The sequence below is a fragment of the Argiope bruennichi genome, chromosome 7 (assembly GCF_947563725.1).
Source record: "Argiope bruennichi chromosome 7, qqArgBrue1.1, whole genome shotgun sequence".
Classification (NCBI taxonomy): domain Eukaryota; kingdom Metazoa; phylum Arthropoda; class Arachnida; order Araneae; family Araneidae; genus Argiope; species Argiope bruennichi.
This window is the reverse complement of record NC_079157.1, coordinates 121,335,013-121,443,302: the sequence shown is the minus strand read 5'-3', so window position 1 is coordinate 121,443,302 and position 108,290 is coordinate 121,335,013. Positions and strand designations below refer to the sequence as shown.

Below are 108,290 nucleotides of genomic sequence, written 5' to 3'. Positions count from 1 at the left end.
AAGACTCTGTGATTTCAAGATAATCAGAAGTGAAGTTCTTTAACAATTTGTATTATTCATGATGTTACAGAAACAGTTTTATTTTTATCCATTATCAAAATTACTTTGAAAGGCATGGCCAAGTAAGAGATGTTTGACTGATTATGAAATAGCTGATTTTAAAAATTTTACTGCTTAGAATTTAAAAAAATTGAAATTATCATATACACAGACACAAAATTATATACTGATAATAATCGATTAGACTACAAAAATTAGCAATCATGAAAATTTTTTATAATATGTATTTTCTAAACACTATTGAGATTTTCTGTAGATGTATATTTTCTGTGGATGTATAAAAACATTATCTGTCTTAGTGCTTGAAATTTTGCTTTATTATAGTGTTATATACATTAAATTCTTTCATGAATCAGCGATCGAAAATTCTCTAAGATATTGCAAAAATCATGAAATATATTTGGTACTACAAAAAATAAAGCAATGCTGAATGATTTTATTTCTTACTTTCATATATTTCATAAACATACTTTTAGAAAGCAAGCAATTGGGTTACTTGAAATTAAATATTTTCTTAGAAATTAGAGTCTAAATCTCAGTTGAGATGATACATAGCACAATGACTTCTAAAATAATAATATAAGCTGCATACTTATGAAAATTTTAAGTTTTAAAAATACTTTGTCAAATAAGCAATTAAGACTAAGCCAAGCATTACAGATAATTTTTCACATGAATTAATCCTAGCAATTGAACTGGTTATCAAAAGAGACTAGTATAATAATATTTATTACTCGACTTTGAAGATGTTCTATATCAAGTACGAAGGGGTGGGGGTATCAATCATAATTTAATAATTTTTATCAGCTACTCCTAACAGCTAAAGAATTTCCTCAAATCCTTAAACGATTAATTTTTTTCATTACTATAATTAAAGTAATTGAAACAAAGTGTAGGAATATAAATATTTTTCCATATATTAATATTTCCTGCAATCAGAATGGAGAAGGAAGATGTTAAAAACATTTTAAAAACATGGCGAATAAAATTTTTTAAATAACTAGAAAGCTATAAGTTGGAGCCTGTCATTAGTTATTCACTGATTCTAAACTTTTTTTATTGTTTATAATACAACTCTTATTTAAGTTCCATGTGAACAGTTCATTTGCTTTTTTTTTTAATTATCAAGAAAATTCATCAATAATAATTACAAATGATTTCAGATAACAAATAGGAGGATCTGCACAATTAAGATAAATCATGTTCATTCTGAATAATTATGTTCCAAAAACAGACATTTTTTTCATAGTTTTATTTAACTTCACTATTTTAATTTTGTAGAAAAATCAATACACTATAAATACACTATACACTATAGAATTTTCAATCACTTCCTGCTCTGCTAGAGTTGTAAAATTTTGTATATTTATGAATTTTTAATGGAAATATAGGGGTAAAATATTTTCAAAACTAAATATCCTTTAACTGATTAGCATTACATTTTGATTTAATACCAATGACATCTCTGGCAACAAATTTGAGATAAATTTGTTCTAAGATTCCATATTATTTACTGATAAAAGGATGAAGTTATTTACTGATCTCAGTTTCGAACTATAAATTAAAAATCAGAGATTAGGAAACAAAATAAAGAAGAAATTATAGCGATTAAATGCGTTAAGCTATTATGATTGATCGACGGTATTTTGTTGTAGAAATTTTTTTGTAACAATAGGAAGTCGCAGATCAGATGTTTACTCCCTAGTGTGTACATGGACAAAACTTAAATGCAGTCCTCACTTCAAATGCAATCACTTGTTTTAATTTGAGTAATGAGTTTTTAGCGATAAGAGATGCTCGAAGGATAGAACCTGGGACCTTGTGGTTCGCAGTCCAGTAACTTAACCATTATGCAAAAGCAATTGCTCGTGCAGCATAGTTGTTAACTGGCTTATATGCTATTCACTATAGACTCTCCCTCCAGAGAGTCGGAGGTGAGATGAACGATATTACTGTTGAGTGGTGATGTATTAATAGCTGTTGTTTAATGGGCCTACCCAGTTGAGTAGCGCCAAGCGTTATGGCGAGCGTTTGTGGTTGCTGATGCTGCTGCGTCAAGTGAGTCTGGCGACTTTTTGGAGGAAGTTTACTGCCTCAAGTGAATCTGACGACTTTGGTTTGCTGCGTCAAGTGTGTCTGACGACTTTTGGGGGGGAGTTTGCTGCGTCAAGTGAGTCTGACGACATTTTGGGGGGAGTTTGCTGCCTCAAGTGAATCTGACGACTTTGGTTTGCTGGCGTCAAGTGAGTCTGACATCTTTGGTTGCGGGTAGATGACGCCACAACAGCTGTATGAAGGTTCATCGTCCGGGTCACCAATTTAGCGATATGAGATGCTTGAAGGATAGAACCTGGGACCTTGAGGTCCGCAGTCCAGTAATTTAACCATTATGCGAAAGCAGTTGCTCGTGTAGCGTCGTTGTTAACTGGCTTATATGTTATTCACTACAAGTTGCATAAAAATCAGCATATTTGTTTCAATGATGGAACGTCCATCAGCTAATTAAAATGAAATAAAATTTTATTTATAAACTAATAAATGGCATAACTAAGATTTAACACAGTGATAATTTTGTTTCTCTGTGAAATTTGGAGCATAGTGCAATAATGTTCTTACGTTATTCAATATATTTCTAAGTTTTAATCACAGTTTGTTTATCATTTCTCATATAAGATCAAACTTTAATAACTAAAATTATTTTAACAAAATATACACCTTTTATTTTTTCCCTTTACTTTTCAGTAGCCTTTTAGCCGATGCAATTAACAGAAGAATTGCATCGTTGCCCGGGAAACAAACACCATGTGGAGGTGGGCTATTCTAGTTCCCCACTCACCACCCTCCCATCACTGCTGTGCTATCGACTTTCAAATACACTTTCAATCAGATGGAAAACATTCAGTATCATATGAAGGACACAGTCTTTGACACCTGATGTTATGCTGTGCTATCAGTTAACAACACTTCAATTTAGGCACAAATTTTAAATTTCCACTTTCGGACCAATAAGCTTGGCAGGGAGGCCTAACCCTTGGTACATTTTAAAAATCATCATGTAGGAGCAGTCAGTTTAAATGGTAGTCTCAGTCCTTGACACATCTTAAAGAACATTGTACAGTGGGAATGGTTTTGTGCATTGGTGGTTTTAAAATAATCATGCCTAGTGCAGTGAATCCAATGCCATCGAGTTTTGGTATTATACAGAATGAGCAAGACGTCAAATATTCATAAAGAAATAACAAAATGGCAAAAATAGTCACAGCAATAGCTACAATCATTGACAAATCCATATTAAATTTCTCAATGAACAGTAATAAACGGAGATTCAACGAACTACTTGAGTTGCAAAATCGTAAATGAATTCCAACAGAAAAATCTGTTTCATAACTTCACTGTTTCTTTTGTTGCCATATTTTTGATCGTGTTGTTGGCTGTTAAAACATTTTATGTATTATTACAGTCAATAATAGTTATTACAATGAATTTATTACTACTTTAAGAAAATATGTTTAGTTTAACAATGGTGAATTTTTTGTGACGGAAAGGGTATACATGAAGTGGAAAGAAAATTTATATTATGAAGTTTTTGGAATTTTCTATACAATTCCTTTAAAACATTCTTATCCATTAAAATATTAAAATAAATGAATTTTTCAAACATTTAGCAATTTTTAAGGCGATTGATTAGCTTGTACCTTATACAGAATGCTATATATTTAAGAAAAAATAAACGAGGAATACAATTAAAGAAATGAGAATTGGGGTTTAGTTTTAAAAATTATTTTAATTTAAAAAATTATTCAGCTTTTCCTCCTATTTTAGCTTTTTCCTTAATGGCAATGCAGATATTGCATAATATTTTTTTTATTTCGTATAAAGCACATAAGGACAAATTATTGCAATGATCTAAAAACTTTGATTTTAATATTTTCTTAGATCTTCATATTTAAATTTTTTAATCACTTTCCCCGAATTTTGAAAATTGAAATACTAAGCAGGATAAATATTATTTTATGTCTTTATTATTAATACTAGCCGCCTTTGGAGACCGGCATTTTCACTAATCTTAATGCTTGCTAAAATTTTCAATTAAACATTTTATGTAATTTATCTTTTAATAGTTTCTTCATCAAAATATTTTTAATCTTCAAATTTCGATAGTTATATTATATAATTTACTCATATTATTATAAAGTCCTGAAGCCATAATGTACTCTATATTTCTCAAATTTTCTGTCAATCAATTAATTTCAGTTCTGAAAAAAGAGTCGTTCAACATATAAATCTTATGTGTACTACAGAATAATTTTCATAATTTGTGTAATATCTCAAGAATTATCCAACAAAAATTTCTCAGATTCATCATAAAATTCAGTTTTCAGTTTTAATTTCAAACGCATTTAAATGACATGAATAACAACATTTTATCTTGTTGCGGTCTATAAAGATACCTCAAAAAATTATGAAGTCTAAATTTTGTCCTTTAGTCTTAAGGAATCATATTGTACGAAATATTCTTGACACTTCAACTTTTAAATAAATAAATGAACGTTTCTATCTTCTGCTATCCATACTGGTCTATTTATGAAGTTTTGAATAGAATAGTTTAGAAAAATCATCATTTTCATAATCTTAGGCCAATCAGTCTTGAGAAACCCTGGGCGCTGATTGAAGTATCATCCTTGAGACGGTCGATGATGTTGTTTGAATCCCCCATTTTTATTGAATAATGTTATATAATTATATTTTATTATTATATTATAATTTTATTTATTTTTTTACCCTTACCGTTTATTTATTATCAGTTTTATAATTGTATTCAAATTTTCATAAATCAGACTGATTTAGTTGATTGGAGTGCAACTCTTTATTTAAGATATTAGCATCTCAAAATTATTTTGTTAAATATGATTCACAGAACAGATTATCTAAATAAAGCTAACGATTCGTAATTCATCAGAGCATTTATAGACTCAAGTTGCATAAAACATAATTATTTACTTCATTTTGACCATTTTAATACATGTATTTCTATTCTTAAAAGTTTTCAAATTAACCGTTGAGCCCTGAATTGAAAAGGTATACGATGGCTCAAACAATTAAGAGTACACTTTACTTTTACTTAATAAATCCAACTTTCAATATAAATAATACATTATCGAGAAGTGAAAACATGTTTTTAATTTAAAGTAAAAATAAAAAACAATCAGCGGAAATTTCTAAATTGAAAAGTTTTAGAAGTATTTTAAATTAACATGTGCAGATTTTGGTCTCAAAAAATTGAGAATTCACCAATGAAATTTTTGTAATGTCTCACACAGAAAGAAAATGTCAGCATTTAGTCTCATGTTTTTTTTTTTTTTTTGGGAGGGGGGGGCTTTTATAATGGTTTCTAAATGTAGTGTACCGATTCGAACAATTTTTTGCTATATCTGAAGATATTTTACCCCATTCTTCTTGAAACACTTGTTTTAAATGGGTTTTGTTTCTAATTTTGTGCTTTTGGATCGCTGTTTCAAATGTGTCCCCCAGATTTTTAATGACATTGATGTCAGGGGACTGTGGTGGTGTGTGTAACTGCTATTTACAATGAAAAAGACACCACATTTTGATGTTACGTGTAATGTTTGGGGTCGTTGTCCTTCTGGAAAATGAAATGCTACATGACAAACACATTGCATGTAATGTCAAAATGTGGTGCCTTTTTTATTGTAAACAGCAGTTACACACACTACCACAGTCCCTCGACATCAGTACCATTAGGTTTAGAGGCCATTATAAAAGCCAGAAAACTTGAAACTAAATGCTGACACTTTCTTTTTGTGTGAGATATTACAAAAATTTCATTGATATATTCTCACATTTTTGAGGTCAAAATCTGCATATGTTAATTTAAAATGCTTCTAAAACTTTTTCATTGTAGAAATTTTTTGTTGATTGTTCTTTATTTTTACTATAAATTAAATCTATTTCATGTGTAATAATAAAAATGTTTTTACTTCTCGGTAATGCGTTATTTATATTGAAAGTCGAATTTATCAAGTAAAAGTAATGTGTACTCTCAATTATTTGAGTCACTGTATATTAAATCATATTCGCCATAAATAAAGCTGATTTATTCGATTAATAAAGTAGATGTTGTAAAAAATCATTAAAAGTTTGCTCTTGCATTTATTTTCTAATGTTTAATAATCGTGAAATAATTTATACGAATTCTAATATGATACAATATCAACAATGCGTGACGAAAAATGTTTGGGGTTGACAATCATTGGCATCTTCTGATGATTCGCTTCTCTCCAATACATCGGTAATCGTCCGATACTGAGGTGACTTTCGATTCTTCTTCTTTTGCTTCTTCTTTACGTATCGCACATCTATTATACGATTCCATCCATAGCAAAGGCTATCATCTACATCTTTTATTTCTTTTCTGAAATTTAAATGAATTCAGAATTAATTACGGAATTATTAGAGGAATTCTTTTATTTTTAAATCTTTTTACTATTCCCATTTTTTCCTATTACTAAAATTCTTTATCATACATGTTATTAACTATTAAAATCTATTTCCCTTTAAATTTTAATGTCAGGTGGCGCCACGAGTTTGAAATCAAAATTTCATTAAATTAATCTGTTAGTTGCCGATAAAGTTCAGAAGTAAATTAAGATAATGTAATACTATCGAGATAACATTTCAAGACTAACATATCAGAAGAAAAGTGAAAATTTGATTACAAAATTCCAAATATGAAACAAGTCATGGTAAACGGAAATATATAAAATGGGCTTTTACTCGGTTATCTGCTTAACTCTTTCGATCGTAACGGGCATATATGTCCCAGAGATGAGATTTTATTTTCTGTTAGGTAAATAAATCCTACCTTTGCAAAAGTTGCCGTAGAAAGAACCATTTTTACATGAGATTTCAATCATGCAAAAGTCGAATCGAAAGGGTAAAAATGTTTTTTTTTTTTTTTTTTTTTTTTTTTTAGCTTTACAATATAGAGTATAACAAATATCTATCCTGTAAAACATTATATAAAAAATTATATCTCATGATTATAATTAATTTTCATATTTTAAAGCTGTTTTTATTTAAAAATGTTTTATAACATTGTTTGTTTATATGTCAAAATGCCAATTCAAAAAATTCTACAAGCTACATAGAGGAAACGTAATATCAAATATTAAGGAAATTGTTACTAGTCTAGAAGGTAAATTCTTTCAAAGAGTGAATACATTTAATAATATATTGTTTCAAATTTTTTAATGCCTCCGAGAAATTTTTGCAACTTTCAGTTAATGCACAAAACAATAATAATAATAATAATAATTTTTACACTGAAGATTGTAATAATGGAAATAATGAAATACTGTAGCAGTTACATTAGTCTTATCTTCTCTTTTGGATACTAGATGGCGATACCTGATTAGGGCATCCCATACGTCATCCCATAGTGCATTGCGATTGTAATTAGAATGAGATGTGATGCTGAACTGTGAAGCCCCGCGCGTGAATGTCTTGTCTTTGTTTAGTGTGTGAATGTGATTATTAAAAGAAATGTTCTTAAAAACATTCGTCCTGTTGCTTCCTGCATGGATCATAATAATCTACATACCACCACAATATTTTAATTTTATAACGACAAGAATACATTTTACGAAGTTATCTTCTACTTATTAAAGTTAATTAATTAGTAAATATTACTAAATAAATAATTATTAAATGTTATTAACTAATTAATAATAATAATAATAATTAATTATACTACTAACTTATTATCCATGTACAATGTTCTCTGCTGTTTAAAAATAAGAAAGTCGATAACAAAAATGAGCAAATGGAAAATATTTGAATCCTTTTTTTTATCTTTATCTATGATTTTTCATTTGAATTAGCTTTAACTTCACATTTTTAAAAGTAAATAAATAAATAAAAAGATGTACTTACTGCAAATCATTTGGAATATGACTAACATCAATTTTGAAATCATTGATTTTGATTGCGCATAAGATTTTCAGATTGGGAGCTATAAAAAAATGTGAGCATAACGGTAAATAATAAATCAATTTCTGTAAGACACAAATGAAAAATGTAACTAGATAAAAAAAAAAAATATGCAGAAACAGTATAATACTATCGTATAATACTGTTTCTTGTTTTCTATCGTTTTATTCTTGTTTTCTATCGTTTTATTATCGTTTTATTCTTTCTATCGTTTTATTCTTGTTTTCGACATTTCTTTACATCATTGATACAAAATCTACAGCGGTGAATAAGGTATTCGCGAATGGCAATTTTTACCTATACAGTATACTCAATTTACATTAAACACATTGTTTAAAATTTATGTTTAAAGAAAATTTACACTATATCAATTACATTATGCCATTGATGTCAATGACTTTATGGACACAGCAATATTATATCTGAAAAAGATGAACTGCACAAAAATTAAGAATAGAACAATGAAGAAGGAGTTTTCAAAATTTATAATTCGGTAATCTTAAATGAGGACTGATAATCATCTAGAATTTTCGATTAGTATATACTCAGAAGTATTGCTCAACACTTATGAAAATATAGAGAAAAGCAGAATCGTCAGGTTCATTTGAAATTTAAACGCTTATCAGGATTCAATGAAGGTTTCGAAAATAGTGGTTCCTGTATTCGCTGTCGCTGTTCATTCAATTGACTTTAAGAAAACTATTAGGCTTGAAATTAAGCTCGCCATCTGATAATAGTCATGTTTATCCAAATGATCAGAAGATAAGCTCTTCTTAGAAGTTGTCTATCCAATTACTATCAATAAGTCTGTGGTACTTACACTTCTAAGATCATGAATATATTGTTACGAATCTGTGATACTGCTTCCCAGCATAGTTGGTTCCATCATCAGAAAGACTGTTTTACAGTCATCGGTATTGGACGGAGTCCGGGTGTCGCGTCGGAGGTGCCAGAGCTTAGTGACAAACTTGGTGACCATTTGGCGACGAATTTGGTGACTTTGGCGCCAAAATAGATTATACCCGAAACATCGAGAATTTTCCCGATCCGTCCATTGGGAATCGAGATACGCCTCGAAAGTTCCTGATTGGTTGAGAGGCTTCTAGCCCCGCCTCCTGAGACCTATAAAAGGAGGCAGTCTGCAGCTGCCACAGTAGTAGTCGGAATCGACGGTGAAGAACGAGTCTTCCAGAGATTAGCAGAGCAGCCACGGAGTCAAGCTAGTACTGAACTAAGCTGTGCGCTACTGTCTGCAGTAGAGTCTTGTTGTGTGCACATCTCGGCTGAAGACAATTGTCTTCCCTATGCTGTAGTTGTCGTCTTTGTGCTGTCCTGCGTGTCTTCGTGTAAATAAACGTCGTTGTTTTATTTTCTACTGCCGCCTGCTGATTGAGCGTTCTCCAAACCATATCACTTCCACTATCCAAACGAACCCGGAAATTTCGTAACAATACTTTCAAAATGCTGCATTCACTAACATACTACCGTTTGTAACAAACAACTCTAAGTAACTTTTTCAAAAGTCACAAAGTCTATTATTCATTTTTTTTTAAATATCATTTACCAAAAATGACAAAATATTTTAAAAAATGGTCTTCCAATATTAGTTATTGCATGCAAAATAGTACTCTAAATTAAAAAGATGTCCAAATTATTTGGCTGTTTTTTCTATTTTGTACGTACAGGTTCACAGAATATTTAATTTCAAATACCTTACAAAGGATTAAGCCATTTTGGGGAGAGGGCAAGGGAAGGTTAAATGCGAAATAGTTTCGCATGAGATTGCTGGTAGTCAATAATAAAATTAAATTTTGGATATTTAGAATTAAAGTGTTCTTATTTAATACGTTGTAGATAAAAAAATACAAGTACTAGTAAGTTAATAGCATATATTTCTAATTGTGAAGAAAAGAATGATTCAAAAAATAATAAGGAGACAGATAAGTTAAATCTCAATATTAATGCATTTCTGAACGTGAGGGATAAATGGTGAGAAAAATGAATGATATTGAAAATAAACGTAATAGAATAAACGTTTAATAATAATAGAACGTAATCAATAAATAAACGTAACTCATTCATTGTAATCAGCCAGAGTGTAATCAAAATCATTGAATCAATGTGAATAACACATTTACCCTCATTTTCATTCTCACAATGATTTTTTGACAGAAATTTTCGAAAACTTAGTTCTATATAAGCACGAAATAGTGAAGAAAAATCATAAATCACTTAGTTTAAGTTTAAATATCTGTTGTTTTTTTCTGACAACATAAACTCATTTTATTCCATGCTACTCATTTTATTCTGTGCTCTTGAATGTATTATGATCAAAAAATTCATTCAATACAACCCATTTACTTTTTACTTCGCCCCAACTACACTCCTGAGATCGCATCCAAAGAAAATGAATTAAAAATGTAAATAAATTTATATAATATGTCGCGGTAACCAGTGGCACGTCCTATGAGCTAATGTATTTCAATAAGACATTAAGCCCTTTCAAATGTTAATGTTTCCACAGTAATAGTATGGCAGAGTTGGTTAGTTATATTAACGTCCCGTTTTAAAGCTACGCTAGGGTTATTTCGGATGGACCTCGCAACTTTGAACCTCTGTCAGATGACGAGGACGAATACCTGAGTTGGCCCCTCCTCTCCAAACTTCCACACCACACCAGCGAGGAGACGTTTTAGTCGCCGATCGATTTAGCGTGCACCAGACCAGTTTAAACGGCGATACTTCGGTGGAATCAGGTTTCGAACCTGAAGCCCTCCGGTTCCCATGCCGAGACCTTATCACCAGGCCACCACGACCCTAATAAGATGGCAGAAGAAGAACTAATTAAATAAATAATAAATAAGTTCACTTACAAAAATCCAGAACGTGCAGATCTTGATGAACGATACAGTGATCATAATTTCTGAGAAAGTTTCGCCGAGTGCTGAAAAAAAGCAATAAGTGAGCTCGAGTAAAAAGCTTCCTTTCCGTCATTGCATATAATAACTATGTGAAAAAAAAGACGTTTCGATATAGTGAAATAAATGAATGTTTGTCTTTTTTTACAACTCCTTAAGTGAGATGTATTGTAACATGTACAGTACACTCCCGAGTAACCGGTTAGCGGCTATCCGACTTTCGTACTATCCGGCCTAGTTTTCTTTTATTGTAATTAACTGAAGAAGGCAGGGAGTTGCAGAAGCAATCATTAAGGACTTAATCTATTAAGGAATTTTTCAGAAACTAAAAACTGTAAGTTTTGACTCTTATCTTAGGGTTACCTTTTCATATCGGTAAAATCATTTATCAGTGAAAAATAAAATCAGTTTCAGTCAATTTTCTTAAGAATCAGGCCCATGATTTACTTTAACATTTTGTTTATGTTTCCTGCATTTAAGTTCGGCATTACAGAATTTATGTTAAGATGCAAGTAGTCTGTGTCCTTTAACTTACTTTTTCTCTAATAAATTCCTGAAACGTGCAGTGCAGTATATTAGCATATATAAACTACGAGTACAGAGTCTTCTAATTTAACTGGACGCGTTACCGGCAATGGCTTCTATGATTCACCGGGCAGTGGTCACATTCTACTTGGCTTGAGATAAATGGAGGGTTTAGTAATCTATAAGAAGTGAGAAAATGCGTATTACGTAATACCTTTGGTGTAAAAACTTTGTTTTCGGATATGGTGGGCAACAAAGTGAGTTCCTAGAACTCTGGTCTATCAGACTTTTTTATTATCCGGTCTGCCCTTCCGCCACATAAGGCCGGATACTCGGAAGTGTGGTGTATTTATTTATTCACTTTTGAAATAAAGTCTCTTTCAGAAAGCAAATTTATTATCCCACCAATAGATGGCAGGTTAGAAAGTGACTATCATATCTGTTCAATGCCATTTTCCTATCTCTGGAATGTGCTACAATTGTAAAGGTCATCTCCTTCTCCTTTCTCTCGCTTTGAACAATGATATATCTTGAATTCTGGCTAGGTACTTTGAGCAAATTCATATCTTTTTTCCCCCTCGCTTTTAACAATGATATTTCTTGAATTCTGGCTAGGTACCTCGAGCAAATTCATCTCTTTTTTCCCCCTCACTTTTAATAATGATATTTCTTGAATTCTGGCTAGGTACCTTGAGCAAATTCATATCTTTTTTCCCCCTCGCTTTTAACAATGATATTTCTTGAATTCTGGTTAGGTACCTTGAGCAAATTCATCTCTTTTTTCCCCCTCACTTTTAATAATGATATTTCTTGAATTCTGGCTAGGTACCTTGAGCAAATTCATATCTTTTTTCCCCCTCGCTTTTAACAATGATATTTCTTGAATTCTGGTTAGGTACCTTGAGCAAATTCATCTCTTTTTTCCCCCTCACTTTTAATAATGATATTTCTTGAATTCTGGCTAGGTACCTTGAGCAAATTCATATCTTTTTTCCCCCTCGCTTTTAACAATGATATTTCTTGAATTCTGGTTAGGTACCTTGAGCAAATTCATCTCTTTTTTCCCCCTCACTTTTAATAATGATATTTCTTGAATTCTGGCTAGGTACCTTGAGCAAATTCATATCTTTTTTCCCCCTCGCTTTTAACAATGATATTTCTTGAATTCTGGTTAGGTACCTTGAGCAAATTCATCTCTTTTTTCCCCCTCACTTTTAATAATGATATTTCTTGAATTCTGGCTAGGTACCTTGAGCAAATTCATATCTTTTTTCCCCCTCGCTTTTAACAATGATATTTCTTGAATTCTGGTTAGGTACCTTGAGCAAATTCATCTCTTTTTTCCCCCTCACTTTTAATAATGATATTTCTTGAATTCTGGCTAGGTACCTTGAGCAAATTTATCTCTTTTTTCCCCCTCGCTTTTAATAATGATCAATCTTGAATTTTGGCTCGGCATCTTGAGCAAACTAATTCATTTAAATTTTCAGTATCTGTCAAAATATCTAAGCTCAAGAACATAGTGAAAAATCACACCTCAGAAGTGACAGATGCTACAGATTATAAATTTTTGCAATCTCAGTGCTCCACGCGACTTCTTCCGGGATATCTTGTTCTTTTCTTCTGTATATACCACAGAATCGTTATTTAATAACTGGAATTCCATTACTCAATCTATTTTTGTTCATGATTTATATAAGCATGTTCAATAAATTATCAGTTGTTAAAGTCAACTTTAAAAAAATTTTACTTAATGATTCAGAAAAAAAAAAACATGAGTAATTAAATGCTAATATAGTAAGTTGTTAAATTCTTATTAGAAACGAATATTAGCTTTTTATTAAAACTGCTTACGTGGCAATTGAAAAAAGCGAGATTAAAGACCTATTGTTGTTTTTTTAACTGTTTTATTTATAATAATTACGAAATTAAACTATGAAAATATTATTTTCTATCTTAAAAAAGCTTCAAACAATTGTCAATCACCTGGTTATCTTTCATGCAGCCACAGTATCCGTGATTGAGCCTATGTTTATTTTTTCTATTTGATGAAAAAAGGCAGTTTAAAAGCAAATATTATTTTTCATAGCGAATAGTTCCCGAATTTTTATATTTAATTCCTTAAGAGGTTTTTTCGGACTCTTAACCCTAATTCATAACAATTAATTCATTAATTAATACTTTTAACTTTTAAGGTAGATGACGGATTTGATTTCGGCATTTGTCATATAAAATATAAAAAATAACAAAATTATGAAATAAAAGAAAATCTTATTACTAAATCAAGCCCATTAAAAAAAACAAATTATTGTGCTTCGCAAAATAGTTCTGAATATAACCGTATATACTTAAAAGTAACTGATATTGCATTTTACAGTAATTTATAATGCTTACAAGTATTAGAATTTTGTATTAAACATAAACAATCAAGTATTATCAAGTAACATCAAGAATCAAGTATAACAGAATTCTATGTTTAAAATTAAACATGTTTAAAATCTTGAAAATCTTTCCACAAGCTTCCAATTCATAGAAATTAGTCTTATGTCGAGCACTAAAGATATAATTACTCTTGGCTTTTAACATATATTCAGGGTTTGTCTTGGATATGAAGATGTATATCTCAATACAAGTGCTTATGTTAATGGCTGGAATTAAAGTTAACAAATTTGGCATGGATTTTATAGTGCATTTTAAAGATATGAATTTGGGGATATTTCCTTGAAATTTTAATCAAAAATTTGTTTAATCGAAGCAAATTGTAGCTTTTTTTTTTCAATTCATAAATAACATCCAAAAATGGATAGCATTTGAACAACTTTGTGATCATCACTCGTATATCCAGATCCAGAACTGTCTCTATTGTTTGATGTATGTAAAAATAAACGCAGCAATTTTGATGACAAAAATGTTGTATGTCAAAAATGTTATATGACGAAAATATTGTATGCTAAAATAAAAGTAGCAATCTTAGTGACAAAAATGGTTCCATTGCCAAAAAAGACTCTGTTTGTTTTAAAAGACGATATATCACTGTTCATATCCATTTCCGAAATATATTTTAGCTTGCTTTAAAGAAATTTCTTTCAGGAACTTAAATCTCAAAAATACAATTTATTACCTTTTGCCGCCAAATAAAAACAAGCGATCTCCTATAGCAACACAACAGTGCTCACTTCTAGGGCAGGGTCTCCGTCCCTTTGCTGTGATTTGGGTCCACCCATGAGTATCTGAAAAGAATTAAGTGAACGCTTTTCTATAAATTATTCTTAATTTTTTAAAATTCAAGGAAATTTAAAACGGAAGTCAGAAATTCGCTTATACGATATGAATTAATTTTTATCTATATTTGGAACTGAAATATTATCTTTATTAATTATGATTTCAAGTTTATAGCGTAAATTAAAACCGTCAGATTTGCCAAAGTCCTTTCAGAACATATTTATGAAATTTTATCATTAAATGAAACAATTGAATTCGGAAATTAAAACATCCTTCAGATATCGAAACTTTTTTTTCTACATTTTCTGTCAACTGAATACAATCAGATACAATACAATATAGCTTCATCATTTATTTATTTTTATTAGTTTTGTTTGTTTGGAATGTCATGGATGCTAAAATTAATTTAAAATTAACATTTTTTTAATTTTGGGTCTTAAGTCTTAATAATCTTTTAAGTTTTTCTAATAATAATATATGACTTAAGTCTTTCTAATCTTTGCTAATTAAGTCACAAACAGATGAAGAGTAGGTCTGATGGATATGAAGAGAAGATGGATATGAAGGTAAGCCTTATTATCTACCAGATAAAATCTGAGGTGTTTTTTTAACCAAAGTTAAAAAACAGATTACATCATGGTAAATGACCTAATTATAGGGCTGCACGTTGATGGAACTTCATCATAGCGATATATCGTCCAACACATATCGATATTTTTCGATATATCGTGATATCATTATTTATTTATAGCTATTATAAGTCATAAATAGCATCTTTTAACATATTGACGGATCAGAACGACTCCAAATAAAAGGAAGTTTCAATTTATATAAGAAAAATAATTTGTTTTCTTTTGAATTAAAATAGTTAGAAAATAATTTTGTTAAAACTCCTTCAATAAAGTGTGTCAATGCCAAAGCAATGTCTGCATGTTACAATTTATAACATTGCATTTAAAACAAGTATTTTTATATATTAGAATATGACAGTATTTATAGAAATATTAACAAAAATTTTGTATGAAGGTTAATAACAATGAAGAGCAACAAAAATAAACACTAACCGGTAACCAAAACGAAATCGAAAATTAATTGTGAATATCGATTTATTGTGAACTCTTATTCAAGATTAGAAAATCGGCACAGCGCTACCTAAATACACCTTAAAAATACCAATAAATGAAAAATATCTGAATTCTAGTGTGCAGCGTTACTTCATAATTTATAGTTCGATTTAAATCCTCCTTCAGTAAATATTGCAGCAAAAAAAGGGGCCTGAGCTTAAATAGAGATAAGCACTGATTTGATTAACCGTTATTTGTATTTTTACATTTGGTGTTAATCCTTCTGTTAGAATGTATAAGTTATTGTTAAAGTAACATATTGAGTCGAGGGCTCATCATTGCACTGAATATGTTCCCAGTTTCCATAGAAATTAGTAAAATAATTCGAAGTCTCGCCTGAATCATCAGTAAAACATAAAGCGTTTTTCGGGTGAACCGGAGTTTACCCCCCTTCTTCGCCAAGTTGCGATTAGGCGCCAATGCTGGCAACCTCCAGACTAGCAAACCTATTATCTTTCGCCTTTATTATGCGCTATGATTAGACATCTGCTCCCTCGCTTTTGAACATTTCCCAAAACACGGCGCAAGACCGTTGTTGTCGAGTTGGCGATTTTTTTTGCGCCAAGCAGGGGGTTAAACTCCAGTCGTACCGCATTTTTCATTACACACACAAGTTTGGATTAAATGCCGAAATCCAGAGAAGTATCAGCTGCCGAATTTCAAAAGTACAAAGCAGAATTGCATCAAATTAAATTCACTCAGCCGTGTCTAAAACAACATCGGTACTTTTCCGCTTCCGAGGACCGTTGGCGGCAATTAAATTATTTTCGCCAAATCGCCAAAATTTCAACAAATTCGACAAATTTTTTTTTCTGCGCAATCTTGCGCCATAAATGCAGTAATAAATTGTATTAGGTGTACCACAACTAATTAAACATCACACCAACAGTTTGGCGATTTTTTACGGGCCACGAAAACGGAAAAGTACTAAAACATCTTTATATATATTTGAAATATTACGGTCGAAAGTACTAGAAGGTTAAAACCAACATATATACAGAAATTTTAGATAACTCTAAAAAAAGCTGAGATGAGCTGCACTCTTTATCAGTTTATCAATTTTGAACTTTATAAAGATAATGTATCGCGAAGTTTCTTTTAAAACAATATACGCAAAACTGATATTTAAAGACGAGTGAGAGTGATTTCTACAAAACTTTCTCGCATACTCTCTAATAAACTTGTCATGCCAGAGAGATCTTTCATGGCACTAGCGTGTAATAATTACGGAATATCAACTTTTGGCGTGAATTTAGCATTTTTACTGAATCGATCGTGTCATCCTAGGCGTATTTTTGGCGATTAATCTCTGGCATGCAGTTAATAGTATCAAAAAATCGAATTAATGCTTTAGACTCGTTGTCTCAAATCCATTGAAATACAGGTTTGGTATGGGATTGTGAACTTGTAGTCACAAAATACCATAACAAATTTGATATAATTAAGTTTTTGTGGTTTTGAATTATCGCGTTTACATGTTTCTGAAAGTACAGACTGGCAGACAATCAAGCAATTGTTGGATTTGACTCAAAATTTAAAAGTTGTTTACATTATAGATGCTAAATCTGTGCACAAAATTGTATCTGTCTACTTCTCTTCCTTTTGTAATTTATAGTGATAACTTATATTCGAGTAGCCGGACAGACGAGTTTCCTCTGATCAGATTTGACTAAAAATCTGATAGGAATCAATAAATTTGGCATAAAAACCTTAGGTTGAACCAGAGTTTAACCCCTTTCTTCGCCAAATCACGATGTCTGGAAGTTGGCAACCTCCAGACAGGCAAGCCTGTTATCTTTCGCCTTTATTATGCGCTATGATTGGACATTGCTCCCTCGCTATTGAACACTTCGCAAAACACGGCGCAAGACCGTTGTCGGCGAGTTGGCGATTTTTGAAAATTGCGCCAAGCAGGGGGTTAAACTCCGGTTGTACCAAACCTTATATTAAATTCCAACCGTCTATCTCAAAGCGTTTTTGAGTGTTTTCTTTGTCAAACAGAGAGACAGACGGACATTTTCCAAAAAATATGTTTTGTGAACTCAGGGAGGTCTCAAAAATGGAGATTCGTCAAAATCACACGATAGAATTTTTTGACGATTATTATACTTTATATGGTACTTTGAGATTATCCCGTCGACCTGTCAACGCTAACGGAAATGCGCCAATAATTTCGCTACCTTTTGGCGATAATATCGAGTTTGGCGAAAATGGTCGACGGAATAATCCCAAAGTACCCTTTATACAACGTATACGAGAAAATAATAAGCATCCTTTCACTCACTTGGGTTGAACTTCCAAACATCATTCAATTCATTTATCTTCTTCTTACTGAAGCTCCTGTGTCCGCCAATAACATACATCTCATTATTGCAGACAACTGTAAAAAAAAGAACAACTTTTCTTAAAGATTCTCATATAACATGACGGCATTTCACAATTCTGTTTTTTATTTACTAAAAGCCATTGTTTATTAGCCTATTTGCTGGAAAAACTGACTAATCTAAAACTTCATTTTAATCTTTAACGGGTAACACACTCTTAAAGACTTTCTTAGCAAAGAATTTTTTTTTAATTTCCTGTTCATTTCACCTAAAATTCGAAGCTTGGTTTTAACAGAAAAGTGATTAAGCCTCAAGTAATCCGGTTGAATGTGTGCGGGTTGAGGTTCGAACTCGCAACGTTAGGGTTCATAGCCGAGTAACATAACCACTAGACAAAAGAGTACTCTCATCTCCGGAAGTTGTTATCTGGCTTATAATGTTACCACCACAATAGTCCCCCACCAGTGAGTCGGTAGAGTTTATTGCGCCAATTATGGCGAGCGACGAACGTGATTATCGCGCCAAGTGTTATGGCGGGTGACGGCGAGCGTGTGTGAGTGGTTGCTGCCGGTAGATGGAGCCACGACAGCTGAATGAAGGATGCGGTTATTCAGAACCAGGGTCACCAATGTGCGGTTGAGGTTCGAACTCCCAACGTTAGGGTTCATAGCCGAGTAACATAACCACTAGACAAAAGAGTACTCTCATCTCCGGAAGTTGTTATCTGGCTTATAATGTTACCACCACAATAAATGTTTGCTGAATCGAAGCATGTTCATAAAAAGTGTAAGGACAGAAATAGTATTGACCAAAGCCAACATCGAAGTTTTGGATGTATTGCAGATATATTTTATGATTTATGCATTATATCAGAGGATTATTCAGTTAAAATTTCTACGATTCCATAAAAAAAAAATCAGTATACTTCAGTGAGAAAACCAAGCATCAAGGTGAGAGAGCAATAATATAATAATTTGAAAATCAAGCTGTAAATTTAGTTGGCGATAAATCGCCAAATGTGACAGCATTCTGCATTATTTTCTAATAACCGTAAAAGCGAAAAATTGATGCCTCAAAAGCGATAAATCGTCAATTTGTTGCTTATGCATTTTGAGGCTTCAAAAACCTCAAACCAAAGCAACATCATGTTCTCACATGATAAAAGTTTTTATCGTTAAAAGTTTTTTAAAGTTAGCGTTAGCTGTAATTACCACAGTATTAAAATAAATTTTTAAAACTTTCTTTAAGCACAGATTTATTCAATTTGCGCTTTCAGCAAAAAAACTTTTAGCTTTCTCTTCAACAATGAAAGGGGAAAAAAACTAAGATGGAAGAAAAAGCATCAGTGCAAATAATGCGAAAGTTTCATTTACAACAATGAAACCATTGTTTTAAAATATACATAAAAATACATTGAAAAGTTCATTAAACCTAGACTAATAAATTTTGCAGCAACTAAATTATAATTATTGAAAATATAATTCTTTGAACATTAAAACGATATGAAAATCATTATTGTGCAAGATTTTTAGAAGTTATCGCGAAAAACGCCAAAATCATTCTGGTTTTTTAATTAATTATAATTCCAATTAAGAATTAATTATAATTCGAATTAAGAATTAATTATAATTCCAATTAAGATTTCACAAAAATTCCTTTGAAGTGCACATTCCCACCGTCCAAAATATATATGTGCTAAATTTGGAAGCTTTAAGTCAGAATATCTAGCCTGTAAAGCGCTGACACACACACATTCTCTATCATCATTAGCAGAGATAGTTTTTGAATTATAAATAGTATAATCTATACAGTTATTCATCTATACAGTTACAGTAACTCTTCAGTAGGGTTCTTGGCTCTTTATTTTTATCAACAAATTCGCCGCAAAATCGCACTTGACCTAGCATCCATTTGAGATCTTTGTCAATTTTACCATGAAATTTTTTACGCAAGAAAGCAATATTAGAAATTCGGAACAACAGATTGTGCACAATTTTATTGACGTTCGAATGATAAAATTTGTATCTACTGAAATAAATGGCGTAGAATGTGAAAATTACAAGAAATAATTTTGCCTTAATCAACATTTGGATCATTTGACCAGTGCACAACCTTTTCATTTTATTGTGAGGACCTTTCTTGCCTTCCTTAGTCTATATACGAAACTTGTTTTCCTTTCGTTCGAGAGTTTTAAGTTCAGATGTTTTCAAACAAAAAATATTATTTTAATACCAATGCATTTAACTACTATTTAAAGTTGAAAAGTGCCATGAACTTGAGAAAAAAATGATCCAAGAGATTCTCAGAAATTAGTCAGAATTCTTTTTTTGTCATTCAAAGAAGAGTAGCAGATTGATTTCAAAGAAGAATGACAAAGAGCAACATAGAGAGCAACAGAGACAACAAGATATGCCAGAGAAGCTGTCAGCGGAAGTTTAATATATGCCGGTTTCTTGTTTTAAAAAAATCTCGAAATTTAGTTCGACTTCAAAAATGAAAGTCCCTATTTGTTAATCTGAAATATCATAAATGCTTTTATCATTAAAAGCTATTACATACGAATTTTTTTTATCGGAAAATGCAAATGTTCGAATGATCTATGAAATAAGCTTTCAAAACAGTAAGAAAAGACTTCCAAAAAAATTTCCAAGAAAGTTCTATAAAAACACTCTAAACATTTAAAGCCAGTTTAAATTTCTTGTTAATAACAATCATACTACTCTTGAGAACTATGAGACTATGAGACTACTCTTGAGAAGCTATGAGAACTCTAAATTTAATGTATAAAATGTGGAGTTTTAGATCTAAATAGACAATTCTGAACCGAAACTGATCAATTGTATCAATTTCGGTTCAGTTATGTCTGTGATTGGGTCCATGTGCCCAAAGCAGCATTAAAAAAGTATTCACGGTTTTTTTTAAAATAATTTACTTAACTTTTCAATAAAAAAATTATGACAAGACTGCAATCATGCTTATAATCTACATTTGTCATCATTGTGATCATGCTGACTTTTTACCCGTCTCAAATCTGAGATGTATCCAAATGGTGCTGCTAAAATTTCCAGCTTACCACTAAAACTATCTCATATTGCCGCATTGAAAAGAGGCAGTCGACTCTCCATGGCCGAATGGTCATAGCACTGATCTCATAATCAAGAGATCGGAAGTTCGAATTCCGTAAGAGACAATGCTATTCACAGTTTGTGTAAATATTTAATTCCTTGATTTTATGTTTTCCTTTATTTCTTTTTCCAGAAGATTCTGTACATTTCTTTAGTTTACCAGATGAGTGTTCTGGACTTTTCTTACTGTCTCCAAAAGTATTCTGGAACTTTCCCTGGTAATATAAAAGAAGAAGATCTGTCAGTCACTGTGTTCTCAGTTCAGAATTGAGTTAATAAATTGGTTTAGCTCTACTTCTGCCGGCGTCCTGGCATAGGGTCAATGCGTCTTCCCCGTGATCTGGGCGTCCCGGTTCGGGCATGGTTGTTCTTCATCAGTTCTATCTGTGAGATATGTGAATATGCCCCCCTGAAAAAAGGGGTTGTGCAAGCGAATGTGATGCGTGAGTAGCTAAGTCATACTCTTGGCCCTAGTTGGCGCTACTAAAAACAAGAGATGCTCCCCCACCGGCTTAAAATCGCTGTCTTCGTAACAGCGGGCTTGTCCATGGCAAGTGCCATAAGAAACAACAACAACAGCTCTACTTCTTGTGTGTATCATTGAGTTCCACATTAAAGTACCTAGGTGACAATATTTAAAAACAGCCACAAGATGTATACAGACTATCAAAATTTCACAATTGATCAGTCATTTCCAGAGTATCTAACTACAACGTTCTGGACTGATCAACAATAATCTGCTTTCCACCAAGCTGTCTGTAATAAATTTTCGTTGGTAAATGGGCTCACTAATTTTATTTTCCAACTTACCAGCAGTATGACTAAATCTCCCACACGGCGTTCTTCCAGTGCACTTTGGAGTGACCCAGCGCATGGATATGGTATCCAAATAGGAGAAGTCATCCAAAATAATGTAATGATATCCTGCACGGTCCATTCCCATTCCTCCAAACAAGAACATTCGGTCATCTACCACGCAGACCGAGTGAAATCTTCGTTCGCGAGGAGGAATGCCCTATATTCGAAAAAAAAAAGAGAAATTCGAACTTCTAATCCGAAACATTTTACCAAAACAGTTTAGATTTGATTCGCCTGCTTTTTGTATTTAAATTGTACTCATCATTATATTTAGTATACAGCTTAGTTTCGTCGGATATTTTTCAAAATTTTGGACTTTATTCTTAAAAAGTCAATGCATTGATTACCTGCTCATGATTCAAAGTACTGCACGTCGCTAGCTACTAAGTTTTCCTTATCTTTTTGGCAATTGTCGGATACCATTTCGAAAAAATAATGCGTCTTTTGAGGCGATCACCGAATTCATCCAGTTTTGATTTCCTCTAAAGAGCTGAAATTCTGATCAACTAAGTCATGTACCATCGATCGGAAGAAATGGAAGTCGGAAAGAGCAATGTCTGTAGAATACGGCTGATGGGATAAGACCTTCCATTTTAGAGTTTCCAAGTATGTCTTGACCAGTTAGTTATAAATAAAAAATAGATGCTTTAAAATTAAAAAAAAAACAATTAACTTTTTGTTTTTATGTAAAAAAATAAACAAAACAATACAAAATCGAATATTTATAAAGTCATAAATGCATGTTTAAGGTCCTTTGTTGTAAATAAAAATTATTTAAGAAGTTTTTCATCTTCATATGTATCTTTTTCTAGTTATTTTGTGAGTTATCCGTGAAATTCATCTGTCTCACCCAATTCCATGGATAATCGGAAGCTTATTGTAATCCAAAATGAATGATGTCCCATGATTTAACACCTAACATTATGTCCTTGGGATTTTAAAGATTATTTTCGATATTAGCTGTTTTAAACCGAAACGGCTAAAATGAGCAGAGTTATAAAAAGATTTTATGAATGGTACAAACCTAACTGCAATAAAATGAGTCTTCCGTAGAGTTAAGTATGATAAATCTCAAATAGATTGGAAAAAGAAAGCGATTGCTAATTTTTAAAACAAAAAAAATCCATTTAAGCTTCGAAATTCAATGATTTCTATTGAATGTAAGACTTTTGCTTAGAACTGTCGACAGAAAGAAATGAAATATTACTTACAGAAGTGAATACTTCCTCCCATTCGAAGGTGATTAAATTCAGCCGATAAACTGTGTTGAGAAAACTAATGCTTAGGTTGTGGTAACCACCAAAAATGTACATATAGTGACCGATAACGCATGCTGTATGGCACGCTCTAGGGTAAGGGACTTGACCAGATACCGTAGGTTTGCTCCACGTTAAGGTTGCTGTAAAAGATATTGAAAAAATTTTATCATTGTAAAAAAAAAGATTCATTTTATTTATCATGAAATCTATACATTTTAAATAGTTAAGAAAATTAAATAACCCATACTCCAACCTGAATCACTATTTTTATTTCGTCAGTTTCTATTTCATATGAATCCTTATGATTTTATGATATGTCATAATTAACTGTATGTCCTCTGCTCACCAGCCATTCTTTTTTGAGAGAAATGACAAAAACACTACTTATGATTAATCTATATGGGGAAAAATCATAGAATCCATCAGCCCAATAACTGTACCCATTTCATCAACATTTATTCCATGGGAAAAAATATGACTTTAGATATATCCTTAAGGTCAGTATGTCCTTCATCTATCGCTTGAGAGAAACCTAAAAATTATATAATGAAGAAAAAACGTGACAGAATCTCCCATTCCCAACTATTCAACCGAGTTCGCCAATATTTATTTATTTGAAAGCTCCTGATGTTTAGATATACCATCACTGGTACTTGCACTCATACTCCACCCTCCATTTTTTAAATATATTTCAACGCGAAACAAAACTAGAGCCTCAATAACTCGGCTAATTTTGCCAATTTTTATGCTTAGCTAACGAATCAGAAGACTAATTAAATGTGCAAATATATTTTTTCATTTGATGCGACAGAATGTAGTTCTTCAAAGTTGGTTGACATGACTAATTTACTGCAATTTGTATCGAAAAAGGCGACTAATTATTCTGTCATTTCCATTAAATTTTTTAATTATTATATGTTTATAAATAACCTGAACACTTCTCAAACGAATCATATTTTGATTCTTATATGCTCTGTAGAGGAAGAAATACCAGATTACATCAAATCTACGATATTCAGATATACCATTATAATGTTGTAGTATAGTATAAAATGGTATTAAAATATATCTGAAATCTTTCTGGGTAGTCACATTTGGTTTCATGTACAATACGGAAGAACTCTGAAAGATTCCTGATTCTCATACAAAACTATATAATGGATTTATAAGGAATGGATAAATCTGAATAAATGAAAATTTTTGCCTTTTTACTTTCATGTACACAAAACATACAAAAAAAATTTACTGCCATCGTCAAAAAATTATAATATGCGCATAACATATAATATACATACACATTTACTAGCGAGTACCTGTGAAAATTTCGGGGATATAACCCCAGCTGGTTAGCTAGAGTTATCATCTTAAAGATCAGGGCAGAGAAAAAATAACATTTCCAGCTCCAATCCAGGATCTTTATCTTAAAGAACACCTCTGGAACGACTATAAAAAGAAAGCGACTGCCCTCGATCATCTTCCAAGGTATTTAAATAAGTTCCAAAGAAGGTACTTTTCGAACGGTCTTTACTTATTCGTTCAGGAGCCGGACTCCTTAAATTGTCAATATAGTAAGGCTACGCATAAACTAAATTGTGGATGGAAGATCATATTCCATACTCTCTTTTCAAAAATTTCAAACCCGAAAATTTCATGAAACTCCACTTTTCCACTTCTTTGTTTTTAAAAAAACATATTTTTGGAAATATGTCTATTTATGCGTAATTACAATAGCGCAAAGACGCGTTGAGATAGACGGAAGAAATTCGGTATGTGGTTTCAACATCAATTTTTTAGAATTCTGTTATATTTTGAGCGATATCCATTTAAAAAAAAAAAAAAACTGTTTGATTGGCTGTTGTACAAGTGAACTCTATAGAATACAGGCTTAGCATCTCAAATGTAAATTCTGAGCATCTTATGAACTAAATTCGTCAATATAGAAAATAAATTCTGTATTTTCTATATTTTTATATATTAATTTATTTTCTATTTTTCTATATACTATATTTCAATCTGTATTTTTGCATGCATGAAAATATGATAAAAGCGCATATGGCCTGAATAAATGAAATCTGTTGTGATATTGGGACAACAATTGTAGTTCTGTGTCATATTTTGGCCACAATCAGTTGTAAAAAGGGCATCCAAAGTACAAATTTGATTTCGAGTACTTATCGCATGCCAGAAAACTGCCAAAAAAAATCGCCATAGATCGCACAATAGATTCAGTAAAAAGGCTAAGTTCGCGCCAAATATCAATATTTCTGAACTATAATTCGCCAATATCAAGCAAAGTATTCTTGACCTTCACAAGGTCGATAATTTTAAGCGGTAAGGAGGAGATACTTTATAAGAGAAAGTGCGAGAAAGTTTCGAGGAGATTACTCCGGCTGATTTTCTGAAAAAATGATCGCCTTTCCCACAACAGGCAGCTAAGAATAACTATATATTTTTAATTATATCAATGAGCCATTTACCGATATTCTATGTGCAATGCTGTCTCAGAATATAACAATACTCACTCGTGTCGAAGCAGAACAAAGGATTGGCTTGCAAATAATCATCGATGCCACCCCATAAAAAAATAAAGTGCTGGAAAGCTACGACTGAAAGGCGACGACAGTTCTTCGGGCATTCAGTGGTTTCATCATATTCGACTTCGAACCACTCCATGGTGTCTGAAATAGAAATCAAATTAAATAGCACATCTACTAATTCTCGCATACAATAATACTGACTTCCAGCATACAATAATACGGATTCCAGTATATAATAATGCTAGCTGATATAATACTGATTCGATTTTGCTAATTTACAGTATTCTTTCTCCTGTCTTAACTAATAAATGTTCAAAAGTTGGTTCAATTGTTTAAGAGCAGATGTAGAACACTCACATAAACACATGCATATTTATATATATATATATATATAAAGTCATAATATACATAAATGTGGGCTTATGCAGACAGATTTGTAAACACACGCTCAAATGTGTTAGAAATGCAAAAGAAATTAAAAGAAGCAGAGCCAAATGTAGGCGACTATTAAATTTGTGCCAATAGATTGGCGATCGTTGCTGCACAAAAACCCAGAAGTAGTCCATAATTCATATATTGGGATGAAAATCTCAAACACCTTCTTATAATTTGGTGCATACCTTCATAATTGTTTTTCTGTTTATGGTTCTCAAATTTACAGCTTTGAGTTTGCTACTTGAACGGTTTTTTTATTAACGTTATTTTAATTTAACTATTTCATATTTCTGAAGAGGAGATTTTATAAGTTTTTCACCCTATTCTTGACGTACTTGAGATTTGAATGTTTATATTCTAGTATGTTCTCGATAGCAGCTAACATATTTTAATATTTTCAGAAATTACTTTTCAGTTAAGGGATTCATTTCATTAAATTTGCATTTCAAGCAAAACGCAGAAAATTTTTTAAAAATTGTTATAACATTGTGTAATATTTAAAACAATTAATTATAAATAAAGGACTAAAACATAGATAGCAATTAAAATACGAATTTCTTCTTTTTAGTACATTAATAAAATTATGCTTTAATAACCATTTTAATTAACTTTTCATAATCAAAAATTAGAGCTTAATAATAAAAGATTTGTGTTATCTTAACGCGTTAAGGGCAAAGTCAGTCACTGGCGGCTGACAATATGCTTTCATTTTATACCTCGTCGGCCACCGATAACTGATTTTCCGTTCATATTACATCAGTCACTGTTGACTAACAATATAATTTTCATTCAGGCTGACTTAGTCATTGTGGACTGCTGACATCCATTTAAAAAATCGTATTATCACAGTAAATTATAATTTGGAAATAGCAAAATAATGCACCTAAATGTTTGCAATCTTATCGTAACTTTTCATAGATGTCTGTCTGTCAGCAATCGAAGAATCAAATATCACGGACTAGACGGAAAAAGCACCAGAGGATAATTACTATTATGTCGCCAAATTTGTTATCTTAGTCGCATAATGGATTAAAGATGAATCCTTAATCAAAAATAAATATTGGTATTGGCTCATTCTGGGCGGAACTTTCATTGTAAAGTGAATATCCTGGTTTGTTTGTACATAAACAGAACAATATTCAAAAGTTCCAAATTCGAAATGACTTCTTGAAGTCAGCATTTCGAAGAAAAATTGTCTTTCAACTTTTACTTTTTCAGATAACAATTCATGATTATTTGAGATTACGAATAGCCATGAGCTGTGATTACGAATTCGAATGGGCTGTACTTTGTTTACTAATGTTTCATGTGACTATATTTTGAAAAACGCATGATTTCGTAACCAAGCCATTTCGTTAGATTAGATAAATGTCTTCCTATCAGCCTAACTGTTCGTTAGTGATTATTGAAGTCAAAAGTCTAAAATATTTTTGCACAAGTATTTGATTCGGAATTTTCTACAATGGTGGATATTTCGACAAATTTCAAAATAAGAACACAGACTTTTCTTTAAAAACGAAATCTTTTCAGCTGTTAAATAGCCTTGTTTCTCATATTTTGAAATTTGGATTCGCATTCGTTGATCTTACTGATCATGTGTTTTTAATAATAGTATATATATGTAATAATATCTCTAAATCTAAATTAAATCCTAGTTAACTTCCTAATTTTTATCTTAATTTAGCCCATATTAACTTCATTCTAAAATGCTGTCTTATTTCCTGATCCAATTCCACCTTTTTTATTTAATTAATGCTACAGAAGCTCTGTAAAGTGCCTACACTCCGAGTGAAGGAACAAAAATTTGTCTATCTAAACAAATTGTTTTAAAAGATCCTTGCCTAATCTTACCTTATCTTACCATGTAAAGAAATCCCTATCAGAATCTCAATTTGATGCAAATGGAAATTAATTAGAATTGAAATTAGTGTTACCTGTGTCTAAACAAAAGACTTCGATATTTGATTTTGGCGACCTCCCACCCTTGTTCCAAGTATCGCCAAATGTGTAGATTGTATTGCCAACGGCAGCTGCAGCGTGAAGCGATTGCTTTGGTCCACCATTTTCCAAACAGTCTGTCCAATGCATTTCTGAAAGAAAATAACATATTAGGTCTATCAATTTACAGAAAAGCACAAACAGAATAATAGTTTGAAATCATGGGGAAAATAAAAACTGACTGTGCAGTACATTACACGTGAGAGGTATAACTAGTAAGTAATTTAACTGAAACTTTAAAACTTCTTATACTTTACAATTTTGACAATATTGCCTTCAATGCACTCCGTTCCCTGAATTCATAAGAATTATCCATTGTTCGAAGCAATCCTTAGGGTCATTTCCTGGTGACTCTTTCAGTGCCTCCGAAATGTCGCAAGATGTTATCAGCAGCAAATCGTTAATTAAACAACACCATCAGTTCTTGGCGTACCAACTCGCAATGAGTAAATACGGCAAACTGAGGGAAATTTTTTCGTATAAATTCGTTGCTTCTTTTAAACTCTAGACAGGGTATGGAATTTTCAAGAACTCAGATATCGGTTCTAATTGAGATGCAGCATAATTCCTGTATTTTCAAGAATGTTCATTTTCGTCACCAAATAGTGACCACGTTTTCGCCAAATTCGGGACCATTGAACTGGGATACATTCATTATATATACAAATATATCTTTTCAGCGATGAAAACCATCCATATTTATAAATTTCTATTAAATGTTGTTCAGAAGAAGTATATTCATCAGGCTGTCCGAATATGCTAATATGATAGCTATAAAATAGAGAGCTGGATGGATAAAATTTGGTGCACACATTTAACATTTAAAGGATAGATAAGTATCAAATTTGGAAGCAAATCGGTCAAAGAGTTGATCATCTGTCGATCTGTTAATTTGCATGCATATAAAGGCGACAAGTCAAATCATAATGACTTAATAAATGAAACTGAATTTGTATATTTGACATTTAAAGGGCAGATCCTTATCAAATTTTGAACAATATCTGTCAAAGGTTGATCCTTTGTCAGTCTGTATTTCCACAAGTATGGAAACGTTGTAATTTAGAAATGCGATGACTTAGATAGATGAAATTTGGTATGTGATCTTTTGAGTTTAATATTAGTTTTCTATGAAATTTTTCAATCGGTTGGAAAAATGGCGTGCAAAATGCATATTCGGGTATTAAGCTCTTTCGTAACTATTATTCACCAATGGCAGGTAATTAATAAATAAGATACAGGTGTATGTATAGGAGGATATAGTAAAAAAATTTGAGGAAATCACTCCTGCCGGTTTACGTGAATTTGTCCTAATTTTGATAAATTCCCATAAATTTCATTTCAGTTTTCATACTTCTAATTATCGTGTTCACCACAGACTGACAGATATTATTTTAAAAAATTTATCCAATAAGACAGAGAGACATTTTAAATGAGGGGACTTTGATGGTATAGCGACCGAAGAGGAAAGGGAGAGGAGCTTAAATGCAATGGATGCCATTTTAAGTGAGTGCTTTGAAGATAAATCATTAAACCAAATATGATAAATGGACCAAAGAAGAAAAAAATGAGCATCATGTCCAAAGTGTCACTTACATTTTCTAGGCCTGTGAATGACAGGAGGGGGCAAAAAAAATCATTTCATGTCCCAGACACTACTTGCTTTTGCCACTGGGAGCCTTATCGACATCTTGAGGTCGAATTTTTCGACAATTAGTATACAAGAACTGACATTAATACTAAAAGTAGCTAACATTTTTCAGAGTTTTCTGAACAGATATTTTAATAAAAAAGAGAGAGAGGGAAAGGTTTAGTTAGTATTCTACAAGGTTAGCAAGAAATAAATTACCCACTTCAGAGGGCTCTAAAATGCGTTCTATTGATCCAAATGAGAGAAAATGTGACTTACAGATTATTGAGATGATGCACTTTACATTTATTAAATAAAAAATTAGTACAAAAATTCACCTTTAGGTGGCGTTGTAATACACATAAATCCATTTAATATGGTTTATAATTGTTAAATAAAGTAAAATTTAAATTCCTCAATATGTCCTCCCTCAATTTCAACATATGCTCTAAACGGAGAACCATATTTTCTTTTGATGACCAGAGTGAGTCTGCCGAAATATTAAGAATATGACGCCGAATGTTGTCCTTCAGATCTGGTAGAGATGATAGCCTTTGACGGTACATATTGTCTTCCAAATAACCCCACAATCAAAAGTCGCAAGGGGGGGGGGGTCCGGCGAGCGAGGAGGCCATGCTATTGGGAAATGACGGCTGATAACTCGGGCTTCTGTGAAATGCTGTATTAATAATCGCTTTACACGACGATCAATATGAGGTGGTGCATCATCCTGCATGAAAACGAAGTCTTGAAGGCATCCAAGCTTTAGAAGAGTTGGGATTAAAAAATTCCTCAGCATATCATGGTACTGTTGTCCTGTGACGGAACAGGTTTGGATTCCATTTGAAGTTATCTCTTCAAAGAAATACGGTCCAATGATAAAGGTAGCTGTAAAACCACACTATACTATCTCTTTTTCAGGATGCAAGGGTTATTCCTGAATAACTTGAGGGTTTTTCTCTGCCCAAATTCGACAGTTGTCGGTGTTAACTTCCCCATTCATACAAAAAAAGGCCTCATCACTCCACAGAATGTTCCATGGCCAAGTTGTGTCGACCACCATTCGAGCAAGGAACTGAAGTGCAAAAGTTTTACGGACCTCTAAGTCCCCGTCCTGAAACAGGTGCACAGACTTGATTTTGTATGGATAAAAATGCAAAATCTGCCGTACGATTCTTCGTACAGTTGAATAGGGCATATCCAGAACACGAGAAACAACTGGCAAACTCACACTATAATGCGACAACTGACTGCTGACTTCAACGAGCGCTGTCGCAACATTTTCGACGCCGGAAGACGGGATTTTTTTTTTTTTTTTTTTTTCGTCCTCTACTTGAAAGAAGGCCAAGTTGCCCAGTTTTTTTTCAAATTTCTGCATCATCTTGCGTAGAGCACCTGGAGACATTGGACCTCTTTGTATCTGCTTCATACGACGAAATTCCTTTAGAGCTACAGCGGAGTTTTGTTGGTTGTGGTAAAACAATTTCACCATTAGCGCTTTTTCTTGCAACGTAGGCATGATGAACAGAGAAGAAACTAATGTCCGTGCAGAATCCGCCTTTTTTTTATCCAAAGCAAAATGGTGATAGACATTTGCTGTAAAGAATTTATGTTTCACATTTTCAATATAAGCAAATAAATGCCATTTTTTTACAGTGTCATCAATTGGTGAATTTTTGTACTAATTTTTTTTAAATTAATAAATATAAAGCGCATCGTCTGAATAATCTGTTGTTCAAATTTTATCTTATTTGGACCAATAGAACACATTTTAGAGTCCTCTGAAGTGGGTAACTTATTTCTTGCTAACCCTGCACTGCAGTTATCTGTAATCATCAAAGAACACTTAAAACATTAACAGTACAAGAAAGAGATAAAAAAAATTGTATATATTAGAAACATCAGTACAATAACAAAACTTTAAATGTATATATAAAGGAATTTTAAATGTGCACATAACACTAAATAAGAAAATTATCTAAATTTCTCCAACTTACCACAAAACGTCGAGACTTCAAGCTAAAATTGCATTCATCGTGAACTGTGGAAGCAGCGATCTTAGTAGTTCTTTATCAACTACCAGCTCCAATCGAAAAACAAACAAAAAGCAGAAACTAATCAAACCATTCGGATTACTTCTAATCTCTAGCTTTGGCATAAAGTTCACTAATCCTGTATTATGATATTCCGATAGTAGATACAAAGAACTCTGATATTGAAAGGCAAATAGTTTTAATGTAAACCAATGCGAATGGTTGCTTGAAGCTTTCTAGAACAGGATTCGAATCATGATCAAGGAACATTCAGAAATCTGAAAATCTTCTATTGCAAATAAGAGAAATAAAATGAAATGAATGAATGAAAAAAACAATTTTGCTTTTCTTATCCAATTTTTAAAAGTTCCAAATGTATAAAATTATCTTAAGATAAGACAAATTTGTATGAAAATACGTATATCAACAACTACTGATTTCTTAATACTACTTTAGTCTACTTAGATTAAAATCGTTTTTTTTTTTTTTTTTCCAAAACCCAAACTATAACTGGATTATTTTAAGACAGATATTTAGTTTTGAATCTTGGTGAGATAATAATGAGAATACCTTCTTAAGATTACAATTTTACCAACAAACCACGTCACATTATTTAGACGCTAAATTTAGATTTATCGTGGGCTTTGCCAATGTACTGTGATTATTTAATGGAAATGATTCTTGTACTCAGATATACTGACCATGAAGTCGAGACACTCTCCACTAGGCCACTGCAGTGTCTAACAATTTCCTGAGAGAATTCTTTAAAAAAAGTGACTAAAATAACAAAAAAATTGAAATCTACTATCGCAAATTTCAAATTATCGTGTGAGAACATTATTTTTTTAAGTCACTTGATATCAATCCGATAGGAAAAACATCATGTTCACACATTTTTCGCAATCACCAACATTTAGAAAAGCAATGGTTTTTGACCATCTAAAAATCAATAAAATTCTTTTTTTAAAAAAATTCGGGGCTAGATTTTTTTTTATGAAAAACCAGTTTAAACTGGTTTTAAACAATCACGACTATTAGATTACGCATACGTTGATATTTAGAAAAGTGATTATTTTCATCTCAAAATCGTTCGAGTTCCAAAACTTTTTTTGTCATATAAGAAAAATTTAAAATTCAATATATATATATATATATATATATATATATATATATATATATATATATATATATATATATATATATATATATATATATATAACTTTCGATACCTCTACTCGCTGTTTCGCATTGTACTTCTTTGAGCTATAACTTCTTACGATCTTGCTCTTTATTGGTCAGACAGGAGAATCGGGTACTTGGCGGACTTCCGCGCTAAATTGTAACTTTTTGAGTAAAAATTGAAACTTTCTTTTAACATTCTCTAATAACCTTAAAAGCGTTTCATTCTCTAATGCCTCAAAAGCGATAAATCGTCAAATTTCGAAATAATCTGAAACCGAACCGAATAATAAACCGAAATAATCTGAAAATAAAATGTTTGCTTTAATATAAGAATCTTACAAACCAGAAAAGGTAAAATTCAAGAGCTTGGAATAACAAGATTCATTTTTAATACCAACTTTCTCGCAAGCAAATTGTTCGATTTTCCGTTTCGAAATGATACAAATATACGTTAATACCAATTTAATATATCATAAATCGCTTAGCTAATTAATAGAGCCTCAAAGTATTATTAAAATTGTTCTGAAGATACTTCGCCATGTCAGTAAAGAGGACATTCAATCAGAGGAAACAAGATATAAAAGAAATCAAGAAATATGCTTCAAATAAAAAGTTCAACGAAGCGCAAATATAAGCTTAACCATTGCCAAATAAATAATCGTGATAAGACTTAAGATTAATGTACGGTTCTCTCCAAAATCATACCAAGCATCCAAAAACTCTCTAAAAATCTGTGGTCTTGGGTGTATACCAGAAATGTTAACAAACAGTTTTTAAAGTTGTAATAGAAAGTTGTCGCGATTTTATATGGCTAGAAAAATTTCCAAAATTTTTCAATTTTGGAGCCGTATATTAATTTTAAGTTTAGCAACAATCGTTTAAACTTGCTTACGGAAATTGATAAGTCATATATTCAGAAACAATTATCTTATAAAAAAAACTTTATGTATTGTCTTAAGATACAAAAAGATGCCTTTTTAATGACATAAATTTCAGTTTTGTACAATTTTTCATTTAACTTCAATATTATTTTTAATGCAATTTAATGCACTATCTGAAACAATGTTTTTAAATGCTATGGTGGAATTCAAACTCTCCATCAAGGCTTTCAAGCATATGCTTTTGCCATTCATTAAATCCATAATAGAATTTTTATTTCCGCTTCTATTTCGTAATATATACAGGTGGTGTAATATAAGGTGAAATGCTAATACAATATACATAAGGTGAAATGCTTTTTTTTTCAAGAAATGCATCTTTTATTAATAATATAGCATTCTAAATAAAAAAAGTGTAGCACCAGAACTGTAATGCATTACCGGATGGGATGACAGATCTTTGCTTTAAGCGAACATTCTAGCAACTCCTGACACCGGAAACAGAGTATTTCCGGAGTTTTTCTTCAGCCTGTGTGCGATTCCCCTGCTTGCATGTGAGGGACCCATGTTTACTTAAAGAATGTAAATTTTATAGAATTAGTTAATTAAAATTTCTTTTAAATTATTATTTAACTAATACCTATAAAAGTCAATAATCTAAGCTAACAAACTGGTCGCCAAAGGCACCTAGTTATAAAAAATTATAGTTTATTTCCTGTAGGTAAGTGAAGTCTGTTAGATATTTATCTGTTATGATAAAAGTCTTACTTTCAATTCAGAATCATTGCAACTGTCTGTTTAAAATTCATTTCGTAGTACTTTTCCGTTTCCGAGGGCCGTTGGCGACAGTAAAATTATTTTCGCCAAATCGCAAAAAATTTTTAACAAATTCGCCAAAGTTTTTTTTTTCTACGTAACCTTAAGCCATAAGTGTAGTAATGAATCTTGTTCGGTTTACCACAATTAATTAAACATCACGGCAACAGTTTGGAAATTTTTTGGTGACGACAGTTTGTCGATTTTTTTACGGCCCTCGGAAACGGAAAAGTACCCAATTCATTCCAGTACCATAATTTTTTTTTTCAATTCTTACTATTAGCTCATACTCTCCCTATATATTGTTACAAATCCGTAATGCTGCTTCCCAGCATAGTTGGTTCCATCATCAGAAAGACTGTTTTACAGTCATCGGTATTGGACGGAGTCCTAGTGTCGCGTCGGAGGTGCCAGAGCTTAGTGACAAACTTGGTGACCATTTGGCGACGAATTTGGTGACTTTGGGGCCAAAATAGATTATACCCGAAACATCGAGAATTTTCCCGATCCGTCCATTGGGAATCGAGATACGCCTCGAAAGTTCCTGATTGGTTGAGAGGCTTCTAGCCCCGCCTCCTGAGACCTATAAAAGGAGGCAGTCTGCAGCTGCCACAGTAGTAGTCGGAATCGACGGTGAAGAACGAATCTTCCAGAGATTAGCAGAGCAGCGACGGAGTCAAGCTAGTACTGAACTAAGCTGTGCGCTACTGTCTGCAGTAGAGTCTTGTTGTGTGCACATCTCGGCTGAAGATAATTGTCTTCCCTATGCTGTAGTTGTCGTCTTTGTGCTGTCCTGCGTGTCTTCGTGTAAATAAACGTCGTTGTTTTATTTTCTACTGCCGCCTGCTGATTGAGCGTTCTCCACACCATATCACTTCCACTATCCAAACGAACCCGGAAATTTCGTAACAATACTTTCAAAATGCTGCATTCACTAACATACTACCGTTTGTAACAAACAACTCTAAGTAACTTTTTTAAAAGTCACAAAGTCTATTATTCATTTTCCCGATCCGTCCATTGGGAAACAAGATACGCCTCGAAAGTTCCTGATTGGTTGAGAGGCTTCTACTCCCCCCTCCTGTGACCTATAAAAGGAGGCAGTCTGCAGCTGCCACAGTAGTCGGGAGTAGTCGGGATCGACGGTAAAGAACTGGCCTTCTAGAGATTAGCAGAGCAACGACGGAGTCAAGCTAGTGCTGAACTAAGCTGTGTGTTACTGTCTGCAGTAGAGTCTTGTTGTGTGCACGTCTCTCGGCTGAAGATAATTGTGTGTTGTATATAGTTGTCGTCTTTGTGCTGTCCTGTGTGTCTTCGTGTAAATAAACGTCGTTGTTGTTTTTTTCTACTGCCGCCTACTGATTGAGCGTTCTCCACACCATATAACTTCCACATAACCCGGAAATTTCGTAACAATATATTTATATATCTTGTTCAATTTTCCAATCGTTAATAAAATACTTTTTATTTATGCACTCAAGTTCAAATACATTTTTTTAACTTGTAATGGATGACACTTGATGTTAATACAGATTTTTCAAATATTAATTTATTAATTATTAAATTTTACTAATTTTTAATACTTTAATAGAGTTTTAGCAGTTTGTAAGGAAAATTGAAACCAATAGGCAGTAGCTCAATCGGTAAAATGCAAGGATTTCAGTATGCAGTATGCATTTTCACTTGCAGGCGAAGAATGAGAGTTGAATTCTTGTGAAAGTAGGAATTGACTTAAAAAATTTATATATATATATATTACTTGTTTTAAATCAAGACGTTAAAATCCATCATGAGTGTGTTGAGTTCCTTTAAAGTTTCAAAACTGATAGAAGACTGGAAGAAAAGAAATTTATCATTATTTTCAGGTTTACAGACAGAATTTCTTTATATATATATATACACACAGTAACCTGCCGTTTAAACAATTAGCACATAAACCTGATTATCCCACCTCAACATGTAATTTTCATACTGAACAAAAAAAGATTATATTTGATTTCTCAAAACTACAAAAGCATTTTTTTTTAATAATAGTAATCCGTCCTTTTGGTTCAGTAAATTGCTTATTTAAGCTAAATATTTTGATAAAAAAAATCAAAGCGACCATTTCAGGTGAAAAAAAAAAGTGGGGGGCATAGGAAAGGCAAGACTATGATTATTTTAGGAACAAAATCCGGAAGGGAAAAAAATTCAAATTTTATGACTTACTTTATTAAATACTTTCCAGGAAAATAATGAAGTTCTCACAGAGGATGTAGGAAGAAGAAAAAAAAAAAAAAGAAAGAAAGAAAGAAAAGAAAGTCAGCACTGTTTTTTAAAATATGAATATGTTCTATTCCTTTTCATTTATTTTGATTTGTTTCTAAATAAGGAATTTCTTAATCAATTTTTTGCACATTTCTAGATGAATTTGAATTCTAAAAAAGGCGAATTAATAATGTAAAATTGTGTGTTGTCAATAACAATACCATATTTTAATGTTTTCATATTTCAATTTAGTGGCATTAACGTCCAATTTTAAAGGAATACTAGGAATATTTTGGGGACGATTTTGAACAGCAGGCAGATGACGAGAACGACGACTGAGCGAGCTGGAAACCATCTCTCCAAGCTTCCGCACTGCATCAGAGGGAGGGAATCTGGCCCGACGGACTAACATGCCCCAATCCAGTGATTCTCAACTTGTGGGGCGAGCCCCCATAGGGGGGCGCGAGAATATCCAAGAGAAAATATTATTAAAAAAATTGATTAACTGACTGAAAGGAAAGCACACATACACATAGAAGACAAAATACATTTCGACATATTTAATAACTTATTGAAGTAAAACAACTTACTAAATCAAAACTTACTTAATCAAAACATATTAAATTAAAAACAAATTTAATAATTATTAGTGACTTCCTTGGGCCTGTCTTGCAGAGCAAAGTTTTTTGAAGGAAGGCTTGATATTAGAAATAGCCACTCTCAGTTCTGTTTGTATATTTTGTTTTCAAAGAAGTCTCAGCAGAAAATCCAGTTTCACAAAGGTAGGATGTTGAATGGTAATAGAATGTGAAATGTCCTTGTTTTTAGTACAGAAAAATCATCCTTACTCCTGCCCAAAATTCAAAGTGATTTATTACTAAATTGTCTTTTAGTTTCGGAACTTGTCGTGAAGTCTATGAATTTTTCTTCCTCGTCAATTGAGAGTCCTTCGGGAGTCTTATGAAATGGATCCTTAATCCACTCGCTATCAGTTTGTCGTCAACATGAAAATACTTTTTAAAATTCTTTTCCAGCATGGCTAAATGATTCTCAATGAATACAAAAACAACTTTTACATGTTCTTCTTCAGCCTTATAAGTTTCAGTACAATCATCCACATCTGCAAACATTGTTAGGTTTATTGCTTTAAATTTCTGCTCCACAATTCCAATTTTCTACAAAAAACATTAACTTTATCATTCGTATCCAACAAATGTGTATTTGCACCTTGGAGTTGATGATTCAAGTTATTTAAATTCTCGAATATGTCGACCATCACCTCAATTTCATCACAAATAAACCATCGCGAAAATTCTTGGCCTCCGGTCTGTTTTCTTTTTCTAGGAAAATGACGAATTCTTCTCTTAATTCATAAACATGTTGCAAAAATTTCCCACGTGATGACCATCTTGCCTAGCAATAAAATAGTAACGCTGAATGTATTGAACCCATGTCTTTACAAAGTGCGGAAAAGATTCTCAATTTCAGGAGACTCATTTTTATATAATTTACTACGTAGTTAAAATAATATTCAAACCGGGACTCATTTCTTTCGAAGCCAAAGTTTCTCTGTGGATCATGCAATGTGTGCACTGAGGCGATTTTTGTTTTAAAAGTGCTTGTATAACTCGGAATCTTTCGGACATTGAACGAGCACCATTGGTGCATATTCCGACGCAATTTTTCCATTTTATGTTTGTCTCGTTCATAAAATCATTTAAAATAGAAAATAATGCGAGGACCGTTGTTTTGAGTTCTATTGGTTTGCAGAAAAGTAGTTCTACTACTACTGACATATTATCACAAAATCGAACATAGGCAATTAAATGAGCACCTTTATTACTATCTGTTGCTTCATCAAGCTGTATTGAAAACAATTTGTCTCCCAACTTCGAGAAAAGCTGACACTGTACATCTTCAGTTATACCACCAATTCGACGAGCAACAGTATCATTTGAAAAAGGTATGGACTGCAATTGTTTTGGGACTTTCTTCTTCATTTACTTCAGTACTGGCAAACCCAAAATTTAAGTATTCTTGAGAATATTTCCTTGATTTTATTTTCGGAACCACGTTCGTCTGTGTACTTGTTGATGCTTGACTATCGTCTAATGCTTGCTTACTTCCGCTTAAAAATTTATCCATGAGTCTGCATAAATCTGCTGCCGTGAATATTTTATATGGTGAATTGCAATTTACACTAAAACATATATAACATACATATTCACGATAGATCCGATAGCGATAAAAGGATCGACTCGAATGAGACTGGCTGGAATTGAAACTTGCGTTATCAAATATTTTCCTTCTTATGAGAAAACATATGCTCCACGCATGCTCAAGACGTCATCGGTCGTGTGGATTCCCTTCCACAAACATTCCCTTTTTTTTCTTTTTCTTTTTTTTTTTCGCTTTTGTTTTGCCATTTTTCTGTTTTATTTCTTTTATTATTCAAAAAAATGCATTCCCAGTTTCTAAACTAAGCTCAACCCGTCTAGGTTAACTTTCATTGACGAATTTTTCTACTTTCATATTCTTTTAACGTTATTTCTCTGTTTGGCTTTCATTTCAAATATAATATTTAAATTTTCTCCGCTTTCATTCACTTCATCTGTTCACCACTCGCTTGTCCAAAATGCAAGATGTGGTTTCTCGCCAACGTTGGCTCGCTTTTACTCTTGTTTTGGTTGTAAGTTAAAAATAATTTAAAAACAGAATCCAAAATACTCAATATACATTATTGTTGTATACATTTTATTGTAAGCGGGGGGCGCGATGAAAATTATGATTGAAAACTGGGCCACGAATACTGAAAGGTTGAGAAACACTGCCCCAAGCCCATATACAGGGCGGTTCTTCGGTGGAATTGGGCCTCGATGCCGAGACCTTGCTATCAGACCTACAATGTTTTCAAAAGCTAATTCTAATTAATCATTTTATTTTAGCTTTAAGAGTGCTATTTAGTACTGAATCTTAAATATTTGACGATTCCCTTGTAACTAAAAAAATTTGGGAATATATTAAAAATTCAAAATAAAAAAAAATAATTAAAATATTTTTTTAAAGTACATAATTTATATACCAAAATGAAAGAATTTTTTTAAAAAATCTAAATAACAAAACAAAATTAGCAGAAGAGTGAGGTGCTGAGAACATTATGATGATGAATTTCAGCCGCGACGAATATCAAAAGAGAATATTTAAATTCCCATTCAAAATCGCGATACATTGTAAATGTTATCAAAATCCCTTCTTTTATATCAGCCTTTCAAGTCCTTGAGATTTTATTTCGATCGCTATATATTTTCCTAAAACTATAATTCTCATAATTCACCAATAAACTATTCAGTTTTCTTTTTAATGCATTTAATTCAAAAATTGTTATTATGTTAAATACACATGAAAAGTAATCAGATGCAACGAACAAAATAAAAACAGAAATGTACAAACTCATTCATGGTTTGAAGTCAAAATCCCACTACAATTTCAAATTCGATGTCGTTTCATTTATATATCTTTTAAGTCATATGATGTATAAAGGATTAAATGGAAAGTTCACCTCTTTTCAAGAACCTGGATATTCAGTTTTTTGTAAATTAAGCTATAAAACGAAGCAAGCCTTTCTTTTAAGGTCAATCGATAATCTATATATAGAGTGTCCACTCTTATAGTAGCCGAATAGCTAATTTTTAAACCATTAAACATATACTCCCAATTGAAAAAATGCCTTAAATGACGGAAGAATTATAATTTATGTTATTTGAGTAAATAAATGTATTTCAGAAAAGTTACGAAATATTTTTATAGAGTACCTAGATTCTATCAATCATCTTTAGTGAAATATTCTTAGCACAGTAAAATTTTTTAAAAAACTGTTACTCTACAACGAAAACTGATCGAGTTATCAAGTGTTGAAAATTTGTAATTTAGAGAAATTTTGCAGCCAAATCCTCGGGCTCGAGAGAGTTCTTAAAGGATCGTTTCCAAATTGAAATTATGTAGCACTATATTATTTTTTAAATTTATTCCTTAAAATAAATATGACTGCAAACCCTGTTTCGGTTAAAAATCTATAACCCGGCTAATTTTAGATATAAAACGATTGTATTTTTTTTTATTTTATGTTTTAGAATGACCACAATTTTTTACTAAATACGACTGATAGGCACGGGGAATAGTATAAAAAGTTAGATTTCGTGATTTTTTTCAGAAACATATTTATTAATTCAAACGACATAATATATAATTTTTACCATCATTTCAAATATTTTTTCAATCGGAACTATAAGTCTACGTGCAACATTTTAGAAATCAGATATTGGACCATGATAGGAGTGGACACTTTGTATATATAACTGAAAGTCCGTTTCTTTGTTTGTTTATTTAGTTATCTGAATCATATATTTTCTATTTATTGATGGAATCAAATGGAATTCTATACACATGTTCTTTAGCATTATTAAATGAGCTATAAAAACTTACTGCAAGCCCCTAAAGGGGATGAAAGTAAGGGTAAAATGACTTCACATATAACTCAAAACATATATAATTACACAAAAAATATTTTTGACCACTTTAAAATTTAGTTTTTTATTCTAATCATAATCATAATTCTAATCATAATTTTAATTCTAATTCTAATCATATTTTTAAATTGTTTTAAACACAGTTTATCATAATCCCCTTTTTAATTTTCGTTGAAGGAGTTAAGCCTATTTTACTATTTAATTATGTTTATTCCTCGCACGCTTTGGCATTCTTTTCTTCGAACTTTTACAGTCTTGATTTTTATTTCTTAATAGCTTTTAATATGCGAATGCAGATAAATGTCTTTAAATACAGTCTTTTAAAATCGTCCTATTTTTGTCTATTTTACAGCGTTCAAATTTTTGTCTCATTTTGCATATTATATGCCTCCTTCGTAGTTATTTTTTAGCTTGAATCAAAAGAATAAGAATTTATTTCCCTAAATAAATGCTTTAGTTTTTATTAAATTATTACATACTTTATAGAAAAAAAAATTAATGAAATGAAAAACTAAATTTTTAACTGTCTTTTAATTTGGTATTATGTAGCACATTTTTTTTCTATTAATTATTATTCAAAATTCAAATATTGGATTGTTAATTTTTTGACTGAGCATAAAAGAAAAATTTTATTTATTTTTTCACCTAAAAGTAATTGAGCAGGAGTTAAATTGATGTTTCTTTCATAAGTTTAATTTAGAATCAACTAACACAAAACTGGAGAATTTCTTATTTCAACCAGTTCATTAGCCGTTGGAAGAGTTGTAACAGAAAAATATTTGGATTGATTTGAATGAACAGTAATAGCAAAATTCTTTGGAATTGAAAACTATTTTTATCATCGATTATTCTTTCAGGATTACCGAAGATGTCTTTTCACAAATTTTATTTTGAAAGCAAAACAAACCAATAAAATACAAAGTATATGCTTACAGTACTCCCTGGCGCTTTCTGAACTTTTGTATATATAATTTATCTTGCTTTTACAAGTCAAAATACATGCGATATAATTTGATGATTTGCTCTTCTCAATTTTTTGTTTTAATTTTGGAATAGAAAAAAAATCATTGGTTAAATGGATTTTTTTCTCTCTAAGTTTTATGAAAAAAAAAAATATTCTTCCTTATGCAAACTGTTTGTTAATGACATTTACATGTTTTTTGGAATAACTAATAGCTCATTTCCTTTAATGCAATTAACTTCATATGCTAAAAATGCTTCATATGCCTATAATCCTAAAAATGTAATTTTTATTAGAGTTTTGAATTTGGCACAATATGACTTTTTTTTATTTAAATTCAAATTTCAGTTGCCTCAGAATTGGCTACTCTGACACACAAATGTAAAAAAGCTTCTATTACGATACCGACAACAGGCTTGATATTCTCAGATCAATTAAAAGTGGTTCACATTGAAGTATATTAATATAAAAATTTTCAAATTGTTAAATAAAATTCAGTAATTTTTTTTTTCCCTGTCACTTTTTTTTTTTTTTTTTGCATTTATCTGTTTGTATTTTTATGAACACTCTGTCACAATTTATGAACATTCTTCATATTATTAACTCTTTTAAAAGGCCATTTTTTTCTAGTCATGGTATATTAAAATATTTTCAGAATTGAGAGTGGCTTAAGAAGAGTGATTTATTTAGCTTATTAGATCAATTTAATTTGATTAATTAATTAATTTGGTTAATTAATAATTTAGCAACATATCAAAGCACAACATTTGGTGTGAGCTAAGAAAATGAAACATCTAAATTCCTGCCTTATTGAAAATTCTGTCAGAACTTATGTCAACCTACATAACTTCACATAAAAACTGATGAATTTGGTAGAAAGCATATTTCCTAAAGTCCTAGAAAGGGTTAAGCATGAAAATAGAGTCTAGGGACAATATAAACATTTAAACTTCATTTTTTTCCAAAAGTACATTTGCCAGTTAAAATAACATAGACTATTTTTCCAATAGCAAGTATGTAGCTCTAACATTTTAAAAATTAGTTAATGTGCACAACATCAGGATTTACACTTTGTATATTGAATAACAGAAACCATACCAACTGTAAATCAGTCAATACATTCCCTATGATTGCATTTATGAGTTAATGAATATATTAAAGTATTTTTATATGCATTTTATAACATTTTAAATGCAAAGAGGGAGAGGAAAAAATTTTATTAAAGATGAGGAGAATTAATGTATATAAAATCAAGGCAGGCTGTTATAGATTCATGAATTATATAAAAAGAATGAATTGTATACAAATAAAAAATAATATAAAGAGACTTTATTTTATGTCTTTATATTACATTTTTATAATAGTCTAAATTTAAAATATAATAATGCATAAAAAAAATATCACAATATACCTCGTAGTAAACACATTTCTGATATTAATTTATCAGTTTACCATACCAAACAAATACCAAAGAGAAATTAAAGTACTGTATTGAGTAATAATCCATGAGCCGTTTTTTTTTATTATTATTATTTTCTTTTAAAAAATGTAAACAAGAACAAAATACATTGGAAAATTTTATTCTATTATTTGAAACAGAAATTAATGCATCACTTAATAAATATACAAGGTGGCCATTTAAATCTGGGGTAAAAGTGTAGTTTAGTGTGCCCCTTGTTGCGCCAAGGATGCAAGTCACCAATAAAGAAATTATGATCTTTACTGATAAGTATTGTTTGATCTGGGATTTTTATTTTTATTTTAACTTTTGGATCACAATCGCTGCTTATCTTATGAAATTTGAAATAAAGAAATTTTTCAAACTGGCTGTGCTGGTCTGTTGTGTAGGGAGAAAAATTTAGAGCATGCAATACCTTCGGCATCTGAAGAAGGCACCAAGCAAAATTTAAAAAAAAAAAATCATCCTATGGCTTTGCTAGCAGCGGAAGTGGGAACTTAGTAGCCTCACTAGCACATTGAACATAAGGACTGTGTGGATAACAGGAACAGTACATAACCAAAAGTAAAGGAAGAAAGGAGAAAGAAGCAATCGAAACCTTCTTTATACAAAATTTCAAACAAGCATCTTTTTTCCCAACTTCATCAACTCATTATATATATATATCACTTACCCTTCATCATTCTACCAGTTCGAAATACTTCTTGCCATTCCATTCACCCGATATCCATTCTTGCACAATTACTGACATAACAAATTATTAAAAGCACAAAAAGAATTATGAAAACTGCAAGGAATTCCACTGCAGACGATTTCTTAAAGCTATTCCAACAATTAAAAATTGCCAAAGAATAAATGTTTTCTGTTTGTACTCACATTAAAAATAAAAATGCAGCATCCAATAGTAAAGAAAAAAACTTTTAATTATAATATTGAACTAAATTAAAATATTTTTTAATATTTTTAATTTAACATTTTTCATAAAATAGTTGTAGTTCATGTACGACTCAACCATTGTAAAAATAAAAAAAGCAACCAAAATAGCATTAAGGGTGCTAAAAGATTGTTTCGTTCGGTTGCCATATGGGCGACAAACTCGGGGGCACATTAAACTACACTTCAATCAAATCTCGAATCTAGTTTTTATAGACGATTTTTAAACTCCCTGTATTTTCCTGGTACTGTGGCAGCCCTGAATATAGTGTATTTGATTTTTGAAGCATTTTTAAATAACTGAAAAGGAATACTAAGTGGTTTAAACTATGCATTCTTGACACCATTTGCTTTTAATTGATATAGTAAGATAATCACAACTATTCATGAAATTTATATTATATATGGTGAAGGTATAATACCTCAAAACACTAACAATTGTCAGTTTTTTTTTATAAATAAAGCTTAGTTTAATTTAAAAACAACAATTAAATCAGAGAAATTTCTGAAAATTTAAAATACATAAAAAAATACTTCTGAATTATTGCTCAAATCAGTATATATATATATATATATATATATATATATATATATATATATATATATATATATACACACACACACACAGAAATGCATATTGATTTTCTACTATGATTAAGCATATATCTATGGCAGGAGTCAAATTTTATTTGAGTCATCATTTAATGTCATTAAATGAAAAGTTTCCCCATAAGCAAATATGTTATCACAACTTTCATAATTCATAAATATATATGATACAAAAGAATGAAATGCATGAATTAAACAGTTAAATATTCTAAATTAGGAAAGATCCTTTAATTCAAATATGTTAATTTGGAAAACAATTTTAAAAACTTGAAAGATCATAATTTTTTTAAGGTGACTTTATTATTATCTTAAAACAATAAAAATCAGCAATTGTTTTTAAAAAATTAATAACAAACCAGATAACCAAGCATAAAAGTATAAATTTTCACCATGTAAACTCTATATTTACAATACCAATGATAACTCACCAAAAATATTTTGAAAGTTAAGAAAACTGAATTGATTCACAAATAAGAACAAAATTAAAGACGAAAAAAAATTTGAACTAAAATGGGGGAAAAAACCATTTGAATGTTATGATTTATTCGAAATAAATAAAAGCAGCAACAGTATCATAAATTTGTAAATTGCTTTAGACATATAATTCAGTTTTCATGACAATTAAAAGCAATTTTTTTAAAAAATTTAAAGATGGCATTATGGGTTCAGTGTTGTATTTAAATCCATATAAGCAGTGTCACAATAACTGCCATCTTATTTAGAGTCATTTTACTTTTATATCAGAATATGGCAAAAAGAAAAACTGGTACAAAATTAATTTGCCAGTTTCATACCAAAATAGTTTATATTATTTACATTCAGACCACTTCTAAGATTCAATTATTCATTAAAAATGATGCAATAAAATGTTTCCCAAATTAGGGTGCAAAAGCTGTATATTCTCTCTTTTGGTAAGTGAAAGCAGGCTGTCGTTTTAATGATGTTAGCCACTTGATTTCAGACCTAAAAAAAAAAAAGATTTTCATAATAAAATTTCTCAATAATAACTTTAGAATTTTTGTACGTTATTTAATTATTTACTAGTTGCCTTAGGTTGGCTAGTTCAAAAAGAATATCAATCATATTTCATTTCAAATCATTTAGATATAACATCATTTCATGATTCTGCCAAATCGTTTGACATTAATGTCATAAACCTTTCTAATGGAGACAGTCCTATAACATTATAGCACTATTAAAAACCCAAATATTCAATTCATCTATCTTCTGTCTCAAGATATCATTTCATCATCATTTCAAGATATCATTTCATCATCATATCATCATTTCAAGATATCATTAATTTTGTAATTTCCATAGATACTCAACAAAATACTTCTTTAGCTTTCAACAAAAGAAGAAAATGGTACAATTAAATATTTAATGGCACAATAAAAAAGTTTGAATTTCAGGACAACATTGTAATCATTATTAGAAATTAGAAAAAAAAATTGCAAAATTGCAAAATTTAAGAAAATTCACATGTATATTAAATTGATATTATCAACCAATTAAATGCAGAATTTATTTTTTTAAAGTTCCTCCCCTTTTTTTAAAATTAAGCGATGATGCATACATACATGTCAAGTGTGATACATATAATTGCATAGTAAATTTTGCAAAATAAAATCATAATAAAGTGAATAAAATTTCATTTTTATTATATAAAAAATTAAACACTGGTTGAGCTAAAATGACGATTTGGATAGATATGTATACATGTCAAATGCACTTAACTTGATATTTATATTTTGAAATAATGTAAAATCCCTTTTTGTAAGTTATCATAAAAAAACACCAAAATGTCACTTCATTTTTAATCAATTACAATTCTAATTAAAATTTCGAATATGCTATACTATAATAAAAATACAGGAAAATATCTGTAAAATTGGCGAAGATGCAGAAATGCTTGCAATTAAAATTTTCTGACTTGAAAAAGGATCTGTCGCAAAATTGAAAAATGCAATCTTCGGTATTGTCAAAGAGTTTTTCAAAGTTAAACAAGTCTGTCAAAGTACAGTTTTCAATACAATGCGAATATATGCGTTTTCAATTTTCGAACAAACCCTTTAAGTCACAGAAAATTTATAATTTTAAATGCAAATGTATTCGTCAGTTTTGCAGATAACTCTTCAAAGTAGTCACTTTATTACAGATGCATGTTACTTCTCCCTGGTTATACAAGATGCCATTTTGAATTTAAAGAGCTTAAATGGACTTTACCTGTATATATATATATATATATATATATATATATATATATATATATATATATATATATATATATATATATATATATATATATATAGATAGATAGATAGATAGATAGATATAGACAAGGAGAAGGGGGGAAGAGAAGACTCTGTGATTTCAAGATAATCAGAAGTGAAGTTCTTTAACAATTTGTATTATTCATGATGTTACAGAAATAGTTTTATTTTTATCCATTATCAAAATTACTTTGAAAGGCATGGCCAAGTAAGAGATGTTTGACTGATTATGAAATAGCTGATTTTAAAAATTTTACTGCTTAGAATATAAAAAAATTGAAATTATCATATACACACACACAAAATTATATACTGATAATAATCGATTAGACTACAAAAATTAGCAATCATGAAATTTTTTTATAATATGTATTTTCTAAACACTATTGAGATTTTCTGTAGATGGATATTTTCTGTGAATGTATAAAAACATTATCAGTCTTAGTGCTTGAAATTTTGTATTATATTCTATTATAGTATTTGTATAGTATCTATTATAGTATTTGTATTATATTCTACTATACTATTTGTATTATAGTATTATATTCATTAAATTTTTTCATGAATCACCGATTGAAAATTCTCTAAGATATTGTACAAATCATGAAATATATTTGGTATTACAAAAAAAAAAAAAAAAAAAAAAAAAAAAAAAAAACAATGCTGAATGACTTTTATTTTTTACTTTCATATATTTCATAAACATACTTTTAGAAAGCAAGCAATTGGGTTACTTGAAATTAAATATTTTCTTAGAAATTATAGTCCAAATCTCAGTTGAGATGATACATAGCACAATGAACAAAAGGCTTCTAAAATAATAATGTAAGCTGTATACTTATGAAAATTTTAAGTTTTAAAAATACTTTATCAAATGAGCAATTAAGACTAAGCCAAGCATTACAGATAATTTTTCACATGAATTAATCCTAGCAATTGAACTGGTTATCAAAAGAGACTAGTATAATAATATTTACTACTTGACTTTGAAGATATTCTATATCAAGTACGAAGGGGTGGGAGGTATCAATCATAATTTAATAATTTTTATCAGCTACTCCTAACAGCTAAAGAATTTCCTCAAATCCTTAAACGATTAATTTTTTTCATTACTATAATTAAAGTAATTGAAACAAAGTGTAGGACTATAAATATTTTTCCATATATTAATATTTCCTGCAATCAGAATGGAGAAGGAAGATGTTAAAAACATTTTAAAAACATGGCGAATAAAAATTTTTAAATAACTAGAAAGCTATAAGTTGGAGCCTGTCATTAGTTATTCACTGATTCTAAACTTTTTTTATTGTTTATAATACAACTCTTATTTAAGTTCCATGTGAACAGTTCATTTGCTTTTTTTTAAATTATCAAGAAAAATCATCAATAATAATTACAAATGATTTCAGATAACAAATAGGAGGATCTGCACAATTAAGATAAATCATGTTCATTCTGAATAATTATGTTCCAAAAACAGACATTTTTTTCATAGTTTTATTTAACTTCACTATTTTAATTTTGTAGAAAAATCAATACACTATAAATACACTATACACTATAGAATTTTCAATCACTTCCTGCTCTGCTAGAGTTTAGTTTTGTATGTTTATGAATTTTTAATGGAAATATAGGGGTAAAATATTTTCAAAACTAAATATCCTTTAACTGATTAGCATTACATTTTGATTCAATACCAATGACATCTCTGGCTGCAAATTTGAGAAAAATTTGTTCTAAGATTCCATATTATTTACTGATAAAAGGATGAAGTTATTTACTGATCTCAGTTTCGAACTATAAATTAAAAATCAGAGATTAGGAAACAAAATAAAGAAGAAATTATTCTTTTAAATAAGCAAATATTGTTTGAAAACTGCTTTTACTAAATTTATTTACTTTACTTTTTAAAACTCAATTTAAAATGTTTCTTTATTCATTTATGTTGATTTGATGACATATGACAGAATTTCAGAGTACAATTTCACATTAATTTTTTTTCATGGTCTTTTGGGATTTTCTACAGTATATTACTAATAGTAATATTAATAATTTATTTTTCCATTTCACATCAATAGCCTATTATGAAACAAAACCCAGACAAAACTGTTATGCAATGTTAATGTTTGCAAAATGAATAAAATTAATATTAATAGACAAAAAAGTACCTCAAGATTACTTAATCACCAAGTGCTTCTAAACAGAATAAGATGACTATATTTAAAAAATCATATGAATGCTCAAATATAACACTTACTGTAAAGAAACAGGTAAACAACTAACACTGATTTGATCATTCATAATTTTCAACATTGAAAGTTTCTTCAAGCTGGGAACTGCAAAATAGTATTAATAATATAGCAAAGAAATTGAGGAAATAGAAAGTCATCACAAAAAATAGTAAAATAATTTTTTAGAATTGTGGATATGAGAACTGTATCAAGCAATCAATTACAAAATTAGCTTTAGGCAATTAATTCAACTTTCTACTGGATGTCTACCAGTCATGGAAGTTCACAAAAGACACTTCATCTCAAATTTATAAATCCCAAAACTATGAATATTTTTTTAAAAATTAAATACTTTCAGCTGGAAATAATTTTCTAAAAGTTTTCTGAACAAAATTTTCCAATTTAGAAAGTGCTAAACTGAAAAATATGCGGTATTTCATACTATTTTGGGAAATGCACCTTATTTCCAAAAGAGAAAATTGTTAGATAAATGCTTTTATCTCCCTGGTCACTCAGGAAAGCAAACATTTTTTTTTATTTTTTTTTATGGGAGTGCTTTTTTTATCTTTAAATCCATTATGTGCTAATTGTTTTCAAATAAATAAATGAGCCTTATAATGAAAAAAACATGCATATATCGCTATATAGTTACATATGTTGTAATTTTAGATCTTTTACAGCAAAATAGAAACAAATTCAAAACCTGTATTAATGTCTTAAACAAATTACTAGTCAGCAGATGAATCACATATTGTAGTGAGGGTACTAGATGTTTTTTCAATCGCCTAAATCTTTTAATTTCTAATAAAATATTTTTCACTAAGATTTAGTGTATTAAAAGTCATTAAAGAAATATTTTTTTTAACTAATATGTAAGAAGATTTATTAAGTAAGATAATATTTATGTGAATCAAATTACTGGGATAAAATTTAAAAACATAACACAATTATAAATTTTCTTTCACATATATTTAGCCTCAAAATATGTACTAAACAGAGAAAAGAACTGTACATTTCTGAAAGAAAAATTAGATGACGGAAACCATCTCTTAATTGAGAATTTTATATTCTTTCTTTTACGCATTTAAACAATCATACATTAATTACTATATTTACCAAATTCCAACATGTGCAAATCACAGTGTTCTCTCAGAATATGTCTACTTGAAAAGAAAGGACTTTCTTCGGGACTGTAATAATGAAATATATATTAAATTACAAACTAATTAACATAGTTTTTACTTAATTTGTAAGTTATTGCTTATCATTTGAAGGATATTACAATATTTTAATTATTTTCACATTCTATGTTTGGTTTTAAAAATACTGATGCTCAAGACAAAAAATCTTGAAAATAAACCTAATTTCTTTAAAAAAAACTACTAAAAATTAAACTGTAGGCAGCTACAAATTAATTGAAGCATCTTTAATTATATTTCCAAGCAAATTGATAGCTTTAAAAATTCATAAAAATAAATTGAATGATAATTAGTAATTATCATTCAATTTATAAAGAAACACACCTTATTAGTAACAGACGTTTAAGAGCAACTTTAAAAAACCTGGTTGCATTCTATGCACATTAATTCCTTAAAATTTAATTCAATTATAATATATATTAATATTTAATTATATAAAAGCTTACTACTCTTAGAAATGAATCAGCACTGAAATAATTAAACAGTAATAGAGGAAAATTAGCAGAAAATTCTACACATATAAAATGTAGGCTTTACATGAAAGAATATATTTAATTTAAACATTTGCTTGATTTGGAAATATCTATTTTCCTTGTTAAAACCATACAAAAGTATGAAATTAAACATTTGCAAATAACTTTATTAAATTATGCTGAATTTTTAAAATTTTAGCAATTAAAATTATTTAGAATGAAATTTTTAAATTTACCTGCTGCCCCCAAATAAGAAGATAATATCTCCAACAAGAACAGAACAATGTCTTCTACGAGGACGAGGTTTTATACCAAATACTCTCATTTCAGTCCATTCAGAAGTAACTGAAAAAGAGAAAAACACCTTCATCTACAAGAACTAATTAACTGTAATAAAATTTCATATTTTATATTGATTTATCAATTCTACTGATTCATTAATTCCTTAAAAATAAAACATAATAAATGTATAAAATTATTTAAAAAAAAAGATTTTATAAAAAAGTTTATAAAAAGTTTCTGCTTGCTGTGACTAATTTCATTTAGTCAAATCCAAAACTAGTCATCCTCTTTATCATGAGCTCTGGACTTGTGATAAAGAAGAAATGACAGCTTCTGCTAGCTGAAGAAATTGTAGCATGCACTTTTATTATCTGAGGAGGTAGTAATACTTTAACTTCAATTTATGAGAGAAGGCTGCATTACTAGAACACTTTCAGGGAGAACTAATTCATTTTGCTTGGAATTATATAAGCAATTCTTCAATAATCAGCTTGATTGTAACAAACATTTCACTGCCAAAGAATGATTGTTTCTGTCAATTATTGAATAAAATTGATTAAGAAAGCAGACTGAGGATGGAACATCCTGCCTTCCAATTAAAATATTTTAGCCATGCAACATCTCAATGTACTGGTTGGGTAAAAAAAATTCCTATAAAATATCATATACTATATACAATTGTAGCATTGTTATCTAATGCTTTTAATTAATAGCAACATTAAGCTGAAGTGTATATAAGTCAGCAAATTTTTGAATAATATATCAAATCCTTTGATTGACATTCCTAGGCCATGTCATATCTGAACCCATTAGTGGGAACCCATTGATTCAGGTGATGTTACATGTTAAACAGAATATAATATACAGCTATATCATTGTAGTCTGTTATCAGTTACAATTCAATAACCAGTTTTTGAATGATGCTGGTTAAGAGTATAAATTGAGATCAAAATTCGCAATCTTCAGAAGGAAGTTTATCAATTATTGCTAGGAGAGAAAAAAATCTATCTTATGAAAATTACAGCATAGTAATCAATAATCAAATAAAATTCAAATTTGATAATTCATAATTTTTTTTAAAAATATATTAAATTTTTCTTAATATTAATGTATTTAATATTAATTTTAATTAAATTAATATTAAGAACTAAAAAATTCAAAAATGATAGCAATGGCTGAGAATTAGAATAAAAAATGCTTCATATTATTTCATTTTTATTTATGAATCAACTTTTTTATTGTTAATTTCTGTTAATTATTGTTAATTTATTGTTTAAGAAAATGATTGATTTGCTCCATCTTTTAGTAAGTATGTATAATATTTGCATAAAACATTAATATGGATCTAATTTTCTTTATTACATTATTTTAATTTACTATATTTAACAAATTGCCATATACCATACGAAAATATTATACAAGTAATTGCTTATTAGTAATAATTCATCTTTATTTAGTTCCTACAAGGACATGAACCAGAAAGCTCTTATATTTTCAACAACTCAATTCTAAAAAGAAAGCTACTTTTTTACTTTTACTAAGTTACAAACAACTTCAAATATTAAACAAGTAAACACATACATTACATTTAGTTTTTAACATAACAAAAAAATCAAAACACTTTCAAATTAAAGAATTCAAAATCATGAATATAGATATAAAATTTGTTTAGCAAATATTTACCTGGATTATATTTATATACATCATTCATGTGTATTTCTCTGTTGCCGTCATAACCACCAATTATATAGATTTCACCATTATATACAACTATAAGGGAGAAAAAACATTTTAGATATATTTTATAAAATGTTAAATAATCAGAAAAGTAGTATAAAAACAATGTTAAACTTTACTACACCTAATAAAAAGAAGTAAATATATTTTAATGTAATTAAATCTCATATAAAACTGGTAACGCTTTCAAATTGTATAAGATGCATATACATTACAAAAGAAGAAGAAAATTGCAAGAGAGACCATTTCAACTATTTTCAAACAAATATTTTTTTTTCTGTGTGTGTATGAAATTGATTATGAAATGAAGAATAGTTTTAGATATGTAAAAATTACACAGAAAATTATATAGTAGACTATAGTAACATGACAAATGTATGATACAGCAGCACACTAATACAGAATTAAAATGTTTTAAGTTAATATAGATAAGCATACAAATCAACAACAAACAATCAATGCCTCCACACTTTATAACCTTCAAAAAATTATATTAGTAATAAGATATATTGTGAATACATTAGACAGAAAACATATTATTTAATGCAGCCATTTTTTATGCAAATTATTGAATAAAAAAGACTATTGATTTTAAATATTTGACTTGTTTTAAGTTTGAAAAAAGGAAGTTTGTAAATCATTTTTTGATTCACTTTCTAATGAGCCAGTGTTATAAAATTTTCTAACTTACACTTTCAATAACAAATTAACATTTTCAGAACTTAATTCTTAATCAATGAATTTAATTAAATTCTGATTTCATAAGAAAGCACCATCTGGCAGTTACAGTACGAAAAATTTAACTCAAGATTCCATATTATTTACAGCATTGAATTATAAATTAAAGAATAAAATGTAAAAAAAATTACAAATAAAAAAATTCTACATTTATATACACAAGAAAAAATTTACTTAAAAAAAATCACTTTTATTAAATTTATCAGTATATTAATTATTAGTTTAAATGACAATGTAAAATATATCAGTTTGGTTTCTTTTTAAATCATTTTTATTGAAATAAAATATTACAAGAATTTTTAAGTGTAAGCAATTGCCATAACACTGGAAAGAAATATTGTGCATATTTTGATTGTTACAAATTAAGATAAATTAATCCAAAATTAATTGAACTGTAAATAAATTGAGGGTTTGGGATTATAACGTACCAGCAGAATGACTCCTTCGCCCACATGGTATTGATCCTTTACATACTGGTGTTATCCACTTCATATTGTTTGTATCAAGGTACATTATTTGATGAGGATAAAATTCATTTTCATTATTTTCTGAACTCCTACCACCAAAAATATACATGTAACTGCCAATCACTGAGGCAGTGTGAAAATCTCGTTTAGATGGCTGAAGTCCCTAAATTCAAAAATCTCAATTTATTCAACATGGCTACAAATCAGTTTTTGAACTACATCCAATTATAAAAATAGGATTACAAGCAACTTTCTTCAGATAAATAGAGCATAAAAAGAAAAGATGCTGAAATACATATATAGTTTCTAAATTACGATAAAACCTTCATTTTTTGCTAGATAATTTGTGAAATAATAACAGTGAGCATTTTTGTAGCTAAAAAATTCTGTCTAGGATGGAAAAATGGCATAAATTTTCAAATTCACTTCCACTGTTAAATTGTTGTACTTACTAAAATAGTTTGTATTTTTACTAGTGATGATTTATCACCACAGCTCCTAGGGAAATAAAGCTTAGTAACTCCTTTAATAGCAAACAGATTGAATGATTAATTTGAATTATGAATGAATTAATAAATGAATGATTAATTGAAACAATTTCAGTGTATTTAAGATTACTACAAGTGTATTATTACTACTAAGTGTATTAAGATTTACTAAATCTAAACTCTTCTAACAAGCAAAATTCTTTTTACTCTTTTAACAAGTTTTCATTAAAAAAAGTAATGTGCAAATAAATGAATATTTTAATGATTAAACATAAAGTAAGTGCAACATTTTTCTATTAAGAGATAAGAAAGATTTATATCAGAATCTTGTTTCCGAAAACATAAAGACAATGATAATTTAATAGCAACATGCATTCAAAAAGTTAGATAATAACTGGGATAAACTCAGGATTTTAATCTAAAAACCAGTAATGTTACAATATAATCAACTTTATAAGAAAATTCCGGATTTTTTTTCATCTATTATCCATAATTAAATTCAGCCACAGCATTATTTATTTACTAAATCATACTCAACAATAAATTAAAATAAAGCTCTTTACGGCACTTTGAAAAAGACAAACATTCCACATTCATAGTTTGTAAATGCAGAAATAAAAAATTTAATCTACTTAAAACTTTGCTAAATTATAACAAGATTCCTCAATTTAATACTCTCATTATGATTAGTACTGCTGTAACTAAAGAAAAAAAAAGAAAAATGATGAGTGATTTGTACATCAATTTTTTACAAGTAAATGTTCTCAAATTGAAAAGAATAAATGGAAACCTCTTTCAAAAATAAAATTTCATTCATATTGATTTGAAAGGGAAAAAAATGATGGTTTATAATTGAAAGATAAACTTGATTTTCTAGATACAAAAAACATGTTTCAGATATAAAATGGGCACTTAACAAAAATTCATAAAATAGCTTCCTTTTTTTTTTTTTTTTTTGACATGTTAAGTCATAAGTAACATAAAAATCCAAAACGAAGCAAAATTTCTGAAAACTGGTACACATAATTAAAAATGTACACATTAAAAATCATACATTGAATATAAAATTATAAATAAGAAATACACATGCTGCAATTCATTAAACTTCCATATCCTCAATTAGGAATACTGGCGAGTTGTTGCTATTCTATGAAAAATGAAATTTGTCTTGCTTTGAAATGCAGTAAATAATAATCTCTATATTTCAAGGATAAGATGGAGATTAAAGAGAGATCTTTCCTATCTTATATATAAGAAAAATCCTTTAAATCTGGCAGGAAAAAAAAATTATTTTGATCAATAATCAGGAGCACTGTATTACAAATATAATGGGTTAGCATCTATTTTTAACTAACCTATTGATTAAATCCATAACTTTATTTAATTACAGAAAATTCAGTAATGACTTTTTTTTTTTTTTTTTTCATTCTTTTCATTTCTTTCACGCCAATAAATTAAAAACATTGGATTGGATTTTGTAGTTTATTCACGCTTAAGCCAGATCTGACAATACTGAACCAAACATATGATACATTTTCAGGTACAAAGTAAAGCATGAAATTGTTAAAATATTATTAAAAACATTATTATGTAAGGCATAATGTATTGCATCTTCAGTGTCAGTTATGGTATTAGAAATATTGTCAACTAACACAAATTTAGCTTTGGAGTTTACAGGTGGTAATGCAGTTTCATTAGTAGCTCTAGATTCATTTTTAAGCATTGAATCTGAAGGATTGTTTAACTGTTTAGCAGCATAAGATGGAATCGTTAACAGCGATGTTGTATACAACTTAAATTCCTTTTCGGAAACTGAATTAATTTTATCTTCATTTATAGGCTGAGACTGTTTCTTAAATTTCTTCTTCTTGCTGACAGTTTTAAAATGAGGTGATTTCTGTGATACAATATCACAGATTGTGGTGGGATCACATTTTTCATTTCAATAGTTGAAGACTGTCTTTGAGTAGTAACAACAACCAGATTTGAAGAAGAATGCATTTGTTTAGGAGTAATGAATGTTTTTTTCCAAAAAAGTACCATCCTTAGTTATGTTTTGAAACTTAGTCTGTTTAGCCTTGGGCTGAGCTATAAATGAATAGCTGGTATCTTGAATGGGTGTTTTTGAAGCAACGAGTTTTCGAGTTTCTAAATAAGAAAAGTGGTTTTTAATTTTTGTTGTAATGACTTCCATGCAAGGCAAGTATCAGAGAAGGAAATCTGGTCGCTTTTGAAGTTAACATAATTTTCTTTATTGGTACAGCCAGCATTCTCATGGCCATCCTCTGTACAACGGGCATGTTACCGTCCTGCAATAGGAAGTTAGAGAATGACTAAGATATTAACATTTGAAGTATTGCAATGGGTTAGGGATATAAGGCTGAACTGAGAGATTTATATATCCTGTCTTAACAGGTAATTTTATGGAATCGAAAGTAAATACGAGGTGTTTAGTATTAAGGAGCTGGTCATCTCTCTATATTATTATTCACCACACATGGCTCCCTGACTATGCAGCTTCTCTGTGATTTCTTCAAAAGGAACATATAGCAGTTCAAAACAGGAGATAATGCCTCTTGAAATTTTGCAATGAAGAACAGCAACTGGGAGTTTTGACATCGATTTCAATTTGAGGATATTTTGCGATTAACTATAAATGGAGACTTCGATGAGTAAATCTCCTGATTGAAGTTTTTTTTAATGGTTTTAACTTACATTATCTACTACAAGTACAACATTATCTGATGTAGATTTTTCGAAAACAAATGGTGAAACACCATGAATAAAATCCTTGTTTAGAAATATGGGCTTTACTACAAAAAAGGTTACATATACATAAGAAAAATTTGACACATTTTGTTGCCCACTGAAGGAAACATCTTTGCTTTTGCCCATATGATACAATTGATACAGTGCCCAAAAATGGGGCTTTTAGGACAATCAAATTTGACTAATCAACATGATTCTGGTATAGGAAGGAAGATTAATGGATAAAATTTAGAGTATTTATTATCACAACTTTTAATAAGTAATGTGATTTATTTACAGAATTTACAGAGAAAGTTTATTTACAGATGCATTAAATATGATTTTTGTCACTGGATGGCTATTAAATACAGCAAAGTATAAAAAAGAAAATCGACTCATTCCTTTAGATTTTCATCAAGATATTACAATTGCTCTTTTATGAATTATAGTAATACAATAGCTACCAGAAAAAACTGAACTAACTGAAAATAGAACTAACTTGTGTACTGCAATAGAGGAAATAAATCCTGTTACCTTATACTAACTCTCAAGATAAATGAACACAAAGTTGGGAAAAAATAAGACAACAATGAGTATGAAAATAACAATAAGTACATAAAAGGGGGATTTGAAAAAACCCTCTAGAGTGACAGTAGATGCAGTTATATAGTTTGTCTTCCTGCATTTTCTGTGCAAAAATATATTGCTTTCAATCTAATTCATATCTGTGCTTAGTTCTAAAAATTTTTCATTGCTTTCTTAATTATACATTCTGGTCATCAATACATTTTTTCCCCCAGTACAATGAACTTAGTTAAGTAGAATCAATTTTCTCAATTCAGAGCATTATAATAACATTCAACTTTTTTTTCTTTACCTTTTAAAGGTGGCTGACACCTTTAGAATAAGCATTAGAAGATGAAATATTGTAAGAAGTGATTACAAGTGTATAGATCAGAATACAGCCACAATTGCAAGTCTAAAGACATATTTCATTATAATAAATTATTACTTGTTACTTGAAAATAAAATTTGTTTTAATCATATATATAAGTATGCAATTAACTATTTTTAACCTAATACAATAACTGAATTTTTATTACTTATCCGTTTATAAATTTCCTATTTTTTTAACGCACTGTGTCAAAGATAAAAGCACCATATATTAAGAATCTGAAATTAAAATTTTTTTTTAAAGTAACAACTCATAAATTTGTCATTACACCATGAAATAAATATCATTATTATTTCATTTTTTATTCTTTTTTTAGCTTAAAATTAATATTTCAGAGATGATGAAAAAGAGCATGACTGAGTATGGAATTATACTTTTTTTTTAACTATAATTATTGATATTTATAGTGAAATTACCATGAAAAGTTATTTATCTGTCAAATTTAGAATTTATCAATTAAACCATGCACACTTACAGTCGTCTGTACTCTTTGCCATCTAAAAGTGATTAAATTTAGTGAATACACTTTTTGTGAGTAACTGTCATTCTCTTCTACAAAACCACCAAATATATACATATGATCTTCCATAACACATGCAGAATGGCCATCAGTTGGTTTAGGCATTGGACCAGAGGTTAAGGGTTTAGTCCATGACAGTGTCTCTAGGGGTAAAAAAGAAATAATAACTGCTTAAACAACAGCACAAATTTAAAAATAATCAGGAATGAAAAATTCCCATTACCACATTTGATATTATACATTTATTTTTATAAAGCAGATAAACTTTCTATGAACTTTCAATTAGAAAGTGGCATTAGAATTGGCAAATGTTCTATTATTTTAAACTAAAATTTCATATTAATATCTCATATCAAAATCCTTTTTTAATTAAATAAATTTTTTAATAAACATAAACAATGCTAAATTCAAACACAATTCTTAATATATCAAACATTCATTTCTAACCACAATTTGACTCACAAAAACTGTTTAAATTTACAATAAAACAAAACTAAATAATTCTGATGATTTACAAAGACTGGAAAATTCTATCTTTTAAAATTTCAATAGTTTGAATTGACAAGATTACTTTTAATATCTTTATACATTTGATGCATTTCAAGATGATAAAATTTTCAGGAATCAACAAAATGTAAATAATTATTAAATCATTTAATAATTCTTAAGAATTTTACTTCACCAATAAAAGAGATTGTTTGGCAGCAAAGTCTTGCTGAATAGAAGGAAATTTTTAATTTATTTATGTAGTAGCTTGTATAAGTATTTGTATATATGAAAGTTCAATTTCATTCAAACAATATTCATTTAAATAATTATGAATAAGAAAAAAAACCTTTACATTTGTGAAACGTTGATTTAATGACAATTATTTAATATCTACACAAAAATAATAGGAATTTGATAAAATCTAGTGTCCGCCTCAACTAGATAGCTGTCAGAAAAACTGTCAGTTTGTGCTTTACTATTATTATTATTTGTAGAGAAATTTTAGAAATGATGAAATATAGAAAGAGTTAAATAATATGGGCAAAAATGATAGCAAGAATAACATAGAATGCTCAATTATGTAAGAAAATTACCATAAACATATGGTGCAATAATATATACAATGCATAAAATTGAATTTTTAGCAGTGATTATTTAACTAAAATATCTAAATCACACTGCAAATTAGTAATTTCTTATATGAAAGAAAGAAAAAGTATCTTAAAGGAAGAAATTAATAAAGTGAATGGGATCAGGAGGTTTTATCACATAAAACTAGAAAATCTGTAGATCTAATACCAAAAAGGTACAGATAAGAAACACATCAAAGAAAAAATGTAAATCATTCAATTATATATTACATACATTCCAGTTTTAACAAGATGTGTATTTAAAGCCAAGAAATTTCCAAATTAATTTATGATTTTCAAGATATTTCTTACTTTCTGAAAATCTTAATTTTATTTTATGTGCACACACACATACATACATTGAGTTGTCATGGGTGCAATTCAAAAAGATTCGTTACTTTGCGTGTTTCTTTGATACATGAAAGATATTTTAAAGTCTTCAAAAGTTTTTTTTAATAAAATTTATGACCATTATACAAGTCTTGCATTTAAAGTAGTGTAGATGGTGAAGAAGAGTCAGACACAGAGATAGTAAGAAAACATTCCTCACTTTGATACTATTGGATCAAGAAAATTCCTCAAAAAAAATGTAATCAACAGTTTTATTCAGGCTTAAAAAATTAAAAATTTACATTAATCAGCTAAAATAAAAGTGTTTTTATAATCAAACTAAGCAGTATGAAATAAAATTATTACATGCATATATATTTTGATGAAAAGACTTCTTATGTGCCAAAAATATGACACAATGTTCACAGAAGTAAATAAATATTAAATAAATGGTAAAAGGAAATGTCAAGATCCTCATATGTAAATCATTCATAAGTAGCTGATTTTAAAAACACAGCAATAAATACCTATGCGATTCTTCTATTTAACAAGAATAAGATTTTTATTCATCTCAAATCTGTACCAATCTTGTGTCCTACTATAAAGAGAGAAACACACATCAAAAATACTTACTTGTATTAAAACAGTACAAAGTATTACTAGCACCATGCAAATTTTGTCCTCCCCACAGATAAATCAGATGTTGATATGCAACAACAGAGTGGCCATAGCAAGACAATGGACAATTCCTGGTTTCTTCATAATTAATTTTTGACCATTTCAATGTATCTGAAATATTTAGCAAAAATTAATTTTTAGAATTCAATGACCTATACTGAAAACTAGTTTTTTTTCTTTTCTATTTGTTTCATATGACAACTGTTTCATTTTAATACTTTTTACTGGCTTAATAAAAACCAATTATAGTATAAAGCACAATTTTTTACCAGCATCTTGACATATAATTAAATAATAGGAACCTATGCCAACATTTTGACAATAGTTATGCTAAATTAATAGAACCATTTATCACAATCAGTCATGCCCCAGGCCAGCCATCTGCGGAGTGTGGCATATGCTATGGACCAGGGCCCCTGGGTTGAGAGGGCCTGAATGTGATCAAGAACTGAAATAATATTCTGAACAATAATTAGCAGAACGGAAAAAAGAGGGAAGAAATTTATCTGGAAAAATCGATGGTTTGGAAATATATTAAGTTTACAGATATATTACTATCTACTGCAAGTGTGAAGCAAATTATAAACCTAAAGTAAATAAATTTATGGTCATTCACCTACCTACTAAGTTAAATGAAAAATCTACATAATTTATAGGTGGCAATAAATACTGAAGATAGCTGTCAAATGTAATTCAAGATCATGAGCACTTTGTTTTATCACTTTAATTCGTTTACAACTTGGAAATAATTATTAAAATGACTAAATTAATGTTTGAATATTGATAAAACAAATCAAGTTACTATAATAAAGAAACACAAAGCTTTAAATTACTATTTCATAGAATTGTAATTCTATTTCTAGCAAATACTAATCTTCCACTTATGCATAATGGAAATTTTTAATTGAATTATTAATTAAATAAGACTTTATGTGAATGGATTATATAAACAGAATAAAAAATTTAAAAAATACATCATTTAACACATAGATCACAAGAACAAATTATTTCTGCATTAAAAAATGAAGTCTTTAACAAAATTAAAGATGATACAAAAGCAGTCACATACTATAGTTTTCAAATGGATTGTACTCTTGATATTTTCCATAAGGAACAAACTTCAGTTATTATTAGGTATGCAAAGTTTAAAGAAAAAGTTTAACTATAAATGAGCCATTTATAGGGGTAATAGTAGTAATTGATGTGACTGAAGAAGGACTAGCAAAAACTCTTGAAATCATTAAGTGAGCTTGATTTAAATATTATGAATTGTACAGGACAGGCATATGTGAATGGTAGCAACAATAAAAGTGTACAATCTAAAATAATTACTGTAAACCCTCATCCAATTTATGTGCCTTGCCTATCACATTCATTTAGTTTATTAATTTTTTATGCCACTTTCAATAGCATATATTGTTAAAAAAATGTTTGGATATTGCAACATTTATATTGCTTATTTTCTACATCTACAAAAAGATGGGAAATTCTGCAAAACCTTTTAAAGGTAACTCTTAAACCATTAAGCAATACTCGTTAGGAAGCCAAAATAGATTCAGTTAAAGCAGTGTATACACAGTTTGAAAAAGCTTTGGCACACATACTGATAATACAGTAGTATTTGAAGCTAAAAGTCTTGTTGGATTCTATACAAGAAATGCCATTTATTGTGTGTTTAATAGCATGGTTTGCAATATTGTCCAAAATTAACACTATCAATAATCTATTTTGAACAAAAACAACAGTTTTTTATTGACTGAATTTAATTTAGTTAATAAACTTAAAACAGAAATAAAAAATGTAACATATTTTTGGATGAAGCAAAAATGATAGCACTTAATTTGAATATTTCAGAAACCTTTTTCTGAAAAAGAATTTGGAAAAGATTATATTTTGAAATAGCAGAAGATGAAGTTATAGAAAGCCCAGTGCAGGAATTTAGATGACATTTTTTAACATTATAATTGATACTGTTATTACATAGATAGGAGATAGATTTAAAAGTATCTCAAATTAATTCAAGCTTTTCTAAATTAATCATTTCAATCATTAATTTAGAAAAACATGAATTAAAAGAATTTTCAAAAACTTTGTTTAAAAAATTTGATAATAAAAATGTAAATGAAAACCTAATCCAGGAAATTGGTTTTCTACCAGATTTGATTTCAAATAAATGCAATGTAAATAATGCACTAAAAAATAATTATAATGAATTATTTCCAAATGTATTAACTGTATTGAAACTTTTCTTTACATTGTCAGTTGCTACAAAGAGCTCTGAGCACTCTTTCAGCAAATTAAAATTAATAAAGAATTGTCTTTGATCAAGCATGTATGCATAAGTATTGAAAAAGAAATTGCAAACAATTGTAATTTTTCTGAAGTAATTGCTAGCAACAATAAAATCATGCATTAAATAAACATACAATAGCAATATATGTTCCTGTTTATTTATTTACTTAGAAAGTTAGGGTCCCAAATGGTTATCTTGCACCCAGGACCCTTTATAGTTCAGTTCTGGTCATGCTTGTCTACAACTACCACCAATATAATAGGTAAGTATAATTCATATGTGAATGATCATATCATCAATATAGTATTTTTCAACTTATGCATCAAAATAAAGTTTTCTAAGATACTGTTAAATGCAAAATATTTTGCACATAAAAATTATTCTTTTCCTTAACACTTCTATAAAATGAATGTATTAAAATAAGCATAAAAATAATAGCACTATTCATGAATCATAAAATAACAATCTACATGTTATATACGAGCGAAATTTTAAATTTCAATTTAGTCAGCTACAATACATTAAAAAAAATTCCAACACAACAGCTCAAATTTTTATATTATTGAGGATAAAAATATTTTAAAAAAACTGTCATAAATAATAATAATGATGATGAGTGAAGTGATAATAATTAAAGTCACAATTCTAAAATACTGCAAATAAAGCTGTTTAGAAATTTATGGTTATAAAATATAAATGCACTTAATGGAATATCTGGTAAAGAAAATATTATATATATATATATATATATATATATATATATATATATATATATATATATATTTAAGACAGTAGGTAGCATAATAAAAATATCTTGGAAAAGTACTCAGTGACTTATGGAAAGTATCATAATTTAACGCTTTTTTTTCATAATGTTAACAAGAATATTGTCTCTCTTCACATGAACTATTGTTTTCTACAGCAAAACTATAATTTTTCTTTAATAAACTACTTTTTCTCTATGGCTGACATTAATTTGGTTGGTACATTTGTATAAGACTCTTCTCACGAAACCTATATTTCTTTTGTAAGCTTAATTTATACAGACCTTTACAATTCTAACTATAATAAAATTTTGATTTCCCCATCATCAAATAAAATCTCACTGCTTTAAATATATTCAGATAATAAGTCAGGACATTTTGATCAGTGCTTAATTTACACCATTTTTAAATTCCAGCTTTAATTATAATAACCCTATATAATTAAAATATTAAAATTTTATTAAAAGCAATCATTTTTTTTAATTTTGCATAAATTTAAAAAACCCTTTAATGTCAATACAAATGTAAAAAAATACAGAATTCTATACTATTTACTTGTATCAAAACAATGAACATCAATAAATATTGGCATATCTTCTTCACCACAATATCCACCAAAAGAGTATATTTTATCCCCAATTGCAACTGAAGCATGGTTTACACGCTGTGGTGCACCTCTTTCTAAGCAAAAAGTCCAATACATTTCTGAAATGGAAAAAAAAAAAAAAAAATGAAATTAATCTGAACATTTAAACATTTTTGGCTGCAGTAGCAGGAAGCACTTTAATTTGAGGTACCACTATAGGATGGCAAGATTGATAAAATACCATGAGCCCATTTTCTTACAGGTCCCAATGCAAGTTGGCATATAGATACAACTACTGTAACACTGGATGATACTAACACACTCATATTATAGTTATAAAAGAACCTATTTCATGCAATCGTTAGCATTTAATTGATGGTATGTAATTAATATGTAACTATCCATATTTACAAAATGAAAGGCATCAAGATTAATCACACATTCTAAGAATTTCATTTCCCTTTCAGTAATAATAGATGAAGTATCTGGATGAGAAAAGGTATTTTTTTAATCACTCATGTCAATTATATTTAGATAGCTCATAAATTGCATATTTTTTATACAGTATCCTCTCTTAACTTTTAGTCCACTATGAATAGAGGAAATCATTGCATGTAAAAAAATAGACATAGCAATTAATATATTTTTAAATATCAATAAAACATCAGTAACAGGATGGTTTAATCATGGGCACAATAGCTTTTAAATGAATTCTTTGTCTATAGATTATTGACCCTACAGTTTTGATAAACAGTTTTGATTTATCTTAGAAGATTAAAAATAAATGTTGAAAGATGTTTGAAGATCAGTTTCAAAGTTTGAAAATTATCTCATAAATATTCTATAAAGTAAAGCATAATTTACACATTCGCACGGTTTTGATCACCATATAATTTATAATTATTAGAAACAAGCATTCACTACAACAAATTTATGGAGAAATTTAATGCCCATTTATTATTTTCTTTCCAAATATATTTATAATAGAAATTCTGTAATTACATTTTGAAAACATTTTAAAGAAATATAAGAAAGTGCATTTCATGATTATCTACATTTACATAAACACACATAAAAATACATTAAAATATAGAAGTTTCCTTAGTTAACTTACATGAATCAAATTATTATTTACAGACAGTTTGGACAAAAAAAAACCCGAATCGATCTTAAGGGAACTTTCCTGCTTATTGTTTACTAAGTACCACAATCCACGATTTCTCACAGGCAAGGAAAACAAAGTTAACAATTACGATCACAGTTAAAATATTCTATAATGGTGCAGGATTTGAATTAAAGAATTGTTGGTACTGAAACAAAGACTTAATATTATTGATATTTTCATTCCAGTATATCATGCAAATTTTTGCACGAAATTTACAGTTAAAATATATGTATATTAGAGTCTTAAATTACAACAAATATAAATTTTTGCAGGCTGAGTGAGATATAAATTTTTTCATGTTTTGGCAACATCTTTTATATGTTTATATTTCTTACTTTTTCATTAGAATGTTTTAAATACAAAGTAATATGTTTTATTCTTTTTGATATAAGAGTTTTCTTTCGAGTAAAATGAACTTCATTAATACTGTCGTCAGGAGCTGGAGAATGTTTGTCATTCGTTTATTTCCGGAAACTTATAATCGGAGTTCTCAGTTTCCCGGTAATGTATAATTTATCATCGAATTTTGAAATTCGATGCTCATTTCATTGAAGTTGCTTTATTATTATTTAGGAAGCTTCAATATTTTTTCTAGACTTGATGCATGTTTAAAAAAAATTCAACAAGCAGTTTCCTTGAAAATTTATCCTTGTTTTATAATTTGCAATTTTATAATCAGCTTATGTAGAATAGTGGGGAAATCTCATACAATCTCCCGCTTAATTTTACAGATTTCAATATAATTGAATGTATTTATTTTTTAAATTAAAAACAAAATTAAACTGAAATTTGGATTCCAATAACGCTTAGTTCATTAATAATTTTATAATGTAACAGTAAAGAAATAGAAAATTTTGGGTACAACTTTGTTTCAGAATTTATAAAATGAAACAGTTTAATGTTTATAAAAAATTCTGGTTATTCTGGTCTCTTTTCATTTCCTAAGCTAAAATATCTAAATTGGTATGTCTTAAAAAATGCTGAGCAAATTTTATTGCTTCTATAAATTAACTATTATTTAAAATTTCTCTGAAGTTATTTTATTTTAGGGACAGGGTTTGATTTCTGATTGTAATGATTTTTTTAAAGTTATGGCATGTATGTTATTTGATGAACGCAAATGCTGTAAATTATGTATGTTTCATATTGATATATGAAAGATTTTTAGTATTGAATTAGATGGCAGTTGAACATAGTTTTGAATTATGGATTCCATCCGTAATAATCCATGAATAACTCTGTAAATGGATCATTAATTTTGTGATGAGTGTTCAGGAATATTACTTTAAGGAGAAATTATTCTTTTGTATGTCTAGGAGCATTTTTTAAAATGATAGGTTCTTCTTTATTATAATGGCTCTGAGTATTTAGTTACTAAGCAAGCAAGATGCATTTCTAAGTTTATGATGAAATCTTGCCAAAAAGTCTGCAGTCCTGTTTATTAATGTGCAAAAAATAGAAATCATAATTGTGAATTTGGCATCATTCTAGAGTTGCAAAGTAAACCAGGTTGCTGCTGTAATAAAGAGGTACTAAATGTTATAAACAGTTCTATAAATTCATTATTATACTGCTGTTGGTTACATTTATTATATATTGAATTCCCCCCCCCTAACAGATTGTCATAAGATTACCACCTAGCTAAGAGGAAAGACTTTTGAAAAGTTTCTTTCAACAAGAAACCACTGCTTTTGAAATGGCTCATAGAATTATTGTTTTGATTGATTTATTGTTTTAAGATCAACATTATGTTATTTATAGTGAGTTAATTAACATCTAAGGGCACATTTATAAACCTCTCATTAGAATCTTTGTAATTTTTAAGCTTTTCTTATTGTAAAGAGAATATGGAACATTCTTATTATTTTCAGGAAAAAAAAATGGAGGGGTCATGAAATTCATTTCAAATAAATGAATAAACTTTTATCTGCTATAGTATTAGCATTTTGGATACTTGTGATTTGAATATAAAAAAAGTATATATGAAACTACAATCTTTAAATCCTACTAATAGTTTTTCTTTTTGTATGCATTAATCTCTATCTGTGCTAATAATAAAGAGCAACCTACATATGTGTATGCCTGCACATATGCGTGCATATATATGTGTGTGTTGGCATTCCACAGGAAAGACTATTAGACTTAAAGCTTCCAAATTTGGCATAGTTGTACTTTGGAGCTTAGGAATATGTAGCTTAGAATATCAAATAACAGGAAAGTTGTTTAAAAAGGATATTATTTAATTAAAAATATTGTAGCATTAAAATAAATTTCAACTATTTTAAATTTTAAAGATTATCTATTCAATGATAGCAACAATTATTCATTTACTTTATTATTGTTTTTTAATCTATTTGTAGTTTAAAAATATTTTAAAGTTTATTTTGCAATAGTATATTTTATTGTTATTAAGAAACTAGAATTATTTTTATATTACTATTATTGCCAACTTTGAGGCAAATATTTTCTCTCCCTTTCTTCTAAAGTGATAAAAAAAACTTTGCCCAATTTAATTAATGTTATCAAAATTTATAGAGTCGAAATTGATCATATTAAGTAGTAACTATTAAATATACTTATATTAGAATAAGGTTTTATTTATTAAATAAATAGTTTCTATCATCTATATTTAAATCAAAATGATAAAGAAAATTATCACATTGTTAATGAATTAGATATGTATTGAGGCTTTTTAATCTATAGTTCAATTATTGCTGTTCCATTTGTTTTAATATAGCAATGCTTTGATATTCTCATTTTTTAGATTTTCCAGTACTAATCAAGTATTTTTTTTATTCATATATTATGTTTCAGAATTATGCATGGTTGAAGATTACCATTCTAGAAATCAAATACCATCCTCAAATCAAAAGAACTTTCCATCTCTATTAGATGAAATTATAGGGAATGGTTTTCTTTGGGCTGTTCCTAAAAAAAGAAGATCACTAGAGAGGAGAATGACACGAAGAATGGGGTTTGGAAAGATGATACTTCCCAAAAGAAATCTTGTTGTTTGTGATGCTTGTGGTCATTTTCATCCTGTTCATACTATTTGTGGTAAGTATTGCTGAGTGTTATTTTATAATGATTATTACACGAATAATGTTACATTATCATTCTCTTATATTTTAATAATTTATACAAAATTACTACATTGAAAAATGAATATAGAATTCAAATTCTTTATTGTAATCATCAAGCTTTTGATTGCAGCAAATTTCAAATATTAGTTAGTCACCATCAAAAAGGTTTTCTAAATGAAACTTTGTTCCCCTCTCATTTCATGTAGGTTATATATAATAGCTAATAAATTATAAATGCAAACCAACAGCAATTGCATTAAGATACTATGAAAATTATAATAGAAAAAGCCAGAATTAGTTCTGCAGTGCATCATATAGCCATTTGGCTACACATTTTTATTTTTATTTATAAGCTTCACCTGACTTTCCCAAGGGCAAGAATGAATGTTTGAAAAATCTTATTTTTAAATATTTTTGATAAACATTTATAGAAAAGACCAATATTTAGCAATAGCAATACTAGAATTAAATTTAAGCTGGAAACATAGAAAAATACTAAGATGGCTGTTGAATAAATAGTTCTACTATTAATTTTTTTTTTTTTTTTTTTTTTTTTTTTGCATTCTAAAAAATATATTGGTAAATCAGGACTTTTATTTTTATCACAGAATATGTTATAATGTGATTTGTATCACTAGAATATTATGTAGTTTTTAATGTAGCTATATATATGTATTTAAATTTTTTTTTTTAATTTCACAAAAAATAATTAAAAAAATTTTTTAATAATTTTTCTAAATTATATGTGGTTTCACAAACAAACACACACAGTTTTTTTTTTTTTTTTTTTTTTTTTTGTAAAGAAATGAAATTTTATGCATTTACTTTGTATTTACTTTGTAACAGTTCTAAAGGAGATATGCTATAGCAATAAAAGATGATAATGAAGACTTTAATCAAAATGTTTGGACTCGTGTTGCTTTCAAGCACAAATTTGGATTCAAATATTGACTTAAATACCACCCACATCATTTGTCTACTAATTCGAAAGTCAAGATCCATCCCTAAATAGCCAAATGTGGCTTTGAAATAGTGCATAATTAATTAAACAAACTAATCAAAATGATAAAAAATTATATCAATTACCTACAATTATTGCATTTAGCAAAGAATATATATATATATCAGAATTAATAGAAATAAACAATACTACTTTCCTATACAAATTAAAATTTATCATATTTACTATTTGATAGTACATTAGTAAATATTTAGAAATGTGTGTGGGATGCCACGTGTAATAAAAAATAAAATGAATTCAATGTGAATTTTTATTATTAAACTTGAAAATTAAAAAATTGACTGATGTTGAACTGAGAATTTTCTTATGAAAACATTGCCTTTAAGTAGCACAAAAGAATTTATTACACTAACCATGCAGGAGATAAAAAATACATTGAAAAATTAATGATACTGCATCCCTCGCAATTAGATTTAGCAGTTTAATATACAACATGGAAAATATTTCTCATATATTTGGATTCAAGGAAGATGTAAACTTGAATAAAATTTTAAAATCTGTCACTACTAATATTGAAAAGCAGCATTTTTCATAATTATTTGTAATTATTTTCATATTCTAGGTTTTACCTTTTCATATTTTTTCTTATAAATATGCAGCATGCATCATAGCAGCAAATGTAAAGTATCACAATAAAAGAGCCTACTTGTTTAGATTTATAGAAAACATCCTGTATCTTTATTTTTGTCCAAATTTGTATTATTTTGCAGAGATGCTATTTACCTAAATTATTAAATTACACCTATAGATTTAAAAATGTTATGCAAACAATTTTTCTGGAAAAAATTTATTTTATGAATTGAGATGTGTGTGAGTATAAAATGTGAGAAATAAATGTCTGTGAGAAGAAAAAATCTTATAATTTCCTGCTAACTTAACTGCATTATTTTACAAATATCATTACCACTTAAAAGATTTAGGCACCAAGAAGTCCAAATTGGAGTTATTTGCTCATAAATTGTATTTCTTTAAATTTTGAAACTCATTACATTTTTACTCTTCATAGATCACGATATAAGTAATGTTTTCCTCAATTTCTCTATAGGTGATTTTATGTAAAAATATATTATGCAAGGAAAAATTAAACGAAACTTGGATTCATATTTGATTTCTGATGCAAAAACTGCAAAATGTTAAATTTTTTAATGTGGTTTTCATCTCTTTTTTCTCATGTTTGTATAGTTTTAAAGTCATTACTAGATATTTTTTGAATAATTAAAAAATTAATATTTTAATAGGAAATTGTTATGAAAAAGTCAAGTCTGAAACTAAATTAATACAAGATGCTGTAATGAAGGAATTAAAACTTGATCCCATTGATAAAGAAGTAGTTATAATGTATGAAAATGATTCCAAAGACAGTAACATATTAAATGGAAAGAGAATAGTTGAAGTACCTAAAACAAGACCATCCTGGTTCAGTAAAAATCTCCTTGCTAAGGATAGTGAATTTCCACGTAAGAAAAATGAAGCAGTAAGTGAGACTGCATTTGCAGTAGAAGTTGAACCTACTAAAAAAAGTTCTTAAAAATTATATTTGTGTAATATTATTTATGAAATAAAGATGTTGTTTACTCAATTGTCATTTATTCGCTCAAAGATTCCATGAAATTCATAAAAGTGACAAAGTTCATCTATTTTTTCGGTTATTTTAACAAGAAACATTCTACATCACATGAATGTGCAGTAAATATATCTACTATTATTGCTTCATAGAAAATACTCTCGCCTTTCTGTGGCATTTAGAGAGAAGCAAAAGAAATTTTAAGAATTAGAAAACTGAATTATTTGTACTGTAAATTCTGAATTTTTCCATGTACAATGCTTACTAATTTGAATGGGAGAAAACCAAAGTAAGTGGTGTTGCAACAAAATCTGTCATTGAAAGAGGAAGTGCATATATTTTATTCTTCATGAACTTGGGAAACAAAGAAATAAGATGCAAATAAATGTATATTGAACTAAATATTTTCAATAGCAAACAGTACTTTTTTTGTAAGTATTGTACTTATAAACAAGACTACAAACATCTCAAGTAGTTTTATACTATTCTGTGAATGATAATGAATTAGAAGAATCATACATTTTTTTTCCTTGTTGATGGTTATGAACTAAGACTTATGTAAAATGCTAAAAAAATACAGAACACAAATTTTTTATTTTTTTTAACTGTTAAGTGGGCTATCCAAAATGAGTCTTAACTTTACACCCGAATAAAAGCCAAAGGGGGGGGACGAAATCTCAGTATTTTCTGTCATTTAAATATAAAGCTATTAATTTTATAGAAGTGTATATTAAGATCTATGAAACTGGCAATTTTTACTGGAAACTTATTTTAAATTTACTTTTGATCTAATTGCAAAAATTTAGATAATTATCTTTTTTAATTGAAGCAAATTTCTGGTACTCCATTTAAAGTGCATGATGTATATATAAAAATAACTAGTGAAAATTCAGAACAATAATTCAAATATTTTTTCAAAAAGTATGAATTTGTGGGAGGAAAATAAGGTCATCAAAAAAAATGCCCATAAGTACTTTTCTATCGATCGGTATTTGAGGGTCGTAAAAAGTGCTATTCAGTATTACTCTACAGTTTTTAATGGTGTTGTAATAGTCAGTTTAAAAAAAAAAAATGATGGAAATTCAACTTGAAAAAGAATTCTTATCTTGTGGCTGTTGGTTCTCAAAAAGCATTAAACAGTGAATAAAAACCAGATTTAATTCTCGGTTGTTGTTGTTGTTTTTTAAAATTAATTATAGCATTTGCAATAATTAAATAATTAGCAGAACAAATTTTTAGAATAGGATTCATTATTTATTTTCAGTCCACAAATTTGGACTGATAAAGCAGCAGCTTTAGGCCTTTTTTTTATGAGCTTGTTTTGATTTTTTTCTCCAGCAGTTTAATTTTTTAAAATAATGCAAATATTGGTTTGAAATTTTTAATAATCATTCCCTTCTACGTATAAAACTTGTATAGAATTTCATTAATTTTGCTCAAATTTTTTTTAACAATGAAAAGTATTTTCCAACTCGGCACACTTTTTAAAATTTATTCCTATCCAATTAAGTTATTATTAGTAACAATATTTATAAATATTTTAACCCATATTGGATCATTGTCCTATTTATAGGACACTTTAATTAAATAAAATCTACATAAAACTGTTATATATTATTATAAGCAAACTATATTTAATAAAATACTGGGGAGAGATGGAATTAGGAAAAAAATTAATTAAATAATTGCTTTAAATTCAAATACAAAAATAAATGTCATAGTTTTAATCCATTAAATAATAATAAAAATAATTTTTCTTTTCCTTAAGCAAGCATAAACAGGTTTTTAGTAAATCATCAAGATTGTTCAAAAAGTATTACAAGCATTTAACACGTTTTCCAATTGTACTATAAATAGAACAGTCCAATAACCATCTTTTTTTCACACTTCTGAATCGCATTCTTTGTATTCAAAAAACAATGTATTGTTTTTAATTTTTCATGCTGAAGGACGGGGACCAACTTATATTGTAAAATATGCTAGAATTCTTTTGTATTAGTGCCTTTCACCAAATTGGATCTTTTGTGTATGATATTGCACCTACGCTTGTAAAACTTGTTTTTAGTACTTTCTTCTCTTTCTATTAGCCAAATTTATTTATAATTGTGAATTAGTCTAGCCATTTTTGTTGTTGTAAAATGGCTAGGAAATTTCTAATAGCTAAAGTTCTTGGGTACATGAATATTTTATCCAATGAAAAATTTGATGACCCTGAAACTATAATTATTCAGCTGGAACCAGGTGCAGTCTGACAAAGAAGAAATAGGATTCATTCACAAATTGTATATAGTATAGAAACATGTGGTGATCCTTAAATTTGAGATACTGCTGAACTATAAAGATTTTGTCAAATATCTGTGAGGAAACTAATTTTGATACAAAATGGAAAAAATGTGAACCTTCAGCATGTTCTTTTTCTCCTAAAGATCATCAATGAATTACAAATAAGATATCAGGGAAAACTCCCGTTGAACTTCTTCACATGATGGTTAATGATGTGATATTGCATACAATTATAGACACTCATCAATACGCAGTGCGAAGAATGGTCATTCATTTGAAGTTACAGAAAGTGAAATCAAAAAATCTATATGCATTCTTTTACAGTGGTTAACACATATTACCACATGAAAAAATTTATTGGAAAAATACTCAGAACACAGGGACTATCTTAGTGAATAGAGCTATCCTAGAAACAATAAAATGACATAAAACCATATCTACATTTAATGGCCATCAACAAACAAGATCTTTATTACAAAATTAATCTATTTTTAGAAAAATTTAATATTACTCTACAACAATTTTGAATATTTTCAGAAATTCTAACAATTAATGAATGGTATGCTATTTTGGCAGGCATGGTTGTAAGATGTACTTGAAGAATAAATCTATGAAATATGGATACAAGCTATGAATATTAGCATCTTATAATGATAACCCTTCAATGTTATTCCTTGTTGAGATGCTGGAGAAAACTGTTTGGAAGCTCTTTCTCAACATTTTGTGGAAATTTTTCTCTAACGAAAAATTCTAAGTGTCACTAGATATATTTGAATAATGTTTTGACTTCACGTTTTAATGGCTCGTTTACAATAAAAAGGAATTTGGGTCATGGAAACATTTGTAGATAACAGAAAGGCAAAATAAAAAAAGCCATTAGCTAAAATTGAAAGATTATCTGATGTCCTGTTCGATTAAGTTAACATAGTGGGGTTTTTTTTGTTAGTATGATAACCAAATAATTTCATTACTAAAAAAATTAAGTTACAAAATGCACAGGGTAAAAAAAGGCAGTAAGAATGTTTGATATACCATTTTGAGTTATTTCTTACAACAAACATAAAAATGGAGTAGACTTATTACAGTCATAAGGAAAATTGCTTCAATTCAAGGAAAAAAAGTGGTACTAGGCACTTCTCGTGAATTGCTTTAAAACCGCCCTCATCGCAGTCTAAAAGTATCCAAATTATTGCCCTCTAACAATAAATGAATTATTAACATTTGGCAGATCAGTTACCTAGTGAAACAATTCTCAGAAACATTAGATAAAGAGATATGCTGTCAAACAACAAAGATCATCTCAATTGCAATGAAAACTCCTGTAATTATGTATTAATGTAATTATTACATTAATACATAATTACAGGATTATTAAATCCTGTAATTATCATGTAAATCCTGTAATTGTATGTATTAATGAAAAATCCTGGTAATCATCACAGGAAGTTAATTAAAACCTTGCAAGAAAAAAAATTATTACAATTTGCAAAATATGTAATTCTGAAATATGAAGACTGTTTTTCAGATTTCCACTTATAAAAAAAAAACTTTTGATATGGTAAGTTGATCTTAATTTTCAGTAATATATCAGTTGTAATAAAAAAAAAGTAACAATTTGTTTTCATATGTATACGTATCTTGCATGGATCAAGTTTTTAAATTCTTTCCTACGGTTATTTTTATGTGTAGCTTAATACTCAAACTATTAGATTTTACCTTTTCCTAAGAGTAGTAGCTTTCAATTTAAACCTGAAAAATCATTAAACTCCCCTCCTTATCAGGTAAAAGACCATTCACTCAATAAAGTATGTCATTATCACTCAAAGCATAATGATATTAAATAACTTGCCATACCAAAATTCAATAATTTTCTTATCGTTTGGATGAAAGAAGGACTTAAGAAATGTTAACAAAAGCTTTATATTCCAGAAAAATATTCAGAGAGAAATTTCTGTTGCTAAATTTAAAATCTTTAGAGAAATAAGTTCAAATAATCATATGAAAGAGTTTTTAATAAAATTCATATGTATGATTGAGTCAATTTTCCATTAATAGCACCATTCTCAATTTATCACGAGTTTATGTGTGTAAATTTTAGAACTGAAAACAAAAGTGCCTAATTAGTAATTTATTTTTTTATTATTTTTTTTTTTTTTTTACAATTTTGAACAAAACTATAATACACTAAGCATAAAAGCAAAATGCACTTCATACAATACAGAGAAACATGATTAATTATTTACATAAGTACAAGAATCTTTCTTTAAAAAAAACCCAATACTTCTTGAACAATTTTCAAGATTTTCCATGCTTTGGCTATGTTAGATTTTTTTTTAATGGTGCTTTTTTCTTTTTTTCCGTTTTTCCTCCTTAAATGATTATGACTAAACAGCAATATAATTACAATTGACCTATATAGATATACAGCCGCATTGCCAAGTCAATATACAACATATATACAAGTAATGATCTGAAAACAGGGACGTTTAAGTTGTCATGATGATTTTGTACAATTTTTTCTGCATATTTAAGAAATGTAACACAAACTGGCACATGGCAAACGATTTGCAACCATGTGCCACCAACCACAATATCACTTTCATGGGCACAACCAGTGTGATCAAACTGTAGGAAATAGGTTTCCTCTTTTATGTATGCAAGAACAGTGTAAGCAGTACTGTTACAGAAGACCAGTGTTTCAAACTGCTGGATATAAATTGGTTCCTTCAATGTGCAATAGTGTGCCTCTCACCTTTTGGCAAATTTCAACACCAAGGCCTGTTCAGGGCCACTTTCCCTCCTTACAACTCGCCACTCTGGATCAGTAATATCCTCCTCCTCTTCTACAGTGGAAGTGCTGCTTGTAGAGCTTGCAGGTGAAGCTGGACAGCTTGGCCCACTAGCTGTGACATCTGTATCATCTTTATTGTGGTCTGCTTCAGCAAGTAGATCTTCCATTGTCTCATCAGACAATGGAAATGTACGCCGCTCATATGGCGAAATTTCATCGTAATCTGCAATACTTGTTCGAAAGTTCAGTAATTCATCTTGCTTTTTTATTCCCCCAATTTTCCTTTTCATGTTGCTCAGTGATATTTGTGAATCATCCGAGATAACATTTGCAGAAACAGGTGTGGCAGGTGGTGATAGAGCAGGAGACAGAGGACTGCTTGCATTCATGGAATTAGGATCTTGAAATAAAATATCTTGTTCGCACATCAAAACAGGATCAGGTGTATTTGCACCACTGCTATCAGCACGAGAATCTGAACGATGTTGCCGCCTTGCCCTTTTTTGCCATGTGTTGAAAAAGCCCAAAGCGCCACCACCATTCCGGATTATCTTTCGTTCTTCAATTTCATAGCCTTCATGTCTTTTGACATATGCAGCATCAGAAGTATCCTGAAAATTAACACTTCATTTAGAGAATCATTTTAAATGCAAATAAAATTATAATTTTGCATACTTTAGTTACTTCCTATCTCCCTCACATAAACATAATGCAATACCAAAACAATAAATAAGCAAACTAATTATTTTAAAACACTTTTCTTAAAAAAATTAACAAATATATATATAATCAGTATTGCTGCAAATATATTCTTCATTATGAATACGCCAAACTAAACTAGGCACATTATTTGTGGTATAAGAATTAGAAGATTTGAAAGAAAAAAAAAAAAAATCACTATAAACAAATTGTAGATGACAAAATGGCAAATCCAATTTTTTCTAAATTGGTTTCAAAGTCTAATATCAGGGGTGTTTGTGGGACCCCAAAAAATCCCCTGAAACTTTTACGGACTTACTACCGGCATTTTGGAGTTTCGAGAGGGGGGGGGGTGAGAAATGAAAAATTACAATTATGAAGTATTGAATGACCTAATTATAAAAGTTCAATGAATTACTTTTTTTGCAAAATTAATAACCATAAATTTTCAAACATATAAACTACTACATTTTATGCAAATCTTTTAAATTACCTGAATTAATTCTTTTAAAAAAAATTATCTAATTTCTGCTGCTTTTTTTTTATTTTCTGATGTTTGTGGGCTTGTCTTTCTTTTGTGGTGAACTTCATAATTGCAGGAAGGTTGACTTTTATTTTCCTCATTTACAGTTGAAGAAATTTCCTCGAGAACTGCACATGCAGAGGTAGAAGCAGTTTGCTTTTCTGCTAATGTAGAAGGTTTTTCAGAGACTTTTATAGGTGACTCATCTGAAATACATGTTTTTAAGTCCTCTTGATATGTTTTCCAACTTCTGTTCATATTCAGTAAGAGATCTTTGTGAATTGGATCAGTCATTGGATTTTTTGAGCCATATTTTTCACATGAGGTTTCTTTAGAAGCCATTAAATCATATTTAATAGTCTGCACTGCATCTAGGGAATCAATCTTAAGAGAGGTTCTATAGTCAGTGACAAGTGTATCCATTAAGTTGAATGCACTTTCCACTAATGGGCCATGGAAGCAGCTAAGGCAGGCTTTGACCAATTTAGCCAATGTAGGATACTTATAATCATTTGTGAAATCATCTTTTAAATTAAAAACTTTAGACCAATATTTATCAATTGTACACTTGACTTGATTTCCACTTTCATCAGATGTGTAGAGCATTTCTTTGGTGATATCAATATCACTCTGGTATAACCTTATTTCAGCTTCTACTTTTGACTTTTCATTATCACTAAAAATATGGGACATAAAAGATGATAATTTTTCAAAAGCTAATATTGTACTGGTTTTACCTCTTAGCTCTGGATCTAATGCTGTAAAACTAATTAGATATGAATTTTTAAGGGGTAATTTCTGTTTCATATGCTGAAATTTCTAAATGAAATTCTCTTGCGTACATAAATAAAAAAATATTTCAATAAGCGAAACGAAAAATTTACACGTGCATCAATAAATGAAACGAAAATTTTACACAGCGAAGAAAAAAAAGTTCCGAAGCGATCAATGACAAATAGCTAATACGGCGAAAAATCCCCCTTCTCTACTTATTGGCGCCACGCCAGTAGAGATAAGACCTTTGAACCCAGAGTCACGTTAACGCACATCTGGTCGAACGAAGTCTCCCCCTTTTTTTTCTGCCGCGCCTACTTGCCGAAAAGAATCCAGAGAATGTCCGAGAACCGGGGGAATGAGTCATAACTCGCAATAAGGAAAGAACAAAAAAGAAGTTTTTTCCCCCTTTTCACGCATTATCACTGCCTTTGGAGAAAGAAAGGAAAAGTTTTCACCACACACACTGACCTTGCGTTTTCTGCTTTAAAAGCAAACAAAATTACCCAGATCAAAATAAATAATTCATTATTATTCCTACTTCCTTTTGAACGACGATCCCCGGAAATTCCGGGGATCGAAGTTCAAAATCCCCGGAATTCCGGGGTTTCCCCGGAGCACAAACACCCCTGTAATATTCAATATAAAGCACAAATATCTTAACTAAAATTATATTTAATATAAATTCTTGATGACTATACAGAATGACTATTTGCTTTCCGTTTGAACAGCTTTAAAATAATTCTAAGTTTCCTTCATCAATCATATTTCAAGACTAAAGAGTGAAAACTCAACTACAGCACTGTCAATTAATTCATAGAAATAACTCTCTATATGTTTCAATTCTATAAAGAGTATATTTTGAATAATCTAATTAAAAACGAAACAAATTTGAAAATGCATCTGATTTCAAGAATAATGTTTAAAACAACATTTGTGGAATATATCAAAAAAGTCCCAGTTCCAAAAATGGAAGTTCTTCAAAAATATTCTAATCAGAATTCAAGTTGAATTCAAATAAATTTTAATTTTATTATATGTAAAAAAAATTATTTAAATGTTCAGAGAAGAGCACCTATGCCTAAAAATAATTTCATATATTCAAAGACTGTATTTTAAACAAATTTATTCATACCTCTTCCATTTCAATTGATTTTAGATCTTCAAATGCTATGGATCGCCAACTGAAAATAAAATATTAATGTTAAATAAATGAATCATATAATACTTCATAATTAAATAGCTAAAACCATTAAATGAATCATAATTGTAGTATAAACGGAGCCTTAACAAATATAATTTGAGAAACTGAAAAATAATGATACATACAACTCAAAAACATAAGATACCTTTATCATAATTTAATAGTACCTGTAGGAGCATTTATGCACAGCAGCCATCTGTTGGAAATGCAAGAAACTTGCATTCTTGGTGTGCATAGATATATAAATGTCCTTACAAAAATTTATCTATGTGCATAATACATACATAAGCAACTTTTTGAAAATAACCAATTTAATAAAACTACTAAAAAAAATTTTGCTGAAGCATTTTATATCAGATCAAATTATTCTAACTCTAGAATTGCAAAGGATCTGATGTATCATATTTTGTTACAAACATTTTTACAATAGTGTTTTTAACTTAATATGCAAGGATTTCATTAATTTAAATTAAATTTCAGAAGATTCATATTATTTAAAATTCATTTCAAAAGTAAAACATACATCAAACCACAACAAAATTGCATTATTTTATAATCAGTGTTATAGCACACACGAGCAATCACAAAGACTGTAAATGAATGATGATCATTTGACAGAAAGGCAAAACAAACTATAAAATTTAGATACCACCCAGCTAGTATTGAAAATGAAATTCAAGTAAACAACTAATTTTGCATAAAAACTTTCAAAATGCTACCAATGATATGGCACAAAATATAATGATAGGACTCAATTTAAATAACATTTTAATCTAACTTTAATAATATAAAATATTTTCTCATATTATTAATCTACAGAAACCAACTAAATTTGAACAAGAAAAATAATTCAATATTTTATGCTATATGATTAACATTAGAACGTCCGCCGGTGTCCATTGAACACCGAAGCCTGTTTAATTTGTTCTCCTTTCTGCATTTTTGCAGGGAATTTGAAAAAATTTCACGACTTTTAATCATTTTCCATTGCGATTTACATGTCCGTTGGTGGTATTTTGACACCAGGGCAATTTATCATTATAGCTATTGTACCACAAACGATAGTTCACTAAGTAAAAAAAAAAAACTTCCCAAGTACTATCATACATTTGTTTGACCTTGAATGCAGTGTTATTAGTTCACAGTGGTAATGAATCAATTATACTAAAATTGTTGTGTCTTAAGTATTTCCTTACATAGCATTTGCTTATCTGCTCATAAAAAAAATTTTATTCGATTTTTGAACCTTGTGTAAAGCAAACACCCTGAAACAATGCCTCGTAGACAAGATCTACATCCTGATAAAATTGCTAATTTGCTGCGAGAGCTTTCTGAGAATGAATCAGATGGTGGTGACCTATGTTGTTCTAATTTAGATTCCGATGAAAAAAAAAAAGATTGTGTGAAAGTGACAGTAAAGAAAGTGCAGATGAAATTGATAATATTTCAGTAATTAACACTGAATTTAAAGGAATTACAAATTTGCTAAAACATAAAATGTGCACAATTAAAGAGGGTAATGGAAATGCAGTTTTAAAAATTTTTTTGTTTCTTGAAAGAAAATGGTGTGCAGAAAATTTACCGGAAAAATTGAATATCACTGTATCTATTGCAAATAAAGTATATACAAAACATTATGCATAAAAATAATAAATAATGATTAAAAAACTTGCATTCCCACAAAAATTACGATTTTGCTTATTATACTAATATTTATGAATATTAGTATTATAATAAAAATTTCATTTTACAACATTAAGTAATTTGTTTTGTTACAGTTTTTAGGTATAAAGGGTCATAATACATGATGTAAACCCTACTGAACAGTAGTCCTGCAATTATTTAGCTATTATAATTATTTTATATCACGGTGTCGAAATGACATCGGTGGAAGCTTAAGGGTAATCAAAATCCAGAACATTCTATTGTTAAACAATTATTTGGTTACAAAGATATAGAAATTATACAGCTTGAATTAGTTAAACACAGGGAATATTTTAAACCAAATAACTACAATATTGAATTCAAATTTACATAATTCTAGCATATGAAGCATTAGAAAATCAAAAAGTATCTAACATATTAGAAAACAATGAAACTATTGTAACTCAATAAGATAGCTCTCAGTATGTCCTTATCTTATTAAAATTCTTCACATTTAAATAAAATACAATTCCTCTCTATTAAACATATTATAAATTCATATCTCTAATAATTTACTGGCATATTAAGTGCATAAAAACCATCTTTCATTTCAGAATCAATAAAAAAGAAATATTTACCTTGGGATTTCAATATCTTTGAATTCAAATTTTACTAATCGTCCTCTCTTATTACTATAGGGAATGATAACATCATCAATATCGAACTGATTGTCATCACGTCTCCTTCTTGCATCATATCCAGAACCTATTTTGAAAATCAAGAGATTAAATAAGAGAAAGTTTAAATCTCTCTGTAAATAAATATTTTATTTAATAATAAAATGTAAATACAATTTTAAAGCTCTTTAATATTTTTATAAACTCTTTAATTTTCGAAGACAAAGACATTTAAATTATCTCTTTTCTCCATTCCGCAACACACAGTTAACACACATATAGATATAAAGAATAAAAAGCAAAACAATTTTACTTTTCTTGTGTATAGATTACCAATATCACCCTTATTGATTGCTATTAAGGAGAAACAAGAATAAGTAAACCAAAAAATGGTTAATTGAAACTGATTTTACATGTCATTTCTTAGAAAAGAGGAATAAAATTTTCCTGTTCTTTCATTCATAACACCATTTTAATTAGTATTGAATTTTTGTTTCCCCTCACTGGCATTTAAAAGATTAATGATATCTAAATTCGCAGTTTCTTTATTTCTGCCGGATCAGCATGAAATTAACAATTTAAGACAAATTTTAAAACATTTATTACTCTCTACTTATTCCTTCAAATATATTTTCCAGTATTCTTACACTGAAAATTATCTAATTTATAAATTTTATTTTAAAATAAGCTTAGTATTTAGAGCTCCCAAGATTTATATACAATTATATCAATATTTTTAAATACAAATATGATTGAAAAACTATGTTTAATTTTGAGTATTAACTCAATAACAAAAAAATAAAATATTTATTGAATTCTGGATAAATGTGTTTTCTTAAAAAATCAATTATACTTACTCAATAAAAATAATGTTTTGTTTTTTCTCCCCTTTAATTTCAAATGCACCAATACATGATAAAATAATGCACATCAATATTAACAAGTCTACTTTCAAATTTTATTACATAATAAAAGACAACTGAATATGAAGTTTTTTTAGAAAATTCATACATTTTACAAAATAATATTGCATTGATACTCATCAGTACTCATATAGCAAATATAGCTCTTCTGGAAATTAAATTTTCATACTCATTTGGCAAAAGAAAAAAAAAATACATTTAAAAATTACCATCATCAAAAGCAGACATAGGAGATGGAACTGGTGAGTCATGTGAACTGCCACTAGATGCAACAGAAAATCTTCTAAAGCGATTTCTTGCATGAAAAGAACCTTTAAAAAAAGTAAAGATAAAATTATTTAGGTGGTTGGGGAACATAACTAACAACAACCTTTATAGTATTCTAATGAAATAATTAGAAAAAAGTTTCATAGTAATGCTTACTTTTACTTTGGAGCTTGCGCCATTTTCCAAATACAAGTTTATGCTTGCGAAAATGCTTTTTCTTATCATGATATTCTGAAAAGACATTTTTTCCTCCTATTAATAATTGTACCGAACTGTTTTTGTCATAAATTAATTCATTTTTTTTTAATAAATGACATTAAATTCATTTGTAAAACTCATTTTTAAACACAGTACAATCAAAACATAAGAATCCATTTTTAAAAAGTGCACTCATTAATATTGTTTGTTTTTGTAACTAAACATCAGTAAAATGTTAACTATTCAAATAATAGCTTTTAATTGTCATTTTCCAATGTTATTTCTAAAATTTAAATTTCATAAGTAATGAATACTTTATTTTATAGGAAAAGAGTTATAAAACATGTTTAAATAAAAATTTATTTAGTGACTAAAAGACAAAATGCCGATTCTGATACTTAAAATCACTGTTAATAAAAGCTCAACTTACATATTTTAAATATTACATTTGAAAATGATTTTCATGACATCTTTGAATGTTCTCAAAATACCCCCATAAGTTTCATTCTAGTAAAAATATGCCACAAAACAATTTTTTCACAATGCAATTCTTATTTTTTTTAAAAATAGGAATACCAATTGATAAACCTATTTTAATTCTGAGATATGTCTGTAGTAATAATTAAAGTAAGATGCATATTAAATTCTAATATCTAAAAACATCAAAATCAAACTAAATATGGGCTCTATGTAACAAATGCAGAAATAAAATATTCTCAATCCAATAATGGCACAAAGATGAGAAATTATACTTTAGAATTTTAAATGATAAGGAATTAATCAAATGACATCCACTGCATTCAAATTAAAACATTAATTCAATTTTCTACTGGCAGTAAAGAAAATCTCAAGTTACAATAATGCATATTAATAAATTAAAGCTTCAAATTAAAAGCTATTCAGAAATAAAAACATTTTAATTGAAAAACATCAATTTTATTTTGCTTTTGATTTCAACTTTGTGTGTGTGTGTGTGTGTGTGTGTGTGTGTGTTGGGAGAAGGGGGGGGGGTAAAATCTGAAAACTAAAATGAAATATTAAATCAGGGTTGCCACTCAAATTTGGAAAGAAAAAAAATTCCCTGTGTTTTCCCTATATTATATATATATTCAAAATACAAGGAAATGCACAAATAGTATTCATATGCTATTTAAAATGCAATATGATTTTAAGGAGTGGAAAAAGGAAAGGAAGCAACAATTTAACATTATTTGAAATAACAACATATTAAAAGAATTTACTTACAGAAAAAAAATAAAACAATTGCTTTATTTATAATCTAGAATTTAACAAGACAAAATTTATATATTAAGGGGGAGGATATATTATATCTCATGCTATCATACAAAATTAAGGAATCTGGTGAAAAAAAAATACAAAACATTTTTGTTACATGATACAAATCATTTAATAATTACCAAACAAAAAAAACCCCATTACACAGCAATATTACTTTTTTTATTTATTAATTTTTGCCAATTCATATATTTGAACATCAATTTCAGCAATATGTGCTGATTTTTCAACCAATTTCATGGAACTAATCAACACAAATAAAGTGCAACATTTTTAAGCTAATTCACCTTCAGCGAACATATGTAGAAATATTTCCAATATATCTTTGAATGCATTAAAAGATGAATGTGATGCAACAAGTTTTAATGCCCATAAAAAATCAGCTTTCAATTATTGTTCTTGAAATAAAAAAATTCGAAATCTGTTTATTTTCGAGCATTAAATTTGAAGTTTTCAGATTTGATGCGTCATCTTTTCCTGTATTCCTTATAGATATTAAGTTCAACATCAATGATGACTCTTCTGAATTGGCACAGTCTATATACAGTATATATTCTACTCTTTTGGCATGACTAGTGAATGCCTGGTTTACCATATTATTTAGGTTTTTAATATTCTTACAAAACAAGCAGTGTGTGACAAATGGATTTTGCAGAACTTTTTGAACCCATTCAGTAAAATCAGGATTGATTTTTTTTTCAATCGATCCGATTTGTATTAAATATAGATTTTGAGCAGCTCATTGTTTTAAAATAATTCTCAAACTACTTTGAATAAGCTCATAGTTTCTCCAATAATAAACAAACTATTCAATAAACTCAAGTATGGTAGACTGCTTCTGCCAACTGAATATTGCTTTTCGCAGCAGAGAAATGCAGTCTATTCTTTCACACAATTACAAAAGTCTTATGCATGCTCTTGAGCTGCAATTTGGGAATATTGGTGAAAAAGAACAAATATCTCACAAATTAAAACTGGAATTATTTGTACAGATAAAAAGATGAGGGAGAGCAGAAAAGGCGAAAGTTACTGCGTTACACAATCAGGAATGGTAACATTTTATTTTGGAAGCTGCAACAATCTTATTTTTGCAATTTTCAGATATCGGCATTTTTAGACAACTAAGAAACTTAAAATTCCCTGTATTTTCCCAGTTCATGAAAATTTTGAATCTGCACCTTGAATCACCTACATTTTCCTGGTTTTTTTTTTTTAAAGACGATTTTTAAATTCCTGGTTTTTCCCAGTTCCCCTGGTAATGTGGCAACCCTGTTGAATGTAGATTAAAAGGTAGACAACAAACTAAATACCAATATAAATCAAATAACTTTTCAAAATTTATAATGGGATCAAAAGATATTAATGTAATAAAATCTAAAAAACTACTTGTACAATAAATCTCCTAACAGAATAATTATATTAAATATCACAAGATTCAAATGTCTAAAATAAGGTGTGATAAGTGCTCAAGTCACTATAACTAACTTTTCATTTTAAATTATTAAAAAATGATGATACATTAGAAATATCATAAAGAGATTTTCATTCAGATAAGGATTTACCACCATTTACAACAGAAATTTTGTTCAAAAACTGCAATCAATACAATATGCTCTTAAAAAAACGCTACAAAATGATTAATTTTTTACCCCCCAAAACAAACAATCGACAAATGATAAGAAATATACAAAAACAAATTCATTAACAAAATGAATCATGGACATAACAAAACATTTTTCTTAATTATAATAAATGGCATTTTAATTACTAATCATTTCAAATGTTCATTTTGAATAATTCATTACGAGTTTCATTAACACTTCACGATTTTATCTATAAGCAGCTTAGATTTAAACTTACTGGCTGATAACAGTGATCTTGCATATCTTTTGAGTTTTCGACTCCTTGACTTGGCATCTGTCATTAATTTCGGTTTGGTCCCAAAACTCCTGTGACTGCTAAAGAAAAATACAGTTATGATAAGAAATCAATTTGTTTTATAATGCGTTTTTCCAATCATAAGTGCAACATGCTCAAAAATTAATTTTAAATTTGCTAGAAAAATTTTAATGAAAATGCTATATAAATAAAATATTGAAAAATATGAAATAATTTATAAGTTCAAGAAATGTGTGAAATTTTTATATAGGTGAAAGAATTCTACATCCAATTTATTGTAAATTTTTACAATTTCAATAAATCAAATATTAATATTCTTAAAAAGACTCAATTTATAATTATACATCTTTGTCACAAGCTGCACATATAAAATTTAAGACGAGTTTCTACAAAAATGTTCAATAAAATAGAGCAGGTTTTCTTTTTAACTTTATATGTATTTATACTTTCATGTTACAAAAAATTCAAAATAATAATTTGAATTCTAATGTAAGTATTAAGTTCTTGAAAGTAAAAAGGAAGGGATATTAAATTTCCATGTCATTTTTCTATATATACTATTAGAACCTACTTGTTTCCAACAATTCTTCAGCTTTGCATTATTGTAAAAAATTAACTGCTTTTAAATAAATTTTTTAATTCTATTTCCAATGTAAAAAAAAAAAAAAAAAAAAAAACCATTTTCAATAAACATTGAAATATATAATAGGAAAAATTATAAATTCAAGTCACTTCATAAAATCTTTCATAAATTAACTGCTATATAATCTAACTACAGTGAATGTCAATTTAATAATTTTTTTAAGTCTTTAACTTAAGAATCAAAACAAATTAAATTAAAATCAACATGATGATATATATAGCATATACAATGTAAAATTTTGACAGATGAATATCTTACACAGAGCTTGATCCCAAAATAATTTTAGGGGAATTTCAGTGCAAAGATCACTTAATAATAATTAAAATAATAACATAATTAATTGGCAAACCATTACATGCAATTATAAGGAAGCCATAATTTGTAAAAACTTTATGGTTTTTGATATAATTCTCAACTTTTACCATGGTTTAGTATATACCTAAACTAAAAATATCCAGAATGGAAATTAAAATACACTCTAGGCAAAATATTAATAAATGCAGATTTACAATACAAAATGCAAATTAGTTTCATTTCTTCTTTAAAACTACTGGTTTAGGTACCATTTTTCAAAAATTTTAAGAAAGCAATAAATGTACAAAATGGATTCTGTTAATTGTTAAGATAAGACAATTTACAACTAGAAAACAAAAGTTAAAAAGCAAATATTGACAAAATGGGTTATACAAATTGAAAAACTCAAATTTGTATAGATTTAGCTATAAAAATTTTTTTAAACATAAATTTAGATGAGTTCCCCATAACTTATAGATAGTAAAGAAAGTAACAAATTCTACAGAAATAGTTTTCATTTCCTAGTCATACTAAACAGTATTTATTGTCTTGACACTAACTGTTGGTAATAAATGAAGAAACAGATTCATCTTTTTCTATACATTTAATGTGTATATCAAATTTTTATATTGAGAAAATTAATGTGCAAAATGAAATAAAATTACAATTTACTTGATTGATTGCATCCATAATAAATTTAAATAACAATATCTTCTGATGATGATTAAAATATTTTATCTTTATACACATAAAAAAATAATTACTGAATCAGTGATATTAAATTAATTCCAGATCTTTCACTTCATTTCAGGATTTAATATTCTTGTATTCAAAGGAGATTTAAAATGCTTATTTTACTTTAACAAACAACCGAGTCAAAATAAATAAATCCATAGCAGTTGAGATCTATTAAACTTGACTACAATGTATTATTAACAAAAAACAAAGTAACTATAATATAAAAACCTAGGATTACAAAGAATGAAAATCAGAATTTTAAAAAGATGCATTCAAAATTATCATAAATTAATTTCAAGTTGTATTCTAAGAGATGGTATTAAAAGAAGTTAAGAAAATTTTCATTTGTTTAAAGACAGATTTTGTTTCAGATATTCTAGATGCTTATGGAACAAATTACGACTCAGATATTTATTTAGATTATTCAGAAAATCAAACCATTTCTAAAAATTTGGTTTTTGAATTGCCCGTCAATTCTCCATAAGAATTCTGCTTATCCAAAAAAGCAAAATACTATACATATACATTAATAGGATAGCAATTTTTTTCTTCTTTAGTTTAATGTATTTTATTCAAATCAATCTAAATTAATGAATGTACTGCATGAAATTGTAGAGGGTGAAAAATGAGATTTAATTTTAACATTACTCAGGATAATAGTTATAATATGAATTTTGAAATGCATAAAAATAACTGCTTTGTGAATGAATAAACTGAGTAAAAATGAATTTGCTTAATATGCCTTCTGTATCTTACAAATACTGGCCAATTTTCTGCTTTCAAAACTTTTCTATACAAATTTTGAGAAATTACTTCAAATAATTACTCTTAAATTAAGAGCCTTAAAATGTTATACACTGAAAATTGAATCTTATGTTTCTTCCTCATACAAAGCCCAGGAAATTTTTGGATTAAATTAAAATATTTACCTCAGAATAAAATATTTAAGAAATGTTCTTACCTTGGTGTAGGTGAAATAGGGCGTACAATCTGATACTGTGCTTCATTCTTTTTCAAAATATTTTCGAAATGCACCAACAATGGGATATCTGAAAAATAAAATGCAAATTTAGATAACACTCCAAAATCATAACTTGCAAATCTAAATAGTAAAAAGATGCTACAAAATTTGAACTGTTCTGTTTACAAAATCTTTTGATTCAGAACTGTCCGAAGTTTAATATAGTTAAGGTTAATGCATTATTTTTTTAACTATTAAGGACTATTTAGAAATTTAACTATTAAAGGACTATTAGAAAGAGGAAAAAAAATATTCAAAATCTGTCAACTAACAATTACAGAGATTTAGGAATTAAATTTTACTGAAGTATTCACTATAGCTTTTAAAATATATATAACTATAACCCCCCCCCCTTTTTTTAAAAATTCTGTACCCACAATATTACATTTTAGTTTTAAATTAGTCTTAATAACCAAATATCTAAACTAGAAAAAGAGGCATTTATTTCTAAACTTGTTTTTTTTATATAATACAATATTTTTGTAACAAGAAAAGTCTTCTTTAGAACAACCTAATTTTTTTAAGTTATAGAATTTTCAAGTATGTTACAATATTTTATTTTCAACTTTTTAAAACTAGCTCTTTGTTCCATATGTTTACTTTCAATACAGACAAACTCACTTTAATTCATTCATTTTCTAGAGGGAAAATTTCTTCAAATAGCAAGTATCCATTGCATATCAAAAATAATATAGCAATTGCAAATTACCCTCAATAAAAGCCAATTGCTTGGAGTAAAAAAGGCACATAAATGCCTCTAGTAAGATTTTTTTTTTTTAATTTTTATAAAAATGATAGCATAAAAATAAACTAATAGACAATAGCATAAAAATAACAATTTTTAAAAAAGATTTACCAATTAAAAGTTAATGTAAAAATAATAGAATTTAAAGAGTTTTTAAGAGTTTATAATCAATATGATATATAATTTCAAAATATAAAATCTCAAAATTTGTATTTTTACAAATGTAAACATTTATCATTAACAACTAGCAATTTTAATTTGAAACATTGAAAAGTTCTTGCCAAAACTAAGACAACAGATTTTATAATAGCAAAACTGACATACTAGAAATTTTGAATGAAATAGTTATTCTTTTGCAACAGATAACAGAACAGGCTTTGAAGTTTAAATTAATAGTATAATACCAATAAATAATTAAATTTTCAAATCTTAAAAATAATAATACATTCCATTAGCAAATTCTAACTGAATGTATTAAATTGTATATTTTTGATTATACACAAATATCCTATTAATTTACATAAAAAAATACATAACAATGAAAGAAGGTCTACACCTTTCACTCTTCGACATCATATATCAAAATTAAACTATCAGAAAATAATGCATAACATATAAAAAGGCCAATAAGAATAAACATTATCAATTTCATAATTTTTAAACCGATATATCACAAAAAATGCTTTCAAAAAATGTGAAACACCGGGGGGGGGGGGGGGGGGGGGTATTTCTGAAAATCTGGATTTTTGTGCTTTTAACCACCCAGGAAATAATCTGGTATGACATTTCTCTGAACCTACCCAATAGCTTTTAGGGATAAATTACAGCCCTGCATTGTGGTTGACATCAAGAAAAATGCCCAAGAAAATATCTTGTATTTCAAATTACTTAGTTCACCATACAGTGTTAATTGTCTGCAGTTTCTCAAGTTCAAAAAAATATATTCGAGCTCTTGAAGTATCATACTGTACATTTTTACTGAAACAAAGGCTCATGCTCAAAAATTTACAATCATAAATGTAAATTTTCTCATTGGTCCAATACTGCTTTCACAGCCTCATTTTAATTCAACATGCAAAAAAATTAATATGTATAATCAAATATAAACATCAAAACATTTTAGAGACATTTATCATTATCAAATGTTGTATTCAAGTTCCTGTGTGTATTTTTATCACTTGCAAATTTAATTCATAAATCTAAACCTATGAAGGTAAATGAATCAAACTCGTGTAACTCATTCTTTTGTAAGAGGGCAGATGAATATGTATTAACCCAAAACCTACACTTTTACCCATAACTTTTCTTTTAAATAAATAATTCAAAATACATGTTTTGAATTATCTCAATTTCACAAGAAGTTAAAAGTGACTTAAGATAAACATTGTAAAAGACAAAAAAAAAAAAAAAAAAAGATGGATAATTGCAATTAATACTCAAGACATTACACATTTCAGCATTTTTAACTTCCAACATTTTTTTTAAATTCTCACAGCAAAAGAAAAGTTAAAATTAAAACTGAATATACATGAAAATCAGGCAAACTAAAATTAATATCATACAGGACAGATTGTAGCCATAATTTCATAAATTAAAAATAAAACTATTTTATTTATAGAAGATTTTATTAGAATGTATTTACTTCTAATTGACACAATTTACAAATATGCAATTTCAAAAATATCCAAGCACACAGAATAAAAAAGTACAAAACATTTATTACATAAAAGAAATACAATTACAATAGGATTTGAAATAATCATATTAACAAGTAACTAATTTGATGCAAAAACGTTTTTCCCGTCTTTCAATATTGTGTCTTTTGTTCTTGTTTAATACATAAGAATTCTTAATTTACAATCTATCAACTTGACATCAAGATAGTGTCGCATTACAAGAAGTACAGTAGGTCTACAAATCCAATTGTATATTACATTCTATCAAGACGTTAACTCAATTGCAAAACCAATAAAACTAAGTGAGGCTGCATAGTTTTGTAAGCCGTCATGGGTCATTGATAAAATACCACCATGCTGTATCCATTCTCTTCCAATGGCCCATGTAATACATTTCATAATAAACTTCGAAGATATTTGATGCTCAGCAGTTGATGAATGAGAATCTCATGAATTTTGAGCTAATTTTTCTTTATATATTTCACCGATTGAATTCTGATCTTAGCTGTTATATAAACATTAAAGATAACAATGCTGCTCCTTATTAAATGAATATGTATAACAGAATAAAATATACAGCTATTTGTAAAAAGATACTAGTGACAGACGAAAATAAAGGATTAGAATATATCAATCAGCAACGATATGAAAAAAAGAAAAAATGTTCAGAAGAAAAAAATGACAACATACTCAAACATTACTATGAACTTTCAGCAGTTGCATCTGAAAAATATTTTGTCCACTTTATTCAGCCTTCTGTTATACAGAAAGTAATTAATAGTAATTTAGAAAAATGTGAAATGATTTCAAACTAAACAAAAACTGACTTTGCAATTACTAATACATTTACCAATGAATGCACCCAACAACAAAAACTATGGAAACAAAACTGCAATACAATCAAATTTGAGACTCTTCAATAAATATAATTTATTTGTGAAATTGAAAACCAAGAAACAGAACAAATTAATACATTCAAAGTTTTTTCATAGGCAAATGTTAATATTCATAGATGCATGAATACAAACTACTTACTTCAATTAAATTTGTTATAGCATGAAGAATGAGAACTATGAATAAAAGAACAAAACTTTTTAAAACTAAGAAATAATTACTTTTCACCAAAATCTTTGCTTTGAAATCCATTTACCAAGCCATGGGACAGAAGTTTCATGACCATCAGGAATTTTGAAGCTCACAACTGATGTACAACATGTTAAATGCGGCTCAAGTAATAAGGAAGAAAAACATTTATTTCCAAGATATTTGAAAAACCATTTACGGCCAAGCTGCCTCGAATTAAAAGCTTAGAATAGGAGTTTACTTAATAAAAAAGATTTTTTTTCTCTTTAGGCAAGATTTTTAAAATGTTATGTTCAATATAAATATATATATATATTTATATATAAATGCGAAATATTTTTTAAAAAATCACCAACGGAAATTGGAAAGAATTATAGATCAAACCATTGAAAGCAAATGATTAATATAAAATCGATACACACACACACACATACATTTATATATCACAAAAACACAAGTCTGCTACAACTAGAGGAAAAAGATGTAGACCCTTTTAAACAATTAGATCCTTACCTTTTTCAAAAGAAAGGAGTGGATGGAAAGATGGATCCAGCAGAGCAACTCGATCAAGAAGTGGCAATGAATCTGGATCAACACTTTGAATGCAATTGTAACGCCCAGTGCAGAGTACACAGGGAAGCATCTCTTCTTGACTGTTGCAAACACAGCTGACTGTGGAAAGCTTTGCAATTTTAGGGTTAGTCAAATGTAATCCAGTAGTGACAATTAACTTGCGTTTATGAAAGCTTGAAGTTTTTAAGGGTCGTGTTCGCATACAGGATTCAGTGGCATCAACTACAATAGAATTAGGTTTTCCCTCCTTATGCAACGCTTCAGAATTATTAACAGTAGTACTAACATTGATGGTACTGCTGAGCGAACAATGATCTAAATACCCATTCACAGGTCGACCTAAACCTTTTGGTCTTCCTAATTTTAAATTTGCCTGTAAGCTTGTATCATCAGCATTTTCAGAAACAGGTTGGTTCTCAAAACTGAGCTTTCCATAAGAAGAATTCATGGTCTTCATACAACCAGAAATGGTCTGTAGTTGATTTTCCAGTTCTCGAATTTTTGAAATTAGCAAAGTTGAACGGCTCGCCAGCGCAGCGCGCTCCTTCAAAAATTTCCATAATGCCTTCTTCTGACTATAAAGACAATATGTGGAATGCTTTCAGTTTTTTTTTAAATATTTATATTGTGTAATAAAACAATGCCAAATAAACCTATATAAAACAGATTCTTTTTAAAAATTATTTTAAATCATGTTTTAATAATAAACTTCAACTAAACTTTTAATACTAAACTTTAAAATAAATTTTTTTCACTTTTTTAATGAAACTAGAATCCAACATTGAGTTTTAAATTCCAAAATATCTCATGATTGGAAATGTAAATTTTAAGACTAAAAAAAGATTTAAAATAAAAGGATTATAAATCTTAAGAAAAAATTACTAGACAGAAATTTAAAGTAAAAAGCCAGAATACCAAATTGACAAATTAAATCCCTTTAAGTACTTATATTTTTGATAAAGGGGAAAAAAAAGCCAAATATATATATATGAATTGTGTAGTTTTTTTTGGGGGGGGGGTCTAAAATTATTCATGTGCAATTTTATAAAAAAGGTATATAAAAATAGCAAATAATTCACAAAAAGTGGATTTAAATTGAACAATTTTGCATTTTATCAAAACATTGATACAAGAGACTGTAAGCAAGACAACTATTATCTGTCATATAAAAAAATTAGAAAATATGAGCTATCTTTCTAAATTACAGCAGCAGAACAGTAAAATTTGGATAGAAATTACAAACTAAGTAATTCATACCACAAGAGAATTGGCAATCTAGTCATTTTTAGACATTAAAAACAATGAGTCACTTCAGAACGCATTTGTATTCAGTTCAGAAGAATTAGCCAGATCAATGGATAAAGCAAACTGTTTTATTTCTAATAAATTATATATTTGTTTAAAATGGTACTTCTTGTGTAAAAAAATATTTCAAATCTTAAAAATAAAAATCCCAAAAAATGAACATGCAAACTTTACACAATATTACCAAGCAATTCTCATCAAAAGCAACTATATACGAACAAGCCTTGTTCAGAAATGAATCAACTCGTGACATGTAAAATTTATCTGTATTTCAATCCAAAAATGCTAGTTTAAGATTTAGTGAAATTAAATATAAGAATATTACAGAATTTTACAGACTCTTCAGTTTTTTTAAACAACTTCCGGAAAATTATAGTTGATCATATTATATATCTTTTTAAAAAATTTTGAAAAATGAATTTCTTTTGTTTCAATCCTTTTAAAAACAGATTTTATATGACTCAGAGCAACCACCTCATTATGTTTTTTAAACCATATCAATATGTAAAAATTCACATGATTTTTGAAACTTCTATGAGCATGTAAAAACAAAAAGTCAAAGGCATTTTATTGTAAATATTATTCCCAATTACTTCCGAGAAGATATCAATAGAATTCATTAAGATATTCTGATGTGCAAATCATGAACATAGAATTAAATATAACAAACATATGCATTTTAACCTCAAGAATTTATCCATATATTCTCAATTTTCACAAAATGGATGCAAAATTCAGGGCTATAAAAGGATTTTAACTGTATGCTTGTTATATGATAAATAATTGAAAAGGATATGAACCTTTATATTTATATAAAAATTATCACTTAAGTCACACAATAAACCATATTTTATCACAAATGCATCTCTAAGAAACACTAAATTGCATCTCTAAGAAAATGTTTAATTACTTTAAAAAACGTTATGTAAAATTAATTTTTTTACAGCAAAAAATGAGCATATAACAATTTTAGTTTTTCCTACAAAGAGAAGAAATATTTAAAAAATTTCCTAAAATCATTTTAACAGTTTCAACAAGCTCAACAAAGAATTTGATGGGTTTCCAATCATATGCCTATAATTTCAATTTTTATAATGAGACCACTGTATTTCAAATAAAACTCCTGACTAAATGGAAAATTTAAATGCTATTTAATATAGAAGATGTCAAAATCATTTCCTGACTGAATTTGGCAATTATTTTTAGATGAATGAATATTATTTATCATTTATCATTATATAATTCTTAAAAATGCTATCAGGTATAAATTTTATTTTTCAAGCAGATAAATGAGTATAAACCAACGATGTCTGATAATTTATCATTTAATTCTGAATCACAAATTCTACACTTAAAATGCTAGTACTATTTATTCCAAAATCAGTATACCACTTTCATTTTTCAATAAATAAAATCATTTTTATAAAAACCATGCGTGAAATTTTTGTGAACTTTAAACCAGTAACAAAGTTTATTTTACTTTAACTTTGTAACACAAATAATATTCTGCAAATTAAATTTGGATTTTCTCTTTTGAAGTTTTAAATTTATACATACAAATTGTGGAGAGGTCACAACCTGTTTATCTGCAAATTCCCAATCAGAATGTATTAAAAAAAAATTTGAAAAGGTTAAATATATAAAAATAAACTAAAATATTTTTGCAATCAAAATTCATTTTTAAAAAAAATGAAATGGCCAAGTAAATTTTAAAAATAATTGTTAACATTAATTCGCAGACAGAAAATTTCATATTCAATACAGAATATGTTCACATATGTAAACAGGATTTCCCTTTACTGTTAATTTAGCAAAGTAGAGGACTGCATGCACATAATCTCAAGAATGTATTCAGCATGAAAAATATATAACAAAGGCAAACATTTTTAATAATAATTAATTAATAATCATTTTTAAATATATTTATAAATGCACATTAAAGCTTCGAACTAGTGTGTTCAACTGCCAAGTAACGATCAAACTAAAATGGCCAGATTTGCTAACTTCAATCAAGGACACAAGAGAACCCAGGCAAGAATTCCGGGGCGATGTTGAAGAGAAGGAAAGTATTAAATAAAATCCCAAAAATATACATATATTTAAACTTTAGAAATATTGAAATATAATTAGAGAAATATTTTCAAAAGAAAGTCTTAAGATAAGACAAATTTCGATACTACATATTGCTCTTCCATTCATACTGGTAAGTCATATTCGACTGATCTTATGCATTTAATATAAAGCTTTATAAGCATATTCTTAAGAAACTGATCTTTGTAATTTTATATTTTTAAACCTATTTTAATATCTTTAAATATTACTTGTAATCAATTCTAATTCATTACTGATAAGAAAATAGAAAATAATATAAATAACAGTCAAGTTAAATACTTCAAGCTTATTTCATCACAGACACATCCAAAAATCGACACTATGCCAGCTATTCTAGAACCTCTAGTCACTTTATATGTATTGCAAAGATGGGAAGGAGAATATATTAACTAACAATACATCTAAATTTAATTTGTAAAAAAAAGTTTTTTCAAAATGATTTATTAAAATTAAATTCTGGACCATATCAGCAAATTTGAACAATTAGCCATTTTTACTAAACTAACATACTACTTAGTAACTTTTTTTTACATTTATAAAACTTTAATCAGAATCATCCTAAACTGAAAAAACTGGATCTAAAATTTGATAACATGTCTTTTAATATAAAAAATTTTCTATCACAATAATAATATTAGTAGCCTACTTGTTCAGTCATTAATATCAAAACTAAGCAATTACTTAAAAAAACAGAATAAAGCAAGATTATACAAAATAAACGAGTATTAGCATTTGAGTATTAACAATATGCACAAAAAAAACGTAAATTGCACATCAAGCTTCTATTACCACAGAATAGCCAACAACGTGCTACATATGTCAGCAGGCAATTGTCACAGAAGTAAAAATGATCCTTGCAACGTATCAACCGAGATTCTTTGAAGGAACGCAGTTTACAGGAGCACAGTCTTAGTCAAAAATTAATTCATTTAAAAGAGAAAAATCTCTTTTCAATTTCTATAAAGATATCAGATTTTTTTTTTTTTTTTTTTTGCGAGTTAGAACTGTTTTGGCATGCGCATCTCTGAATTTCTTGTCATTGCAAGTGATTAATTTAAATACACTAGAAGTATCAAGAAACTATTACCTACATTGAAAAGAGGAATTTTCCTGAATAAGGGCTAACTTTCCTCTACAATAATGCTTATGTCATTGTAATCATTTATAACTTATCCCCATACCAACATACAATTTAAGAACTAAGCAAATACACACATAGGTCTCAAAACAACCTTTGAGAAACAAGTTATTCGTACCTCTTCAAATTAAAATTTTCAAAATAATAGAGAGAGAAATTCTAAATTTATGACTCTTCTTAACTAAGCTAACTCTAAACTCAACTAACCATAAGACTTCTTAACCAAATAATAAAAATGAAAATTAGAATTTGAAAATCCAAGAAACTATCATAGGTTCAAATTCCTGTTTTATAATCATACTTTCTTTTCTTTCTTTTTTTTTTTTTTTGCAATTCTTGTTCCATTTATTTGTATATAATCAGAATGCAATTTTACATTTTCTAATTTACAAGTCCAGATGAGAGAAGAAGAAAAAGTCCAAATTTACTTAGAAAAAAAATTTATCGAAAAGTAATGAAACAGCAAACTTAAAAGGACAAAAATTCATAAAGCTTCTCACTTTCAAAATTTATGACAGAATTACACGACATGAAGTTTTAGTTTAAAAATTTCCTTAAATATCCTTTTGAAATAACAAAGCAAACCAGATTAATTACATTAAGTTATGTCTTTGTTTTAAACCCCTTACCTGTTTGAAAATATTCAGGATCTAAACTATAACAAGTAATTAAATTTCTTACTTGCTAAATGTTTTAAACTGCAAATTAAAAATAAATGTCAAAGCTGACAATACATTTCAGACTTAAGAAAAAAAAATTAAGTAATTTTTATCTAAAGAATTTAGTTTAGTTTATTTAACTATATTTAGACCAGAAAAATTTAGAACATATAAATTTAGTTTGTTTTAAAAAAATATCTGTTGTAGAACTAGATACTCTTTCAAATTTTAAAGTCTTGTGCAAAATTAACACATTATTCTCTTAGCTTCATTTACAAATGGGACTGCATGATCAACTTAACTACTCTTGCAATATAAATGCCATGATAAAAGAAATGAAATTTGCAAACCTAATAAGAAATTTAACACACCCTAAAATTAAAAACTGACTTCTATTGGCAAATTTTTTGCATTTCAAAAGCAGAAAAATCCGTTTTTAATATTAATATCCAGACAAAACTCGCAAACCAAGAAAAAATCACTAAATGTGAATAATTATGCTAGATCTATCATACTTTTTGTAAAATAAACATATAAATAACCATTAAAAATTTAATGAATAGCACCTTTCAAATCTCAATCTTTGTTTAATTGTTACTCAAAAGATAATCTACAGCAGAAAGAAATTAAATAAGAAATTTTATCAGATAAGAAGAGATCTACAAAATTGATTATGTATTCTTAATTCTGCAGTATTTATATTCTAAAATTACATAAGTATATATATAGCTATTCAAATTGTATTACAAAGTATTTTGCAATGGAATATTCCAAATGCTTATTCTTAAAGAATTTTAAAAACAAGCATTGTGAATTTAATATTGTGGAACAAGCATCATAGTTTTTTTCTACTATTACTGCAGAATATATTATTGCAAAAAAATAAATTTTGCCCCGTTTCTCACATTTTTTTTTAAATTTCTTTTTAAAGATACCAATTTAATAATTAAATGAATTTTTGGCAATTTTCTACAAATATTTATTCATTAAATTTTAATAGCCTTGCCCTAAAATTCAAATTATTTTAATTCTTTTATCAAATATTTGATTCTACAATTTTCTTTCATTATTAAAAGAAAGAGTCAGTTTAGTATTTATGCGGTTTACAAGACAAATAAAAGAGGGAAATTATAATAGCACAAAATTCATAAGACAGAACAAACCAGATATTTATATTTTTAACAGCACCATTAAGTCACAGGACTGGCTTGTTTAAAAACATTCATGTATATGATAAACAGAATTTAAATTTAAAATAATATGGCTTTAATTTCGGACAATCTGGTGTTATTGAGTATGGAGTTCTGGCGCTTGAAGAGCTAATATCTTGAAGACTCTAATAACCATGGAATTTTCATAGTTGCTAGTGAAATTAGGTGAAAGCTATGAAATTAAAAATATATTGTAAAAAATTACGGAAAATTACGAAAATGCCGGAAATGCATTCTTCTCAAATCTTTACTCCCAGCAATGTTAGAACTACAAGAATTTTAGCATGGTTAGCAAAAAAAAAACAAATGGCATTGTGTTCCGGCAAGCATACAAAAAAACCTTGGAGACACTTTTCATGATAAAAATGAATATGCAATATATATAATGCTAAACTGAGAAATGATAAATTAAGAAAGCAAAAGCGTTTGCTACTTGATGAAACAATATACTGTCTGAAAATAAGTATTAACTTATTTGATCAACAAAATTGTGTTGCCGATTTTTAAAAAATATTTCACTTACAAATTTCAGTCAATAAACGTCTGTTATATAGTTTTAAATAGCGTTTGAAAATATTTCTTTTAACCTGTTAAAATGCTTTAGAAATTTCTATTTTTCAATAACTTGTTGAAAAAGCAAGTAATATATCGGCAAAAAATGCAATACACACACACATGGCAAGTTCTTTTAAAGTCTTTAAATTCAAAGCATCTCATATAGCCAGAAAAGTAATGTGTACCTATAGCAAAGCGACTATACTGAATTTATAAACAGCCCTGTCCCACATTTATAGCCCTGAAAGTAAAATATAAAAATAAGGAAAAAATTTAAAAAATAAAGGAAATAGATTTAAAGAGTTTATGGCCCTCAGAACCACCCGAAGATATTTTTCATATTCATATACAATTTTTGTTGATTTTCTTTGTGGCTTACATTTCACTTCAATATGAAAAAAAGTGAATAATACAGGAGAATACATTTTTCAATTTTATGTCAAATCCTTTTCAAATATTGGGAAGCACATAATTTTAATCTCAAATATCTACTTTAATTTTACAGACAACTCCATGAAACATTTTCCTGTAATTTCTATTATGGTATAGAAAACTAGATTTTTCAGACTTTTTAGTTGATTTCCTTAATTTTTTGTTAGTTATTTTTATTATTTCCTTATTTATTGATCGGTAAACAAACACACACAAACAGATAAAACCCTTCTATACAAAAAAAAAAAAAAAATAATAATAATAATAATAAATAAGGAAATATTTTTAGGTATAAATATAATTTACACCAAAACATATAATTTACACTGATCGGTAAACACACACATACAACAACCAAAACCCTTTTATACAAAAAAAAAAAAAAAAAAAATTCAGGTGCAAATATAATTTACACCAAAAAAATATTCCATTATGCTTAACAGTATTCATTACAGAAGATTCAACAATTCTTTTTTTCTTGTTACTAAAAATGATTTTTTTTAAAAAAAGGAAGTATATTGCAAGCAGTTAAATAATATTTTAGAATTAATATTTCCTTATTAGATCATATGACTCAAATTTAATAAAAGGATGAATTCAAATTATATTATTGCTTTACCGCTTCTAGAATTGTTATCAAATAAGAAATCCAATTCAATATTCCAAATATTTTTAACTTAAATACTCGGAATTCAGTTCTTGCTCTACAAAATCAAATGGCAATACTAAACACAAAAGCTAGCAAGTATGTGTGCTACAGCAAATATCACAACAGAGATATCAATGCTTAATTTTTTTTTTTTTTAAATCTCAAAGTGAAAAATTCTAAATTTAGGGCCTCTGACTGATATAAAAAATTTGAAGTTTAGTGGATGAAAAAGGTTTCTTCCATTTCTTTTTTACATTTTTGAAATCTATCCTGCTGGATGTACTTAAGAAATTACAATTTAACACCATTCCTAATTTATGCTTATGATTTTACTGAAATATATCTAATCTGAGTAACATTTTAAAAAAATGAAGAATAAAAGCAAATTCTTATTCAACTTATAAGCTGATAAAAGTTTTAATACTTAATTTAATAATCAATAATTAGAAAATCATTACTTCCAAGACTAATACATTTCATAATCTCTTTTAATAAATCAGAACAATTATCTTAGAAATCATTGATGAAATTAAGCAAAAGGAAAATAGTTTCAATATGTTATTGGCTTATAAACTTAATAGATTATACAACATATCCATTCATCAAGCAAAAATAAACCATACAATAAATTTTATTAATAAATTAAAAATTTGAACCATAGGCTTGAATAAGAAAGTTTAAAAACTTACACAGAAGTTTCTGCTGGATCATCCATCTCCATATCACTGCTCCCTTCATCAGAGCTTTCAGTTAAATCAGGATCAGCAGATCGGAGTAGGTTTTTCATACTTTTCAGTAAAATTTTACTTGTATGTTTAACATCAGAAATTTCTTCAGGAGTAAAAGTTTGTGATGTTAATTTGTTTTGTGAAAGTTCAGAATCCTGCAAAACAGGATTTTGCAGTGGCAACAGGTTTTCTGCAGATGCATTTGATCCCATGTTACGTACTAAATTAACCAATGCAGCTGTTGATAAATTTTTCACATTTTCACTCTGAAGCAATTCTGCTTTCAAATCAACTAAATCTCTTGTTGATTTGGAACCATTTGATTTAGTTTGTCTCTGGCACGGTATAGTAAATTTCTTTTGAAAATGCTGGACGAAAGTCCTAATTTGCTTCTGGGCATGCTGCACCATGTATTTTCTCAGCAAAAATTCAGTCTCTTTAAGAGCAATAGAAATTTTTTCATGGTGCTCTAGAAGGAGTTCCTTAAAAAGAGACCGATCCCTTTCTGGGACAGAACAGCAAGCATTATGCTTTAGATGCATTCCGTCATTCGAAGTTAATGAATCTACACTGTTAAATGTGAAACATGATGCATCCGAGAATGCAGGTGCTGCAAGTTCTTTGTGAACCCCTGAAGCAGAGGCTAGAAAAGAATCAGGAAATGTTATAAAAACCTTTTCATTTCCTTCGTCTAGAGAAGAAGGAAGAGGGGAATCATCAGCACTTAGGGTTGAACTTGTACAGGAACCACTTTCATCATCGCTCCCATCAAGTGAAAATCGCGATGGACTACATGGAGAAAATGGTGCTTTATCGTCTAATGAGGCAGCAATGTCCACAATGCCATCTTGTATGGGAACACTGCTTACCGGAGAAGGCAATGATGTGACACAGTTCAAATTATCAGCAGATGAAACATGCTCGGGTTCTTTTGTATCCAAGACATCCGATACAAGATCTTGATTCGAATGCTGGGATAATTTAACAGAATTCTCTTGAATCACAGAAATATCATTCGGTGCAACAGAAGTTTGGTTATATTTAGGAGACAATGCATTAGAATTCGACGCAGGTACAAATGTCTCGACAATACCAGCATCAAGACTTTCTGTAGTATTTAATGAACACTTGGGATCTGTTAATGTAACAGACAAATTAGTTGCACTTAATGATACTTCAGTATCATTAGGAGAAACAGACAATGGAGGAGTATTGGAATCATTTGAAATTGATACTACACCTTGGTCAGTACAAGAATTGTCTGCGTTTGATACAGGCATATTTCCCACTGCAGAATGAGTAGAATCACAAGCTAGATCACCACTAGACGACACCTCCCCACTACTTTGTCCCTGTACTGGTTGCACTATTCTCGCAATCATATATGGAGTTTCTAGCTCCGAGTTTGTGGAATCAGGGAGATCAGGAGTTAAATCGCTCGACACTTGTGTCAGGTTAGAAGGACTTCCTTTATCTCTCTGAGTTAACTGCACACTCCTGTTCATCTTTTTCATACTGTGCAATCCTAATGACGTATTAGCTCTGGCTAAACCCATATTTCTTAGCGAATTATTATTTTTGTTCATCGTATATTTCAACCTAACTTTATCCGCCACAGCAAGAGTAACGTTCGTACCATGCCATGATTTGATTTTAGTTTCAGCATTTAACCTAACCTTACTGTTGAGCAAGGATTTACGGAGGTCAAATTGTGAATACCGGTTTCTATCCGATAATTCTGAATTGTTTCGGATATATGTACGAAACCATGCTTTATTCATAAGGTGTTTACGTTTGTTTAACAAAGAAGCGAATTTGTTGGGTAACTTAGTAAGACTTAATTCGTTGACTCTGTCTTTCCTGTTTTCCGAGTCGGCCGTTTTAGACATACAAAACGGGAGCACAACAGGAAGACAATCTGCTCGCCTATCCGCCTTCGTAAGGGCGGGGGCCATAACGGCTAAGCAACATACCCTAAGCGAAGCCGGTGACAACATGCAAATAATGATCCCATTGAACACCGGTTAACTAATAACACTTACTTGCACTCTCATTCGCTATCATCGTGTAGTTGTGGTATGTCAGCAATACAAACCAAAAGTAAATAGCAATGATTATTTTGATTTGCAAACCTTATTTAGTTCCAAATGATGCATTTGTTATCACGCCAACGCCTTGGTATGGCGCGCTTCCATAATGAAGCCACGTGATCTTATCCGCTCCGAAAACAACACTCAAAAGACACACACTTGAATAAATAAATCAATAACTTATCCACAGTAATCCATATTTGAGAAACACAAAACACTTAAGCATATTGCAATTCTTCGTTAGCACTAGAACACAAAGGATGTAGCAGTGCAGGTAGAAAAAAGTTACCACGTGATGTTGACGCACTCTTGTACTGGTCCCCAAATGTGGCTGCGTATAAAGAGCTGGGTAGGAAGACGATGATATCCGTGGGTTAGAATACAGCTAATGCATACAAGATCACAAAATATATCAGAAAAACTTGCTGTTATACGTAATCCACAACAATTTTACGGCCGCTTACATTCAAAAATAGTGATATTCCAGAAACGCTTCGCAAATGGCGGCCATCATAGCCTCGGACACAAAAAAATTGCGACCAACTCCGCGCTTCTTGTCGTTCTAGCGCGAGTGACGTCACTACCTTTCCATTCTGATTGGTCGTTTCGAAGCTGCTCCATCTGCTTGCAAAGTACAATGACAACGCATGAAAAAAATAACGAATAAAAATGGGAGTTCAGGAAAGTAATTCAAACCGAGCGCGGTTTATTATTTGTTGTATACTACTATCAAGCCGAAACACGCACATAATCAGTTTATTTATTAGCAATAAATTACTAAAGACGAGGATATGGAAGAATAAAAAAAAATATTTAACAGTAGTTTACTTATTCTTAATTGAAAGTTGATCGATTGAAGTTTAAGAAAATATTTAATTAGGAAATTACTTTTCAAAAACTATCAATTGAAAATTAAATAAAGTTATAAATCTATAGTTAAATATTTTTCTTACTTTTTTAATAATAAAAGCAAAACCATTAAGCAATTAAAGCTTATTTCTTTAATTATTAAGAAGTAAATAGTATTTCAGAAAATACATGTTCTCAGCATAATAACACCAAAGAAAAAAAAATTATGAAAATATGCTGTAGAAATTTATTAAAAATCTTAATGGCAGCTAAGTCTTATTGACATTTGATTTATTATTTTAATTCCGTTATGTGGAATAAAAATTACTCTAATCGAATATATCACAAATTTATTACAATTCTGCACTTTTTTTTCCTTTATTGCTCAAAATACAAGCATGATTTTCAATTTAATTTTATTATCTATGGAATGAAAAAAAAATGTGATGTTATAGGTTTTAAAAGAAATCGGAAACAATGCCATCAAAAATTTTATTATTCTATTTCAAGAATAAAATCAAATTTTTATAGATAAAATATCAAAATGTGAATTTTTTAAAATAACTGAGATCTATGTTCATACTAGCAAATCGATGAAAACTGCTTTTTTTCCCACAATTTCTGGGAAGACAGTACAGATAATGCGGAAAACAAAATGAATAAATTCCTCATTACATTTGAATATTTTAAACTAACATTTCATTATAGCTTTATAGAAAATATTAAATATAGATTGTCAAATGTGAGAGAATTTATTCTTAATTAATTCAAATAAAAATATAAAACTCATAAGTAAAAATAAGCTGTACCCAAAAATTTTGACTAAATATTTTTATTCATAAATAATATTGTACAGACAGAACAAATGAAAAGGATATATTTCAGTTTGTTTTTGATTATTATATAACTAGGTATTCTAATATTTGTAATCCCTAAAGATTTTTCCTGAATTTACGTGACAGACTACAGACATTTATCCTCAAACAAATTATCATTACCATTATTTGTAACAATATGAAACTTCTTGTTGATTGCGGGAAATGAATCCTTTTCTTAACTCTTCTGACTGAAAACACAAATTAGCCAAAAATAGAGCCACAATTTATTTTCGCTTAAATGAATTCAAATAAAAAAAAATATCCATTAACAGCAATTCAGAATTGCTCTCGAAGGAAAACGAAACCATTCGCACAAAATATTTGAGTATGGCAATCAATTTATCTCATATTCTTATTCATATCATATTTCATTCATATATTAAGAATTCTATTTTTTGTAAATAGACACCGAAATGAAAAATTCAAAATTGCAGTGAAGAAGAGCATCCTGCTTGCTCACGAGAATTTTGCACCTCCACAGCAGAATGAAAAATTGAATTTCAAATGGTTGTCGGACGCAAGGAGAAAAAAATTATAATTTTATTATACCTATGAAGCATAATTCCTCATGTCAAGGGTTTCAAACATTTTAAAGAATTTGGGAATTACAAAGAAAACTATATAAAAAAAAAATTATGTGTAAAAATTTTGTAGAAAATCTAACGGAAATATATGTATAAAGATCCATGCAGCCATACCAAAATGTTTTCGAAGTCTATTTAAAATGCAGTTAACGAAAAAAAGAAGTACAAAACATCAGTTCCTGAAGGGGGGGGGGGGCAGCATCAGATGCAACGTCATGCGTTCATAAAAACTAGAAGAAAAGAACAGGGAGAAAAAAATAAATAGTTTGGATTGAAATGAGAGGCATGAGTTGCTACATTCTCTCTTAAATTATGGAAACTTTTTAAACTGCATGACAGAATAAAAAATGGATTTTTTTTCTGCGATATATATATATATATTACTTTGAATTCATAAATTATTTTAGTAAAATTTAAATAACATTTCATCAATAAAAGCAGTAAATATAATCGTCTGCTGCCGCCTGTTATGCTCGGTGGTACAAAAAATATCCCCGCCCATTTGCTCTGCATCATAATCGGATCGAAATCCCAACTTCTATTTTGGTGTCTAACAATTGCGACAGGGCGTTTTTTAATGTTTAAATTGATTGAATTCGATGTTTGAATAAAGCTAAACGTGAATAAAAATTAGTTATGGGATCGCAAACTTTACATATTATTTATTTTTCTTATATGCCGAACTATAGCAAAAGTTAATGGACTGAAATCAGTAATTTTTATTATTTTATATTCACATCGGTTTTAGAATTTAATTTTAACTTGATTGT

The 108,290-nt window shown here is 28.7% G+C and overlaps 3 protein-coding genes across 4 annotated transcripts; 1 reads left to right on the top strand and 2 right to left on the bottom strand.

Moving 5' to 3' along the window:
* Positions 1-6,211: 6,211 nt before the first annotated feature.
* LOC129975558 (uncharacterized) lies at positions 6,212-66,772 on the bottom strand. The gene is made up of 20 exons (XM_056088621.1): positions 66,661-66,772; positions 65,516-65,665; positions 61,859-62,014; positions 59,733-59,920; positions 55,028-55,229; positions 53,808-53,894; positions 52,079-52,187; positions 51,287-51,360; positions 50,197-50,275; positions 46,560-46,629; positions 31,833-31,848; positions 28,332-28,487; positions 25,948-26,103; positions 23,378-23,565; positions 22,119-22,323; positions 18,144-18,239; positions 14,635-14,743; positions 10,944-11,014; positions 8,014-8,092; positions 6,212-6,493 (listed from the first exon to the last, which is right to left on the bottom strand). Exons 2-20 carry the CDS (start codon positions 65,661-65,663, stop codon positions 6,292-6,294), a joined length of 2,391 nt encoding a protein of 796 aa, XP_055944596.1. The 5' UTR covers positions 65,664-65,665; positions 66,661-66,772; the 3' UTR covers positions 6,212-6,291.
* Positions 66,773-67,026: 254 nt separating this feature from the next.
* On the top strand, positions 67,027-72,394 carry LOC129975850 (39S ribosomal protein L32, mitochondrial-like). The gene is made up of 3 exons (XM_056089099.1): positions 67,027-67,212; positions 69,526-69,768; positions 72,054-72,394. The coding sequence occupies exons 1-3, from the start codon at positions 67,122-67,124 to the stop codon at positions 72,341-72,343; spliced, it is 624 nt and encodes a 207-aa protein (XP_055945074.1). The 5' UTR covers positions 67,027-67,121; the 3' UTR covers positions 72,344-72,394.
* Positions 72,395-77,022: 4,628 nt separating this feature from the next.
* On the bottom strand, positions 77,023-105,783 carry LOC129974860 (uncharacterized). Of its 2 annotated transcripts, none has more exons than XM_056087628.1 (9): positions 103,081-105,783; positions 94,271-94,905; positions 90,194-90,281; positions 87,519-87,616; positions 84,321-84,395; positions 84,107-84,208; positions 82,936-83,062; positions 80,585-80,633; positions 77,023-78,064 (listed from the first exon to the last, which is right to left on the bottom strand). In XM_056087628.1, exons 1-9 carry the CDS (start codon positions 105,114-105,116, stop codon positions 77,411-77,413), a joined length of 3,864 nt encoding a protein of 1,287 aa, XP_055943603.1. In that variant the 5' UTR covers positions 105,117-105,783; the 3' UTR covers positions 77,023-77,410. The 2 variants fall into 2 exon arrangements, with proteins under 2 accessions (XP_055943603.1, XP_055943604.1); XM_056087629.1 differs by having other exon boundaries at positions 87,519-87,613.
* Between the last annotated feature and the right edge of the window lie 2,507 nt (positions 105,784-108,290).

Excerpts from the sequence above, each read along its gene's own strand:
- LOC129975558 (XM_056088621.1), bottom strand. The coding sequence starts at position 65,663 with ATGTATTGGACTTTTTGCTTAGAAAGAGGTGCACCACAGCGTGTAAAC. Across the intron at positions 51,361-52,078 it reads TTCTTATTTGGGGGCAGCAG|TCCCGAAGAAAGTCCTTTCT; the intron begins GTAAATTTAAAA and ends TCATTATTACAG. Across the intron at positions 6,494-8,013 it reads CATATTCCAAATGATTTGCA|AAAAGAAATAAAAGATGTAG; the intron begins GTAAGTACATCT and ends TTTAAATTTCAG.
- LOC129975850 (XM_056089099.1), top strand. The coding sequence starts at position 67,122 with ATGAACTTCATTAATACTGTCGTCAGGAGCTGGAGAATGTTTGTCATT. Across the intron at positions 67,213-69,525 it reads TCGGAGTTCTCAGTTTCCCG|AATTATGCATGGTTGAAGAT; the intron begins GTAATGTATAAT and ends ATTATGTTTCAG. Across the intron at positions 69,769-72,053 it reads TCCTGTTCATACTATTTGTG|GAAATTGTTATGAAAAAGTC; the intron begins GTAAGTATTGCT and ends ATATTTTAATAG.
- LOC129974860 (XM_056087628.1), bottom strand. The coding sequence starts at position 105,116 with ATGTTGTCACCGGCTTCGCTTAGGGTATGTTGCTTAGCCGTTATGGCC. Across the intron at positions 87,617-90,193 it reads CCTATTTCACCTACACCAAG|CAGTCACAGGAGTTTTGGGA; the intron begins GTAAGAACATTT and ends ATTTTTCTTTAG. Across the intron at positions 78,065-80,584 it reads AATCAATTGAAATGGAAGAG|GATACTTCTGATGCTGCATA; the intron begins GTATGAATAAAT and ends GTTAATTTTCAG.